The 144179-nt window shown below is 42.1% G+C and overlaps 2 protein-coding genes across 3 annotated transcripts; both read right to left on the reverse strand.

Annotated features, from left to right (window-relative positions):
- Positions 1 to 394: 394 nt before the first annotated feature.
- CABLES1 (Cdk5 and Abl enzyme substrate 1) lies at positions 395 to 67820 on the reverse strand. 2 transcript variants are annotated; one of them, XM_075270615.1, is made up of 10 exons: positions 67219 to 67820; positions 19405 to 19476; positions 17838 to 17930; positions 16871 to 16948; positions 10593 to 10698; positions 8518 to 8674; positions 7495 to 7598; positions 4889 to 4995; positions 3313 to 3520; positions 395 to 2227 (listed from the first exon to the last, which is right to left on the reverse strand). In XM_075270615.1, exons 1-10 carry the CDS (start codon positions 67761 to 67763, stop codon positions 2087 to 2089), a joined length of 1611 nt encoding a protein of 536 aa, XP_075126716.1. In that variant the 5' UTR covers positions 67764 to 67820; the 3' UTR covers positions 395 to 2086. The 2 variants fall into 2 exon arrangements, with proteins under 2 accessions (XP_075126716.1, XP_075126715.1); XM_075270614.1 differs by lacking the exon at positions 67219 to 67820 and adding an exon at positions 44982 to 45942.
- Positions 67821 to 88374: 20554 nt separating this feature from the next.
- RBBP8 (RB binding protein 8, endonuclease) lies at positions 88375 to 118737 on the reverse strand. The gene is made up of 18 exons (XM_075270623.1): positions 118590 to 118737; positions 116636 to 116678; positions 113518 to 113613; positions 110688 to 110800; positions 109879 to 109954; positions 107951 to 108135; positions 104954 to 105055; positions 104080 to 104180; positions 103379 to 103473; positions 101223 to 102015; positions 99811 to 99925; positions 94322 to 94413; positions 94129 to 94234; positions 93879 to 94040; positions 93060 to 93132; positions 89877 to 89973; positions 89180 to 89321; positions 88375 to 88941 (listed from the first exon to the last, which is right to left on the reverse strand). The coding sequence occupies exons 1-18, from the start codon at positions 118705 to 118707 to the stop codon at positions 88844 to 88846; spliced, it is 2607 nt and encodes an 868-aa protein (XP_075126724.1). The 5' UTR covers positions 118708 to 118737; the 3' UTR covers positions 88375 to 88843.
- Positions 118738 to 144179: the final 25442 nt, after the last annotated feature.

Raw genomic sequence — 144179 nt, forward strand, 5'->3', positions numbered from 1 at the left:
TCTTCTTTCTTCTACAAAGCCAGAATAGAAACGACATAACAATGACAATTAATACTACTTTTGCGTGTCTATCCCCTTTCAGGGGCGCAGTTTCTCCCACCTCTGGTGACCCCTTTCCTTTTGCTATTGTACATTGTTTTTATTGTGCAATATTGCTCAAGGAAAAGACCTACTATAATAGTCTTATGTGTACTCCTGTCAACTACATAGAAATCTTACCTGGTTTTACACAGAAGACTGTCCACTGAAAGCAAAAAAATAAATAAAAAAATGGATGAAACGGACATTAAAAATGGACGCGTGTATGAGCCATCCATATCCATTTTCTCATTACATTACATTATTATTTATTCCATTAAATTCATGAAACTTCAGTTTAATATAGTTCTCACTTTATTAAAAAAGTAAATACTTATATGTGAATGTAGCGCAAAAAGAAAGTAAGTGAACTAAACCTAAAATGATATATCAGTCAAAGGCACAATTTCAGTTCAACATACTGTATTTAGGGGTAAAACCACAACATTTTGTGATCATATTTAAGTTAAGGAACAGGCAAAGGTGCCACAACAGAGCAGAATAGTGTTCGCCATGTGACGCTCGATCATAGCCCTTAATCATGAAGTTTTCAACATATGATCTAAACATGTAAAACTTAAAAAAATAAAATCCCATGTCCCTAAGACTCTAAGCATTTGGATAAAGTAGGATATATTTGGCAGTGTGAATTTAAAGTGTAACCATACCTCTGTAGGATGATGCAGCTTTTGCAAATCACTGGAAACTTATGATGTCACCAAGTGTCGTGCGGTTCCAATGACATCATAGTCTAAATACTAAGATGGCCCACAAAGCTGACACCACCACTGAGCCCAGGTAAAGGGTACACTTTAAAGATTATGATGTGTGGTGCTACGGGAGAACACCTATGAACTGACAATGTAGTCACCGATCTGTATTATTTCAGCTATATAAAAGTCAAGTATATTTGAGGTTGCCAAATGAGACGACTTTAAAAACATACGCTACAATAGCACTTGCATTCATGTTCTGTCTGATGCTAGATATGCTTTAGGTTACATTGCGTTTTCTAGAAGCACACTTAGGCAATGTTGGAGATGAATGTATTGTGACACAGCATTATAATGGGCAGCTGCGAAACATTATCAAACACTGCTTAACAAGTAGCACAAGAAAACGTGCTTAAAATGCACTCTAACATAGAGCACAGAATCTCAACAAATTGTGCGACTCAACGTGTTTCCTCCATAGTGGAAAAGTGCAATAGTTAAAATGACGTGGCTTTATACCAAAACGTGGTCTCTGAAAAACATAAAAATGCTCAGCCTTCGATCGTACACTGATGGAATGAATTGGTTTGTAGTGTTGGTCCACAAGTGCCATGCCCGGTGCCACAAGATGGTGTGGTTCATTGCTTCCCATAGATTGTGCCTAACTAAGTCACTTTCGGGCAATCGTCTAGTATGTCAGGCATAAGGATTCAGTGTGTTAATACACACGTAATGTATTTCGTATACAAAAAACCCCCCATAAAGGTAAGAAAAGACGTTGGCACGTTTGTTTTTGACACAGTGAGAGAATGTCTGACAGTTCATTAATGGCGTTTCCTTCGCATTATGATGAATGTCAGCTCTGAAGGCGGCGAGATGAGAAAGTCCACTTGTGGATCCAAAGCAAATAAAAGGCTGTTCTGAGGAGAGGAATGGTTTTGTGTTTCAGTCTATCGGCCATATTAGGTCTCCCCCTAACAGTTATTTGGAATAATGTCTTTGTAAAAAAAAGCAATACCAGAGTTACCCCAATGAAACCATTGGTATTAACAGTGCATCCATCACCTACACACAAGGACTGCAGCCATTCTATAGATTGATTCTACATGTCTCAGTGATGGAAACCGTAGTCACTGAGTGCAGCTATTTGAGAATAGTGGCCTTGATAAAATGGCTGTCAAGACTGGGTGTAGATGACAAGGGCACTTGAGTATTTTTGCATGTCCAGTAGCAGCGGTGGCTCTGTAAGCACATCTAATGTCCCAGAGGAAGACATCTTTGAAGTTTATCCTGTGCTAGGAGCTTTGGACCAAACGTCTATAATGGGGCATAACTTCATGCTCTGGGAGGTGAAGCGCAAATTCCAAGGCAACCAGGACAGGGAACTCAAATGCCATCAACTCACGTCTGTTTAGACGAAACTTTTCTTCCAGTTTCTGAAAAGAAAACCAAAAATAAAAGACACCTGTTAAAATGTTTAACATTGCAAATGAGGTTTTAAAAAAAAAATAAAATCTAAAATTTGCAGCTACAGTTTATTGAAAGTTTATCAAAATGTTCTACAGCAAAGTGCAAGACAAACATGGTGTCAGGCTATAAAGCGGTTATCAATAGAAGTTTCCATTGCTGTAGTTGTTCTCTCCAGGGCTCCCCGCTCTGGCAGTGATGTCTAATAGGTGTATTTTTAAGGATTGGGAGTGTGCAGTGTGACCGACTTGCACATCAGCCTGATACCCCACCTAACTGCTGGCCTCACAGGTTGTGATTTAGGCTAAGGCCCCACAATGCAGAAACGCAGCTTCTTTTATTGCAGATTTTGCAGCGTTTTTTTTTTAGCCAAACCTAGGAGTGGCTACAAAAGGAATGAGAAATACATAGGAAGTTCTTATATTTCTACCATCTGATCAATTCACTCCTGGCTTTGACTCAAAAAACCACAACAAAATCTGCAACAAAAAAGCTGCATTTCTGCAACGTGGAGCCTCAGCTTTAGCGTGTTTTTTCCTGCCCCCAGCATGTGTAAAGACATTCCTTATGGTGCCCCTCACCAAGCTTTCTGCTGCTCAAAAGTCGCTTTTAAATTCTTTGGGCATGTTCACATAGTGGAATCAACAATAGAAAAATAAAAGTTAGGCTACAGGAATTCACAGGTCCCAAGCCAACCCAAGTCAGTCTCATATGCAAAAGAATGGAATACATGTGGCAACCCTAAAAAGTTCATTCTTTTGTGGAAATTCAGCATAGGGTGAAAATCACATATCACTTGCAGAGGAATTTGAAGAGCCAAAAGCCTGTTACATGTGGATGTACCCCAAGTGAGGGCTAAGGTTTCACATACTGACCATTAGGCTGTTACTGACTAAGCACTAGCAAAAAGGAGCCACAGAGCGAGAAAGTATAGCAGCTTTGAGTTTATCCCTAGTAAACGGACGTGACCAGAATATTAATTCCCACCACCAATTGTTAGCAATGTTCCTAAGTGTTACATATACCTTGGCTGACAATTCTTTTAGCCACTTACATCAATGAGGTGTTTAACTTCATGTTTTCGGAGGTCACTCCCAACTTTGGCAGCTAACAGGACACAGGCTCCAGCACAAAGTTTTCTGTTCTGTTTGTTCAGCTTTCCCTTCAATGCAAGCTTCTCGAAATATACAAAAGCCATGGCCACTGTGGGTTCTTCATAGCCACAATCATCCTGGGCTAACTTCCGGATGTCTCGCTTAAGGCTGTGTATGAAATGGAGAAGGAGATGAGACCATATTGGATCAAGTACTGGGTGTACAAAGCACCTGGAGACATGCTTTATGAGTGAAGACAAGAGATTGACAGCACAGCAATATCGGAATGGGTTCTTTACAATTACGGTAGCCACACTTTATTACAGGATTTGTATTCTCCATATTTTTTATACCTTTGCAGGCTCTCTCTCCAACACACTGTTTTCCCTGAGTGGGTGGGCGACACTAGCTGCTATGATGTCTCCTATATACTACATCAGGAGAAAACATCTCTACTTAATCCCCCTCAGCACTCACACCACACTCCTCCCAATCTCCTCTCCAAATGAGTCTATGGAAACATTTCATTCCTCATTCAGTTTGCAGACAGTCTTGGGAGACCAAGACAGATTCAGCATAAGTTTTAGACTGAAAAAGTCAGTTTAGGAGGGAGGAAGAGAGCCGGGTAAGTGGAGTAAGCATTTTTACTATACGATATATTACAGTTTCTTACAATTTGCACTACTCATTTACCGTGTTTCCCCGAAAATAAGTCAGTGTCTTATATAAAATTTTGGTCCTAAGGATATGCTATGTTTTATTTTCAGGGGATGTCTTATTTTATTTTCGTGTGCTGCTGCCACCACTGCACTACGTTGAGATGTGCTTACTGCGCATAGACTGTGTGAAGAAAAACATTGCAGCCGGCTGGACGCTGTGTGTGATGTTCCATGTGCACAAGAAAGCCAGCTTCTGCCTCTGCTGAGATACCGTACGTTGTATCCACTGCTCCTGCTGCTGTGGGATGTGTGGCATCCCACAGCAGCAGGAACAGCGGATACAACGTATAGCAGCGGTGTCAGCAGCCGCCTGTGCACATGGAACATCGCGCACAGTTTTGAGCCGGCTGCAATGTTTTTCTTCATACAATCTTTGCGCAGAAAGATTATTATTGGGGGATGTCTTACTTTTGGGGGTGCCTTATATTAGGCAATTCAACAAAACCTCTGCTATGTCTTACTTTCGGGGGATGGCTTTCGGGGAAGCAGGGTATGAAAAGTTTGACAAAAAATTTCTGACCATTGAAGCAATATATGACCATGTGTAGGTTGACATGCATGTAAAGAAGATAGGTTTTGTGTAAAGATAGACAGGCCAATAGGCAAATGTTCGGTTAGCATTTATGACATGATTTCTATGTCCGGTGTAGAGGTTACTGTTGCCTGTAAGGCCTCTGCACTGATAAATCCTATCTGATACCGATGACAATCCTCCATTATACATAAACTAAATTGTCTTTTATATGATCAAAGGCCAGATGAGATGCAGATGAAGTTTTATATCCACATGGTTGGTTTCTAACTTGTTCATACACACCTTCTTATTTTACTGAGAGTCAGCTTAATATGAGGAAACTTCTCCTTGAAGGTTTCATTCATATCTTTCTTGAGGTCAGATGGTTTCACGTATTCTATAACAGTGGTCTGCACATGAAAGCAAAGGTTAATATGTAATGCAATAAAGTAATGTTTTTGTAACATGGATAGGCAACCTATGAGATTAGGCCTCTGGCAGATTTGGGGGCCTTTGTCAGGGCCCCGGAGTTGCCAGGGAAACCAGTTAGCATCCATGATTGTTTTTCCAGGGAATCAGTGATTTCCCCCCCCTCAAATTAATCCTACGCCATAGTAGCTACTGCGTGCAGCATTTAAGGGATCGCACCAAATTCAGCTCCCGGCCATTGCATTGGGCTATTGGTTGTATACTACAGAAGGCCCCTGGTCCTGTGTCACCCAATGGATGTACCTCTTTGTTAGTGAGGTGCCTGCACTGACTGGCTGACTAGTAGCGCCTCTCCACATTATAGTGCGGTACTACATGTTCTGTATGTCTCTTTTACCAGTGTCAGGATGAGCTGCTTCTTTGGGCCCCAGGTAAGGGAGGCTCCATGTTATTTTTGAGGTATACTGTATATATGTTTCAGGACACTCATAAGGTTTCTGTCACCATCATAAAAAGTGATTTACAGCTTCCAGCCACTTATTTGCAGTGACACAATGAGGTCTCTAGGACCAAGTACTAGTTTTCCATAGAGTTATGGTCTCAGGTTATAATGCTTACAACTACAATGGCCAAATCAGAATTATTTAATATAGTAACTTATGGGACTACTGTATTATGTGAAACACGCTGGTAAATGTATTCAGTACGCTGTAATTTTAAGTGCACTGGCTGTAGGACCGGGCTGGTTGGGCCATATGGGATATGCATTAATGCGTCTTCTCACAGTGTCCTCATGTAGGACTTGTCTGACTATTAGCTTGGTCAAAGAAACTGTGTGTGTGACCATCCTCAGCAGTCCTAGTGGTGAGAGAAGATAAGATGATTGGTGACAAAGAGTGACTGTGTCCAGTTACATGTGAACAATGCCTGTGAACACTCGCCTAAAGAATGTAGAAAGATCATCCAAGCGGAGCCAAAAGATGCCGCACGGTAAGAGGCAATGCCAGACTACAGAACTGAATGCACTGAGTGTAAGAGTATGTTCACATGGACGGATTTGTATTCAATCGGAGGCAGAGACTGAAGTAGGATATTGAAGAAGAAGAAAAATAAAAAAAAAAGTGTTCTGGTTGATTGTGCCATGGAGCCTGAAGCGCAAGACCTTCCTATAGCTAGCTGAACCCAGTCTGTGAGTAAAAGCAGCTCCCAGAAAGTGCAAAAGAATTTGAGACAGAAGACCACCTTAAATTCCTCTTCACTTTCTGCTGCATGGATGGCCACTAACTGTATAAATGCCAATGCCCACGTCCAGAACTGAACTAGATTGTGACACCACCGAAATACACCAAGTTACTGTGCTGTGACAGTGGACCTACAACATGTTGGGCATCCGCTGCTTACATAGGTGATTGTTGCTAAATTTTCCAGATAACTGTTATCTGTCTATGGACACTGCTTTTTTTTTCTTTTAAGCTCTGCCCTCATTACCTCTGTAGCCATTAGGCCAGCTGACTACAGCAGAGCTGTCTGTAACCATTACACCAGGTGACTCTTTGTGGGGGAAGTCTTGTTCAAGTTTATCTGTTCTGTCTGCCATTGAGTTTGGGCCCTTTTCCCCAGATATGCCATGTATGATGTGGAGGTCTAGGTAGTTTTGACTGCTTGCCATTAGCCACTTAAAAGGTATCAACTGCTCAAGATTCTCAGATTTTTGCTACTTATTTTGCATTAACACCAAATTCCATGTCACTGAATGCTATCTTGTAAGCTCTATGATTTGTCTTCATACCAAGACATAGCAGAAGATGGCATCAGAAGCACAAAGGGGTTGGACGTGCTCATGCACTTTTGATTTCCAAAACAGAGAGCTCAGCAATGAGACAGTAATGCTGATCTGTTCTAGGGCATAGGGCAAACCCATACCGATTACTCACTGCTTTGTCTCAATGACATGTTAGAGGATGGGTGAAGAAGAACCCTTGCTTTAATCTTTGCACTATGACCTTACACCATCATTTTAGCCAAGTGACTGATTCATCCATGATTAGGATCATGTGTAAGTAATCTTGGTCTCTGATGTAGACGACTTATGGTGATTTCACATGTTGCTGTCAAATTGAGGCAAAATTACAGAGTTTATGGTAATTTAACACCCACATGTGAACTCACCCTAACGGAAAAAAAAAAAATTAAAAAATTATATAATTACACATATATATTTATATATATACACACACACAATACACACATTATATATATATATATATATATATATATATATATATATATATATATATAGTGGTCAGAAGGCTATCGATAGGCTTGTAATAAATCTTCCACAGACTGGGGCTAAAAATACTAAAACTGTGTGCTTTGTTTTTTTTTATACAAGTGATAATTGTAATAACTGAGTGGAATAGCCCCAGGGAGCACCATGTAGTTGCCGAAATATTGTATGTAAATTATCATGGTAGACTTACCATATAGGAGGGGAATATTAAAACCCGTTTGTGCTTGCCACATGGCCACTGAGGATCATCCAAGAGATTTGGATCGTACTCTATAAAGTCTCCTATGTCACTACCTGTATATAAAAAAAGCAAAAGTAAAATATGTAAAGGGAGGACAATAAGACGCTAAGTAACGTGAAAGGCAAATAGGAAACAATTGGAAATTTTCAGTAAGACTATGTACATCTGCAAAACATGCAATATGCAGGAGCTGCCAGGTGATAAGTCAAAGGGGCCGTCCAGGGTCACAAAATTTGGTGCAGGCAGCAGAATATAAAACTGCATTTACACTTGCTGCATCCTCCCCTACGTTCCTGCTGCCAATCTGTAAATATACAAAGTGGCTGCAGCTTGGACATCATGTTAGCGTGACCACTACAATCACTAGCTGATGGGGTCTCAATGAAGAGACATCACTACTGAAGCTGCTCTGTACACAAACAACTGACCTAATGCAGGAACGAAGGGGAAAATGCAGATAAGTAACAGTGCTTTGTTATATTCTAGACCTCCCCTGATGACAGCATTTAATGGTATGACTCCAGACAACCCCTTTAAAATTAAATGGGTCCTCAGATAAAGCTATATGTAAGAACAATGTCCAAACAGAACCAAATTGCAGTGAATATTAGTTAAGTGTTCTAAAAGAGAGCACTTAGTTTGGACTATATACGGGCCATTGAACATGTATGCCCTAAGTGATACAGCACTCCTCAGCTCAATTTCTGCTGTGGGGGACTTCAGCAAGCAAGCGTTCCTGTGATCTAGACTTCACTGACATCTATACCATGTCCTCCACCAACTCCTGTCCTTTACACAGAGATGTCAATCAAGCCTGCATGGGAAGGGGCGATGCTAAGGTGACACAGCACTTGCCAGCTGAATTAACACCCAGCGGTTACTTGGATATTAAGTAGCATGCAGGGGTTATCAGAAGGGTTTATTCCATTTCTAAGCTAAGAGTTAAGCATGTCTCGAATGTGATCAGATCACCTGTATCAATGCTCCCCTGGATACTGTTGGCTCTTCCCAGGGTCAGGTTGCGATGACTTGCATTCCGAAACTGAGAAAAGGAGCAAGTGGAGTCTATTGTGTTTCTTCGGGCTCCAAAGGCATTGGTTGGATACAAAAACTGTGTATATGATACAGTCTGGAGAGAGGAAACAAATGGCATTTGCCAACATTAAACATTTAAGGACACTGTAGATACTTCCTTTCCTTGGCACCGTTATACAGTATAAAAGAGCACAAGCTAATGGCACGTTACATATTCTAGGTTTTCAGTTAAAAGGAAAAAGGATCAGAGTTTTTCTTTTTAAGATATTCTATACAAAGAGGCCCAAATATATATCTGGGGAGCACCGACTGAATGATGGAAAGAGTTAGAGATCGTGGAAATAGTGAAAGGTCCCCTTTAAGGTTCCAGGTTCTCTTCAGACACCCTTCAAGGATGTATATGCTGAGAGATCCTTCTTATTTATACTCTGACAGAGGCTTATGTCACATTCAAACATATAGGTGGCATCCCTCAACCACTTTGGAGAGGGGGAATGCCTATGACTGTCAAAATGTCACTCTTTCATCCTCCATTGGGTTAATAAAACAGCATGTACACAGAAAAAAAAATGCTAAAAGGAGATCACAAATGTGATCTGAACAAAGTCTTACTTTTTTATTTTTAAAGGAGACATATAGAGATGTGTCTTGATCTATTGTGGGAAAACAACGGATTGAAGTGTTTGTGATTTTCCAAATGGTAAGGCTAGATTCACATCTGCACTTAGTTGTGCATTTCCATCCCCTCATTCCACTTGAAAAATGCAGAGAAAAAAAGTCCTGGGGTCCACGGGTAACCGCTTTTTAAGTGGATTGGGCTTCTGTGTTTTGGGTCTCCAAGCTGATCCGAAGAATGGAAACCTGAGCACAGGTGTGAACCTAGGGTAAGTTTACCCCTATTAATGTAATTTTTTGGATTTTTTTTTTAATACTTTTTGAAACAGTCAAGACAAAAACTCATGTCTAGATACATGACTGAAACCAATAGGTAGACTAAACTGGTAGTATGGGCCATATCTGTGTTTAATGGAAATACACATAAGGTAATCTGGAAGCCAAGTGGACTAGAGATGGCCGACTAACCAAATGAAATCAATGAATTTGCCATCTCACTAAAGCACAATTTTGGTTTTCCTCAGAATTGTTTTCCTCAGAATTGTGAAATCGATGTTGGCTACACCCTAGACCACATGAAGCTTTCTCCTCCCACTATAGCTACAAGCATTAGTTTAAGAAATAAGGTTGAAAAAAAGATTATTTTTTTTGGGCAAAATCTTCCAATGTAACTCAAATATCACAACCTGCAATATAAAACTACCTTCATAGAGAAATCTGCAGACATAAATGCTTTGAGACATGTTCACAATGGCTTACACTGTGTTATAATTTCTAGTGATTTGGTTGAACATTAGGAATTTAGTGCGACATATATAAAAAAAAAATTAAATCTGGATTTTTGTCTTGGTAGACGAGGAATGAATGTAACACATTACTGAGATTAGTACATTATAGAGGTAAATAGGATTCAAAGCTTAGGATCTCAAACTACTGGAAATGGAGAGAAAGTGGAATTTTCCATCATTTCAGCACTTATTGCCATACTTACATGTAACAGCGTGTATTATCTCCTGAGATATTAACCATATCTAAAGCCCACTGTCTGGAAATGGATATTACCAATATATGTGTAACATGGATGTCCGCAGAGACATTGTGACAAGCGAAGTTCTGAGGTCATTGTAAATGGGCTACTTGTATAATCTTCTATGACCAGAGACCCCACAGTCCGCTGTCCCATCCCTTTAGTTATGATTGAACAGTACGGTACTGTGCACTGGTGTCCTGTATGAAGGGTTCATATACTAAGGGGATATTATAAATGACTTTGTATTGTATGCAGCTAAAGTATATACAATATATTATCGGAAATAAAGCAATTATACTTAAACCAACTTCAGGACCGATGTACAAATGGTATATTTTAGTCTTACAAGCAATGCTTACATTCTCACCTTCCCATCAGCTCCAAGCTCAACTCCTTCAAGGCCAAGAATCATTTCTCTTGTATTCATCCCACCAGAGGAATGGCGCTGCCTTGTACCTTCCAGTTTTAGGTCCCTATGCAGGATATGAACATTGTAAGAGCAGGTAACTTGCCAGTAAACTGAGCCCATTGGGTGGTATTTGCTGCCTAGCGAGAAGCTTACAAACACTAATGCAAAAAGACTGAGCAAAACAGTAATGTGTGAATAAGGACTAATAAAGGAAGGGAAGCTGAAGTCTGTGGTATATAAGGTTTATATGATCTGGAGGTTTATATGGTTTATAAGGTTTATATGATCTGGAGAAGGATTTCCAACAAGAAAAAAATTGTGATAGCAATCCTATGAGAAGTAGTGAAGGTCCTTCTTACCCTACTCAGTGATTGATAGCTTTATTTGTATCATTGCGTGTACACAGAAGACAGGGCAGAGTAAGCAGGACTCTCACTGTCTCTCCTAGGAGTCCAGGCATGAATTACACTGCTTTATATTCACAAATCCTGCTCTATAGCATATAAAAGGTTTACATCATGGCGTTCAGCTTCTCTCCCTTTAGTCATATTCTGCTCTCAGATGGCAGCAGAAATCACAGGGCAGATTCACTTTCACCCTCAATATAAATGTAGCAGTAGGAAATCAAAGCTGAGAAAGTGCTATATAACCAAGTTATTATTCATACTTTATACTTAGTACATATTTATAATACGACTAAAAAAAATCCTCTTATGGGTCCACTCACACAGCCGAATCCGTCAGATTCAGCAATGGTGAGGCTAGAGCAAAAATTCCAACTGTGCCAGAATCAGTGGAGCAGCGCCTATTCACATACCCTATGAAATGGAATTGGTGGTGAAAGATCCTTTTTAAAGTATGTATGCTGGGAGCTTTCTATGCACATGTCCAATGTAAGAACTGTGAACGGGCAATTCATTGGAAAGTAGTTTATTTTTAACCTATACTTCATTGAGGCAGTCCGTGTCAGTGAAGTATGAATGAGATCATGTGATGAGAAGCGCGTTGCGAGCACACAAATGTATGTTGATTCACAAGAATTAATCTTGCTGCGAGGGAGTAGCTGTGTTTCCAGCACTGCCTTTGAAGGAAGAAAGAAATGTTTGAAGAACTGTGACCTTGAATAAATTGCATTAGATCCCATTACTTTCCTGTTCAGGAATGTGCATCTGCCGAATTCTATAAGATTGCACTGTCAGTAATAAACAAGAAAAATATTATTTTTCCCATTTTCAGACTGCCCCAGAAAGTGTAAGACACGCAGCAGGATGGTCAGGCGCTCACTGGTAACGCTACAACATCGAGCCATTATTTCTGAATTATTTAGGTGGTAGATTAAATATTTAGTAGACTGAACAAAACAGATAATTCAATCATCGCTTTCTAGGAGGAAGAGAGACTGCAGTCACAGAAGGGAGATGAAAGGTAAAAGCCTTAGAAGACCCCTTTCTGGCCAAGAAAAGCCACTCCAGAAAGTAGAGACTATGAAAGGACCCAAGCAGCGTTGGGTAGTGGCGAGGAGAGTAGGACCATGTCTGGGGACAATTAGAAGAACAGCCAAAATTGGGTGGTTATTACCTGCTGTTCACCTCCAGACATCACTTGTAGATGCAAGTCATTGAATGTATATGTATGGTTCTAATGATCCAAACTAGAATAACACAGTAAGCTCAGGTACACCCATGTCTGGGATTCACAGCTGCAATACAGTCCATATAATAGACTTATTATGGCCGTGTATATCCAACCTTAGGATATTTGAGGAGAATCACTCCAAGAACTGATTTTCACTTCATAGGGCAGCACGGTGGCTGAGTGGTTAGCACTGCAGCCTTGCAGCACTGGAGTCCCGGGTTCGAATCCTGCCAAGGACAACATCTGCAAGGAGTTTGTATGTTCTCCCCGTGTTTGCGTGGGTTTCCTCCGGGTACTCCGGTTTCCTTCCACACACCAAAGACATACTGATAGGGACTGTAGATTGTGAGCCCTATATGGGACAGTGACTGTCAATGTCTGTAAAGCGCTGCGGAATATGATGGCGCTATATAAGTAAGCATAATAAATAAATACTGTGTTATGCCCTGAAATATGCTTAAATAATTGCTGTGTGAACATATCCTAACAATTAGCATACATACCCATTAACAATTAGTGATAATTGTATCATCAAGTGGCACATTAACCTGAACTGGAATTCAATCTCATGATAAATAAAATAAACATTTATTTATTTATTGATGAGATAAAAATTTTTTAAAAATATTCCACTTACTCAGCAGCAAATATTACATCTGAAGACCAGTGGCATGTGAGCGCCACCATGTTCTCTTGGATCGCTGTCCTATCAGAGTTAGATTCAGGGAGTGGCGATCCATTTCAATGATAGCCAGGAGCCTATTGAAAGCTCATAGGCCTGTTATTACTACACTTCTACTACAGGCTGTACAACTTGCAATAGAAGTGAATGGATTTCTCAATATACAGCAAGATCTTAGTACTACAGCATATTGCACTAGTAATCACAGCCCCTCCTAGGGTTCAAGTCTCCAAGAGAGGGTCTAAAAAGAAAAGTAAAAAAAAATAAAAAATATGAAGGGGAAAAAAAAAATGTGTGTGTGTGTATATATATATATATATATATATATATATATATATATATATATATATATATATATATATATATATATATACACATATATATATGTTAGTCACCCCCTTTCCCTCAATCAAGGTTTTTCAAACTTTCGTGACTTGGGTCTCCATTGGTCATCCTATTGTGTTGCTGGGGCCTCACCAGCAAAAACAGGTGAACATAGAGCACTGTACACATAATTCCTTCACCTTACGCAACCAATTACAACAATACAGTACACATAAAACCTATAGCAACACCAAACACCATACTGCAGTACAATATACCTCATCAGAAGCGCCAAAAACCACCGTGTAGCAGTATATCTCAAGGCAGCAGTGCCAAGGTCTGTTAGTCTTTCTCGACAAAATGACTGCTCTGATAACGTCATGCAGGCATGATAAGTGCAGTTTCCACGTTACAGTCACCGCTTTATGCCAAAGCTAACACTGACATTGACCCTATGCCTCACAGCCTAGATCACAAATAAAAATGAAGAAAAACCTTAAAAAAAATAATTAGGTGGCAAACTACAGTGAACCACTGTTTTTTTCACCTCCCCGAAAATTGAATAAAAAGCAATGAAAACATCACATAAATTGCTCAAAATCATAAATAAAAAGCAATGAGCAATTATTCTTGGAGTCTTAATATCGGCAAAATATCTGAAGGGAACTGGTAAAATGAACAGACTCTTTAGATTGCCGGTACAATCCCATCATGAATTCATGATCACAAGTGCACAAACTGAATGGTCCCAAAGCACCAATTATTCAGCTCCCCAAAAAGAAGAGAGATCCCATGATTTCCTGAAGAGGTCACTACCCTCTCCATATGGCTACATGCACATGTCTGTGCACATATAGCACGTCTGTGATTGTAAAGGTGTGTGACATGTGTAACACCCGTGTCTCCTTGGTTCTATTCTCTGATCTCAGCGAGACTGGGCCATGAAACAGACAGGAATAGGGATTGTCCAGAGTTTTTCCCCAGACTCCATATACAGGTCTGTGAAATAACATGGCTGGGTGTTTGGAGGTCATAGAAGTGAATGGATCAGTGTGCTAGCCATGAAAACCACAGCTAGCACACTGACGATACGTACAGCCGTGTGCATGAAGCCTAAGTATTATATTTTTGAAGACCTATGTGGTCCGTCAGTTTTTTTTTACAACAAGTAATATCTGTCCCTCCACTGATTCTAACACAGTTGGGATTTCTTCTCTAGACCATAACTTTATAATTGGTAGGGATCTGTCCACTGGAAAAACGTGGTGGCCACAGTGCTGATTTAGCACCATCCTTCAGTTCCCTGCACAATGATCCTTTACAGATATGCCATCACCTTATACAAAGGAAATAACCTTTTATTCAGGGTTAGAAGGCTACTTGTAACTTCCCTATAAGAAAACACCTAAATGATGTGATGGTGGATCATCTTAATCCCAATAATAAACCCTGGCTACACATTTACTTCACATTCTAGAAAACAGTGAGTTTTTCTTGCAGAACATCTTGTTGTCGTGGTAACCTCATATTGTGAATGTTTTTCTGCACTCTGACAACCTGTGAGTCACAGCCACTTTGTTTATCAAGAAACTTGACAGGCAATCGTTTTGGGCTTTTTTTGTCGACAACCTACATAAATATCCCTAAAAATTAACCATTGAATCATTGCAGTTAAATTTTTTTATCTGCAATCTATAGAAACCAATAAAGATCTTCCCCTGTAAATATTATAAGAATTTGTTATGATGTCAATTATATAGTGAAATATTAGTGTATATTAGTGAAAACTAACTACATCAAGATAGGTATGGGGGGGAAAATATATTTCAATCTGCCCCTAAGATACAGTATAGAAAAAGATCTAAAAACAGAAAATCAGAAGAAACTTAAATATTCACAAATTTTTCAAAAAACTTTGTCTCATTTAACAGAGCATGAGAGTATGGGAAAGTAGTGAACTTTAATTAAAAACGTTGCTGTTAGGGGGCGTTCACACTACCGTCAGTGTCCGACAGGTAGTGTCCGCTCCTAATGTCCGTTCAAAATCTCGCACGGACATTAGGAGCGGACACTAGCTGTGTCCGTGACACTTTTCATTCATGTAAATGGCGATCGGGTGCGTTCTTTTGCACTCCGTGCCTGTCCTTCACTGTCCGCTTGTAAAGATGTCCGACTTTTCAAGCGGACAGAAAAAGACCTACATGTTGGGGTTTGCTGTCCGCTTGAAAAGTCAGACATCTTTACAAGCGGACAGTGAAGGACAGGGACGGAGTGCAAAAGAACGCACCCGATCGCCATTTACATGAATGAAAAGTGTCACGGACACAGCTAGTGTCCGCTCCTAATATCCGTGCGAGATTGTGAACGGACACTAGGAGCGGATACTACCTGTCGGACGCTGACGGTAGTGTGAACGCCCGCTTATCTGCCTGAAAACATCTCTACATTTCTTGGCACTAGGTGTCTCCTATTTAGCTAATTTGCAGTTCACTCCCTGTTTCTAGGAAAGTCCCGTCCATATATGCAAGACAGCTTCATAGTGAGTAGAAAGAGGAACTGTTCTGTTCTAGAGAGGGGAAGAGGCTTATTCTCCTCAAGGATGGCACATATATGTTTGCAAACCACTTTCTCTGTGCTCTGGACTGAACATTCTTCACATCTCCCAACTTACCATGTACTTATGTGTTTTTATCTACTTATGGTTGCTTGTGTTTTTGCATATGGGATATTAGCACTCACAGCGAGTAGTTTTCCTGACAGTGCTCATAGATTGCTATTTTCCTGTGTCAGGGAACTTTTTAGCTATATCATGCCTGCATGTATTTGCCTTAGATTTGCAGTTCGGTGTTCCCGGATCTCTTGTACTATGTTCACTTGGGCTTTACTCAGCTATTTGTTTGCTATTGCACAGTTAATCCTGGCAGTGTGATGTTCATGGTAGGAAGTCACCATGGCTTCCTAAACCTTGACGACCCCTTATACATCATCTTCTGGCCATTTCCTGCTACCACTGTTGTCCATACCTTCTAAAATTACAAAGTTTATGTGCCAATTGTAAGAATTTCTCCCAGGTTTGAAAAGAAGCCTGCTACTGAACAGATGTTGGCTTGTCATACTGTGATAAATGGACATTAAATGTGTCCTTGGCTTCCTCGGACTGCGTTTCCGCTTTAGAAACAGCTAAAGTTTTTCTATGATGCAATCCAAAATACAGTGTATACATTAAGAGTCTCAAGAAATAAATATATAGATAACTAACAAAATAATATTTTGCAATCGGTCAGGTTATGCTAAAAAAACCTTGACCCACCCCATAAAATAGCTTAAAGGGAGTCTACACTAGCATATAATTGCTTCTGGACCACTTATATGCTGTTGTAGGGTCTGTTCGGCCACCCAGGACAGGAGCAGTGTGCCATAGCACACGTTTTCTCCTTTGCACAAAAGCAGCATATAAGCGGTTAATCAGTGATCTTCATGGCGGTAGGCTTATCTTAAAGATATTGCAAGGTGAATAGAATAAATTTTTTACTTCCATTAAAAGTAATCTTTTGCCTTATACTCTAACGAAGGAATACATCATAATTGTACCTACCCAGCATGTGCACAGTCTCGATACGGCAGTACAGAAAATATGCTACAAAACGATCTTCTCCCACTTATAAGGACGATTCTATAAAATCAAAGAACATTTATGTCACGCAACAAGCAGAACAATGACTTGGTGACAATAAATCTCTACTATCCTTCACTATGTGCTGGAATAGCTGGAATCTACCCTGGTCAGGGAGAAGGGATAGGTTTGTGGTTCAGGGTGCTGACCATATAACAGTGAGAAATGACTGGAATCCCACTGTCAGCAGCATGTGACCTTGGACAACTTGTTTATTTCTCTGTATCCCACACACCAAAAATTACATTATAGACCTAAACTTGGCAAAGAAACTAGAATTCCATGTACAGAAAGCCGTAAAATTATATGCATTATAAATACACACTAGAACACTTGAATTTCCTCCCCTTGTTTACTAACAGTGTGGACATACCAAACATCGTATGTAACCTCGAATGTAAGACAGTAGTGGACATAACACTGTGGAAAGTAAAAGCCAGTCTGACCGGCTCAGTGACCAGAAGGTATGTACTTTATAAGAGAGTCTGTCAACACTACATTAGTTATTATAAACCTAATCCCAGCACCTTGTAGAGGAGATTCTACGATTTCCAGATATGCCTCTGTTTGGAGCTTCATTTTCACGTAAAGCAATGTTTTATTCATTTGCAAATGATTGGAGACACCTAGGCAAAGGACTTTACCCCCTCTTTTTTATAATACAAACAATAACATTTATTATATGAAACTGGACAACCCCTGGTTTGTAAGAAACTACTTTATCTCATTATTCACTAAATATGCAAGAACGGCTGGGAACCTTGACTCACATTTGGTGCATTTGTAAGAAGAGACTAGGAAACAATGAAGCACTATAGTAAAGTACAACACATAAGTTACCTTGGTTCTCGAGATTACAAACAGAGGAAATGTGTGTTTGTGGAGTTACCTGCCACTCCTTGTGTCGTGCTGTCTCATACTCTTAATAAAATGAACCTTCTTAAAGTTCTTTGGTCTGGGTGAACCGGACAGAGTCCGACATCTGAAAAATAAGTCAATTAAAGCCTGAAGTGAGATCTTTCATGGCATCTCCACACAGACAGGAAGGAAAAAAAATCTAATGGCTGCAGTCTAGTCACATTTCACAGACAGTACAAGGGTATTGCACAAAGGCATATGGACCAGGAAAGAACAATTAGAATTCTTTAACATTGTAATATTTGCACCAACAGCCAAGGATTTAACTTTAACTCATTGTAATGGCTAAACTTGAGAGCAAACAGACTTTGTGTTATTAAAAGCAGGAGTTACAGTTCAGTTGGCTATACACATTACGCTAAGTTCACACCTGCGTTCAGGATCTCCGTTCTGTGGTTTCCGTCTTCTGCATGCCAGAAGACGGAAACCACAGACCGGGTCCGGCTGTGAGCGTTTTATGCTCTCCGCCGCGAAACCGGGTTTTTTTTATCTGCCAGTTTTAACTAGGGAATTACCTCAGATGAGCTGGGCTCATCAGCAGAGTACCTCATGCCATGGATTCTGCGGCTATTCGGCTGCTAATCCGCAGAAAAAGCTTATTTTTTACAGCATTCTGCTGGGTCTGTCTCCCATTGAATATACAGTAACTGGAGGAAAATTCAGAAATTAATTTGACCCTAATCTTGGGGCAGAATCTGCTTCAAAATCAGCGTCAAATTCCCTGCTCTCAAATTACGCTCTTCTTCCTTCACCGTCTCTACCAAGTCCAGCTCTTCGCATCATTTTGCAGGTATTGCTGTTAGCTTTGGTGTCTCATATGCTACTTAGGATCTCTACGGTCAGGTGGGCAGGCAAGGGGTGCGATTCTGTGATCTACCTCTGGTTAGAGCTCTGACTGCTGGCTCCTTCCTGACAGCGCCCTTCTTACAGTACAGAGACTAAGTAGCATATCAGGCACCAAAACTAACAGTATTTATTGCTCGGGAATGGCCGGGGTTACAGAGAAAAAAATGCCAACTGTGTCAGAATCAGTGGAGCGGCACCTACTAAAAAATGCTAAGAACTGGAGTTCATCTAGGTGGTGAAAGTTCCCCTTTAATATCTTTCATTAATGTGCGGTATTATATATCGCCAGAAAGCTGACAGTGCACCGAATTCAGGACATTGTCGGCTTTCCCGATACACGCCCAGATGCTGGAGATATGGGCACCAAAACTAATAGCACTGATTGCACGGGAAAGGTAGGGGGGCTAGAGGAAAAAAAATATTCAACTGTGCTGGAATCAGTGGAGAGGCAGCTGTTAAATTATGTAAAGAACTGGACTTGTCATAGATAGTGAAAGGTTCTCTTTAATAAGGCCTCACGGCGATCATCAGTGGGTACACAAAACCTACTAGTAATAGGCCTAATAAAATTGTGGGGAAACCCAAAGCAAGTTCATGTACATCTTAAACATAAATCCTGTAATGATGTATTACATGGACAGAAATATCAGAAACCAAATCACAAATCAGATTAGAAATGATAGTAATTTTACCTCCGCAAAGGAGCATTTTCTTCAATGTCTTCAAGAGTTTCCAGTGAAGACCTCTGAGAGATCAGACGTCGCCTGCAAAAGAGAGTTCAAGATAATGTAAAACATATAATTTATAAAAATATATAAAAAAATAAATAAAATTATATATACGTGACTGATAATCATAAATGTGGAATTCTCCTCTGCATTCCACATGACATTTAGGAAATCCTTAAAGGGGCTCTATCAGCAAAATCATGCTGCTAGAGCCCCACATATGCGTGCATAGCCTTTAAAAAGGCTATTCAGGCACTGCAAAAGTTAAATTAAACTACCCCCCCCGTTTTAAAATAATAACTTAGAAAAGAATCTTCTCTACTTACGGAACGTGCACCCTGGGCGGGCATTCAGGGTGCGCCGTCTTCTTCTTCCCCGCCTCTTCTTCCTCTGTCGTCTTCGGGTCCCGTCTTCCTCCGGCGCTTGCTCGCGGACACTGATAAAAAAAACCAGCCCGTGCGCATGCGCAGTAGCCGTAGTAGAAGCCGCGTGCTACTGCGCATGCGCCCGGGCTATTTTTTTTTATCACTGTCCGCGAGCAAGCGCCGGAGGAGGACGGGACCTGAAGACGACAGAGGAAGAAGAGGCGGGGAAGAAGATGAAGACACACCCAGATGCCCGCCCAGGGCCCGCCCAGGGTGCACGTTCCGTAAGTAGAGAAGATTCTTTTCTAAGTTATTATTTTAAAACGGGGGGTAGTTTAATTTAACTTTTACAGTGCCTGAATAGCCTTTTTAAAGGCTATGCACGCATATGTGGGGCTCTAGCAGCATGATTTTGCTGATAGAGCCCCTTTAAATCTGAAGATTGATATACAAAATTTCAGATACTTCAAGATCAAAACAATCAAAAACATTTTAAACTTGGAGTGTGTTGAGTAGAAATAGTGGAGATGACATCATAGAATAGAGGGGAACATCATAGAATAGAGGGTCTATGTAGTGAACTTCTGAACTACCAACTAACATTTTTCCAATGTGCAAGCACAACACTAGATTACTGCATTGCTGTGGAGTCAGCAGGCCACGGCACAAAATTCAACTCCTCTACATTTCCGAAGCCCAACTCAGACTCCGATTCTTTCAAAAATGGGTGACAGCCACCTGGGGGTGTGTGGTGGACGACAGGAGATGGTGGATAACAGGGGTCATGCAGGAGCACAGACAGGAGGGGCGTCCAGGAAGGAGGGGGGGTTTCCACGTGAAAGAAGGGCCTGGGGGAGAGATAAGTGTGAGGGCTGCTGAGAGAGGATGGTGGGGGCCCACGGTAGAGTGTGCGGGGGGAGCAGCGGAAGTAGGGGGTGGGCGCCGTGAATGCCACGGTAGAGGGGGCTGCGGAAAAGGAAAACGGGGCCACCGTGGGAAAGGGGGGTGCCACGGGAGTGGGGCCACTGACTGGTCCCACCGGCGCACACACAGCACATCACAACCGTCAGCAATTGCTTACATGGACGCGGCTCAATGCCAACCCGCAGGCGAAGTCGTGGGCACATGCTAGTAATTCATATATTTGGAAACCGGAGTCGCCAACTCCAATTCCGCAACCTTGGATTACTGGATGTTCCATTCCTATTACCATAAAGCATCACATCCTATTTATTACATAAAATCCATCTTTATTTCCATTTTAATTTAATTTCTTTTTTCTTCTAGTATTATATTGCTAGATCCAGAGGGCCCGCACTTATATAGTGTATACTACGATTACAAATAAGCAGTGCGATGATATATTATTATTAGTATTATCACCATCCATCACTCATTTCAACAACATATTGAATATTCAGACCTTTCTTATTAATACCATACTTAATACATTTACATCTGTTTAATGAGAAGGTGAAGACAAATTTGTTTGCTTGCTCTTATGAAGTGGAACACAAGACAGAACTGATCCAGGAAAAACTTGACATATGGCCAGTTCTTGCAGTGCATTTTCTTCTCACTCAATGTCCTGTCAACACATGCTCTCAGGACGACAATGTATGTTAGCGACAATTAACCCAATGACAATGACGCCTTGTACACGAAAGCTGCGACTATTTGCTTTATTCAGGCGATGCCTACAACCTTTTCACTGTAAAGCTCCAGCTCATCTTAACTAAAGCAAAATTGGAGGGGCGGGCGCTGTGAGAAGGTACAAAAGTCTGATGTAATATCAGCAAGAGATGTGGAAACACGGTTACATAAGGTGGCATCCATTTAAAGGGACACTAAACATAAAACCTCAATTATCTACATTTCATTTGTCATCAAATACAGTCTATTGTTCTCAGTAATCAGCCATTCCAGGCTCAGCAGAAGCAGATTGTAGTGGTCTTCAATGGGATTTGTGATCGGAAGTCCAGAAATATTGCTGCCCCCAATGATCATTACTTTATCGCACATCTGTATGCTGTGCTTTTGGGAACGTATTTTTTGGTTTTGTGCTCTTTTAAAGATACCTTTTAAAGTAGAGACCAAAAGAGAAGTGATACTGATTAGAAAATCTTTACATTTCTTCAAGAGGTTGTTGGTCAAAAACTTAACACCTGTTAAAGTGGTTGTCACAAAGTCAATTCTGTCCAAGGTAAGGGTATATGGATGTCTGTGTGGATGGGTCTCCCGCTTAAAAATTCCCTCCATAAGCCAGAATGGAGAGCTGCTCTTAAGAGTGATCCTGCTCTGACCTGTAGGTATATGAAATTGTCAGACACTATTCCTTCATGTGCTATGTACTTATTGTTGTACTCAAAACTAACTAAAATGGGCTTCTTTGTAAGTTAGTTCCCTATAAATTTTCCAGCATGCACATTATGAAAGTTGGCTGGCCATTGAAGAGGATCCTTCAGTTCTCTTGACATGTCTGTGCAAGCCAGTCTGTGTTTTCCTCATGGAATAACAGCTCCGGACCACCCTCCTACTTTTCAACAAACACTGTAAGTGTTACAGTTTATAAAGAATTGCTGGAGGCTACAAATGGCTTATACAAGATACAAACGAGCTTTATTAGCATTACCAAAGAATATAACATTTGGTGTTGCCAAAGCAAAAAGAAGGTTGGGAGTGGTGGAGGGGGATGGGTACGGGGTTCGTGCGTTGGGGGTTTGAGTGTCTTTAGGGTCTCCTCATTCTTGTTTGGGGCGTTTGGGTTTTGGTGGGTATGGGGTAGAAAGGTGATGGGGGGAGGCTTGATAGTCCATGTGTCTCATCTTTCTCTTGTTTGGTGACATCTGGACACGTATTGGACAGCGATCTCCACAGTGGCCTCTTCTCCCAGTAGGATGTAGAGTTTCCTTTTCTTGTCTGCAGATGTGAAGTCTGGGATGTGGGCAGTAGACGGCTCTCACAGCTGAGTATTTGGTACAGTGTAGCAGGAAGTGGATCTCGTCTTCTAGGGCCCCCTGGTCACAGTACTGGCACAGTCTGTTCTCCCGTGGCTTGTACGTTTGCCTGTGCCGCCCCGTTTCAATCTCCAGGTTGTGGGCGCTCAGTCTGTACCGGCTCAGGGCTTGTCTGTGTTTGGGGTGGGGTATTCTCTCCAGGTAGGTGGCCATGGTGTAGTCCCTTTGTAGGGATTGGTACACGGTGAGTTTCTTGGAGTTATTTATTTCGTTTCTCCATTCTTCAATGTACCGCTCTCTGTTTGCCTCTGTGGTCGCCTTTATTTCGGCCTTGGTTATCGTCTGTTGGTGTTTTTGGTTTGGTGGTTGGCTGTTGTTTGGTTGGGGGTGTCAGATTTGCTCAGGTGGCTTAGCCATGCTTGGTGGTGGTAGGAGTCGGGGTTGCTCCCCTGGATGTGTGCCTGGAAAGCTAGCGCCCTCTTCTGTATGGTGAGCCGTAGGGGGAATCTGCCTAGCTCTGCCCTGCAGGCCATGTTGGAGGTGCTGTGATGGACATGGAGCAGGTATTTGCAGAACTCCAGGTGGAAGGTCTCTATTGGGCTGGAATCCCACTTTGACTGGTCTGGGTAGGTGGCTGGGCCCCAAACTTCACTGCCATAGAGGAGGATCGGGGCGATGACTGCATCAAATATCTTCAGCCAGACCATCACCGGTGGTTTGAGGTGGTACAGTTGTCTTCTGATGGTGTAGAACAGGGGTCCTCAAACTTTTTAAACAGTGGGCCGGAGATGGAGCAGATCGCACAGACATCGGGAGCGGTGCCCTCCAATAGGTAAAGTGAAGTGCGCTCCATGGCCTGGCCCGAGCTCCCTAGGAGCTTCATTATAAATGCTCGCCTGCCGGCGTTATCGGCAGGGCCAGACAGAAGTGCTTGGCGGGCCGTATGTGGCCCGTGGGCCGCAGTATGTGAACCCCTGGTGTAGAAGGTTCTGCAGGCTTTTGCTTTCAGGGTTTCTATTGCTGCTTTGAAGCTTCCTGATTGGTTGAGCTCCAGCCCCAGGTAGGTGTAGCTGTTGCTTTTCTCCAGCATGCAGCATCCTTTCACCACCTCCACCAAACCCAACTCATTGTATAATTGAATAGGCGCCATTACACTAACTGATTCCAACACATTTGGTATTTCTGTCACTACCACAGTTCCCCAGCAGTCAATTCAGTTAGTTTTAGAATCATGCTGTCAGGTGGGCGGTCTGTCTGCTCTATCTTAGTTCCTCCCACCAAAAAGTAGAGTACCTAAACGTACTGAAACCAACAGACGTAATCACTTGGGAATGGTGAAGGCTACAGAAAAAAATTCCAACTGTGCCAGAATCAGTGGAGCCTATTGAAAAATGCAATGGGGTAGATTTATTAACCCCTTCTTGACATCCGGCGTACTTTGTGTAAAAGCAGCTGCTATGAAACTGAGTGGCTTCCATAGCTACTGGGTCTCTGCTGTATCATACAGGAAAGACCCGACACTAATGCTCGAGGACCTCGGTCAAAGCTGACCGAGGTGCCATTTTCCCGGCAGTTTATGGGTGCCACCATTTTGGAGAGGATTGCCGGTCCATAGAACAAGATCCAAGGATGGCGATCTGTTGCCACGACAGCTGAGAGCATATTGAAGGCTCCCATGCTTATCTTACATTAACTTCTATTACAGGCTGCTCTATGCAGTCTGTAATAGAAATGCTGGTACTTTGCAATGCATTGCCGTTGAATTAGATTTGTAATGCATTTCATTAATAATCAGATACTCTGTGTTATAAGATTAATAGGGGGTCTAAAAATTAGTTAAAAAAAAAAAGTATAAAAGTTTAAGCCCTGTTCCCTAGAACAGTTATAAAAGTTAAAAAAAAAAAAAAAAAAACTAACAGAAACAAAAGAAACAAAAAAAAACAACAACTGTGAAACACATACACATTAGGTATGCCTGTCTCCGAAAATGCCTGGTTCATATACAGAGCTATTTGTTAAATGGGATTAACCAGTTTTTGTTTTGTTTTTTAAATACGGGACAAATAACAGGGTCCATCAATACACAACATTTCCTAATATGCTGTTTAAATTCAGCACCATGTAGTTTAATTATTTTCAGGTCATTGACCTAAGCAGTGATGTTTAGTTTGCAATCTCACTACCCCTCCTTGCAAACAGCATAGCCAGCAAACAGAATATCACAGGAGTAGGTGACCTCAGCTGTGGGATTGATTTACCTGTGACTTCATTGTAGGGGACAGTGGAGAAGGAAGGGTACACAGAGAGTGAGAACAGGCATATAAATCATGGGAAATGTAGTTTGTCCACAAATTCAATGCATGTAACTAACAGTTACACAAGGAGCAGCAAGTAAAATAAAGTCAAGCAAGGGGTGCACGAGGGAACAGTGACTATTTAGCACTGCTGTGGATGTATTTGCAGATAATTTTGGAAACTGGATAAACTCTTTAAGGCTTGAGCAACCCCTTCACACATAGTAGAAAGCTTATAGACCTGTAAATCTGCTATTCTTACATTACATTGTTCACGCCATCTGGCAAATAACATCATACTGCATACTGTGAGTTCAATAGTTTTATAGACACCACAAATGACAACATTAAAGGGGTTTTCAAGGCTAAAAATATTAATGACCAATCCAAAGGAGAGGTCATCAATATCAGCTCAGTGGGGGCCTGATACTAATAACCCCATTAATGTTCTCAGCAGCAGGTACACAGAATGGAGCAGGAAGCAGACAGCACTGTGTTCTGTTACGTGGCTGAACTGAGTGTGAGCTGCAGTTTAGTGCCAATTCAAGTGGTTGGAAGCAAGTCTGCAGTACTGGGTCTGGCCACTACACGGAAAACAGCACTGTATGAATCCTGCTCCATTTTCTGAGTAACAACTGCTAAGGTCATTAGATCAGTGAGTATAACTGGTGTCATTCCCTCACTGATCTGATACTAATGACCTATCCTTAAGATAGGCCTTCAATATTTGTACCTTGGAAAAACTTTTAAAAACTGAAATGAGATAAGCAGCTCCACAACATAGACATATTTTCACACTTACAAAGGAAAATTGGAGAGAGAGAAAGTTAATTGGAAAAACTCATGGTACTGAAAGAGACACAAACAGGGTGGAAATGAGGTTTATTTTCCGGTTTTGTTATCATATTCAGAAATGTTTTCCAAAACAGAAACTCCTCTTCTCCCCAATCTCCACCAGAACGGCAGAGCTCCCCTTAACTGTAGTGCCTTATCATTCTTTACATTTTCCTGGAGATAATACACAGGAAAACAAGGCACAAATGGCTTATTTCCTACATACAATTAAGCTGTCCATGTTTGTGTGGACACACCACACTATATTTAGCTCTTGTCCTGATAAGGGTCCATGACTTGGAAAGACCGAGTTCATCGACGTCACAAAGTTCGCAAAATGCCTGTTTTGTGTCAACATAGAAGAAAACAAACTGCTTTTGGCGCATCGCCTTACTTATTTCAGTAACTTGTGGAAAGACAAGGTCAAATGAGAAAAATAGAATTAAATAGCCTAAAACTAAGAGTCCTGACTGCTCGGAAGTCTTGGCTGCAGGTGAAGTTGCCATCCCAAATAGAAGACTGTATACAAATGGGGATCCGCACTTAACAATGGATTTATTTATTTTAAATATCATTGTGGTATAAAATAAGCTTTACTTTTGTCTTGAACGCTGGAGGTTCAAATCCAACCAAGAACAACATCTGCAAGGAGTTTCTATGTTCTCCCCTCTGGGTACTCCAGTTTCCTCCCACACTCCAAAGACATACGGATAGGAAATTTAGATTGTGAGCTCTATATGGGACTGTGACTAACAAGGTCTGTAAAGCGCTGCAGAATATATTGTCAAAGGACAAGCAAGAGAAATAATAATAAATATTATAAACCTGCCACCATATCGCACAAACTTGTGCTGCTTAATTGGAGTATATGGATGTCTTTTAGAACTTAAATACATACATACAAAATCCCAAATTTCACATTTTGTGGTCAAATACTGAGGAAATATGGGATGGTTTTAATATTACAAAGTAAATTAGAAATTCCTCATGTAACATGCATTCTTTAGTGAAGAATTAGGAGTCCTCGAGAACAATGTACAGTAGCCGTAAATGTAATATTGTGAACATTACCTGTCAAGAATTGGACTGGATATCTACTGGAGCTGGATGTTGGAATGTTATGTGGGCAATGGACAATTCTACACTTGTTTTTTTTTTTGGTGGTTAGGACCTGGGTTGGTTTTTCTAGTTACTAATAACGCTCTACTAGCCAAAATGTACTCACATAATGTAGATACCAATAGGCAAAGCTAAATATGAAAATGTCGATGATGTCAGTGGAAAATGTCTGGCCACATCGCATACCTGGCATCTGGGATCTACTGCATTGCATCAATAGATTTCTTGGCATTGTACACAATGTATAGAGTCCCATTAAATCACACACTAGAATATTATCGCTATATTCTCATATTAATTGTCACATCAGGATAATTTTGCAGAGCTGGAGGAAAAGCTGGAGCACCAGAACTAAACCAAACCCGGAGGAACATACAAGCTCTTGATGCGGTTCTGGCAAGATCCAAATTCTTAAACCAGGAAACCAAAACCAGGAAAAATATTGCTAGCTGAGCACCAACACCTCTGTGACCAATACAACACCTCTGTGACCAATACAACACCTCTGTGACCAATACTTCATACAAATTATGACATTTACTTAATCATATCAAGTGCATTCACTTTTCACTCTACGACCATTTCCAGTAAATCCAGTTTGAAACAACCATGAAGGGTAAATGTCAAAAAGTAGTTGCTTGAAATTCTAAAAACAAAACAATGTTAAGAAATGTAAAAAAGATCATGTACATGGGGCTTTGTTTGTCCTGCAGCAATGATAATAAGGCTGTGTTCACATGCGTGTCACAGTGACCGCTGAAAACCGTCAGATGTAGAAGTCCTGTAAGTCTGACTTTTTATCTGGGGTTTTCAGTTTCTACAAACAAACACCTGATGGATCCCATTGTAGTAAAAGGGGTCCGTGGGCACCGTTTAGCAATCCATGTGCCCGTTGTTCTGGTCCTCTGATGTAGCAGACAAAAGGACACAGATGTGAACATAGTGTAAGCCATAGCAGCACATGACTGCTACATCCACACATTGCTCACATGCCATACTCACAGGCATCAACACCGCAGCAGTCATGTGCTGTTAGCATGGAGTATCAGTGGAGGGGCAGAAGGGGGTTTTAGCAAACAAGTTTTTTCTTTTTAGGTTACATAATATTTGGACTGCTGCATGCAGCACTTTTCTCTCCGCATGACTCGTGCGGACACCATACGGACTCCATTATAGTCTATGAGGTCCGTGTGGTTTCTTAGCTAACTGCTTTTAAAGTTGGTCTTACACGACCGTAGTTTAAGTCCGCAAATGGTCCGCAATTGAGGGTTTTCAATTGCGGACACATTATACTCAATGCGGCCTCTTACATCACCGGATATTTTATCCGTGGTGTGCCGGGCCGCAACCGAGGTCCTCACTTTATAGAACATGTCCGTAATGGCCGCAATTCACGGCACTGCACGGACTCGCCCATAGAACTCTATGGGCGAGTGCGGCAGGTCACGGACATCTGCGGAGTGTAAGTTGATGATTGGCAACTAGTGTTACTGATCAGCAACTTGCGGGACCGTAAAAGCATTACGGTCGTGTAAGACCAGCCTTAATGTGTATAGGATTCTGATTCAGATGTGAACCGTTCCTGAATATCAAATAAGTAATATTAGTTATGGCATTACTTGTGTGTGGCCGGCACTATGACAGAATGTGATCCATAACTAATTCGCCACCTAATAGTCACAGTAACAAAGTAAAAAGATATGCGTTATTAATAATAATATTAATTGTGGCATCCATCATTGACGCTTCTTGGCTTTGACATATGTAATACATTTGGAGTGAACACACCAATTACACCCCATGTGATTTTATAATAAAAAAAAAACCCTCTTCCAATAAAAACCTGTTACACAAGGATAATAAAACCGAAACATTTCTATGGAAACTCTAAGGTATTAGAGGCGATATACTGTGTTAAGTGGATACTTATATCTGTCTTCTGTCACTTAGCAACTGACTAATCAGAGGAAGTCTGCGGCAATCCAGTATATATCTGTGTGAGCTGGAACGGCTTTTATCTGAGCTCTACACCTGCCAAGAGGTGGGGTTGCCTTGAGCGAAGAGGAGGAGCGCGCCCTGCACTGCATGGGAATTAGCCGCATGCATGGACAATAAGCCTGGCCGATAAGTGGAGGCGAAACCCAAAGACAACAACCTGTTTTCCTGTATGACAATATAAACTGTCAGCAGTGTGCAGCCCTTGTGCAATCGCCATCCAGAAGCATCTGATAGATTAAGTGTTGGCTGTTAACACATCAACAGCTTTTTATGACTACAACAGCCCTTTAGTGTTTTGTGGGTTGTATTACATAACTAACCTGTAATAATGTAATGTAACTAGATCTGGGCATTTGGTGGATGACCCAGTACTGAAAACGCATCTTATAGACTCGCAGAAAGTAAGCCAACCTAAATTCATGCAAGACTTCTGAATGATCTAATGCTACATGTACAGAGACTAAAGATACAAAACATATCGTATCCTACTAATCCTATCCTACTAATATTATAAATGTGAAAGTTTGTGCGTTTGGACGTTTGTTCCTCAATCACGGCCACACGGCCGAACGGATTTGCCTGCAATTTCACACATACATACATGGGGACCCAGATTGAAACATAGGCTGCTTACTTTGCCGATGCATGCCTGGGCTGCGTGACCACTACTGACAAATTGCCGTTCGGGCTTAAATGCAGGACCCAAGATGACGTCATCCCATGCCCTTGAACCAATGTCTGCTTGGCGGGTGCTGCTGTGTGGGTGGAGCTATCGGTCCGACTGCAAGCTGAAGACAATTGCGGCGCACACACGCTTGTGAGAGGAGCACATGCTGCCTTAGAGAGGACAGGACCGGACATGCAGCCTTAGTGTACGGCTGGACATTTTCGGTAAGATCATTGGCGAGCGAGGGAAAAACTGCCGCCCGGCACAGTATGCCCCACATATGCTGGGACCTCCATACACTGGTGTAGGCTGCGATGTAGCAGTGCCGACACACGAGGTAGTAGAGCGGAGGGGCCATGGTGACGCAGGTGGAAAAGGGAGGCTCGGAAACGGGGGGGGGGGGGGGGTGGAGAACCAGGTGTAGGTGGACAGGGACACGGGGGCAAAGGGGCATGAGGGGGGGGGAGGGTAGAGGCCAAGCAATAGGTAGGGAGGCTGTGGGGGCAACCGGGAGGGCAGCGGGTGCAGGGCCACGCGGCGGATCATACGCACCAGCAAATTGCTAAATATAAGCGGTTCAGTGCCAACAACAACCCGCAGACGAAGTCATGGGCAGAGGCTAGTATACAGAATATCCTCAATACACTAACAATGTCCCCTTCATTATACAAGCAACCAGTCAGCCAAAAAGAAGGAAATACAGTAATGCCTGAAAAAATATGACATTTTATAAATGCTTAAGAAATATCAGACACCTATACAATAAAAGCAGAGAGGACAGATGTAAAGTACCTAAAACACAAGAAGCAATTCTTTCCTTGCTGAAAATGTGAGCTAGATCACTAGAAAGGTGACATATATGGGAGTATACATACCTAAAGATAACCAAGGTAACAGATAAAAATCCTATACAAAACAGTAGGTATAAAATAGCACACCCTAGAAACGGGTGACAGGTAATGACTACAAGATCCGGTATTAACAATATGGACACATACATATAAGTCATACATCGATAAGGATTGTTCTTCACTCTGGCTCATATGAAGGGAGTTCCTAAAGCAGGGGACTGCCTCGGACATACATATGTGGCCCGACATGGCATAAGGAAAGGGTGTGAGAGAAGCCAGTTTAATTTTTTAGAAAATGTTGCCTTTTTGAGAAGAGCCCTCTAAGACACGATATGACCCAGACACAGTAGGAGATGAATTGTAAAAGGTTAGTTTCTAGTCCAACTGTGTAAAAAAAGATAAAGCTCTTCCATAGAAGAGTGAGTGACACAGATCCTGCTGTTATAACCTACATAACCACTGTAGTAACCTACTGTGGGGGTAGGTAGCTCGGTAGCAGCAATGGTGCAGACCCAACCAGTCAGAGACAGGGACACAATACGTGGTGCAAACAGGTTTACTTACAAAAAAGTGGCCGAAATAAATACACCTGAATGGAAACCTAATCCGTATAAAACAGCGGTTACCTTAGGAAACCCATGGAACACATAGACTATAATGGAGTCCATGTGATTTCTGCACGAAAAAAAAAAAAGAGGTGAGAAAAGTTCTGCTTGCACGGTTTTTTTCTCCGTATTTTTCATAAGGAGAGGGGAACAGAATCCCCGAACATAGATCTGAAATGGCCCTTAGTGAAGTGCATGCAATGACTGGCTGACAAGTAGCGCCTCCCTACACTATACTGGACACAATACTAGGTTTCATGTTATTTTTCTGGTGTATTCTAAACACTTTTGTCATCATCTCAGAAAAAGATTGACAGATTCCAGCAGTTCTTTCTCACTTACTTGTAAGGATTTGCTATATCTATATTACTTATCCGATGACTTTTCTTTAACGCTTCAAATTTTTGGTTTTCGTTGAAACATTGGGGTCTTTGGAATGAATTGCCAGTTTTCCATAAAGTTACAATGGTCGCCCCAGAATCAATATTTTACATTGAGGGATTTACATTAATGTTGTCTTCCGCGAACATCTTAGAAAAAAAAATCTAATGTCATTGCTCCACCAAGGCTAATGGTAGGGAAACTGACTGAGCCAAGAATCCAGCACAACATATGACAGGTCTCCTGAGAGGCTATGACCTTTATGAAATTAATAAATTATATGTATTAAATACCTAGTAAAATATTCACAGAGAGCACGCTGAACCGCAGGCTGGGAAGGAAAGGGGGGGGGGGATGGGATGGTTTGTGAACGACTTCTATGTTTAAGAAAAACTGGGTTCAAAAAATGGTTGCCTTTTGCTTTTTTTGTTACATACTAAATTTACACCTATTATTTGGATTAAAATATTAAATATACAACAAGTCAGTAGTTTTGGTTTCTCTGCTTTCCCAAGCAGCATATGCTAGCGATGCTCAGACAAGAGATTTGAGGTCAAACCAGCATCCATGTCTGCCTATACAAGCACAAAGAACTATTATTTTTCACAACTAATGCTCAGACTGCCAAAGACTTTTCTCTCCTTACAAAGACATAAATCAGTGAAAAGAAAAACACATTTAGGTCTAAAAATAGATCATTACAGAAAAACGAAAAAAGACACTCAGGGAAACGAAACGTAAAATAAAAACTTATTCGGAGAGGAATCAGATAGTCATGTAGATATACATGCACTGTACATCTCTATAGTGTAATTGTATTCACATACAGAACAAGAATTTACAATTTGACACTTTTTCATAAACATAAAGTGCAAAATTTCTAATGTAAATTGCACTAAAAAAAAATACCGCGCAGGAGCCCCTCCTATAGAGCAGATCTCCATTTAGCAACCAGAGGGGCATCTTAAGCGGGGTACCCCTGTCTGTATGCAACATTAGGACATATAGGAGGTGGTGCAGTTACAAGCTAGATCCCTGTTCCCATGAAAATGTCCTATCTACACCACTGACACTAGGTTCACACTAGCGTTCGGGTCTCCGTTCTCAGCTTTCCGTCTTCTGCATGCAGAAGACGGAAAGCTGTCAAACCGGGTCCGGCTGTGAGTGTTTTTTGCTCCGTTTTTTTTAAAACCGGACACAGAGTACTGCATGTCCGACTCTGTGTCCGATTTAAGAAAAATGGTTTCGTGGCGGAGAGCATAAAACGCTCACCGCCATTCACGGCCGGACAGCTTTCAAACCCATTCAAATGAATGGGCATGAAAGAGTCCTGCAAGTTTCCGTCTCCTGCCTCTGTTTTGTGCAGGAAACGGAAACCTGCAGAACGGAGACCGGGCGCAGATGTGAACGAGCCCTGATAGATGTTACAAAAAATTGTGTAGGGGGAGACTGCAGTCAATTTTTTCCGCTGTGTGAAAACAAAATATGTTAATGTGATCGAGAAGATTTGATTACAATTAACTCTTGATCAATTTTATTCATAAGAAAATAATCTAATTTGCAATCAAAGTGTCAGTGAATAACTAGTATAGTATTAGTATAGTATAGTATAGTATATAACTATGTAAGTTATGTATGGATTAAGGTTACAAAAGGGATAGGCAAGCAACACTTGTTATACAAGTCCAGATATTTGTAGCCGTTCTGTAACCACAGTCCTTTCTGATACAATATGTGTCATGATGTATAAACATTATATGTATTTATCAACTATATACTCACACGTATAGATGTGTGCAAAGGATTTAGGTGACACAAAATGCTGCAAAGTGAGAATGTCTTCAGAAATAGAAGTGATAATGGTTTATTTTTGTCAATTAACAAAATGATATGAATGGAGAAATCTATATTTATCCTGAAAGTGATCATATGGGCCGACAGAGCCCTGATCTCAACATCATCCAGTCTGTCTGGGATTAGATAAAGAGACAGAAGGATTTGAGCAAGTCTAAATCCATGAAGATCTGTAGTTAGTTCTCTAAAAAGTTTGGAACAACCTTCCTGCCCAAGTTCCTTCGAAAGCTGTGTGCAAGTACACCTAGAAGAATAGATGCTAATTTAAAGGCAAAGACATTTAGATTTAATTTGTTATTTCATTAATTTTGTTAAGTTAGCCAAAATAAATGATTCAATTCTTCGACAACCCTAATGGGATCACAATCTATATTTTTCCCTATCAGTAAGTATGTCTTTGGCGTATGGGAGGAAATCCAGGCAGACACGGGGAGAACATACAAACTACTTGCAGATTCGAACTCCAGCGAGCTAACCACTGAACCACCATGCTGCCCCCCTGGACAACCTTTTTGATCACTCACGGAGGAGGTCGGTCACATACATGTCACCAGTTCCTCTCCTGTGGTCACTGATTGGCCTCAATGGTCAAATCGTAGGATTTCCGACGGCCAATTCCCAGTGCACCCTGGCAGGACAGGAGCAGCAGAAATCAGAGACACACATGACTTTTTTTCTTTTTAATAATATTTCACCTTCACCGGCCTCCCCTATGAGTTGTTAAATTCCTGGACAACCCCTATAACACTTCTATTTTAGAAGGCATTCTTGCAGCATTTTTTCCATACCTGCCTAACTCTTTGCATGGTGCTGCACACATTATACTCACACACGACAATCTGTGTAAACTCCACTCCTGGGTTTGGTTTACAAATACTTTCCAAAATACTGCCATATGAAGGTGGTTATAACAAAGGACTGGTGTGTTGGTGTTAAAGAGGACATTTCATACCCTCTGGCACCGGCAGTATTCTATACTGAATTCAGTACACAGTCAGCCATTAGTGGTACCGATATCCCTTCACCATCAGAAGGGTGTGCCTTCCTACTCAGTGTCATCGCTGGGTGGTAAGGAACACCCCCTCTGACAGTACACGGCTATTGAAGAGTACTTTCAGGGGTGTATCTCATTGCCCAGCGGGTGCATACCATGAAGCTGACCGTGTGCGGAGTTCAGCGGTATATAATACAGCTGGTGCCAGAGGACATTATAGATCCTCTTTCAATATTGGCAACAGGAAATAATTTTGTAGGGCTAGAAAGTATCATTAAACACATCAGGACATATTTCTTCTGGATGTTTTGCCACAGATTACTTAAATTTCTCCACCTTTTCCAAAAAGACCCACTCTCCTGGCCCGAAGGCAAATGAAACTACTTGACACGTCTAAATGTTGACTATTCTTTTGTTTCTCATTTTTAAAAGCGTATCATCTGTAAGACTCAACTATGTTCATCAGAATTATGGGAACGGACTGAAAATTAAGGTCTAGGACAAATGTTCTATTCCTTGGCCAGAATTCTGATCTTCGTCCTTCTATTCTCCTTTCTAAAACTACACAAAGCCATTTATTTATCCAATAGCCAGCGCTTGCCCATGTTTCATGAAGTACAGCCAAGTCTAAATGGCACGAAATATTAGAGAACAAAGCATGTCAGTGACTTTATAAGATCTCCAGTGACAATGTTGCTGTAGAAAGATGGAACTGGTGCAAGAGCCATTGTGCATCAAAGGGTCACTGTGTACTCTTTAGAGGTAAAAGGCTTGATGTTAATTTGATCCAAAATTCTTTCATAGATGGTCAAGTATTCAGTAAAGACTTTGGGAACCGATAAACAGGGTTATTATAAGTAAATAATATCATAAAACATAACGGTTCTATTTCAGACATTAGTTTGATAAAGGTCCTAATCTTTGACGTCTATTGAAAAACTTTAGTAATAAAATATACAAGAGAATATGACACCAATCGACTGCCGCATCCAAGTGCTGTGATCTAACGCAACTTCACATGTTCAGGTTAGGCAGGAATGAAACCTCTCTATTTGCTAGGGACGGTCATTCTGAAGATTTGGGCTGGTCAAGTTATTTGAGAAGGTACTCAGCAGTAGGTCCCTGAGAATAGACCCAATATCTCACTCACTTTGTCCAATTTGCAATGTCACAACTATAGAATTATAGATTTAATTATAGAATTAAGGGCCCCAAAAACACTAATTTAGCATCTGTAAGGTAAATGAGGGTTTATGGATATGTTTGAGGTATGTTCTGTGAGTCTTGAAATGGAAAATGGATACGGAAAACAGTCTGAATTCAGCGTGAGTAGTTTGTTACATTGTATTAGGATTGTGTCTCCTTGAAGATGGTTTATATAGGTTTTACCCAGCTCATCTGGTTGCTTTATAGTGAATCTGTCACAGCAATTTAGTACAGTAAACCACCCACAGGTTCTTATACAGCAGGTGTTTAGTGTCCCAAATTACCCAGTTATAAAGCAATCTGTGGCTGCATTAAAAATATTTAAAAAAAAAACAAAAAAACTGTATGTCATCTATCAGAGGTACTGCCTACGCCTGCACAGTTCTTCAATGAAGCCAGACAAGTACACCTTAGTTTCAATGCGCATGCGCTGAAGCTCCAGCACATGCGCAGTGATGCCGAGTTCTTCTTCACTGAAGAACACGCAGTCACCGGGTACACCAGGGAGGGGGTCGATGGGACTCACCTCTAGACAAGTATAAAACCTTTTAAATGTTTTAATGCGGCTGAAGGTTGCTTTAAAAACAGGGCAATTTGGGACACTAAACCCCAGGCTTATAAGGGAGTGGTTTTGTGTCCTAAATCACCTTGACAGGCTCCCTTTAAGCATGAAATATAAACACACAATGCACTTATGCAAACATGAATGTACATTCAGCAATGTCCACGACTACTTGGAATTTTATGTTTAGATCCTAGGTCATAAGGATTGAGCAAGAAGAGAAGACTGTAGAATAGGAAAGGAAAAAAAAAAAGAAGAAAAATGTCAATCTAAATAAGGCTTGCATAGTCTTTTTGATTTCAAGCAGCCATGAAGTTGGAGTCATCAGTAAGGTCATAGATCGAGTGCATTATTCTGTCAAATACTGGATGCCTTGATAATAGCTGGATTTTTGGCTGGATTTGTTACTTGCAGCAGTGCCGCTGACCACCAGCTTACAAACTACGTGCGGGAGCCAGGGGCGTAACTACCATAGAAGCAGCGGAGGCGGCTGCCACAGGGCCCGGGCCATTAGGGGGCCCGGTGACAGCCGATACCGCTGCATTATTTTTTTTTTTTAATAGGACGTTACGGGCCCTATTTACTTGCCAATCCTGGCTGGACCACTATGGGGTATAATACTGTGTGCAGGGACCACTATGGGGCATAATACTGTGTGCAGGAGCCACTATGGGGCATAATACTGTGTGCAGGGGCCACTAATGGACATAATACTGTGTGCAGGGCTTACTAAGGGACATAATAGGGTGCGGAGCAGGGGGCCGGTCGAGGTCTTTGGCGTCGGTGTCAGTTGGGGGGGCCATGTCAAAAGTTCGCCACAGGGCCCCGCCATTCCTAGTTATGCCACTGGCGGGAGCCATGCTGCAACAAGAACCGTATGGGGTCATTGGGGACTAGCCCCAAGGGGCTACTTTTACACTATAGGGTGCACTCTGATCGTGGGCATTAGCTCCAGATCCAGATTGCTATGGTGACCACTCTGCAGCAGAGCAGCTACCATGATTTTTACAGACCCAGAATCTGCCGAAATGGGTTCGCTGGGACACCCTGTCCTCGCATCCCATTTCCCCACTCCTGTTGCTGCAGGAAGCCAGTGGTAGCAGGAGTGCCCCCCTCCATGTCCCCACGCCAAAACACTCTTCCATTCGGACTATAAGATGCACCCCCATTTTCCTCCCAAATTTAGGAGAAAAACTACGGTATTTTTCGGACTATAAGACGCATATCTAAAAGTCAGTGCTGTACAATGGGGCTGCTAATACACAGAAATAAGATGTAGTTCATTCTCTTTTATTTTCAAAAGCCCTGTAAACCTAAATAAGACGTACAGGGGTTTAACTACTGTGTGCAAAATGCATAATGGGTAAGGTAGCAAATTATGTCTAAGGTCATTAATTGTATAAAAAGATTCTAAGAAATCATCAGAACTAAACTAACTGGTTTCACTGCTCTGCATAGCGAGGTTACATTACAAAGCCATCGTAAAAATAGGAGTGCCAGCAAAGTACACCTGAAATCACCTGATGTTTGTCTACACTGCGAGTCTGATGTAATGTTAACAAGTCAGCAATATTAATAGCAGCAGCAGCAGTTCAGTATTGTATATACCTGATACCGTTCTCCTTTCTTCATATGTTTTATACAGAACATTTGAGAAAAAAAACAAAAAACCCCCAACATCTGGTCATACAGGGTCTTAAAATTAGGAATATACAACCTCAGATGAAAAACACCACACGACAGATTCAACAGGTTTGGCTTTAATCCCAGATCAAGTCATCTAGGTTTCTTGAAAAGCCAGCATTCATCTACAAGGACCTACCTTCCTAAAGGTAGCAGGTTTTCCTGTTTCCACCAAAGAGAACTTTTTTTGAATATTCTTTTCCAAAAGGTGGCCTACAAAAGCATCTTTTTAAGGCTCCACTACGATACCACAAACATTAGTGTGGGACCCCCAAAAAGAGGGTGTCGCTCAGACCTGCAAAATGTCCAATGGCTGAGGCTTCCTGAGAATTATTGCTACAACATTTTGCCAGTGGGAACACTGTAGTCAGCGGTTTAACCCTATCCTGACATATGCCATTCTAGTAATAAAAGTATAAGAATTTTAATATACATCGCAATTCTTCAGCATTGCTTGTATTAGCGATCAGACCCCATGGGACTCAAGACCACTAGGGGGTCTAAAGATAAAAGTTTATAAATAAAGCTAAAACAGATACAAAATAGGTATCCTTGTGTCTGAAAACGCCAACTCAACTAACTTAAAATATTTTTCCCATGCGGTGAATATACCATAGGCTCTGTGAATGGAAAAATGTATGGCTATTGAAAGGTGGGAATTTAAAAAAAAACAACTAAATGAACCGTAGTAGATGGTCTGTTTTATAAATCTCATAGAAGTAAATGGGAATTATAGAAGGCATGAACTAAACAGTTTTAAGAAAGCCTGACCAACAAAGAGTCTGGATTTCACTGTCCACAGTGGCTGCGGTGAGGTACAGCCAGGAGAATGAACCTCGGGGGTGCGGGTCCCAGATGTAGGACCCAAATCTATATATTTATGGCATATCCTATGGCTATGCTATAAATGTCTTTCATGGGAACATCCCCTACATTACAGAAAAGCTGCTTTTTTGCTTTGGCTTTTTGAGCCAAAAGTGAAGAGTGGCTTGAAAATGAATGGGAACTATAAAGAAAACATTTATATTCTTCCCACTCCAGGCTTTGGCTCAAAATCACTGCAAAATCTGCAACAAAAGAAGCAGATTTTTTGCAATGTGTGCTTGTGTTTTCATTCACTTATTTTCATTCATTTATTTTTTTAACATTTAGGCTAAGGCCCCATGGGCCGGAAACGCAGCGCTAAAGCACTGCAGGAACAACCGCAGCATGAAAGCATCGCGGTTCTTCCCACAATGCTTTAAACAGAAAGTTCACAGAGTTTTCCTCCGCAGACTTCCTGTTACAATTAGATCTACGGGAAAGCCACCGGCTAGATATAATTGACATGCTGCGATTTTCAAAACCGCAATGGTTTTGGAAATCGAAGCGTGTCCGTGCTGCGATTTTTTCCGCAAAGTGGGGATGGGATTCACATGAATCCCATCCACTTTGCAAGTACTGTAAAACGCCGCAATTTTTCCCACGGCATTCCACTGCAGGCAAATTGCAGCGTTTTCCGGCCTTAAAGGGAGTCTAGCAGTTCCCACATTACATTGTAAGGATGAGAATAACAAATATTCTGCCTGATGCGGCTTCCCGTACACCTAGGGTCCTTCTGCATTCACCCCCCCCCCCCCCATGTAAAAATATGACGGCGGCTTTCTTCAGTCCTGTTTTTTCACTTTTCTGATGGAGAAAGATTTCCTGCATGCTTACTGTGTCAGACAATTGATGCATTGTTGGAATTGATGCCACATTGTATAAACTATATAGTCATGTTCTGTCCCTACTATCACTGTTTATTTTGATAACCGATAAAAGAAAAACTAAATGGATTCATCTTTGTCTTACTGGAGACATTGTGACCGTTCACACTTTCCGGAATCCTTTAATTCTTCTTTCCACGCCTGTAGGCTTCTAGTAAATGTTTAGACACATTGTCAGCCCCCTCCACCCCCTAAAAACCAAAATACTGAGCGAGAAGTGGGAGCAGCAGAGTGACTCTGAGCACACAGTGCAGAAGTTACACAAAATCTGCAAATTCATTTCTTGTAAGGGCTCGTTCACATCTGCGTCGCCCTCTCCGTACTGCAGGTTTCCGTTTCCTGCCTAAAATAGAGGCAGGAGACGGAAACCTGAAGGAGTCTCTCTCACCCATTCATTTGAATGGGTGAGAGAGATGTCCGGCCGTGAGCAGCGGTGAGCGTTTTGCGCTCTCTGCCGCGAAACTGGGTTTTATAATCCGGACACAGAGTCAGACATGCAGTACTCTGTGTCCGGATAAAAAAATCCGGTTTCGCGGCGGAGAGCCTAAAACGCTCACCGCCGCACCCGGTCTATGGTTTCCGTCTTCTGGCATGCAGAAGACGGAAACCATAGAACGGAAAGAAGAACGCAGGTGTGAACCTAGCGTAACAGGATTCTGTCACCACCTCTCATATATCTGTTTAAGGAGGACCGCTCACCAAGTAACCTGTTTCTTCAAAAATCAGCTTGATTTTGCAGCGTTTTTGGAGTAGGCCTGAAATATAAGTCCTACTCCAAAAATGAGCCCTAGTTACAGTCAGCGCCTCCAGTGTTAGGTTATGTGACAGCAGAAAGATGGAAAATAGATATACCATAGCAACCAACCGTACTGCACACGTGCCCTACTACCTCTCACCACGGCACAGCAAAATCCCCTCACCCATTCACGAGTCCCGCCCCCAGATTCCACCTTCTCAGTGCCACCTCCTGGGTCCCACCTCCAGGCCGCTACTTTGCCGTCAGCTTGGCTACCTATGTGACCATACGTTAGGTGCCACCCCTGTACAGGTTCCGAGTACAAAGCAAGCCTAAAATCAAACACCACTATATGGAATGTGCAGATGTAGCTAGACCTATACTTTATTCATACAGAACACTATATGGAAAGATGCATTCAAAAATTACAGCAACGGGAGGATCATTTCAGTTTAGTTTACATATACTAAACAGACTAACTTTTGATACAGATTTTTCACATGGCCACGTTGAAATGTGGCAAGCCCCAGTAGAAGCTGTGCCAAATGCTGGAGCGCTAGGGTACTACTAGTAGGCTGGCACAGATATAGAACAATTCCGTGTAGTAGGTAGATGATATTCAGGGTTGTAGAGGAGCTAGGCCAAATCACCAACTTAGGCTCTTATTATTCCACATCCTGACTCATTGGTCAGTCAGAAGCAGTAAAGCCCCAATTCAGGAAAATGCCAGTAGTTGAATTCCTATTAAAGTAAATATGAAGCAAACTATTCATTTACATAATTAAACGAGATTAATAAATGCATAATATATTTGAATATAATTAAGTATTTTATTTTGAAGCTGAAGACAGAGCCACCCAAGGGCGTAACTAACAAAGGCTAAGCCACCCAAGGGCATAACTAACAAAGGCTAAGCCACCCAGGGGGCGTAACTAGCAAAGACTGGGCCCCCCAGCCAACTTTTGACTTGGGCTCCCCCACGGCATAGTGCCCCCTTTCCTGGTCCCCCACACAGTATATAACTCCCCATTTACAAACAATAATGTCCCATACCAAGCCCTGCACTCAGTATTATATCCCATAATGGCCCTTGCGCACAGTATTATATCCCATAGTGGCTCCTGCACACAGACCCCAGAGTATAACGATCGGAAGTCCGGGGAAGGAAGGGGGGGGGACAAACATAAAAACCAGAGTTACTGACTAGAGATGAGCGAGTAGTACTCGATCGAGTAGGTATTCGATCGAATACTACGGTATTCGAAATACTCGTACTCGATCGAGTACCACTCGCTGTTCGAATGTAAAAGTTGGATGCAGAACCAGCATTGATTGGCCGAATGCTATACAGTCGGCCAATCAACGCTGGTTCTTCTCCTACCTTTAGAAGTCTTCTCCGTGCAGCTTCCCCGCGTCGTCTTCCGGCTCTGAATTCACTCTGCCAGGCATCGGGCCTGGGCAGAGCCGACTGCGCATGTCAGCTTGTAGTGCGGGCATGCGCAGTCGGCTCTGCCCAGGCCCGATGCCTGGCAGAGTGAATTCAGAGCCGGAAGATGCCGCAGGGACGCTGCACGGAGAAGACTTCTCGGAGGATCCAGCCCGACCCTCACTCGTGGACTTGGTAAGTATAACTTGATGGAACATTGCCTACCCTTGAAACGAGCATTTTCTCCCCATAGACTATAATAGGGTTCGATATTCGATTCGAGTAGTCGAATATTGAGGGGCTACTCGAAACGATTATCGAACCTCGAACATTTTACGGTTCGCTCATCTCTATTACTGACCTCTCCTGGCCCTGGACACTACCTGCTCCTTTTGGCCATCTTCTATGTCGGCACAGACGTCACATTTGCCAGGCTAGTGTCATGACACATAATGACACCAGCCAGACCCATGTGACATCTATGTGTCACTGAAGAGGCCCAAAGATTACAGAGAGTCACACCAGAGTGCCAGAAAGCAACACTGGTTTTTATGTTCTCTCACCTACCCTTTTAACTCTGGGAATGAAAAGGCCCCAGAGTATAATAATAGCAGTATTTGTTGGGTTTTGTTTTTTTTATGTAGATTGTGAGCCCCACATAGAACTCACAATGTACATTTTTTCCCTATCAGTATGTCTTTGAAATATGGGACGGAAATCCATGCAAACACGGGGAGAACATACAAACGCCTTGCAGATGGTTTTTGCCCTTGGCGGGATTTGAACACCAGGACTCCAGCGCTGCAAGGCTACAGTGCTAACCACTGAGCCACCGTGTGGCCCCCTGTATTTGTTGGGGTTTGTACAAATACTCTTGCCGCAGGCCCACAGCCTCACTAACCAATCCCTGATTCAGCTCACAGCCGTTTCTTGTTCTGCCCTCCAGGGGGACCTAGTGAAATGGGACCAAGAAGGGGAAGCAGAGGCACCCGTGAGCAGGAGTGGGGATCGATAAATTAACTGGGGACAGTTACCTGCTGGGGTTACTCCAGCAGGTTAACACCTATTAAAATAAATAAAAAGCAGTAGGGGCCCACCGGTCCCCCTGAGGTTCTGGGCCCTGACGAAGCCACTAGGGCTGCTACCACAGGACTTACACCACTGGAGCCACCTGACTCCACCCAAAAGTGGTGGCAGCTCAGACTCAACAGCCCTGAAATATTATTCTCCGTTCTCATGATCATTTGGTTTTTACTTGTGTATGGGTGCTGTGGCATCACAGTATTGGTACTAGGGAGCCTCTACGGTACCCACTACCATCTTAAACAATTCAAGGGGAAGGAAATTATTTGGAGCACTCGAAGGACCACAATATTGCCATTACCACCAATGTTGGTTTTGGTAAAGTGCCCATGTAATAAAGGATGTGATTAACATCTGAAAAATCTGATGTGTCCCATGCTTTAAGATTTCTACAACTGAAGCTCCTAAACAACTAACCAATATTGTTATGTTATTACGCCAAATTATATTTTAAAAAGTGAAATTAAATTTAATATACGGACTACCACTGTTTTTTTTTTTTTTTTTTTACTTCAAAGCTTTAGACTAGGGTAACACCTACTTATAGACAACCTTTCACCACCTCCACACACTCCGGTTTTTGGATTCTGTTAATAGTCGCCGCTCCACTGATTCCCGTGCAGATAAAACATTTCATGGTCAACCAATGCAGTTAGTTTTGGTGCCTGAGATGCAACTTCAGCTCTTTAGTGTCAGGTGGGCAGTGACAAGCAGCAGCAGGCAAGGGGAGGGACTCAGAGCTCCAATCAGAAGTGGACAAAGTCAGTGCTCAGAATCACATCCCCCTATCTGCTCCTGTCTGACACTGCCCACTGACAGTACAATACACCCAAGTACATCTAAATAGAATACCAGGCACCAAAACTAATAACACTTACTTCTCAAGGGTGGTGGGGGCTAGAGAAAAAATTCCAACTGTGCCAGAATCAAAGGAGCAGCACTTCGTATATGATACACGTGACAGAGTTGGTGAAAGGCCCCCTTTAAAAGATAGAAAACAAAAAAAATTGTGGTTATTAAAACTTCTCCACTATTACTGTAGTTAAGAGAAAATTTCTTATCTACTACAACTAAATATTTTACATCTTCTCTGCAGTAAGTGATCATGTACCACTCTGCTATGTCATGATTTCCTGATCAATGGGGTCTGACTGCCCGCCCCCTAGGATTCATGACTGACAAGGGTGTGTTGGAGACCTCTGCACAGGGTTGGTCAGGAGCACCACTGTGCACTAAAAAAAAAAATGGCGTAGAGAACGCACTCTTTGTTCTTCAGATCAGCTGGGGTATGGGAGGTCAGACCTCCAGAATCATCAAGTTATGGCATATCCAAGTAATATGCAGTAACATTAATAATGGGAATATCCCTTTAAGACTACGGAATGTATAGACACAGCGGGGACATCTTTTGTCTGAGCTGATATTTATGACATCATTAACAATTCCTTCCATGTATGAAAGTTGTTTCAATTAGCAGAAGGGGGAAGTGGCCGTAGTATGTATAAGATTGGTGCTGCTAGGTCAGAAATGGCCATGGTCGGCATAAACATGTCATCCTGGCTCTACACCAATGCGACTTCATATGTATGCTTATATAGTAACATCTGCAGACGTGCATCTTAAAGGCACAGTCATTCCTATTTACGGTAGTAACCAGATAGTTCAGCATTTTTGGCCTGTCAATGGTCTTTTATATAGGTCTAGTCTGCATACAATGCACCAACCTGTGACTTGCCTGCCAAGTTTATTTACCAATGTCCATTGTAGTCTATGAAGTGATGGCGGTATATTGTAGATCCATACTATGGCCCCATTCCATACGTCTGAGGCTGTCCTTCAGCACCATCAAGCTTTGATCTGTATTCTTTGTTGGTCTTCACTATCTCGGTTTGTAACAGAATACACGTCTCATCATCCATATACAGTACAAGCGTCAACATAAAGGATACAGCACACGTTTAACACCACAGTGTTGTAAGCCACTCCGAACCTAGCATCTAAAATTGCCAAAGGAAGCTCATGCAAGACTGACACCGACCAGACAAGGATACGTAGTATTTTAATATCTTTTCATGTAAACATGAGAGGTTAGATTTAAAAAAAACCAAAATGTTCGACAAGCAAATATACACAAGAAAAATCCTAAATATTTTGCAATATTGGTAAACTGTAGCTTACCGTGACCTCTGGATTTCAAAGGCACTGCTTCCACTTTGGATCTGGTCACTGCAGCTAAAGGAAGCAGAAGAATTCCTGCAAAAAGCAGCTGGTAAGATAGCAGAGGTGAGAGAGTTCAGGCGGCCTCTGCTACCTGGACAAGAGAGCGGTACAGGGATCCCTGCAGACGCTGGTACTCGAGCATTGCTGGTAAATGCATCTTCCTCCTCTTCTTCAACATACTCGCTGAAATTGTGTTTTTTCCCCTGTATCTCATGCTCTATCATCTCCTGCCTTCCGCCCACTGAACAAAGTGCGGGTCCTGAATGAGAGGTCAATGCTGTCTTACTATGTTGTGTAAGGAGATGCTGAGTTGCAGGTAATGAATTAAGAGATGTATTATGCATTGCTTCCTTTTCTGCAAGCTGAGAAGTCTGTCGAGTCTTGCTTACTCCACATGTAGTGCCCTCCCTTGCAGCCCCATTAGCCTGCAGGGGTCGCCCATCCAGTGAGATGTTGGTGAGGAAGGAAAGGGCAGCCTGTCTCCTGCGAGGATCCATGCGCTGCTGCCTTCTAACATGATCCAGACTATATGAGCCTGGAGACTGCATGGATCCCACTATCATCCCATTGAGGCTGCTTTTACTGCTGGTGGCAGTGGCCATGGTAGGTTTCTTTAAAGAAATATCAGCAAATGCTGCAGGATTGCTTCATAGCAGCAGAGCCCACAGCAGAGAAGAGCACACACAGCAGCAGTAGCAGCAAGGCACTGCTTGTTATTGCTGAGTGCTGGGCGGGATCACAGATGACATGCTTCCTCTCTTCCCCTCCCCTGTTTATGTCTACTGCACGTGTGCAATAATGGGATGGATCTCCCCAACTTACTGCCAAATGTGCTCTCTCTACAGATCAACTGCTCCCCCTAGTGCCCATGCCAGATACTACATTGCAAAACATCTGCATTTGCAAAACAATTTTCCCTCCCTTCCTCGAGTTATGTGTGTAACAGGACTACCCAAACAGCCCATAAAGCATGCCTATTACTTAAAGTCTCCAATACAAATTATTTTTATGGTTCACTTGGCTCCAACATATTCTGCAGTGCTGTACACAGAATGTCCATAGTAACACGTATCTCTGAGTCTATGGGAGCTTGTAAATACAATTGTTCCTAGACACAAAGATAATTCACATTAGTAGTAAGGAGTGCGGGAAACCTTACTGGAAGAAACAGGAGTACCAAGAAGAACGTTATAGGGATTTGTTTACCCCTATTCCATCACTGTCCAATATTGTTTGGTAGAACACAATGGCAGTAGTTCTAAGAAAATGCCTCATCTGTCCAGCTCCACTTGCCTTTATTCACATGCTGCATGACCGGTATCATACACTCATAATCCCCTATGTATACTAGACAAAACAACCTACTACTATACTATAACACTACATATACACAATGATCCTCCAGCTGCTGGAATTATTTAATTATGAAGTAGTAGTAGTAGCAGTAGTAGTATAAGTAGCGTAGTAGTAGAAGTAGTAGTAGAAGTAGCGTAGTAGTAGTAGAAGAAGTAGCGTAGTAGTAGTAGTAGAAGTAGCGTAGTAGTAGAAGTAGCGTAGTAGTAGTAGTAGTAGTAGAAGTAGCGTAGTAGTAGTAGAAGTAGCGTAGTATTAGAAGTAGAGTATTAGTAGTAGTAGTAGTAGAAGTAGTAGAAGTAGTAATAGAAGTAGCAGATTTATTTCTTTACAGAGCACCATTAATTCCAGGGTGCTATACATTATTATATTAATTCCAGGGTGCTGTGCATTTCAGAGTTTACATACAGTACATAAAACAAGTACAATACTAATAGTGACCAACTGGAACAGAGGGAATCAGGGTCATGCCCGCAACGGCTTACAATCTATGAGGGAGGGAGGACACAGAATATAGATAGAGGGTAGAGACTGTACAGATAGTGATGTGGTGACAGTAATGTTATTGGAGGTTGTAGGCCTTCCTGAATAGGTGAGTCTTCAGGGTCATTCTGAAGCTTACAATTGTGGAGGACAGTCTTATGTGTTGCGATAGTGAGTTCCAGAGTATGGAGGATGCACAGGAGAAGTCTTGGGCACGGTTGTGTTAAGAGTGGATAAGAGCAGAGCGGAGTAGCAGGTCCCAAGAGAAGTTACATGTGGGCAAGTAGCAACAGATTAGGTCAGTGAGGTATGAAGGGGACAGTGAGAGGCCATGGAGAAGGGTGTTACAGTAGCCTAATCAGGAGATTATGAGGGGTAGAATAGTATTTTTGTAGTTTCAGGGATGAAGGTGGAACAAATCTGAGGGATGTTGTTGAGTTGGAGGCGATGGAAGGTATAACTTGAGTAACTTGAAGGAAAGGCCAGAGACAAAGGTTATTCCAAGGCAACGGACCTGTGAGACTGGAGCAAATGTGGTCCCATTAACTTTGATAGAGAGGTCAGTTAGGGGGGCCATGCGAGGTGGGGTGAAGATGATAAACTTAGTTTTCTCCATGTTAAGTTTGGGAAAGTGGGAGGAGAGGAAGGAGGCCATGGCTTACTAGAGATTTTGAGATTCTGGATAACAGAGCAGAAATGTCCGGTCCAGAGAGATATATTTGAGTGTCGTCAGCATAGCAATGGTATTGAAAACTGTGACATTCTAGAAGTTGGCCAAGGGTGTAGATGGAAATGTCTCAGGACAGAACCTTGGAAGACACCTACAGAGAGATGGGCACTTTGAGGAAGTGGAGTAAGTGGGTGACACCAAGTATGCAGTTGGTGAGGTATGAGGGGATTCAGGAGAAGGCCAAGTCTGTGATGCCAAGGGATGAGAGTTTATAACAAGAGGGAGTTGTCGATTGTACTGAGGGTGGAGAAAGGTCAAGGAGGAGGAGAACAGAGTAGCGACACTTGGCTTTGGCAGTTAGTAGATAGTTTGTGACTTTGGTTAGGGTGATCTCTGAGGAGTAATATAGTCAGAAGCCTGACTGTAGTCTCTCAAAGAGTAATCGGACGAAAAATAGGAAGATAGCTCAGAGTAGACGTGTTGTTCATGCAGTTTTGAGGCATATGGGAGCAGTGACATCCCAAGTCCCATCCTGAGGCTGCTGACTGGCCTCAGCGGTCACATGACTGCTGAAGCCAATCAGCGACTTCAATGGAAAGGATCTGTCCTGTTACAACCAGCGAGGAGTTTCACTTCAAGAAGACACCGGAGAAGCAGGGCCAGACCTCACAGGAGAGTATGAGATAGATAGATACAGATTTTTTTCAAAAATTTTCATCTCTGGCCTCCTATCATAATAATAAAGTATCCTGGACAACCCCTTTAAGTGCATTTTAACCTCTTGACATACCTAATTTTAGCTTTTAGAACAAAAATATATTTTACCCTCTTGGTTATAGCAGTCATACCTTTTTTAATCGATTCATCAGAAGTAGCTGTGATACTTTCAACTCTGTGAAAGGTATTTTTTTTTATTAATGATTATTATTGGTAGCAATTATGTCTAACTATTTTTTTTAGTAATGAATTGTTAGTTTTTAGAATTTCTTTCTAAATGTTATTCGACTTTTCACTGTAAAATCATTCAGATGCCGTCGTCAACATTGACCACAGCATCTGAGGGTTAGGGATCTTTCAAACCTTTTGGAGTATTCCCATTAACATGTATACTGCTCAGAGAGAGGAAGCAGTTAAAGGACAGGCAAAGATATAGGTAATATTGCAGGTATGAAGGGCATAGCGTGTAGGTGAGGAGCTACAGAAGACGTGTAGGAGAGTTAACCTTTATGGTATGTTCACATGGAGTTTTTGTAGGCCGATTTTGAAGCAGAATTTGTCTGTAAGAAACACTTTGTGAATCTAGTCTAATCTCTCCTGCAAAGATCAGTAAAAAATACACAAACTTCATGGATATGCGGAGAAGAAGCGTTTATTCTCTTACACATGGTAAGGAATTGAAGAGGCACGGACCCAAATGGAAGAACAGTTTATTACTCAGACGGCAAAGTAAGGAGGGGAGCAGGAGCAGCAAGTGGACTTAGGGGTAACATCAGGCAAAACATTCCTCAGGGATACTTTGCCCAAGCTTTAGTCTACCACCCGTCACTTGGAGCTGCTGAGAGACGTTGCATGGGGACATGGCTGTTATTAGCAGTTCTCCATGGCTGGACCAGCTAGAGACGTCCAAAACTGTACCGGCTCTTGCAAGGGAATGAACTGTGTTTTTTGTAATCAGTAGGGGGCTAAGAAATAAAGGTTTTGTTGTTCTGTTTGTTTTGCATAGCATATTATTATTACTATTAATTTGACTTGTACGTTATTGGCATAGGAAAAAACTTGCTAACCAATTTACACCTTTTTAACGGTTGTCATATAGTCACAACTTGTGGCTGACACCATTGTTGCTCAAACATCTGCAACTTTTTTGTGATTTCATAACATGTTTTTCTACTTTTTTTTTTAGTGGGAGTGGCCTCATACAGTCCAATACACTTACTATACTTTAGTCTAGCAATTACCATAGATTATAACACAGCCTATGTCAGATCACAGATTAAACAGATTGAATTGCTGGCATATGGATATGCAAAAGTTCTTAATAAAAGGCAGAAGCATTTTATATTCACTTCACTACTGTGGGCTAATGTCAGGAATGCCAGTCTTAGTAAATGTCTTCATTACCTTACACAGAGCTTTCATAAGAAACTACTTTTCAGGAGATTTCTGATCTGCTGCAGTCAACTAGAAGTACTATATGTACCATACATGCATTGAATGAAGGAACTGAGTCTCAAAGGGAGAGACAAAGCTTTAATAAAAGGGTTTCCATGTCAGGCAGCTGCATGAAAGCCTAAACTCAACATGCACAATGCCAAGAATTGACTGGAGCAGTAAAAGCATTATCTAGTGCAGGGGTGGGCAGTTAATTTTCCCATGGGGCCGCATGAGAAATTGAAACATTTCTAGAGGGCCATGCGTGCCGCGGCATATTTAGCTCCACTCATTTCTACGTTGACTCCGTCCAATCTCAATAATTTTTCCATGTGCCGCCACAAAATATAATCCTCCTACCGTCACCCTAACATTATACACCCCCACATTATAACATTTCCCTCCAAATGTCCCACAGTATTAAGTCCCTCTCCTGGTGCCCCAGTATAAACCAGTAGAAACTAGAGGGGACATTAAACTGGGGACAAATAGAGGCAGACATGTCCCTCTCCAGCTACCCCCATGGTTTAATGTGCTCCTCCAGCTGCCCAAGTTTAATGTTACCCTCCATCTGCCCACTAGTTTAATGTCCCCCCTCCTTCTGCCTTCAGTTTAACTGCCCCCAGTTTCCTCCTCATCTTCCTTCAATCTCCATTTCCGGCAGCTTGTGTAACAGCAACCACACTATCCTGTGTGGCTCCGTCCAATAACGAGTCTTAGCCTATCCTAGTGAGCTAAAGGACCTGTGATGACGTCATTTAGCGGACTTCCCATTCAGCATCTTTTTAGCTATGTGGGCCGTGCAGAAGCAGTCAGAGGGCCGGATGTGGCCCGAGGGCCACACATTGCCCAAGTCCGATCTAGAGTGATGATTCCACGTCTAGGATTTTTACTTGGATTCGGCATAGTGAATACTTTAAAATTAGGTGCTGGAGTGATAATGGTGTTAATTTGCAGGGTTGGGCAATAGACCCTATTTCTAGTGAAGTACAAAGCGGTAGCCCAGTTTCAGCAAATAAAGGTTATTGCTTGTATGATGAAAAGTTACACAGTTTTCCAATATACTATCTGAATGAACTTATCAAGGTTTTGAAGATCTCTGCTTGCTGTCATCCATTCTGCTCAACTCCAGTACATAAAAATCAGAACATGGTCAAGTAATGACACAGAGGTGCATGGCTTGTTACCAGGCAGATGTCTGATTACGGTGTGTGACTATAATGACCTGTAAGCCTGTGTGTGCGTCACATGACCATGGACTGAATGTCACATCATGGACAAACAATAACATTTATTTTCTGAATCCGGACAACCCCGATTTGCAGAAATGTGTGAGCAACACAGTCTGTTAAAATTACTCCCTTACTGGTCCCGATCATGTGCAGTACATTGTGCACATTACTTTAGTTGTTAGCCACACCCACCACGAATATGATGTCATTACTGATGAAAGAAGCGTTTGTCTAAACTTTATTGACTGCCAGAGCAGCCAGGAGGAGGTGGGGATTGGTCCTGATCATCAGAAAAGTCAGCACCTACTTTACAAATCTAGATGATCACAGCGGTTATTAAAAGCAGCAGCAACTGCAGCATGTCAGGTAGTGAAACATTTTTAATTTATTCTAACTTCTCCCCTTTCTCCATTGAACAGGCATTCTTCAGTGAGAGGATACAGACAGCCTGGTAGACACATAGGGAGAGTGGAGTAGATGAGCAACATAAGAAAAAGATGTGAATGCTTTATCATAAGCATAATGCAGGAAATATGTATGCCGTTTTTAAAACCATGCCTTTTTTGAGCAAAAACTCCTTGTGTGAACATAACCTTAACTAGGAAGCGTTGCATCATAGGTCCAAATGCAGGGGAATGCTGATGCCCTATTCAGAACCCATTGTATGTGGGTGAAAAGTGTCTGCCCCTAGAGGTCTGAACAAAGGGGGGGGGGAGAGGGGTATTTGTGAAGGTGACAGGCAGAGTTCTGGAATCTCGCTATATTTCCCACAGGTTTTTAACTAATATGCAAAACAAGCATGATATTTCCTCACCGGACTCAGGGTTACAGGACAGACCCAGCTGCCTCCTCTCACTCTCTGGATCTGCACTGGAATGCAGGAGCTGCAGCCTCTTCTAGCACATCAACAAACCAAGGACTCACATTGGGAGCTGAGTCTTACTCAAGACCCGCACTGGACCATACGGTCCAGTGCGGGTCTTGAGTAAGACTCAGCTCCCAATGTGAGTCCTTGGTTTGTTGATGTGCTAGAAGAGGCTGCAGCTCCTGCATTCCAGTGCAGATCCAGAGAGTGAGAGGAGGCAGCTGGGTCTGTCCTGTAACCCTGAGTCCGGTGAGGAAATATCATGCTTGTTTTGTTTGTGTGGCTGGTAGTAAGCCACACGTATAGTTAGGTTATCATTTCTGTTTAGTTAGTTGCTCAGATGAGCAGGTTTTTATTTTGTTTTGCCTGAAGTTAAGGCTCTATTTTAGGGAGCGTTCACACTACTGTCGGTGTCCGACATGTAGTGTCCGCTCCTAGTGTCCGCTCAAAATCTGTCACGGACACTAGGAGCGGACACTAGATGTGTCCGTGACACCTGTCATTCACTTGAATGGGCATCGGGTGCGTTCTTTTGCACTCCGTGCCCGTCCTTCCCTGTCCGCAAGAGAAGATGTCCGACTTCTCAAGCGGACAGAGGAACCCTGCATGCAGGGTTTTTCTGTCCGCTTGAGAAGTCGGACATCTTCTCTTGCGGACAGGGAAGGACAGGCACGGAGTGCAAAAGAACGCACCCGATGCCCATTCAAGTGAATGACAGGTGTCACGGACACATCTAGTGTCCGCTCCTAGTGTCCGTGACAGATTTTGAGCGGACACTACATGTCGGACACCGACGGTAGTGTGAACGCCCCCTTATTTTGCTCACTCTGTGCCGTATGTTAATTTTCCTGTTTTTGGTTTTCTAAATAAACCAGTTTGCTGTATATTTGGTGACCCCTTTGACTTTGTGGTTCTGCACCTTTGCTGCTACTGAGCTACCTCCCCCACTAATATAATAAGAGAGAGAGAGAGACAGACACACACAGAAACAAATGCATATTCTTATATACACATACATTCACATATAAGATATAAGTATATTAATCGTGAATAAAAACTGATAAGAGGTGGTGTTGGCAGTTCCTGGGAGAGACTGCCTAGAAAAGCACCGACACTCCCACAAGCAGGAAGCAGATACCAGGAAGTATTCCATTGCTCTGAAAAAATGATGAATGGTAAAAAGGATGTGAATACGTTCACACGCTGAAAATGAAAAGGAATTTCCGCTCCTGATTAGGCCCAAATGAAGCCATGGAATATACAGCAGTATTGAGCAAGATACTTATATTTTCAGTTATTGCTAAATATAATGGAGAAAAGAAATCCTTTAGCTTCCTGCTCCACCGTTCTGGAACCTGCTAGTTATGTCTATGGTTTAATACAGTTCTGCCACATAAAGCTGTAGACAAAAAGAGCAGAGGAAGAGAGAGCTGCAGGGGAACAAGAATGGGAAAATGTTATTGGGGAGCACTATAAGGTGCCTGGGAGCCATAGGGGAAGCATATACTATGTGTTGCGTCACCAGTGAAGCATGATACTATGTAGGGTCAGTAAGTAAACATGGTGATGGTAAAAGATGAAATTGAGCTTGGTGGGAAGCATAGGATAGTAAAACAGATGTGCCACCTTTACCACAATAGTAAATCTGCTCCATTGTTTGACAAGTTTGCTGTAAAGAAACTTGAATGGTCTACACAGAACCTTCACCACAAAATAAACCTTCATGATGAACAGGAATAAAGATTACAAGTCAGGTCCTCTCATTCAACATCAGTGACTCAATGTACAAATGTTCTTATGGCTGAAAATAAATACATTTTTCAAAGAATGCTCAAAATTTTCCCCGGGTCAGTTACGACTGTTAAAGCTCAACAGAGGCAAATTGATTTTGCAATAGGATGTTGAACAAACTCATGTGAGTTGGATGGCCGCGTGTCTACCCAGTTTTGGCTATATAGAATAGATTATCTAGTTGGATGGCAAACCTTTTAAGCTTTCTCCTTAACCTTCCTACCTACTGTTTGCAACGTACTGGATTAGTTTAAATGGCGAAGTCCATTACAATTTTCAACATCTGGTGTTCTCTCATCAGTTTAAATGCAAGGAGAGCTGCTAATAAGTAGCAGATGGGTCTCCTGGGAGCGTCTTCTGTCCAGGGTAGGGGTCCCCAGTGGTCCCTGCCTCCACACCTTGTGTAAAGGAATTAACCAATTCTCCATATAGCCATGAGATGGTGCATTTTTCACTGTGTTGTCTGATCTTTGCTGCACAGAACTAAGGGTTAATTCTTCTACTTTACTCTATGCCCTTCTTGACCTGCAATAAATATTTCTGTCTGTCTTCAACCTCTTCCCCCCTCTCTTAGCAGTATAAATGTTGATAGAATTGTGATGTCAGGGGGAAGGGGTGGCCATTTTTTGCAATACACCTTATTACACTATTTAAATTCCTTTTTATTATACAACATACCGTAACATTCTCCTTGGCAATTCTATAACTGAGCTGTTGGAGAAGGTCCATACACAGGGGGGGTTTGGGGGAGATTTTAAATGGCTGTATCTTTGGTTTTATACTACCTAGTTAAATGGTTCTGGTATCATAATACAGCAGAGATTCTCGGAATCGCAACTAAATATACTGGATAGTAGTTTGTTCATGCTGCATAGAAAAATCACATTCCCGACTGTGTTTTTAACTAGGGATATCTCAGATTATGTTATAAGTAGTTCTTAAATCCTAGCATCATATGAAAGCCGAGAATGTCAGCTGTAGGTGGTGTAAAACCAGAACATACAGCCATTTGAAGTGACCTCTCCCCTTTGGTAAATGCTTGGTCTCTATGTACTACATTGAGCATCTGTGTACAGTCTCTCTGGCATTGCTTAGTTACATCATTGCTTATAGTAACTTTACAATCTGTTTTCTATTAAAAGGAAGTTTAATAGATTAATAAAGTATATAACAAAAATGTTCACCCCATCCCGGACCCGACACAATAAGGAAAAAGAAAAAAAAAAAAAAAATCAATGAAATGGGAGTTACACTTTAACCCCTCAGATGCTGCAGTTAATGTTGACATCAGAGTTGTGAAACGTTAATATTTAGAAAAATTAAATAGTACTGAGGAAAAAAAGTCAATAAGTCCCCTTACAAAATATTTTATTCAAATTTTTATTTTTACATATAATTACATAACACTTTTCCCGCACAGTGCAAGGTCTCATACAGCTATACTGATGAACCAATAAAAAGTTATGTTAACACAGACGGGAAAACATTTTTATTGGTTCTAAAAGCTAAAATTAGGTCCGTCATTAAGGTGTTAAAATGCACTTAAGGCAGCTGAGTTATGTACATTTACTTAATGCATGAATTAAACATCCTATTAATATTATAAATGTGAAAGTTTGTGAGTTTGGATGTTTGTGGGTTTGTGTGTTTGGATGTTCGGATGTTTGTTCCTCAATCACGCAAAACCCGCTCCACCGATTTGGCTGAAATTTTCCACAAACATAGTTATTACACAGGATTGCGCAATAGGATACTTTTCGTCACAATAGCACACATACGTTTTTCCCAGGACCCCACAAAACCCAAACTCACATCACTATCTCTGCAATCTCACACACTTTGGACCATAGCAAGCCACAAAATTCATATCACCCTCTACAGCCTAGCCCCTAACCCCACACAATCACATTTACATATACTTTACCACTTTCACCCTCACGATACTCCAGGAGGCTACCTCTTTAAGGCAGCCATGTTTGCTGACCCCCACCGCTCTGACGATCCACGACACTGCCCATCCAGCCACTCCACTGTGTTGCCAGTAGCATGCGCATCTTAACCACCTACAGAATGTGTTTCCAGCACGCCACTATTTTGTGCCTCCACCGTAGCCCGCAGCACCCGAACTACTCTCTCCAGACCGCCACACTCCCCGACGGCACTCTCATCTCACTGCTGTTTCGTCTTCACGATCCATCCACCTTCCCTAGGTCTCTACGCCAACGACACTGGTAAGTTCCGATAGCATGTTTGCGACTACTTCTGGCCTGTATACTCCGATGTACCCTTTCAACACACCACGAACACGTAACAGTCGATAATAATGTCACCAATCTGACTTACTGCCCACCTTAGAATTACCCGGCGTCCCTTCACATAAACTAGAGCTGAAGATTGGCGTTCCTGTACTACTCATGCGTAATCTCGATGCACCCCGATTGTGTAATGGCACGAGGCTACATGTCACACAACTAGGAACAAATATCACTGAAGCCACTATTCTTACAGGAGCAGCTAAAGATGACAGTGTGTTAACCCCACACATTCCAATTATACCAAATCATTTCCCATTTCAATTCAAATGACTACAATTTCCCCTTAAGTTGCTTTTACAATAACCATTAATAAATCCCAAGGACAAACGCTGAAAGTAGCAGGAATACATTTGGCCACACCAGGCTCCTCACATGGACAACTTTATGTTGCTTGCTCAAGAGTATCCTGTGCCCAAAACTTACATGTACTGGCGGAAAATAACAAATCATACAATGTCGTATATCGAAGTATATTAACCTGAAATACCTCTGTCCCAAAGACACTATGTACAGTTTCTCACAACACCGTATAACAGCTGAAATACAAATTACATTCAACACAAAAGTCTCATGTATTCTCTGGATTATAGCAAAAACAAGATACAAAGTTACATTTCATATCCCATACCTTATACACAGTACGAAAACCTTACCCGCGCCTGTATGTACCCACTTCTACAATCACCGCAGACGAAGTCGCGGGTACCAGCTAGTCTTCAATAAAAAAAGTGACATTTTCAGAAGGGCTTTTACTATTTTAATGTGACTATTAGTGGGTTAAAAATTACGTAAGGTTTCCATACAGGAGTGCCTTTTTTTGTAAGTTTATTGGTACTTGATGCCTAGGATAGCATTTGGATGTCCAACTCCATGCCTAGAGATAGCACTGTGGCCTGCTCGTGAAAGTCCTTCCTTTCCAGCTTATTTTCTATTGGGTCATGGAGGTCTAACAAACTTTCCCCTGTTCATGGTCTATGGGGTAGTTGAATTCTACTATCCTTCTAATCAACTATCCTGGCTCTTTCTATGTTCAGTATGACCTTGTATCCGGCTTAAAAAAAACGGTTTCCCCGCAGACAGGCCAAAGGCAGACACCGGTGGTCTCCTTTACAAACCCATTGAAGTGAATAGGTTTTAAATCTGACCACTGGGTTTCTGTCCCCTGTCCAGTTTCGCCAGGGTGGAAGTCGGAAACCTGACGAAATGGCAAACACTGGACAGGGGCGCAAGTGTGAACAAAGCAGGTTAGCACCATTGAAGTTTAGTATATCCAGGACCAACGCATAACAGATTAAAATGTGTCACCTATTCAGATGATAGGTAAGAATTGTCTAACTGGTATCAGTATGACTGCAGGGACCCCAAACCATCATGAGAAAGAGCACTTGTGTCCAAGTCTGAATGGGACAGTGGTTAAGCTTGCATGTTGCCTCTACATTGAAACTCTGGAATGGAGCACTTAAGGGCTAGTTTACACAGGGGCAATGAGGCAGATTTAGACAGCAAATTTTGCCTCGAAATCTGCCTCCATACAATGGTGGTCTATGGAGACTGCTAGTTTTTTTTTTTCTGCTAGCCGTTTTCTTGCTGCTAGCAGAAAAAAAGAAGCAACATGACCTTTCTTCAAGAGGATTCCGCCTGAGGAAAGCAATAGAAGTGAATGGGAGGCGAAAAAACGCCTAGCGTTTTTTTTTTTTTTTGCAAAAACCGCAACCGAAAACGCCTAGCTTTTTTTTTTTCTTTTACGGTCCATTTACTTTAGAGGAGGGGAAAACCACCTGGCGTTTTCTGAAGCAGTATTAACCAAAAACTTCTCCAGAAAACGCTCCAAAAACGCCTCAAGGTCAAAAAACCGCTTCCTAATTAGGAAGTGGTTTTTTTCGGGACCAAATTAAGCCAGGTGGTTTTTACGTGTGAACTAGCCCTTAAATCTGTCATCTTCACCAGTCCTTCAGAATGGAGAACCTGCCCACATTCTCAAACAGGTAACACAGTCCTGCGAGGTCTTACTGTTTGTAAGAGGAGCTGTCGTTTTTATTGATACCATTTGGGGGTACATATGCCTATTTGATCACTTTTTAATCCATTTTTTTTTAGTTGATAAACAGAAATTCTATTTTTTCAATGGCATTTCACTATGCAGGCTAAAATACATGATACCTTAATAGTTCTAGTCATTGCAAACATAGCAATAACAATTATGTGCTTTTCTTTTATCATTTATAAAATTATATATATATATATATATATATATATATATATATATATATATATATATATATATATATTTATTTCATATATATATATATATATATAATAAAATATCTCACTAAACTTTATTTATTTTTTACCCTTGTTTGCCCTTGCTACAAACCGTACAATTTCTTGATGGCTACTATAATACCCTGAAATATTTCTGTGTATATCAGACAGCCTATTAGGCATACCAAGATGGCAAACATAGGTGTCACTGTGACAGTAAGAGAGGGAAGCCTTGGTAAACCACTTACTGCAGATGGTGTGGATTTGCACCATTGGCAGCATATAAGGGGTTCCAATGAGCAGCAGAAGCCTGTCTATGTATTACAGTTGTAGATTGTACGGAAGCTGCTCATTAGATCTCTGCACTAGTGCCATGGAAATACAACAAATGGCACCAAAAGGTTAGAATTTGTTCATAAGACACATATTAGACTTTGTTCACAGTAAGGTGCCAATGCTTGTTTAGTAAAATCTCTTGTGATCCCAATATAAAATCGTAAATACCACACAGCAAAGCTCTAAAGTAAGTGAATGAATTGAGTGTTTGTGGGTATAAAGCTTGGCGTCCTTCCGTGCTCAAGGATTACACTTACTGTAGATGTTCTCATTACATAACATTATAGATCCCCAATAACGTCATTAGTCTCAGAGTAAACACCTGACCCACATATGATATGTCAGCCCATACTACCGGGGCTAGTACAACCAAAGTCATGCGACATTTGGACTGCTAAATTTACACACAAGATGTTATTATGCAAGTGGCAGAGTTTTTTTTTTTTTTAATAATGTTAGATTTTACACATTGAATGGAATACCCAAATTCAAAGTGTACAAAAACTTTAGATTTTCTGGCAGTATGTGTGCCATTAATATGTTTAATACTACCGGAATTTAAAAAGTTGTCCAAAAGTTTAAGCTTTAAAAGGGATCTATCACGACCATTAGTCACTTTGTGTGGCATACGCTAGCTGTATCGGAGGGGGAAGTGCCATAAACACATGCAATTAATTCAACTATATTGGTGATACAGTTGAAGAGTATGGCAGAGCAGGAAGTGTTCAGCGTCCCTCTATGCAATGCCATAACCCACAAACCACTTCAGAGGGATGTCTGCTCCCCTACGCAAACAGGCACAATGCTGTGGGGGGGGGGGGGGATCATTTTTATAAGGGGCATAGAAAATCTAAGGGGTCATTATAACATTTCATTTATGTAAGGGGAATTATTAATAAAAGGTGGTTGTTAGGGATATTATGAATATAAGGGGTCAGAGGGTTTTTATGAATAACAGTGGTCATTAGTATAAGGGGGCAGTATTTATTTCAGGGGCATTTGAGCAGTATTAAATTAAGGAAAACTTGGACCTTATTACAGGGGTTTTCCAACTTTTTTTTTCTTCTTTTAATAGATGACTAGCCTCTGCCTGCGACTTTGTCTGCATGTTGCTAGCGTCGATGATCCGCCTATATTCAGCAAATTGCTGCCGTCGATGGTTTGCCTGCTCCAGCGTTTCGGCAGCCCTCAAGTTGTCCTGCTGCTGAACTTGTTCCTCACGCTGTGCCTGTGATTGTTCCAACATCTCAGCAGCTGGCTGGGATGCCATTTAATAAAGCGTGTTGTTGGCGTTGATGATCGGCCTGCTCCGGCATTTCAGCAGCTGTCAAGCTGGCCTGCTGCTGAACTTGTTCGTTGCTCTGTGCCTGTGATTGTTCCAGCATCTCAGCAGCGCACTGGGATGCCATATAATGAGCCGTATACTCAGCTGAATATACAGTAAAACAGGGACGAAGCAGAAGAGTGGAAGAGTGTGCTGCGCTGCTGTGAGGACGATGAGGCAAGTTCGCGAGTAGATAGATACTACTGTTTATTGACTTGTCTATCTACTAAACAAGTCAATGTACAGTAGCCATGATGAAGGAACCAGCAAGGTTCTGAAACGCGTAGCTTAAACAATCTCTGTACGCTGGGTGTACTTACCTGTCATGCTTATATTTTTTTAATGCGGAAATAAAAGTTAATTTTTACCTTCTGGAGACGCTGGATATTCTTTACTTTTTGCTGAATGTACAGTAGTATCTATCTACTCGTGAACTTCGCTCAACTTACCTGCACAGAAGTGCTGCCACTGCCCTCTTCTGGTCCGGTCCTCTCTCCTTCACATGCCTTCGGAGCGCCCTGCAACCACCCTCTCCTAAGCCACAACAAGCCCCGCCTACTCCCATAATCTAACACTAACCTAGGGAGGTGGCGGCGCTCTGAAGGCTTGTGAAGTAGAGACCAAGAAAAACTGGCAGCAGATCTGTGCAGGTAGGCGAATTTTTTTTTAATCACTACACAGCGTGGAGTCTAAAAATTGAAACTATTTTTGGACTACATGCTGTGTAGTGAATAGGATCATTTTTAAAATCCGATCTTCGATTATTAAAAAAAATCCCATTGACTTGCATTGACTTGGGATCAGAATTGGGATCAGGTTCGAATGGAAAATGATCGGAAATCGGATTTTAAAAACGGTCCTGAAATTTCAAGATCAGCTCAACCATAGTGAACATAAATTCATAACAGTCGTGAAGCCATGTCATTTACCAGGATAAAAAGTATCATATGTGTTAATCCAGGTTACAAACAATCTATGTGCCAAATTTCATCCAAATCCGTTCAGCCATTTTTGCGTGATCGAGTAACAAACACACAAATATCCAAACTTTCACATTTATAATATTAGTAGGATAGTAGGAAGTAGGATCAGTCTTCAAGCTAGATCATATGAGATCAGTAGGGTTAAGACACATTGACCTCTAACAATCAGCTGTTTGAAGGGGGCCATGGCGCACATGCAGGCACTATGACCCCTTCTCTGTGTATATTGCACAATGTCTGTTTTATAGTGACCATGGGATGTAATTACAGCCTTGTCCTATAGAAGTGTATAAACGAGGCTGTAATTACATTATATTGTCACTATGAAATGAACAAAGCAATGCAAACAGAGAAGGGGTCACTGCTTTTGCACAAGTGCTGTGGTCTCCTTCAAACAGCTCGTCAGTGGGAGTTCCAGGTGTAAGAAGTCGACTGATTTTTTTTTTTTCTACTGGAAAAGGAGCAGATGTCTGTGCTTCAAACTTTACAGAGACAAGTCATAGCTGGAAGAAGTGGTTATGGCGGTCCAAAGGGAAGAGATGGGAAATGTGAACAGTGATGTCACCTGTAAGTCACAAAAAGTTTCCTGTGCTGCATTCACCTAAACTGTCTGTACTTACCACTATTCCCACAATGTTTAGCCTTAGCCTAATACAGCCATATACAGTGAACACGCTGCAAAATTTGCTGTAGGTTCTGTTTCTCTGCAAGTTGCTGCACCAAACAACCACACAAAACCAGATGCTTGCTGCAGCTCACCTACAGGCTTCCCTACGGGCTCCCCACACCTCTCAACCTTTGCACTATGTACTTTGCAATTTGGAAGAAAAACCTGCAGCAATAAATCGACATGCTGCAGGTTTGAAACCTCTCCTATGGGTTTTAGTCACAGCATGTGGAAGAGATGAGCTTAAATCTTATTTACCGTGCTGCCAGCTGCGATCATGCCGAGTGTGGCCCTGGCCTTAATAGAGATATCCACCTTTGTAATACTGATACCTAGAATAGGCCATGGATATTAGATCTGTGTGCGGAGGGGCGGGGGGTTGACAGCTGGGACCCTCACAGATCAGCTATTCCAGAACAGCAAGACTCCCAATAATGTTTGGATGTCAGGAACCACACTGCTCACTCTCCATGTAGCAGCAGGTTTATGTATTGCATTACCTTCCCTTTAAAGGGGTTCTATCAGAAAAATCATGCTGATAGAGCCCCACATATGCGTGAATAGCCTTTAAAAAGGCTATTCAGGCACCGTAAATGTTATATTAAACTACCCCCCCCACCCGTTTTAAAATAAAACCCTAAAACAGAATGTGATCTACTTACGCATCGTGCATGATGGGCGGGCATTCAGGGTGTGTCTTCTTCTTCATCCACGCCTCTTCTTCCTCCGATGTCCTCCGGTCCCGTCCTCATCCAGCGCTCGCGAACTGACACTGATAAAAAAAAGGCCTGGGCGCCTGCGCAGTAGCCGTAGTAGAAGCCGCATGCTACTGCGCATGCGCCCAGGCCATTTTTTTATATCAGTGTCCGTTCACGAGCGCCGGAGGAGGACATCGGAGGAAGAAGAAGCGTGGATGAAGAAGACGGCGGATCCTGAATGCCCGCCCAGCGTGCACGATGTGTAAGTAGATCATATTCTTTTTTAGGGTTTTATTTTAAAATGGGGGTGGGGGGTGGTAGTTTAATATAACTTTTACGGTGCCTGAATAGCCTTTTTAAAGGCTACTCATGCATATGTGGGGCTCTATCAGCATGATTTTGCTGATAGAGCCCCTTTAAACACTCATGGGAGGAGGGGGTTGCTTCTATACATCCAGGTTAGAGGCAACTGAATGGCAGCTGGCCATTATTGTCAGTCCCAAAATGTGCTGAATGTAAAACACAAATCTGCCAAAATGATTCTTCCAATACATACTGAAACAGATAACTGTATATGAGGTTTTCTGGACCAGACCACTGAGAAATACAAATAATGACTGAATTCCAGAAGTGAATGAGATTACGATAACCTCAGCCTTAGAACAATGCAGCATGGCTGCTAAAATCTGCCTCTGTAAAACAGCCGAGGCAACAAAACCAGAAAGGGTTAAAGGAAGCAAATGATTTATGGCCTACAGAGTATGTACATCGAGAAATTAAGATGGCGCTGCGGTTTCTTGGAGTGCACAGCACTTTTAATAAGCTGCTTCATCTGCAGAGCAGGTCACAGTTCATTGCAGAGCTGCACTCGCATGTTCTACTGCACACAGGAATCACTTGGCACTTTCCCAATGAGACTGAGAAGTGACAACTATATCATGTACAGTAACACCAAGGCTGGATTCACACCGCGATAATACATCCGTAATATACAACCATGAATCCTAATGACTGAAATAGTAGTCTCAGAAGAATCTTGGCTTAATAGACTCAAGGTTAGGATCGCATTGTGTAATATTGTGTGAATTATACAGATGTATTATTGCCATGTGAATCCAGTCTTCTAGGAACATCACACTGAATGAAAGCAATAGTCAATAAATGTAAGAGAAAACACAGGCTGCAGGGTCTGGCATATGGCAGCGCCCTCACAGCCTCAGTAACATATTACCCTCTTATATGCCTCTGATCGCTAGCGTGGCACATGTGTCTTGTGCTACGAGGATGGTGTGATTTTCATTGAAATATACACATACATATATATCTCTATACAACTGTATGTGTATATATAATATTATGTGATTATACTGAGAACGTCTGTAAAGGACAATTACAGAATAATCATACATAATACAATATTTCCCGGTACGCCCGTCAGTGTCCATAAAACACTCAGACCACTCCCAGAAGAATGTCTGTCTGATGGAGGCAGGAGAGAGGCGATATATACATATATACGTTTCTCTACTTGTCCTTGCTGCTACCTGTAATTACTGATATAATCATCTGGAAGTGTGAGCCATGTGCTGGCTTGTCATCTCCTCCTGGCTGCTCTGGCAGTCAAAGTATAGACAAATACTGCTTTCACTAGTGATGACATCATGTTCATGGTGTATGAGGATAACAACTAAAGTTATGTGTACAATGAACAGCAACAGTAAGGAAGCAATTGTGACAGAGATAGTGTAAGAAATTTTTATGTGCTCTCAATTAGGGTCAGTTCACACGTGAACTGCCCGCACGGGTTTTGACACCGAGCCGCGTCTCTCTCATCAAAACCCGCCTGCTGTGACCATTGCGTTCGCGGCTTTCCCCTCCGCTGTCGGCTCAAATGAATGAGCCGACATAGGAGGGAGCTGCCGGGGGCGGAAGCCGCGCGGCTTCCGCCTGAAGAAAGGGCATGTCCTTTCTTTTCTCCGCTAGCGGCAGCCCGCTGCTAGCGGAAAAAAAAAGCCCGGTGGTCTACATAGACCACCATAGTAAAGGGGCGGATTTTGAAGCGAAATCCGCTGTCAAAATCCGCCCCTTTGCCTACGTGTGAACTAGCCCTTAGAAGAATTTATTTCAGCACATTTTTTTTTTTTTATCTGTGCAAAAAAAATAAATAAATAATCTATCTCAGAAAACCCCTTTAGGCCGGGTTTCCACAGGACAGAAACGCTGCAATTTGCTGGCGGCAGAAACACCACGGGAAAAATCGCGGCGTTTTACAGTACAGGCAAAGTGGATGGGATTCTAGCAACTCCCATGCCTACTTTGCAGGAAAAACCGCTGTGTGAGCACGCCACAATTTCCAAAACCCAAAACCGGCACTGTTTTAGAAATCGCAGCATGTCAATTATACCTATGGAAACACCGGCAGTTTGCCCATAGGTATAATTGTAACAGAATGTCAGCAGAAGAAAACTCTGAACTTTCTGTCTAAAGAATTGCGGGAAGAGACGTGATGCGTTGCCACAGCGGTTTTTCCCTCAGCACTTTTTTTGCTGCGGGACGTCCCGTGGGGCCTTAGCCTTAAAGTTCAGGCCCCACGAAGCAAAACCGCAGCCCCTCTTCACACGTCTTCATCAGACGCAGGCGGTCAAACTTGTAGGCCTCGGGCAGAGCCGACTGCGCATGCCCGCGGCCACAAGAAAAATGGCACAGTAATTACACAGTAAGTAAGCGGCCATTTTCTTGTGGCCTGTGGGCACGCGCAGTCGGCTCTGCCCGAGGCTTACAAGTTTCACCGCCTGCGCCGGAAGACGACGTGTGAAGAGGACGTTCCTGAAGAAGATGGAGGCATCGCTGGAGAGTGCTGCGAGAAAACTCATTTCCATACTGACGAAAACCGGGAAAAACGGCGGTGTGGAGAAGACATCTAAAGGTAGGGGAAGAATAGCCTTTCTTAAGGTTATTCCTAAGTGTCAATCAGAAAAAAAAAAAAAGTGTTTTAATGGTAGAATCCCTTTAATGAAAAAGTTGCAGCCCAAACCACCAAATAAGCTTTAAGAGACAAATATAAGCTTCCTGTCCAATCTTCTGGCAGATTACAATCAAATATTTCCTCTGGGGGGTTTTTTCTGACGGGTCACTGCCGCAAAGTGTACCAAGCAAATTTACCCTAAGACTGAATGCATACGACGGGCGCTATAGGCAGGGGTGCCACTGTACTGTCTGCACATACCATAATGGTGTTGTCTGGTTTAGAAATCACAGTTTTGCATAGCTCATAAGGAAACTGTGAGTAAACAGAATAGGTGTGTAGGAGACCCTCACCTCTCAGTGTGGATAGTGGTAAGAAGAGCCGTCTCACTCTGGAGGATCTGTCGTGTCCTACAACACCCAAGACATCCTATTGATTTGAATGAGTACTGTATAATGTTTCATTTCTAGTACAGTGATACTGCAAGGAAACCAAACACTTATTGTCAGGATTCTCCACAGATTGAAAGAGTTATCCAAGAAACCATGCAACACTTGAACCCCTCACCAATCTGCTTAAGTGGCTGCTAAAAGCTGTATACAGTGTATATGGCTGGAAGCAGTTCTGCTACTATCCTAGTGAATAAGCACAGCTATAGTTCCTCTGCACCACCACTACAACGCCATACACTGTAACAATGATGTAAGGAACTGTAGCTGTGCTCTCATTCACTAGACCAGGAACAGAGATGCTTCCATCTGTATACAATGTATATAGCTTTCAACAGACAGATCAACTGAACAGTGCAGGGTCCAGGTTTCGATTCTCACCCATCAGATACTGATGACCTATCCTGTAGAGAAGTCATCAGTATACAAAGAGCACAGAGCCTTAGCAAACCCCTTTAATGTCCTCAAAGATGTGTGGCATTACATACTGCTAGAAAGCAGACAGTGTGCTGAATTCAGGGCATGGTCAGGTTTCCCGGGATGCGCCCCAGTGCTGGAGATATTGGTACTATTATCTTCTGCACCGATATCTCTCCATTATTAGAAAGACGGACGTCATAGCTTAGTGTCACCCCTGGACTGTGAGGAAAAGCCCCCGATGAAACTGCTCCAGCTTTCTGACAGTGGAAAGATATCAGTGCTGAAAACAATGGCACCAATCTCTCCAGCACCAGGGCGCGTGACGTCAGCTTTCTAGCGGTATGCAATACCACACATCTTTGAGGACATGAAAGGTCTTCTTTAAGGCTGATCTACCAGGGTCCCACTGGGCTAAGCTTACCATCAATGGGTCCTTCTAATAAGAAGGGATTGTTCAAAGCACTAAACCCTTTTCAATGCCATGTGACACTAAAATGACTTAACATACATTTTAGACCAGCGGAGATATACCACCAAGTCACATGGAAACTAGGACTAATAAAACAGCTGCTGCAGAACCTCAAGATTTCCATCGCTGGTGTCTATGTCATGTATGGACACCAAGTCTACTAGAGAAGCTCCCAATTGTGCTTCATGTGAGGGACCGTCCTGATCATATGGACATAAGCTTATTATAGTGGTGAGACAACCACTATGACATGGTCCCCAATAATGTCTGCGACCTCTGGGTTTATGGTAGTCTATGGCTGTGCAGAACAATACACCTGCACCACTAAGGCTCTATTCACATGACAAATGGCCATCATACGGCTGCACTTAAACACACACAACTCTAAGGAACTATTCACACTGTTTGTCTTCAAAAATCAAAATAAACAAACAAGTCAAGTTAACTGGCTGTCAATAAATAGGACATTGCCATATTGCCATGTTCCCCAGATCACTCTATAGACTTGATTGTATGAGGATGTGTGAAAACGGATATCAAAAGGAAGCCATGGTTGTGTGAATACAGCCTTATGGACTAAATATCCTATAAAATATATACAGTATATACATGCACACACATACATACACACACACTGTATATTAGTACAACAATGACTGCATTCAATAACTTGTAGAGATAAATTAGTGATGTCATACACATGCATAGTGGCTCATGACGTCTTGCCTTGTGACGTCATACTGGAGAGTAAAGCCCCCTCACCTTGACCTCGGGATATCGGAGAGCAGCCCCTGCATTGGGTCAGGGCAGGACGTCCTGGTGAAGGCTGCGGGCAGGATGCCATAGGTGAAGGAGTTGAGGCGCCCCCTGCTGACAGAGGTCAGGGGTACACTATTAAAGGCGTCCTCAGCCTCGGCCAGCTCCAGCCGTGAGCCCAGCACTTCATCCTCCTCCTCCCGCAGAGCACCCGCCGAGCACACGGGGACAAGTTGCGGAGAGGCCCGGCTGCCTCGGCTCTGCGGGACGTGCACGGGGCTGCCAGGTAGCGGGGCGCCGGGCTGCTGGCACTGCAGATGCTGCTGTACGCTGCTCTCCGCTGCACCTGCCTCACTCTGTGGCTGCGCTGCGCTGTACTCCTGCAGAGGGCGCCCGTCCAGAGAAATGTTGGTGAGAAAGGAAAGGGCAGCCTGTCTCCTGCGGGGGTCCATGAGCTGCTGCTGTCTCCTGACGTGCTCTAGGCTGTGGGCACCTGGAGACTGCATGGCACCTCCTATTATGAGCCCATTACTGCAGTTAGCAACCGCCATGGCGCATGTGTGAGCGGAGCGGTCAGCGCTGAGTGTACCATGCGAGCAGTGCAACGGGACGAGCGGGCGGGCAGCGCTAGTTACTGCTGGAGCTGGGCGGGATCTCTGTCACAGGATCCTTCCTCCCGTCTAGTCTATGGGAGCCTGCTGCAAGGGGCTGCTACTTCCTTCAAGTGCTGCTCGTCTCCTTACTCAGAGCCTTCCACTCCAGGTCTCTGTGTGGGCACTGGGCAGTCACATCTATGGGTTCTGAGGTAAAGCTGCAGCCTTGGCACTGTGCAGTATATGGCACTGTGGGGGCACCTGGCAGTGTTGTCGCTTATTATATCACTAAGTGGTTCATCATATTCTCCAGAACATCACCCAAAATATTCCTATAGATATGTAAACTGCGCCATTGCAGAAGTTCGAGTGGAGTGGAGGTCAACAATACGCCAATGATGTCTATGGGATCTGTCTATGGGATTGCCAATATATCCTACAACACCTGAGCCCCATAGACACTGAAGTATGTTCATCCGAAAGTCATCCAAATACCCAAAAATGTTCTTGGAATCCAACAAAACAAAATACACAGTCCAGTCATATTAATGTGACCAGCGCCTACCTTTGATGTCAGCGTTAAATAACCAATCGCAGAAGGCACGTGCCATCAGCCATCTGGGTGCACTCATCATTGTGGAAGGCACGATGGATCAACACAAGTATGCATCTATCCTTGCGGACCATGTTCACCCCTACATGCGAATTGTTTTTCCTCAGGATGATGGCATCTACCAGCAGGACAATGCAATGTGTCATAAAGCTCGCAGTGTATGTGCGTGGTTCGAGGAGCACCAGGATGAGTTTACCATATTCCCTTGGCCAGCAAACTTGAACCCAATCGAGAATCTGTGGGACCACCTCGATCGGGTTTTTCGCGCCATGGATGCTCAATCGCGTATCCTAGTGCAGCTGGCCACGGCACTGGAGTTGGCATTGCTCAACATCCCAGTGAACATCATCACAACATCCCCTCTCTTCCTGCACATTTCGCAGCGGTCTTCTCTGCCAAAGGGGGTTATTTTGGATTTTGACAGGTGGCTACATTAAAGGGGTTGTCCCATCACAAGGATCCTATCTATAATGCTTGTTAATGTGAATGTAAGACTTTTCCTAAATACATTGCTTCAGCAAAACTGTTTGTTGTCTATGAGCGTGCACGCAGGGCCAGCGGCATCTCGCCACTGGCTTTGCATATGTAACCCCGCCCACTAATGACGCAACAAAGCAGGAAGACAGAAGATTTTACAGCAACGAAGACTGGTGAGTATGCGACGTGGGAATACACGTTTAATGTGACTGGACTGTGTATATATACATAAATAGTAAAACCTAACAAAAGCTATATACTCTGTAATCCTAATGACACAGACAATAAAGATAATTTGTTTTTAATTTATACTGCATGTTGTATACATCGTGATAGCAAGAGGAGCTGAGCAGAGTCTTTCATCAATCTAAAGTCGATCATTCACATCCACCTACTCCTTCCCTTTGCATCCTTCAATATACGACACTTCACTGATTCCAGCACAGTTGGAATTTTTTCTGTAGCCCCCGCTGTTCCCGAGCAATCATTTCTGTTAGTCTCACCTCAATTATGCTTTTGTTTTGTCAAGTGGGCGGTCCTTGCCTGTGTGCAAAAGCTCAGGACCACCCACCTGACAGCAGACTGCTTATTTAGCATATTGGGTGGTAAAACTAGCAACAGTAACAGCAACAGTTCAGGGATAGTGAGATGTAGAAAAAATTCCCTCTGTGCCAGAATTACTGTCGGCTTTCTCAGTATGCGCCCCAGTGCTGGAGATATCTCCCCACTGTCAGCAAAGTGAGCCTTACAGTTCAGTGTCATCGCCAACGTTTCCCCAGGTATAATTGACATGCAGATTTTTTTCCACAGTGTGCAGATGTGTGGATGGGATTTTGCAGGCAGGTATTGTAAAATGCAGAGTTTTAGAAAATGGGGCCCAAGCCTTAAAGGGGTTTCCCCAGTTACAGATTATTATAGATATCAGGTTGGTGAGATCTGAGACCTGATATTCCCGCCATTCAGCATTTAATACTGTATCATATAAAGGTTGGCATACCAAATGAGAAAGTGGGTCCTCTGGGTAGCATATTATATTGTGTGGAGCATTATACTGAGTGGGTTGGCTGTGGAGCATTATTCTGGGGGCATGTGTGCTGTGGGGAGCCTATTATACTGTGTGGGGTTGCTGTGGAGCATTATACTGGAGGGTGCTGTGGGGAGCCTATTATACTGTGTGGGGCATATTGTAGTGTGTGGGGTTGCTGGGGAGCATATAATATTGCACATATATGCAGTGTTCTGTTTGTGTTTTACACATGGTAAACCATACATGAGCTGACTTTGCTCTCCACTTCAGTAGTTTACAACCAGCAAATCTCGATCTGCTGAGACACAAGTCTGCAGCTTATGGCATGATAAGACATGTAGTATCACAACAGCTGCAAAGTCAAAGGTTGCAGATCTCTGTGCAATGGTGCGCAAAAGTATTAGATTTTTATGTTTGTCACACCTAATTGTTTCAGGTCTTCAAAGTTTAAAATAAGACAAAGACCATCACAGCAAATACAAATTCTTTAGGGTAAAAAGTTATAAAAGTAATTGTCCCCTAACCCTAACATTAACGTTATCTATAGGGGTTATGAAGGGTGAAAGAAAGCTTACCAGGGCATTCACGCTTTTTGCAAATATATATATATATATATATATATACTGTATATATACACACACACACACATATATACATATATATATATATATATATATACCCACATTCCCTGAAGCCTAGTGTGCCGCAAGTAGGGTTGAGCGATCGGGATTGGAAAAGATCGGATTCTGATCGGCGATTGAGTAAATTTCACGATCGTGAATTCCGACCCGATCTTTTCCAGCGAGATCGAGGTGGGAGATTATTTCAAGATCAGCACAACCCTCAAGTGACTTTTCCCATAGAGAAACACTGACTAGGGTTGAGGATCGGGATCAGAAAAGATCGGATCCCGATCGGCGATCGAGCAAATTTCACGATCGAGATCGGCTGGAAAATGATCGGAAATCGGATTTTGAAATCGATCCTGAAATCTCAACATCGGCTCAACCCTAGCCGTAAGTCTCTACCCACTGTCTTCTCTGCTGCCAGTCTGGGTTTGTGTGACATCACCAACTCCTCTCCACTCTGGCTGCATGCCCATAGAGTAGAGCAGAGCCAGTCATGTCACAGCATGGAGAAGTAGAGGAACAAGACTTCCAGCCTCCCCTGCTCTGCAAAGTAATCATTGTGATTCTGTCAAAGACATAGCTTGGTTTTCAGCCTGCAGTGGGGAAATATATCCGAGTGGGCCCCCCGATATTACTGCCTTACTGTGAACATAGTGGTAGATATCGGCTGTACACAGGGCTCTGCAGACCATTTGCATGAATACTGCACAGGAAAAATGTAGTTGCTTACGGTGACATCTCTGACTAATCTATCACATTAGCAATCTCTTCCCTTTGGAGCACCATGACCACTTCTTCCAGCTGTGACTTGTTTCTATAAAGTTTGCAAGACAGACATCTTTGGCTCTTTACTTTTCCAGGCACCCAAATCACATTATCCTCATCTACACAAAGTTCCCATCCTGCTACAGCCCAAAATTATTAAACATATAATATATATAATATAAAAAAAAAACCTAGAAATTAATAACTCTGAGCATCTTTAGATTAATAATAATTCCTGTGTGCTCCCTCAAATGATAACTTCCTCTGTGCCCTTTAAATTAATAGGTCAACTAAATTAATAATCCAGTGATGACTCTGAGCCGTGAGGCTAGCCTCTCTGACAGTGCAGGGATATCGGTAACCAAAACTAACAGCACCGATATTTCTGCAACCAGGCTACATACTGGCACAGATGATAGTCTTCCTCTTTATGTGGGCAGTAGCTATTACCTAGAGGCACTATTACCTATGGAGGAGGGGACTGTTACCAGCGGGCACTATTACAGTAACAGTGGCCCCACAGGTATTAGCCCCCATAGGTTATAGTGCAATCCTCACGTAAGTATAATTACTTGTTGCGAGCACTATTACAGTAATATTCCCCCACACAAGTAATACTATTAGTAACCCTTCCCCATATACCTTTGGTACCATTTTCCCCTGCACTACTGCAGAGTTATCCTGGACTTTCTGATGACACTGATGCCCAGAAGCCGCTCTTGTACACAGCCTGTGTGCACTTCCTATTCTCCTCCCAGATCTCCGAGAATAGAGGTACACCCAGGCTGTATACAAGAGCGGCTTCCAGATGCTGCATTATCATTAGAAGGTCCAGTGGCCTGTAGCCTGCAAACTAAGAGTGATAGAGGTGGATGCCAGTAGCTTCCTTCTCTACCACTCTTAGTTTTCAGGATACAGGCCACTGTACCATCTAATTATAACTGTATTGGTGTCAATACAATTGAAATTTCTACTTTGGAATGGCACAGGGGTGGGCCCAAAGCCACTGCCCCCTCTGCCCCTACCCCCTCTTTCGCTAGTTAAGACTCTGGGTTCGGGAGAACCTGGATGTATATTAGTAAAAAAGCTTACCTAATTCATGGAGTGCAGGGAGTGTTTAATTTTTCCTCACCTGATCCCTTGAATGCATAAAGTATAAAAATAAAGTGATTTTGTTGAGATGTAAAACCTAAAAATTTTTTTCTTGGTACCACTGTAATTGTACTGCCCTACAGAAGAAAACTAAATGGTTTGTGCCATTATTTTCACTTTTACTCTATGTCTGGCAGTCCCATATACTTAGAGGACCTTTCACTTCCTGGGGCACATGTGGTGTAATATACCGCTAGAAAGCTGACAGTGCGCTGAATTCAGCGCACTATCGGCTTACACGTTGTGTGCCCCTTGTGAAGAGTTATTGGTGCCAGTACCGTAGCTCTTCACTGTCAGAAGGGCGTTTCTGACAGTCAGTCAGGAATGCCCTTCCTCACAGTAGTGTCTATTGCGCTGTACTGTAACAGGGGGCGTTTCTTACCGCCCAGTGATGATGAGCACTATCGGGGGGGAGGGAGGCTCTCACAGTACAGCACTATAGACGCTACTGTGAGGAAGGGTATTCCTAACTGACTGTCAGAAACGCCCTTCTGACAGTGAAGAGCTACGGTACCAGCATTGACATACCTCCCAACTTTTGAACAACTGAAAGAGGGACAAAATTTAGCCCCGCCCACTTTTGTGCTGACTCCGCCCACTCGTTAATTTTTCATGTGCCCGCACACAGTATAATCCTCCTACAGTCACCCGTGAATTATATGTCCCCCCTCTATCTCTCCCCCAGTTTCATATACACCCTTCATCTGCCCCCAGTTTCATGTCCCCCTTCCATCTCTGCTCCCAGATTCATGTCCCCTCCATTTCTGCCCCCAGATTCATGTCCCCTCCATCTATGCCCCCAGTGTCATGCCGTCCCCTCCTTCATCTGCCCCCAGTGTCATGCCGTCCCCTCCTTCATCTGCCCCCAGTGTCATGCTGTCCCCTCCTTCATCTGCCCCCAGTGTCATGCCGTCCTCTCCTTCATCTGCCCCCAGTGTCATGCCGTCCTCTCCATCTCTGCCCCCAGTGTCATGCCGTCCTCTCCATCTCTGCCCCCAGTGTCATGCCGTCCTCTCCATCTCTGCCCCAGTGTCATGCCGTCCTCTCCATCTCTGCCCCGTGTCATGCCGTCCTCTCCTTCATCTGCCCCCAGTTTCACCTTCCACCTCCACATTAAACTTACCTTCTCCTCCGCTCCCTCGCCGCTCTCTGCGCGCCTCTCTCGCTGACACATATGCGGCTGAAGCGAGGAGCTGAACTGTGTCAGCTCCTCGCTTCGCCGCTGCCGCCGGTCTCGCTGACACACATGCTTCAGCCGTCCTCTGGACGCAGATCTGAGTTGAAATCGGGACATACCTCCCTCCAACCGGGACCGCGGGACATGTCACCCAAATCGTGACTGTCCCGCGGAAATCGGGACGGTTGGGAGGTATGGCATTGATAGCTCTTCACCTGGGGCACAAAACTGCATGTGCCCCAGGAGGTGAAAGGTCCTCTTTAAATGAAGTGCAAACAATGAACATGTGGGTCAGTCGCTCTATTGAAGCAGAGCACTGCAGTATCCGTGTTCTGGAGATCAGAAGGGGTGTCCTAGATGTCAGATTCCCACCAATTTGACGCACTTCCTGTGGCTAGGGGATAGGTGCTATGGTGGCACAACCCCTCCATGTCATTAATTCTACATGGTGAACACAATAAAAATTAAATCCAAAAACAATTGTGAAGTGTTATTTTTCTATGTATTCCCCCCAAAGTTCCCCTTAAATGCATTGTATGTACCTCAAAATGGTGCTACATAAAAATACAACTCATCCCACAAAAAATAGCCTTCATATAGCATACGTCCCAGTATGGCAGGAAGTATGGCAGCTTGCATTGAATGGACGGCTCTATTCTGCTAGTGCTGTGTACTGTACTGCTGCTGCCCTAAGCATGGAAAGCTAAAGAGATCTTTTCGCGACATGCTGGGAAAGCAGTAGAGGGGGGAGGGCAGTAGTGTGTGTATAGTTTTATTAATACATTTTATTATAAATAATACATTTCACTGAAAAATAAAACTGAATTAAAGTTCTATTGGTATCCCTATAGCAACCCTTATGATACAGTGAACACATTAGGGGCATATACAGAGATCTGGTCTTTGCTGCAGGGAACCACTAAGGTCGCTACATCAAGGACTAGTGCCGGGGTTGGTGTGCTGACCCACACACAGGTAATCAGAAAAAAACAGGTCCGGTAGTCCAGGAACAAAGTGAAGGAACAAGCTGGGCACAAGTGTGAATATAATGCCATAAATTTATCAAAGGAATTTTATTGTAGATTTGTACTTATATGTGATAAATGTGATTTTTCTATTAGTTCTGTGAATTGCCTATGGGAATTTCTATTGTGTGACTTTTGACACCTGGGTCTGACTTGTATAGGCTTCAGAGGATGTGCAGATGGACATGACTCTATCCCTTCAGAATACACCCTATCCTATACAGGGAGGTGATGTAAGTGACCGGATACAAAGAATATTCATGGTAACTGCCCCCTTATTAACTTGCTGTCCAGTCACAGACTAGAGATTAGAATAATGACCCAAATGGATGAGTCTGAACCCTGAGCCAAGGACTAAATTTATAGAATCGGTCTGACCATAGTAACACTATTACACATGTGGGGATCTGTCAGGTCTGAGCATGTTCTATTTCTTACTACCTTTAAGAAATCAGAAGGGCTAAAAATTAAGGTAAGAGAGATACGATAAAATAACCCTTTAATAGACCCACAGTGGGAAATTTTAATATGTTACAGCAGCATAGTAATACAGATACAGGATAGTAAAACAGTAAAATATTACAGAGTCCATAGCAGCTGAGGAAGAGAAGAAAGAAAGAAAGAAAGAAAGAAAGAAAGAAAGAAAGAAAGAAAGAAAGAAAGAAAGAAAGAAAGAAAGAAAGAAAGAAAGAAGGAAAGAAGGAAGACTTCAGGATCATTTAGTTCTCTGTGCAGAGAGATCTTCGCTTGGTCTGATGTAGATAATGTAGCCTGATCGCAGATGGGAGGAAGGACTTCCGATAGCGCTCCTTAGACCATTCTCCAATTTGTAACTGTTCTACTTATTGTATTTTTTATGAGCACTGAATCTTTTAGTGTTAAAGTGTTTACTTTTATGTTAGACCCTGTATGCAGATCTACAGATTTATTGTTTTTAAAGGAAGTCTGTGACCAGAACCCAGCATATAAGCCAGACCTGTAGATTGTTAGAGCCACCTGAATCAAACAGTGTTTTCCCCTTGTGAATTGATGCCTCCAATGCTGACATATTGTCAGTTTTGTTGATATACAAATGAGCCCTTTGGAGCAACAAGGGCATTGTTGCTTACCTCTTTGGAACAATACCCATGCCCTCATTGCTTCTAAGAGCTAATGTCTTGTCAAGATTGAGTAAGTGGAATAAATGAACATCTTGCAGTCAAACCATGTCACGTGATAGGACAGTATATACATGACTCTAGGTATCAGTAGAACACAGAACAGGCACACTTTACAGGAACCAAATAGCACTATTAACCTAAATGCTTTACAGACATTGTCCCATATAGGGTTCACAATCTACATTCCCTGTAAGTATGTGTTGGAGGTATGTGGTCAGCAGTGAGAGGGGCATGGAGCCTCTAAGTTACCCTGCAGCCATAGCTGTCAGGAGGAGCAGAATGCCAGCAATCCTGAAAAGCATTACACTAGAGGTTCAGTTATAATTCTAATAGTATATAAGCCTATATGAAATCACCGAACACACACACAAGATAATTACAAAGAATATACGAATACATACATATAAATATTATATATATATATATATATATATATATATTATATATATATATATATATATATATATATATATATATATATATATATATATATATATATATATATATACACACACACTAGCAGGCGAACCCGCACGGGTATGTTTCATTTTTTGTTTTGCACTGGTGTATTTTGTATGTTGTTTGTGTGTGTGTCCATAAGCATCATGTGATCATATATATCTCAGTTTGGATATCAGTGAAAAACCTGTGATCGGTTGTTATGGATCTTGTGTAACAGTGTCATCCACAGCACCCTGCTTATTTAAAGCTAACATACAACAGTGAGGAAAGATGGCTGGGTTACTATAGAAATCTGAAGTAAAACTCTAATGTGTGGTTCTCTGTGCAGAGCAGCATATCTAGTCCTCCGGCGTGTGGTACTGTGTGAAGAGGCACGTATCTAATCCTCTGGTGTGTGGAACTGTGTGCAGACTCGCGTATCTAATCCTCCGACGTGTAGCACTGTGTGCAGACGTGGGTATCTAATTCTCCGGCGCGTGGTTCTGTTTGCTGACGCACGTATCTAATCCTCCAATATGTGCTACTGTTTGCAGATGCACATATGTAATCCTCCGGCGTGTGGTATTGTGTGCAGACGCGTGTATCTAATCCTCCGGTATGTGCTACTGTTTGCAGACGGACGTATCTAATCCTCCGGTGTGTGAAACTGTGTGCTGACGCACGTATCTAATCCTCCGGTGTGTGGAACTGTGTGCAGACGTGCGTATCTAATCCTTCAGCGTGTGGTACTGTCTGCTGACGCGCGTATCTAATCCTCTGGCGTGTGATATTATGTGCTGACCTGTGTATCTAATCCTCTGATGCATGTATCTCAGTTTGGATATCAGTGTTGGATTGCGCATATGGAGTGACCGTGTGTATTGTAGTTGGAATATGAGTGAAAGGCTTGCAGGTTTGTATTGGCTAATGGGGGGGGGGGGGTAATTGTTTTGGGAATGCTGTATCTCAGCAACGGTACGTCCGAGCGAGTTGAGGCCTTCTCTTAAACCTTCCCGGACACCTGAAGTATCTGTGTGCCAAATTTGGTGAAGATCGGTCCAGTCATTTGGTTGCACATAAAGAACAGACAGACAGACATTTTTGTAATATAGAGAGATAGAGAGACAAGTGTAGGTGATAAGGCAGAGGTGGGCAATTAATTTTCCCATGGGGCCGCATAAGAAATTGAAACTATGCTAGAGGGCTGCGCCACAGCAAATTTAGCTCCACCCACTTCTACATTGACTCCGCCCATTCCCAGTCATCTTTCCATGTGCCTTCACAAAGTATAATCCTCCTACAGTCACCCATACATTATATGCCCCCACATTATAATGTTCCCTTCCAACTGCCCCACAGTATTAAGTCCCTCTCCTGGTGCCCCAGTATAAACTGGTGGAAACTAGAGGGGACACGAAACTGGAGCAGCTGGAGGGGGACATTAAACAGTGGGGGTAGTTGAAGGGGGACAATAAATTGACAGCTGGAGCGGGACATGAAACTGGGGGCAACTAGAGGGGGACATTAAAATCGGGAAGCTGGAAGCAGACATTAAACCGTAGGGGTAGCTGGAGGGTGACATTAAACTGGGGGCAACTAGAGGCAGACAGGTCCCCCTACAGCTTCCTCCATGGTTTAATGCCCCCTCCAGTTGTCCCCAGTTTAATGTCCCCCCAGTTTAAGTGCCCTTTTCATCTACATCCAATTTCATGTCCCCCCTCCATTTCTCCCTCAGTTTCATATCCCCCTTCATTTGCCCCATTTCATGTCCCCCCTCCATCTGCCATCTCTGCCCTAGTATAACATTCCCCTTCCATCTCTGCCCCTAGGTTACTGAGACACACACACAGAGACACATAGACATACACACACACACACACACAGACAGACAGACAGACAGACACATATAGACATACACACACACACATATAGACAGACACATATAGACACACACACACACACATAAACACACATACATAGAGACAGACACATATAGACACACACACACATATAGACACACACACACATATAAACACACACATACAGACAGACACATATAGACACACACACACACACATATATACACACACATACAGACAGACACATATAGACACACACACTCTCCAGCCTGCATCTCACCTTACATCTCACAGTACCCACTCCACATGTCTCCATCTTCTGCCGGCACTAAGACACGCCCCCTAGACACACCTCCCTAGACTCGCCTCCCTATTCAAGCTGTGCAGGCTGGTCTGAATCAGTTAGAGGGCCGGATATGGCCCGGGCTTTGCCCAGGTCTGTGATAAGGGAACCCACCCCTATAATGCTATGACACTAGAAAGGTGAATACTTAGATTATACATATGCCAGAGCAAATAAACACGGGTATTATACAATATATAAATGTAGTGTGAAAGAGATTAATGACTGCTAAAGCCAAAAAAATGCATAGAGTCCCAGTTCAAATCATATAATGTATAACACAAAGAACAGATTAACACCGGACACAGATTAACACCGGATATATACTCTGCTAAGAATGTATACACTACCTAAGATAGCAACCAAATGCCATAACATGGCCTAATATGCATTACATAAAGTCCTGCCACCGACAGTTACCAAATAACAAACCAAAGGGAGATGAGTACCACGACCACCACCTTGAGCCCCTACGTACGTTTCGCCCGTGCTTCTTCAGGGGGCTGCAAGGTGGAGGCAGAAATGGCTACTATTATATAGTGTGCACATATCCAAGGTGTGTTTCATCCAGTGGCACCACTAGACCGTGAGCACGCATGCCCGCGAGTAAATCTTGAGTGCGTGCTGACATTATCCTCCAGTTAGAGCAAACTCAAGAAGGTGCGCATGCGCTGTTACTACTCATAGACACCGCAAATCCTAATCTCACAAGATATCGATCACATATGCTCATCACTAGGGTTGAGCCGATCTTGACTTTTCAGGATCGATTTTGAAATCTGATTTCCGATCATTTTTCATTTGAACCCGATCTCGATCCCAATTCCGATCCCAATGCAAGTCAATGGGATTTTTTTATTAATCGGAGATTGGATTTTAAAAGCAATCCTATTCACTATACAGCATGGAATCTAAGAATTGTTAGAATCCACCCTGTGTAGTGAATCACTAAGTAGCCAGAGGATTTTTTTTTAAATTTTTTACTTAGTCCCCCCTGGTGTCCACTTACCTCCAGAGATGGCTGCTCCTCTGTTCTTCGCCTCGCTGCCGCTCCAGCTGCCGTCTTCTTCTCTCTTCGCTGCCCCCTCCCTGCCAGGTTAGGAGAGTGTGGGCGGGTACTGGGAGGGGAGACGTCACGGAGCTGCAGCTGGAGTGGCAGCGAGGCGAAGAGCAGCGGAGCAGCCATCTCTGGAGGTAAGTAGCTACTAGATATGTTACTTTAGTCTCCCATTAGAATGAATGGAGGCAGCCGGCGCGCAGGGGTTAAGGCTGTTTTCCGGCTGCTTCCATTAATTCCTATGGAACCGCAGCGGAGCCTTCACACTGAGTATACACTATATACTCAGTGTGAAGGCATTGTGGGAAATACTACCTATCTCGATCCCACCTAAAAAGATCGAGTTCAGAATTCCGATCGCGAAATTTTCTCGATCGCCGATCGGAATCTGATTTTTTCTGAACACAATCGCTCAACCCTACTCATCACTGCTACCCACCGCATATATCCAAGTGCATGCACATTGCTATATATTACTAAGCGTGGAGGTGAAATAATTGTATAGCAGCGCCATCTATTGTCCTTACAAGAATAAAGCACATATTCATAACTAATACACAGAAAGGTCATTGCAGTGTCAAATATAGAAAGTACTGTATAACTAGATTAGAGTTACTATCAATTATACACACACGTGGACAAAATTGTTGGTACCCCTTGTGTAATGAAAGAAAAACCCCACACCCCACAGAAATAACTTGAATCTGACAAAAGTAATAAGAAATAAAAATTGTATAAAAATTAACAAATGAGTCAGACATTGCTTTTCATTTCAACAGAATTTTTTAATAATAAAACTCATGAAACAGGCCTGGACAGAAATGATGGTTCCCGTAACGTAATATTTTGTTGCACAACCTTTTGAGGCAATCGCTGCAATCAAATGATTCCTGTAAGGGCTCGTTCACACGGGGGGCGGTGGGGCGGATTTTGGCACCGAGAGTGACACGGCTCCCCGCATTACTCTCGGGTCAAAACCCGTCTGCCACAACTGTCGCGGTCATGGCTTCCCCCTCCGGAGTCGGCTCAAATGAATGGGCCGACTCTGGAGGTTGCTGCCGCCAGGCTTGGCGAATCGCGGAATCCGCCTGAAGAAAGGGCAGCTCACAACATGCCGCTAGTGGAAAAAAGAACGCTAGTGGTCTCCATAGACCACCATTGTATTTTAAGGCAAAATCCGCTGTCAAAATCTGCCTCCTTGCCCCTGTGTGAACTAGCCGTAACTGTCAATGAGACTTCTGCACCTCTCAGCAGGAATTTTGGGCCCCTCCTCATGAGTAAACTGCTCCAGTTGTCTTAGGTTTGAAGGGCGCCTTTTCCAGACGGCATGTTTCAGCTCCTTCCAAAGATGCTCAATAGGATTTAAGTCTAGTGGGAAAAAAAGCTAGCAGAACCCATTGAAATCAATGGGAGGCTTTTTTTCCACGTGGAAAATTCCACACCAAATTCCTCACCATTTTCCTCTGTGTGAATGCACTTTTAGCCATTCTTGGGTGTTTTTAGCTGTGTGTTTTGGGTCATTATCCTGTTGCAAGACCCATGACCTGCGATTGAGACCAAGCTTTCTGACACTGGGCAGCACATTTCTCTCTAGAATCCCTTGATAGTCTTGAGATTTCATTGTACCCTACACAAATTCAAGACACCCAGTGCCAGATGCAGCAAAGCAGCCCCAGAATAGGGACATCACAGTAGGGACAGTGTTCTTTTCATGATATGCTTCATTTTTTCATCTGTGAACATAGAGCTGATGTGCCTTGTCAAAAAGTTTGGTTATTGTCTTATCTGTCCATAGGACATTCTCCCAGAAGCTTTGTGGCTTGTCAACATGTAGTTTGGTTATTATTACTTTTCCTATCTTAACTCTTTACTGGGCATGTCCAAATATATGTATCATGATGCGACTAGCTTTTCAAAACAATATTTCGTCATAAGATGTTTGTACTTTATGTCTGTTTGTGGCCACCTAGTGGTTGTGTTTTGTGAAAGCAGCTTATCATGGGTTTTTCAAGCATCTTGAAATATCGTATTGACCTGATTTGTGGAGAAAGAAGTTGTTAAGGGAGTCTCTCAGTAGGAAAATCAATATCAAACTAATGACAGTATCTTGTGGCACTGCTTCTACACTTTCAAAAGATGATTTTCTTATTCTGTATTGCAGCTCCAGTTTCATTAAAATCAGCATTTTATTCTTATGCAAATTATCTGACAAAATGTGACAAAGCAGCAAAAGGGTGGAGCTGGGAAATAGTTACAGGCAGATATCTGCAACATGGAGTGAAGCCACAGCAGGAGAAAAAATGCCCCCTTAGCCCTTCGCTACGCTCCTGCCCTGCATGAAGCCAGCAGCGGCAGGAGCGATGCTGCTATTCCGGAGAGGAGGGGGGTGGCGGAGGAGCGGAATAGCAGCATCGCTCCTGCCGCTGCTGGCTTCATGCAGGGCAGGAGTGTAGCAATGTTGCAGGCACCTGTACCGGCATCTACACTCCCCGGCATCCGCCTCTCTATCACAGCGGATGCCGGGTCTGTATTGCATTGTGAAGGCTGTACGTCCGATGCCTAGCTGCATCGGGAGCGCACACGCAGGGCCAGCGGCATAGAAGCGACGACTTCTCGCCGCTGGCTTTGCATATGTAACCCCACCCACCAATGACGCAACAAAGCCGGAAGAAAGAAAAATTTACAGCAGCGAAGACTGGTGAGTATGCGACGTGGGAATACCCCTTTAAGGTAACCACTTTTTTTTATGTGGATTAGGTTTCTATTTGTGGGGCTCCAAGCAGACCCCTGAATGGAAAGCCATGCGCAGATGTTAAACGGGCCTAACACATACCTCCCAACCGTCCCGATTTCCGCGGGACATTCACGATTTCGGTGACGTGTATCGCGGTCCCGGTTGGAGGGAGATATGTCCCGATTTAAACTCAGATCTGCGTCCGGAGGAGGAGTTGAATACAGATGCGGCTAAAACAAGGAGCTGTCACAGCTTAGCTCCTTGCTTTGCCACTGCTAGTCGCTGTGTATACGCGATGTGATGACGTCACATCACGCCTACGACTGTTAGCGAGACTGCGGAGAGCTGCGGGGGAGCGAGGTAAGTTTAATGTTTACACTGAGGTGGAACGTGAATCTGGGGGCAGAGATGGAGGGGACATGAATCTGGGGGCAGAGATGGAGGGGACATGAATCTGGGGGCAGAGATGGAGGGGACATGAATCTGGGGGCAGAGATGGAGGGGACATGAATCTGGGGGCAGAGATGGAGGGGACATGAATCTGGGGGCAGAGATGGAGGGGACATGAATCTGGGGGCAGAGATGGAGGGGACATGAATCTGGGGGCAGAGATGGAGGGGACATGAATCTGGGGGCAGAGATGGAGGGGACATGAATCTGGGGGCAGAGATGGAGGGGACATGAATCTGGGGGCAGAGATGGAGGGGACATGAATCTGGGGGCAGAGATGGAGGGGACATGAATCTGGGGGCAGAGATGGAGGGGACATGAATCTGGGGGCAGAGATGGAGAGGACATGAATCTGGGGGCAGAGATGGAGAGGACATGAATCTGGGGGCAGAGATGGAGAGGACATGAATCTGGGGGCAGAGTTAGAGGGGACATGAATCTGGGGGCAGAGATGGAGGGGACAGGAATCTGGGGGCAGAGATGGAGGGGACAGGAATCTGGGGGCAGAGATGGAGGGGACATGAATCTGGGGGCAGAGATGGAGGGGACATGAATCTGGGGCAGAGATGGAGGGGACATGAAACTGGGGCAGAGATGGAGGGGACATGAATCTGGGGGCAGAGATGTGGAGACATGAATTTGGAGGCAGAGATGTGGAGACATGAATCTGGGGCAGAGATGGAGGGGACATGAATCTGGGGGCAGAGATGGAGGGGACATGAAACTGGGGCAGAGATGGAGGGGACATGAATCTGGGGGCAGAGATGTGGAGACATGAATTTGGAGGCAGAGATGTGGAGACATGAATCTGGGGCAGAGATGGAGGGGACATGAATCTGGGGGCAGAGATGGAGGGGACATGAATCTGGGGGTAGAGATGGAGGGGACATGAATCTGGGGGCAGAGATGAAGGGGACATGAATCTGGAGCAGAGATGGAGGGACATGAATCTGGGGGTAGAGATGGAGGGGACATGAATCTGGGGGAAGAGATGGAGGGGACATTAATCTGGGGGAAGAGATGGAGGGGACATGAATCTGGGGGCAGAGATGGGGGACATGAATCTGGGGCAGAGATAGGGGACATGAATCTGGGGCAGAGATGGAGGGACATGAATCTGGGGGCAGAGATGGAGGGGACATGAATCTGGGGGCAGAGATGGAGGGGACATGAATCTGGGGGTAGAGATGGGGGACATGAATCTGGGGGCAGAGATGGGGGGACATGAATCTGGGGGCAGAGATGAAGGGGACATGAATCTGGGGCAGAGATGGAGGGACATGAATCTGGGGGCAGAGATGGAGGGACATGAATCTGGGGGCAGGGATGGAAGGGACATGAATCTGGGGGCAGAGATGGAGGGGACATGAATCTGGGGGCAGAGATGGAGGGGACATGAATCTGGGGGCAGAGACGGAGGGGACATGAATCTGGGGACAGAGATTGGGGACATGAAACTGGGGGCAGAGATGGAGGGGACATTAATCTGGGGGAAGAGATGGAGGGGACATGAATCTGGGGGCAGAGATGGGGACATGAATCTGGGGCAGAGATAGGGGACATGAATCTGGGGCAGAGATGGAGGGACATGAATCTGGGGGCAGAGATGGAGGGGACATGAATCTGGGGGCAGAGATGGAGGGGACATGAATCTGGGGGAAGAGATGGGGGACATGAATCTGGGGGCAGAGATGGGGGGACATGAATCTGGGGGCAGAGATGGGGGGACATGAATCTGGGGGCAGATGAGGGAGACATGAATCTGGGGGCAGAGATGGAGGGGGGACATGAAACTGGGGTCAGAGATGGAGGGGGGACATGAAACTGGGGGCAGAGATGGAGGGGGGACATGAAACTGGGGGCAGAGATGGAGGGGGGACATGAAGTGTGTATATGAAACTGGGGGCAGAGATGGAGGGGGGACATATAATTTACAGGTGACTGTAGGAGTATTATACTGTGTGGGAACACGTGAAAAATGAATGAGAATGGGCAGAGTCGACATAAAAGTGGGCGAAGCCCAAAATGCAGATCAAACATCCCCAGTAAATGTATATTACACAGCTTAACATGCTTCTACATAGAACAAACTTGCAGTAAACAATGTTTTCTGTGTGTTTACATAGAGATTGACACTGACCAAGCCTTTTTATCAGCAAACTGCAATTTGCTGACCTGATTGTCCTCAGAGAGCAGTGACTTTTTCCTCAGACCTGTGCTATCAGATATACACTCACCAGCCACTTTATTAGGTACACCTGTCCAACTGCTTGTTAACACTTAATTTCTAATCAGCCAATCACATGGCGGCAACTCAGTGCATTTAGGCATGTAGACATGGTCAAGACAATCTCCTGCAGTTCAAACCGAGCATCAGTATGGGGAAGAAAGGTGATTTGAGTGCCTTTGAACGTGGCATGGTTGTTGGTGCCAGAAGGGCTGGTCTGAGTATTTCAGAAACTGCTGATCTACTGGGATTTTCACGCACAACCATCTCTAGGGTTTACAGAGAATGGTCCGAAAAAGAAAAAACATCCAGTGAGCGGCAGTTCTGTGGGCGGAAATGCGTTGTTGATGCCAGAGGTCAGAGGAGAATGGCCAGACTGGTTCGAGCTGATAGAAAGGCAACAGTGACTCAAATAGCCACCCGTTACAACCAAGGTAGCCAGAAGAGCATCTCTGAACGCACAGTACTTCGAACTTTGAGGCAGATGGGCTACAGCAGCAGAAGACGACACCGGGTGCCACTCCTTTCAGCTAAGAACAGGAAACTGAGGCTACAATTTGCACAAGCTCATCGAAATTGGACAATTGAAGATTGGAAAAACGTTGCCTGGTCTGATGAGTCTCGATTTCTGCTGCGACATTCGGATGGTAGGGTCAGAATTTGGCATCAACAACATGAAAGCATGGATCCATCCTGCCTTGTATCAACGGTTCAGGCTGGTGGTGGTGGTGTCATGGTGTGGGGAATATTTTCTTGGCACTCTTTGGGCCCCTTGGTACCAATTGAGCATCGTTGCAACGCCAAAGCCTACCTGAGTATTGTTGCTGACCATGTCCATCCCTTTATGACCACAATGTACCCAACATCTGATGGCTACTTTCAGCAGGATAATGCAATGCCATGTCATAAAGCTGGAATCATCTCAGACTGGTTTCTTGAACATGACAATGAGTTCACTGTACTCCAATGGCCTCCACAGTCACCAGATCTCAATCCAATAGAGCATCTTTGGGATGTGGTGGAACGGGAGATTCGCATCATGGATGTGCAGCCGACAAATCTGCGGCAACTGTGTGATGCCATCATGTCAATATGGACCAAAATCTCTGAGGAATGCTTCCAGCACCTTGTTGAATCTATGCCACGAAGAATTGAGGCAGTTCTGAAGGCAAAAGGGGGTCCAACCCGTTACTAGCATGGTGTACCTAATAAAGTGGCCGGTGAGTGTAGGATGACTGTCTACACAACCATGTGTAAATGAGAGGAATAATTTTACATATCAGGCAAACAAAACTTCTAAAGCAATGTATTTTGTAAAAGTCTTAATTTTACATACGCTAGCAGTATAGATAGTATCATTGACATAGAATACCCCTTTAATGTTTTAGAAGAGAATATCCCTTTAAGTTTTGGTTTTTTTTGTGGCCCTTAAACCAGAAAAGGTTGTATAATCCCTGTTGTGGATAATGCTAGGGGTCACATACTTACATATTTGTGGCATCAGGGAGATCTGAGCCTCGGAATCTTCATAAAGTATGCTTGAATGACATCACAGTAGAGAGGACAATCAATATATATGAAGCATCTTCAGTACTTTCACAAAACCATTATTATAATCCGAAGCTCTCATCCATCGTAGGATGAGAGCAACGGACTTTAATAGCGATAAAGTGACAGATTATAGACAGGACATAACCTTGATTGGCTTACATATGTCAATACTAAGAGTTGACTGTGCACAAAACACAACCATCAAGAAGACTGGGCTCAAGACTTTAGAGATAGGGTTTTGTCAAAGAACAGACATGGTGGAGGAATCAAGACCGTATGCAATACCAAAGGTCCCAAAGTACACAATGATCTCCACCTATTTGCTCCTTCTTCTAACTCTCTAACAAGGAATCCCTAGTGGCTTCTGCTCAGTCCTAAGAAATGGAGGGGAGGTGGTCCAGCCTTTGGATCCAGTATGGGCTTGCAGTAGACCCTTCAGAGCCCATGTAAGAACAAAGCAGTACCCATACAGGATTCCAAATAATAGCTTGTTACAGAAGGATGTTTTTTGGTTCTTTTTACCATAAAAAAAGGCCTACAAAACATACTAAATCTGAGGGAAACCTTATGGTTATATGGTTACATCAAATACACATTTGTTGCAGAAATTTTAGCAACTATACCGTTCATTGAAATGGACTGGCATCTGCCATGTGTGAATTATACCCTAAGGATTTAATAAGATCTAATTCCCCCTTGATATGCCTGTCTGCGATTTGATTTGGTCATTTGCCTATGTAATGGCTCACGACATGGTTCTTATTTGCTTTTCTCTGCGGGTTATATCTTATTCTTGTTTTGTTCTGTTTAAAAAACCTTAATAAAATTGTATTAACCTAATAAGATGTAATTCTCTAGTGGGTCAGTTTATCACATCACTCACACAACTACTCTTGGCGTTTCCTAAAAAGTAGGAGTAACCATCTTATCTAGGCATTAAAGGAGTTTTTCAGGCAAACATTTTTTTTTTAAAGTCTGTTAGTGCTATTAATGGGTTAATAAGTGCACCCAAATACCTTTAGTAGTGTTTTGAGTGTTTTGTTTATGTGGGTAGCTTTCTGCTCTCTTAACCTACAACTACCATGTGTAGGTTGCAGTATCCATCTCTCGCTCCCTTCCCGTCACAACCCATTTCCCTGACTAGCCTGCAGACTACTCGCCCTACTTACCAAGCTAACTTAGCCCCCCACCTTACTCCATCATACTTACCTGTCTTCCGGTCCTGGAGATGTGCCGCCCTCTTCTCTTGGCTTCCTACTGCGAAAGAGAGACAGAGTGCAGACACTTTAGCTCTATTGCGCATGCGTGGGAGGCCCGATCCTTCTCTCATTCACGTCTGCCACCGTTCGCACAATAGAGTCAGTGCTCTATTGCACAGCCACCGGTCCCCCTGAAGGAAGTTATACTTTGTGTTTATAAGAAGAGGACATGAAGACAGGTACGTATGATGGGGTGGAGGAGGAGTAGGTAGTATCGGTGACATTCCATTTCTGGAAACTGGGAAACAGAATGTCATCTCAAAAATTAGAAAATGTGCTTCTACTTTAAAAAAATAAAAAAAATTTTTAAAATGTAAGTTTAGTTAGGGTTAAAGTTTCCTTTTATCCTGGACAACCCCTTTATGCTATTAGATTCCAACCGTGTCAAAGGTTTGAAAAAAAAAAAAACCAACCCAAAAATGTATAAAATAAAATGCCAATTTTTATTAATTACAGATCATCTGTAAAGCTCTATGCATTCATTTTTCCAGTGCAAACAAAGCACCTACACATAAAAAGGTGCTAAAATACAAAGAATGTCCATATTTATAAAAGTAAAAATATAGATATTAAATATTTATTTTTTTGCATTTTTTTTTTAAATCTAGCATCAATAAACCATATATAAATTCTCAACATCAAATTGTGTGCTTAGGAGAAAATTGGATGACAACCATAGTAATGAAGCTTTATATATAAACTCTACATGGCCCACTGAGGGCAGTGTAGCGTATAGTCTCAAGCTACATAGGCATATAGGTGTAAATATTTATACACTTTCAGCCTTTACTTGCATGTCCCTAATAAGCACTAAAATGCAGGTACAAAAAATGTCTGACTGTAAATATTGTACAATGCAAACTGCTTGAGGCTAGGTTCACACTAGCACTGGATAACAGTGGTTGCACACCGCGCCTGGCAGACCCTATTGACTATAATGGTGACTTTAGGTGTCCAGCTTTTTGAAACTGAAAGCAGTGGAGAAAAGTCCTCCGCAGATTTTATTGGACTATGCAGTATAGTCTCCAGCAGACACAGATGTGAACCCAGCTTGAGTCTGTGTCTACACATTTAAAGGAGGAGCCAAGTCCTTTAAGTCTTCTGTTCCTTGCTTTTTGTAGAAAACATTGCATTGTATGGTTGTCTTCTCCGTGGTCTCTGACAAGGGGACATCTGCTCTTTTATGTAACCTTCAGGAAGAAAGCAAAGCAGAATCAGTTAGTGCTAAAACCATTGCAAAAGCCGTCATTAGATATTAAAAGCCAACTACAAAACAATTGATTTTAGTGCCGTGTACCAATTGATCGTCACTAACCATAATTCTCAGGGAAAAATATGGCAAAAACCTTTTCCCAGTTTTCAGCTTACCATAAATTTTAATAAAGTGATTTTGGGGTTAATATTCAGTGCAAAACAAAAACCAAAAACCTCTTTCTTTGCAAGTCTGTGTTGAAGGAAATCCCACTTCCCAGAAGTTTTCTGGAGTACTGGGTGGGATGTAACGGGCTCGGTGCCTGGAGCAGGCTGACAACTTCTTCGCTCTCTCTTCTTCTGGAAGGTCTGCATAGTACTGGGGAAAAGTGCACACAAAAGAATTGGCCAGGAATGTTATAAATGGAGATTTAAAAGGATTTTTATCACAGTCACAAATCAAAAGCAGTGATTGGCTGCTGAAGTCATGGGATTTTTCTATGGGTCCTGCTTCACTACTTTCAAATAAAAACTGGGGACAAGTGACAATACTGCAGGGAAAAATTTATGGTGCTTGTTCGCCCGATGAAACAATCCCAAGTTTTTGAACACACAACGCTTGCCATTTTCCTGAATGTGGATCATTGTGATCATTTACACTAGCTGTGAGCAAGCGCATGGCCCTGCAGGAGTAAGCTCCTAACTTATGAAGACTTATTTGTCACCTTATACATGAGACACATCCTACAGCGGTGTGGGGAGTATCTAGAACAACTCCCTAAACTCTGGTCTGGTGATATTTTCCTTTACAAATATAGGTTTTATGATAATCTGGGATAAATTGCTATAAAATAAGGATTCCCCTTCTCGACCTACTGAGAACGAAAGAAAGAAATATGTACAAACAAAAAGCAAAAGCAGTCTACTCATTTACCAATTCACATTCTTTACAGGTATGGCCCTGCAGTTTCCTTCTTTCTTCCTTGTTTCGCACAACCTCAATATGAGGAAAATCCACTATAGACTTTTTCCTATTTAAACAAAAAATAGAAAAAAAATAAAAGCATAAAATAAATTGCACAACACATAAGAGTCTAGATTTCTACTCAGAATCTAATTTTTGGCGGGGGCTAGACATGGCGTAGTCACATTGGCGACACACAGTATCAGTGTAGTGGATAGGATGGGAAACAAATCTTGTCTATACACGGCTGAAAAAAAAAAAAAGAACTTGCAGCACAAGGTTTTAAACCCACAAACAGGTCAATTTTTTGCCTAGGGTTTGTGTGATTTTTAATCTTTGTAATGCAAAGGCTGAAAACCGACCCAACCTCCGTGGTAAAAATTGAAGGCAACACCCAGGAGATATTGACTACGTTTCAAATTGCTTGAGCAATTTTTGCAGTCAAAATGCTCTGATCTGCAATTTGCTAATCTGTGTTCATGGCTCCCATCTACACAAAGTAGGAAATAATTTTAGTTGTCATAGGCAAACGTAATGATGGCGATCAGAAGATTCTATGATCTCTGTCATTTTCCAGCCCCATAACACTTAACAGGATGATCAAAACAGGGCGGTCCTGCGTTTGAGGAAATTCTAGTTCTGGCACCAATTGGGATTTCCTCCAAAACTAGATAACAGCCTTATCCTAAGGCATAAGTTCCTATATATAGACTAATGGAAAGGTATAGTAAACAAAACAAAAATATAAAATATATTGTGTTCAGTATTTATATATTACAAACATAGTGTGTGCACATTCTAGCATCTTGTGTCAGCCCCTCAGATTGTAAGCTCTTGCGAGCAGGGCCCTCAGTCCCATTGAGTGGATTGACTTTTACTCTGTGATGTCTCTTTTTTTGTCTGTACTTCAACCCTACAATTTGCAAAGTGCTGCGGAATATGTTGGCATGTATTATTTTTCCACAGTAAATTGACACATTTATGTAACTTAACATGTAATAAAAATGGAGAGCACAAAAAACATGATTGGTAAAAATTACAAATATTTGTCTGGTCCCAAGATGTAAGATTAGCCTGTATGACCCCAATGAGAAGCTGAGTGAGACACTCATACAGGTCTGTTACCCCATGTAATACATATCCTATTAATATTATAAATGTGAAAGTTTGTGAGTTTGGATGTTTGTGGGTTTGTGTGTTTGGATGTTTGTTCCTTAATCACGCAAAACCCGCTCCACCGATTTGGCTGAAAGTTTCCACAAACATAGTTACTACACAGGATTGCGCAATAGGCTACTTTTCGTCACAATAGCGCACATACGTTTTTCCCAGGAACGAACCCCACAAAACCCAAACTCACATCACCATCTCTGCAATCGCACACACTTTGGACCATAGCAAGCCACAAAATTCATATTACCCTCTGCAGCCAAGCCCCTAACTCCACACAATCACATTTACATATACTTTACCACTTTCACCCTGACCTTAACGATACTCCAGGAGGCTACCTCTTTAACCCTCCGGAGCAGCCATGTTTGCCAACCCCCACCGCTCTGATGATCCGCGACACCGCCCACCCAGCCACTCCACTCTGTTGCCAGGAGCATGTGCATCTTAGCCACCTACAGAACGTGTTTCCAGCATGCCACCATTTTGCGCCTCCACCGTAGGCCGCAGCACCTGAACTACTCTCTCTACCCCGCCACACTCCCCGACAGCACTCTCACCTCACTGCTGTTTCGTCTTCACGATCCATCCACCTTCCCTAGGTCTCCACGCCAATGACACTGGTAAATTCCGATAGCATGTTTGCATTGGGACTACTTCTGGCCTGTATACTCCGATGTACCCTTTCAACACACCACGGACACGTAATGGTCGATAATAATGTCACCAATCTGACTTACTGCCCACCTTAGAATTACCCATCGTCCCTTCACATAAACTAGAACTGAAGATTGGCGTCCCTGTTCTACTCATGCGTAATCTCGATGCACCCCGATTGTGTAATGGCACGAGGCTATGTGTCACACAACTAGGAACAAATATCACTGAAGCCACTATTCTTACAGGAGCAGCTAAAGATGACAGTGTGTTAACCCCACACATTCCAATTATACCAAATCATTTCCCATTTCAATTCAAACGACTACAATTTTCCCTTAAATTGCTTTTACAATAACCATTCATAAATCCCAAGGACAAACGCTGAAAGTAGCAGGAATACATTTGGCCACACCAGGCTTCTCACATGGACAACTTTATGCGGCTTGCTCAAGAGTATCCTGTGCCCAAAACTTACATGTACTGGCGGAAAATAACAAATCATACAATGTCGTATATTGAAGTATATTAACTTGAAATACCTCTGTCCCAAAGACACTATGTACAGTTTCTCACAACACCGTATAGCAGCTGAAATACAAATTACATTCAACACAAAAGTCTCACGTATTCTCAGAATTACAGCAAAAACAAGATACAAAGTTACATTTCATATCCCATACCTTATACACAGTACGAAAACCTTACTCGCGCCTGTATATACCCACTACTACAATCACCGAAGACGAAGTCGCGGGTACCAGCTAGTAGGAAATATAGGGGAAACATGACCCTATTAAGCAATTGTATAGACCAGTTCTGTGGTTTCCACAGACTTCTGTAGGTCCACAATGTACCTCTGTATACTGTATGATTCCAGCAGAAAAGTAATCACGGCATGTGCCATCACATACTGTAATACAAACCATCATATGACAACACAGAGCAGCTGTGTGAGCCTCTGTATAGCTATAGGCCTAGAGTTCAGATATAAAAACTGGCATCCCAGGTTGAAGCAGTGTGGTGATTATGGTTGTTTTCATGTTAAGGCATATCTCTAACTACTTTGTACATTTATTTATTTATTACATAGTTGACTTTTCCTTTTAAACAAAAAAAAGGGAATTTATTTAATTTCCAACACCAGTCTTACTTCATTAGTAAGAGATTCCAGCGATATATTGGCCATGCTACAAAGATGTACCACATCAATGCCTGGCTGGTGTAGTAAATATCTCTAGTAGTCAGCCTCGGCCTGGACGTACATAGTCAATGGGAGATTGGGAAGACGTTAATGTACATTGGGTTATGTTGAAATTTACTTACATTGTCACATCCTGTACATAGGGCTCAACGTAGGCCTTTTGCTTCTGGTAGGCTTCTCCTTTTCCTTGGCTCCCTAAACAAAACAGCAATGTAAACCAACTATTCACAGAAAGGAATACATGAAAAACAGAACCCTGGGGTAATCCATTGAAGAGCTTGGTAGATCATACATTTCCCTGTTCTGTAAACTTAAGTAGCAATTGCATTTTTTAAAAAAAAATTTAAAGAAATTTTCGAAGTTCATAAGACTGATGACCTATCCAAATCTATTGAAGATTGATAGCGGTCCAAAATCTGGGACCCTTGTGGAGACCTTAGCTGTGCAACCACCTTTAATTGAATGTGACTGAGCAATAGAGAGGCCACGTGACGGATGAAAGCGAGGTCACATGGCCTGTGAATCGGTACCACTGTTTAAAACAGATGATCTATAGGAGGCCCCACTCATGGTTCTCAATCCTATAAAGCAGGATTTGCGCAGTTATAGATTTATGGGAAAAGATTCAGTGTAACCTGTCATTTATCCACTGAAATCTTTGCTCTATGTTAAGTCAAGGAAATGCTCATACCCCAGCCTTCCCTCTATGATTCTACATACAGAGATAGCAGTCAATCAATGATAGGAGTGACCCCTTGACCTCACGACATACTAGAGCTGAGATTTCAATGGATAAATGGAGTAATGCATTGTCTGGTAGGGGGCTTGGCTCATAAGGACTTATGGGTCTATACCCAGATTTTCTCTTTGGAATTTTATTTACTTTTCTCTCCCACCCCCATTTTTGAATTGAAAAATACATTGTCTGGAGGACCTCTGACCTCTTGCATTCATGGATACTTTGAGTGGTGTGGATCCATCGGGTTCTTCCTCACAGTCCATCCTCTGGGACGGGCTGTGTTCTTGGGCATATGACACATACTCCTCACATTCCGTCTTGTCAAACAATTCTGCAAAACTGTCATGCCCTTTATTTTCCTGATCTGCAAGGCAAGACAGTACCAATCTAAATCACTACTATTGTACAGGTGTCTCTGAAAGAACAAACATCTGCAGACATGACTGACTTACGTGGACTGTCATTTGTGTTTTTGGGATCTTTCATTTTTAACAGCATACTTTCACTGACATAGGTGTAATCCAAATCTTCATATTCTGTATTAATGTGGCATCCGTCCTAGTGAAAGACAGCGCATTATGCCTATTATTCATACCACATGAATACAATTCATTACTAAATCTACAAATGTACTTTTTCACTTGCCTTGCCATCTACAACAGTGTTGTCCATTTTATACTGAGAAAGGTCTGCTCCCGGGTCAATGCTCCACTGCACATTCTCAACAGAAGCCAAGTCTAAATAGGAAAATATCACAGGAATTAATGTCTCATCTCTGCTTGGATTATAATGACCATTAAGAAGGTTTCTTGCAAACAACAGAATAATACACAAAAAACTTATTAGAGAAAGTTTACATATTGTAATATTATAACTGCACTTAAATATTCAACATATTAAGCTGGCCATGCACACAAGATTGATAGCATTGATAGCCAAATCCACTATTATGGACAGTCATGAATTGTAGAGAGCTGGATTGGGCATTTTGATTCAGCTCGCCCAGTCCTTTTGATCCTGGGGAGATAAGCTGCCAGCAGAGGTGTAAGTGCGGCATCCTCTTGTCTCCCCGCTCGCCAGTCCCAAAAAATTAAAATAAAAGAAATAAATCTATCTATCTATCTATCTATCTATCTATCTATCTATCTATCTATCTATCTATCTATCTATCTATATATATCATTTAACAGGTATTGCTCCACTCACTCCAGCACAGTAGGACTTATTTCTTTTCCCTAGCCCTCACCATTCCTAAGATAGTAAGGGTCCATTCACATGGAGGAAAATGGTGAGGAATTTGGTGTGGAATTTCAGCGCTGAAAAAAGCCTCCCATTGACTTCAATGGGTTCCTTTTTCTGCTTCCACACCAAATTCCTCACCATTTTCCTCCGTGTGAATGGACCCCAAGAACTGGAGATGGTGGAGGAGGTCCTCTTTAGTAAAACAATAATTGTTGTACCTCTATCTACATTCTACCATTACTTTATTGTTCTTCCCAAAAACATTCAGAAACTTCTGCACACCATACTAAATAATTTTTATTTAAGAAATCCATATTTTACAGAGGAGATAGTTTAGCGATGTTTCGGCCTGATTGGCCTTCATCAGACTTTGTGCGGGGTGTCTCACATCAAACTCCTCTTCCCCATGTCACCTGAGTCTCAGGACTGCGAATCAGGCTAAAACGTCACTGTGCCATCTCCTCTGTAATATATGGAATTCTTAAAATAAGTAATCACTCCATTATCCAGTATGGTGTGCAGAAGTTTATTCTTTGAAGATATCTGGGTTGGGACTCTAGTTAAGCACCGAAATACTCTTCATTCCGCGTGCCACATAAATCAGCTTCCCTAAAATGTGTAACTATTTTACATGTATAAGTGATATCTGGGTCTAACCTCTCTTCGTTAAAAAAGTTTCAATACAAATATATCGTATATACTCGAGTATAAGCCGACTTTTTCAGCACATTTTTCATGCTGAAAAAGCTCTCCTCGGCTTATACACGAGCCAGGGCTCACGGAGCACAGAAAACTGGAAGGACCTGGAAGGGGGAGGTCCTTTAGTGTTACTGCTGTGTGATTGGCTTCTCATGAGGTCACGTGACTGTGATCTCAAAGGTCCTGACTGTATCAAAGGTCCTGTAGCCACTGGTATGTAACATCTGCAGATAAGGTTGAGTCTAAATCCTAGTAGCTCCGCCCACACCAGAGTCCGATCACATGGTCATGACGTCATCAGAGGTCCTTTAGCACACTAGGATTTAGCATCTACCCTGCAGAGGAGTGGCCAGGATTCATCGTGTCTTATGGAAGATGTCTGTTGTATGGAGGAGAGAAAGCTACAGTAAAGTGACACACACAGGGACCTTCCTTTAGTTACTCTGCCTATTAATGTCAGGTATTTGGGGTTATTAATTTAGTTTCAGTAACTCCATGTGCCTCACATTAATAACAGTTAACCCCATCACGTCCCTCATATTAACCCGTGTGCCCCATATAAGGGTTACTAATATGTGAGACACATGAGGGTACTAATGAAACACCTTAATTATGAAGACACCTAATTATTACCTCCATGTCCCACATATCTGTAACTCTTATGTGAGGCACACAGGGGGTTAATGTGAGGGACATGATGGGGTTAACTGCTATTACTATGATCCCCATGGAGTTACTAAGCTGCAATGCACATGAACAGACTTTTTATCTGCAATGGTGGATTTCCCCCCCTCGGCTTATACTCGAGTCAATAAGTTTTCCCAGTTTTTTTGTGGTAAAATTAGGGGTCTCGGCTTATATTCGGATCGGCTTATACTCGGGTATATACGGTAATGTATGTGACAAATAGAACTTTTTAATTGTTGCAGGTTTCTATATGCTTTGGCATTCTACATTTTGAAGACTGGAGAGAGATTGGTGCACTGTTTAGGTTTCAAGCTTTGCCTTGGATTTTGGTAATAAGACCTTTGTGTTTTATATTTGGTGTGACTACATGCACAGCTGAAGAGGAGCATAAAACAGGAGCACAGAGACAGGAATTAGCCTTTGTTTCAACCATATTAAATACACACTCAGCAGAACATGATACTTGTCAGACGCAGATCCGACATGGAACATTAGCAAAGCTGTATTTCCCATACACCGCTTCCTATATTTTGTTACAGTGGTTGCTATTAGTTTTCTTAGTTATCTTGTTCAGAAGCAAGATACACATCGAAACTTGGCTGACTTACTGCAGATACTAACTATAGCTTTCTGGAAAAAAAAACACATATGTTTAACATTAATTAAATCACTACTATAATATATAAGCAGGGAACTTTTTACACATATACCTGAATTGGTAATAAAGTATACATCAAGCAACTAAGCAGAGAATTGGGGGAGAAATGTGTGATGTGCTGTATTTAGCTCACAGAACATTGTGTAGACTACATGCAATTGTAGAAAGCTCTCGGCATGGTTTGTTGGGTTTTGAGCCTTAGGATACAAACAATAATGTTGTCATTCATTTACAGCAGACGGAGATCTTAAACTGGTAAGACGCTGAAACCTTCCAGTCTACAGTGAATCAGTTGCACGTTCATAACATAGACGGGGAACATAGAACTGGAGTCTACAGGAATTTCATACCAAGACGAGAATGCTAAAATGTACAAGTCACGTCAATAACATTGACATAGTTACTTGCTGTTTATTGTATCCCTTATTTACTATTAATAGGCAGCATTAGTGGAACCACAGAACAAGTAACTTACATGCATCATCAGGGGGAAGCATATTAAACAAGCAGCACAGTTAGGCTTGGTTCTAGAGATAAGAGAGTACTATTCGAAACTCCCGTTTCAAATAGCACGCACCCATAGGAATGAATGGACGCAGCCGGCACGCAGGGGGTTAAGCGGCCGGCCGCCAGCAAAGTCTGCGTGTCGGCCGCTTCCATTCATTCCTATGGGTGAGTGCTATTCGAAACGGCCGTTTCGAATAGTACTCACTCATCTCTACTTGGTTCACACTACCATTGATAATGTCCATTACTATCATCCATCAAAGGATGACAGCAACAGACATTAAATGACTCTCCATCAGTAGTCAACTCAATGTAGAGAACATGACAGATGTTTTCTTCAGTTTTTTTTTCTTACTTTTCTATCATGTTGTTTACATCTGTGCCAATGGGAATGAACACAGAGAGCTCTCTCCATCTGTCTCTGTTACTCTGCTAGTTCATGTATGTTACGGTCATCCAATGACAGATCACAGTAACTGACATCAACAATGGTATTGTGAACCTTACTTTGGACAGGTAAAGCTCACTTGAATGGAATATCTTTTTCACCCCCCATGGAAATAAATGCCTCAACTGCAGATATATTCTTTAATTTCACAATAGTCACATGAGCAACCTGGAGCACAAAGGACAACTCCATCACTCCAAAGCGCTATGCCTCACACTACTCTAATAGTCCTCAAAACTGAACAGTCATTCAAATGATAGCCATCACCATAGACATTATCAGGTTTGGGTTGTTGATGCGTATTTTTTTTTAAATTCCTTTTTACCCATTCTGTAAGCGGGTGTTGGTTTTTTTTAAATTTGTTAGACCATTTTACTTCCTTTTACTGTAAAACAGTACAGTACAATACAATACTCAGTGTATCGCCAGTATTTACAGTTGTAGCAGCCAAACTTGGTAATGGGGGGGAGGGATGGGGGCAGGGGGAGTTCACTTGAAATAGCTGTAGCTCCGGTTTTAAAACTACTTACAACAGTGGTGAGATTCTAAGATCACAGCTCCAGTTATAAGAAAAAATAAATAAATAAAAATCCAGCCATTACTAGTTAAAGCGCATCACAGTTTTTCCCCACACCGATCTGCAAAGAAAGTCTGCAGAGTTTTCCTCTGTGGATTTCAGGATTCAATTATACCTATAGGGAAAACACCAGCATTTCTGTAGGTATAATTAACATGCTGTGATTTCCAAAAACGTAACGGTTTTGGAAACCACAGTATTGCTGCAGGCATTTCTGCAGTTTGTGAATGGGATTCGCTGGAATCCCATTCACTTTACTGGAACTGTGAAATGCCACATTGGGACTCCAGCGTAAAAGATTTATCCCTCTCGTCCCATGAAAGACTTCCCTCTCTGAAATAAACACTTGGTCTCTGAGCCCTACTTACCTGTCTGCATCCGAGCTGAGGAGACTTTCAGCAGTGGTCTGGCTTTATAGAAACAGCATAGCTCTGATGTATACCATTTCCATAACTCTCATTCATTTCTATGAGGCTAAAGAAGTAGAGTAGCTCAGAGCTTCGAGGTTTCCCTAAAGCCCGGGCATAGCTAAAAATCTCCTCAAAAACAGTTGTGCAGAGCAGCACCAGAAAAAATACCGATCTGGTCAGTGGGTGCAAATTCTAAGTGATCGGGCGTATGATCACATGTGGATAATGCAACAAATCAACAGCACTCCAAAAATAAATAAAAAATATTTTTTGAGTGCTGTTCATTTCTTGCATTAAAAATCTCCTCAGCTACATCATGGCTGGGTTAAGTAAATCGGGAACAGAGTTTTGGTGAAGGGGAGGGAAGCTCATTTTAGAGATAGATGCAGAATCCACACCTATTAGACATTTAGGGCATATCCAATGTCTTTTGTGGGAAAACTTAAAAAGACACACTTGGAAACATCAGCTTTGTATGCTGCAGTGTGTGATGTGGACTAGGTGGATAAACCGTAAATAAAGAAACTCAGCAGGCAACAGGGTGCAAATGTATAGTTCTGAATTCAGCTTAGCCTAACTGACCTCGGCCTATGCACATATTAGATCATTGGTGGGATGATAAGAAGTAACAATGTACACCAGTTTTGGTGTAGCTACAGCAGTATACTAGATAACAGCATACATTTGGTTCCTTAACAAGCTAGACAGCATATAACAAACCCGCAGGTGCTGGGAATACAATTTTGCTGCCATTGCAAAAGCACATTCACTTTAGTATAGCGTCAGTCAATTTCCGACCTATTGAAAATCTAGATTTCTTGGCACATTCCTGCAATAATGACAGCATGACTACTCAGGGTTTTCTTTACACATCACCCATGGGGAGTACATTTATGCACGATATACCTTCCTCTTTGTCTCTGGGTTGTACAGCGTGAGGATTTGGTTGCAGCACTGATGCTTGCTTGCAGACTCTCTGCACCGATCTACTAGGCCTTTTTGGTACATGGGCTCCAGGTTCCTGAATAGTAAAACAAGGTTAAAGTTGCAGAATACTTAAGAGATGTACAAATAAAAACCATACAATTGGCTAGAAATAAGTGAATAAACATAACCATTACATTAGAAGTAACATTATTTGAAGTCTATGAGTTTTTATCTTTTGGGCAATAAACAGCCTCACTTCATTTTTGGCTTACATGGGGAAGAGTGGGGGAAGGGTTGGGGTACTCAGTGTTACATTCAGATAAAACTAACAAAGTAAAATACCATTTAAGTAATTTTCAGTAACTTTCTTTGTAATATGTTTAAGTGTGAAGGATCGCCATTTGTTTAAGTGAGTCTAAAGACCAGGGCTGTAGTGAGCCTCTGACAAATCAGATTCAGCAAAGTATATCCTGTGACACGGATGACTAATGGGTTGCCCATAAGATGGGCTCCATGGGTCAAACCCCTCAAGCAAAGTCCTCAGTCTCAATTTTGTTAAAGTAAGTTTTCAGGAAACTCTGGATATGTCATGTCAGAGGTGCTCAATAGAGCATTGTGCCCCTTCAGTCTTGACTGGCTCCACAGCAGAACACGGGCTCATAGAACTATCTATGGGACCATCACCAAAGCTAGTGAGAGGTCACTATGACATTAAAAGTTTAGGGACATTAAGATAATGAGAAAGTGCAGTCCAGGAAATACAGACACGTGTAATGCATTCTCTGGAAGGGAACTGCCCGTGTGAAGCTGGCCTTAAAGTGGTTGTATCAAGTTATGAGGTTATTCTCCTATCAATAAGATAGGGAAGGGAGTAGCAACCCCTGGAACATCTGTCCTCCACTACGCTGAGCATGGGGAGGTAATGAAATAGGTGTCCAGTCCCATAATCCTTCACCCAGCTCCAAGTTGTTATCGGGATCGATGCTTGCAGGTGATGGAGTCTGTGACAGAATGGGGACAGTACGATCACCGCGCGGAAGTGAGAGATACAGAAGGATCACTTGGGGCAACACTGGAGTATCATACTATGTATAGAATAAAACCATGGGGCATCGTACTGTGTATAGGGGCAACAATGAGGCATATAGGGGATAACTTCATGATTAGTGAGGGTTCGGTGATACCAAGAATGAGGCAATGGTTCTGCAGTCATGATGGAGTGTTGGGCCTAGCATGCACTGCTGCTCCATTCTCATCTCCATGGGAGTGTTTGAGATAGTCAAGTGCCGTACAACGCTATCTCTCATGCTCCCTTAGAGAATAAGGGATAACTTCATAATTTTTAACAACTCCTTTGAGGTTATGAAACACAGAAAAAAAAAAAAAAATACCTCTGTGTCATCAAATAGCTGACTATCCTCCTGAGCTCCTTCCAAATCAGTTTGTGGCCGGATTTCTGTGCAGTCTCCCTTTCTTGCCTTCTTATGAGTCGCTGTTTGATGTGAGGGGACCTCCCTGGGCTGTAAATAACTCCCCTGAAAATGATGTCCCATAGAAGAATTGCTTCTGGGAACTAATTTGAAGGTGTCTTGTATAGTAGATTGCTTCATCTTGCTTCTAGAGGTCTCTTGCCCTTTCTGTTGAGGGCTCAGTCCAGAGAACCTATCTGAGAGATCCAGGGGCTTATCAAGGGAAAGATCTCCGGCACCATTGGCAATTTTTAAGGGAAAATCATTCTCTTTATTAACAGTTGCCATTTCACAGTTTGTTTCTACTTCACTTTCTACCTTTTTCCGCTTGCCACATCTGCTTGCAGTTTGCTTATATCCTTCATGGTCCATATTGTCTTTGCTCATAAAACCAGCATTGGTGCCACTGATCAGAGAGTCACTTGTGCTCCTGTGTAAAGGCTGCTGCTTGTTGCCTGAGCATTGGCTGATCACAGAGTTTTTCTCTGTCCTGTGGCACAACGCCATCACCAGGGAAGTATCTTCTGACAATACATGGACAGAAGGCTTGTTAGAATACGAGGACTTCAGGCTGAATCCAGTAGGCAGGAGAGAAGTGCTAGTATCTAATTTGGCAGTGGTGTCAATTTTGGAAGCGGCCATTCCAAACACTGGTGATATTCGCTGTGAATCCCACTCCAGGTCATGTGGATTACTCTGTACGTTCTCGGAGAGTCTGTGCCAAGCAAAAAAATAAGTCTAAGCAACATTATACTATAAGTATTTATACAAAGAAATATATAACCACAATCTACACACAATACAGAAACCAGCGCCATTATGGAAAACTAACAGTCTAATTTTGCTTCATTGCTGTCACCTAACCTATAAGACCAGCTATTTATTTCCTTTATTCACATTTGTGTTGCTTTTTTTAAAAATTGACATGGTTAATGAGATCAATTTATGCCAACCAAATAGTATTTTTTGATGTGACATATAATTTATTTACCGTCTACACACAATATATAGCTTTCCATCATTAAATCTTTGAAGCATAAATATAGGATGAAGCAATTTCCTGCATTTTTATACTGTTCATGTTTCGCACTAATTTCCTAAATTAACAATAAATTACTATGGTTGTGTGAATGTCTAATATGTTTAGTTTTTAAATGTATGAACAATAATCTGTATTCTATACCAAATCACTTTTATTAAAAGAAAGCTTGAAAAATATCTGCAAATATTACTTTATAAAACTCCCATTAATTTGTATTTTACAACTTTATTTGCTTCTATCTATATACTCCATTATCTTTGGAGCCGCTATGACAAGGACTGCTACACTGGTAATTTCTGGAAATGGAAGAAGCATTTGAGGCAGTTATCCAGGACAAATCAAACAGGACACTTACTTTTCTGACTGCAGAAAGTGGCCAGTTCTTAAGCATGGGTTTAGACTACTGTCATAGTCCATTGACTGAAACGGCAATAGAATGACTGATGCAGATGGAGCTCCCTGTCTGAGGTCACTCTAGTGTAAAACATGGCAGAACCCTTCATTCTAACATGTATGCATCATTTTTAAACAGAAGAAAAAGTCCTGCATACACAGCTTTTAATTCTGTTCAAGAAGAAGACACACATGACAGAATAAAGCTTCCACCATGCTTCTTACATTAGAGGGAATGTAGATGGAAGGGACTCAGTCTTTATCATTTCATTGCAGTTTAAGTCAGCCGCTCTAATCCTGTGACAGATCAGAGCAATAGACTAATGACTGTAATACAAATCTACCCTAAACTAAAATAAATCTAAATTTGGCAAAGCAAAAAAAAGCATTCTCTGAATGAGATTTTTTGAAAATCCTGCACAGCAGTCCTAGCCACATAGGTTAACAAATGAACGGCATGCAGAGAAAAACTATCGTAACCACATAATTTTCCAAAGACAACAATGGAGAATATAAGACACCATGTACTAAGTTAACTTCAATGAACAGTGAAGAAATCCTGGTTGTGAAGGTCACAAGGAGGACAGCTGAAGAAAGTAGTAGATTACTGGGTTAGTAAAGTATATCAGCACAAAGGACTTACTCTAATTCACTGAGTCTTGGAGAATGCTCCTCATACTTAAGCACTTGAACAGCTCCTGCATTGGTCCTCAGGTTGTTTAGTACACTCTGGGATTGCTTCAATAAAGGCACAAGCAAAAACAGTATTAATGATTTGTTATGCCAGGTTATACCAGTATGTCGCTGGGACTCCTAACAGCAGACTTAACTATACTGCTAGGAGTCCCGCTACTGATGTACGGTACAGCACAGTAAACCGGGTCAACACACAACTTCACAGCTGAAACCTTGTAGTCTGCATGCGTCCTCAGTGTCCCTTTCAAAACAAACGCTACAGAGTCAAATTCAATGAATGTCCAGTGAAAGGTTAGTTGTCTAACAGCGGACACACACGACATGAATGAAGGCTGAACACATCAATTTTAGCAAAACTGGCTGATCATTTAATGTGTACAGGGGGGTGGGGGGGTTTGGTGTAAAAAAAAAAAAAAAGATTCAGGCATGATAGACCTCAACATGTCCGATTCATTGTTCTCAAGGGTGATAAGTTTCCAGCAAAGGTTACTGGTCTATTGAGGACACATGCATGAACTTTCAAACAAAAAACACCCAAGTGTATGGTGCAGTCAAAAGGGAAAAGGTCTATCAAAGATGTTCACCTTAACTTGCTTCAAGGCAAAGCAAGACAAGATAGCATTTTGACATGCTGATCAAGGGACTTACAGATTCTTCTACATGAGCGTCAAGGCCAATCGTTTCAGCTACCACAGCAGCTAAATTAAAGACTGGTTTCTCAGAAGTAAAATCGCCAACCTCCTGCTTTGCTGTTGAAACACAAACGAAAGATAAATGGTAAGTTAACAAATGCATAACACATCATATACATTATTTATCACATGTATGTTTCAGTTGTAACGTATCCATAACGTCTGTACATTACAGGCCACAATTTCAGCACTTTAGCATTATGTATCAAGACATCATATTCTGAATAACGGCATATAGATGATGTAGCTCCCTCACAACTGCAAAGATAGTAAAAAGGTAAGGTATGCGCAGTTATGACCACAATCACACAGTCAGGGAGTATTCCAGAATCTGTACAAAAGCTGCTTTGATGGATCAAAGACTAGCTCCCATGCCCTGCACAAAGTACATATAGGGGAACCTGATTTATAACAGTCTCTCTTGCACTCAGGGACCCCAAGGATCATGTAGGATATAGGGAAAGAGCCAGAGCATCAGTAATGACCTGCACCGATATAAGTAAAGTGCTTTGGTTGTGATAGACCGCTCCTATTCATTGTCTTATCTCCTGCATGTCTCTCTCCCAAGACATGTGACCAGCAGTCCATCTCCAAAGGTAGGATTTTCAGGAAACCACAGAATTTCTGATATATTACTAAGTTTCTTATAATCTATATTATATTGTCTGTACTAATCACGTATGCAAAGTTTATTGAAGCAACAGTGTATAGGACAGCAAAGAGATCAGATGTAAAGAGAAGATTTTCACCTCTTTTGTGTCCTTGCTCCACTTAGGGTTTTTGGCTGTTGTGTTATCATATAGCAATTAACTTCGCTGTTGAATACTTACCAGAAACAGGGGATAACTGTAATGCACAAGTATCAGCAACCAAGATGGCTTCTTCTTTCCTTGTATTTACTTGGGTAGATGTAAATATTCTTGCTCCAGAGCCTGCAAGACAGATCAACCGCATTACAGGATTTTATCAAACAAGTCATGGTTGCAATGTGACTGCATTCACTTACTCATCAGCAGTCATGACTAAAGTTGCAGTGTAGCCCTAGACTAAAAGAAGCCACAATGACAGATTTCAGAAAGGGGCTGTCTTATGAGGACAAGTCATGTCCATATCCCATCTAAGAAAGTTATTGTCTGTAGAAGTTGTTTGGCAAAGAACAAACAGCTTGTCACCAGCATCAGCCCATTTAAAAGGGCTTCGCCAGCCATTAAAAAACATTTGGGCAAGGGCTCAGAAAATGTGGAATTTAAAAAACCAAAAAAACATATAATCCAATTGCTCACTGAGTCACCACAATAGCTAAGAGTGGTTATTGTCTATGTAAGCGTAACCAGAAAGTAAAGAATGGAGGGGAACCCAGGGAGAACTGAAGGAGGAGCAGAGGGCATAATGGTCCAAGTGAAGAAATACGCCATAAGACATACGGTATAATGTATTGCATTTGGTTTACAGCAGTCACTGTAGCAACCTCCTGTCATTCGCTATTCAACTAATATTCTGTGTTTACTCTTACCTCGTCTCCATAAATTCCACCTAGTTTTATTACAGGCAAATGCTTTAAGTATTTTTAGATGTTATTTGCATTGAACAGAGCGATCGTATTTACACTTATCTAAATGTTTCCACTTGAAAATTTGCATTGTGACTTGCTGCTATTCTTCTACACAAGTTCAAAGAACTCTTTAAAGAGGACCTTTCACCGATTTGGGCACAAGCAGTTCTATATACTGCTGGAAAGCGGACAGTGCACTGAATTCAGCGCACCATCGGGTTACCTGATCTGTGTCCCGGGTAAAGAGCCATCGGTCCCTGTACTGTAGCTCTTTACAGTCAGAAGGGCGCTCCTGACAGTCATTCAGGAACGTCCTTCTCCACAGCAGCGCCTATAGCGCTGTATAGTGTGAGCAGGGAGGAAAGCCCCCTCCCTCTGCTCACAGTGCTCATCCATAGACGAGTATTATCAGGAGGGGAGGAGGCTTTCCTCCCCACTCACACAGCACAGTGCGATAGATGCTGCTGTGAAGAAGGATGTACCTGACTGACTGTCAGGAACGCCCTTCTGACTGTAAAGTGCTATGGTACCGGGACACAGATCGGGAAAGCCGACAGTGCGCTGAATTCAGCGCACTGTCGGCTTTCCAGCAGTATATAGAACTGCCTGTGCCCAAATCGGTGAAAGGTCCTCTTCAACCAGACTAGAAATCTGTCTAAGATTCTTCCAATTTACCTTTCTATAACATTACAGTACCGATGTGATTTTCACCATCCTTAAAAGCCCGTCCAAGGCAAACGCCTTGTCACTGCCCTGTAGACTACAGTATTTTGTAAAAGAGCACATCCAGCAAATACAAGTAAAAACACACAAAAAAAGCAAACCACAAAAGACCACACGTTCTAGTCTGCCCTTGTATTACTTCATTTTTATCTCTGGACAGATAGATTGATCTAGGCTTGCTTATCTTCACTTACTATAGATTTCTCAAACACATCTTCTGGACAGTTTCACCATGCCTCAACTACTCTTTCAGTGAGGGTAAAGTATTGCATTATGTTAACTACCAGTTACAATAAAACAAACATGATGGATCAAAACTTTGACAGATTATGTTTCTATGTGATGACAACACCAGGAACTTAGCTTGGACAACAAATTGCAGTAGACAGGAACCAAGAAAGTAGAAGTTACTGTAAGTCAATACTATTTACTATACTATATTAACACTAACACTAAAAGTAGCAATACAGATTAGATTAGTGATTCCAAAACTGTGGGTAGCAACCCCTGGGGGATTGTGAAGACTACTAGGGGGTTGCGATGCAGCAGAGGTAATTAGGCTATAAAGCGCTGAAGTCCTGATATGGCGGCTGATACAAGTTCAACAGTCATATCAGTAGCAGAGCCACTGCACAGCTTTCAGTGGTGGGCCGAGGAAAGGCCGAGGAAAAATAAACTCTCTCCTATTGAGCTTCCGGTGAAGACCTGATTTTACTAAACTAAGCTAAGCCTTTTCGAATCAGCCTTAGGACACCATGGTACATTTGTGAGGCCTAGGGACTGACCTGTATCATGAATTCTATGGAGCTTTCTTACTGTAATCCAGTCCATTTTCAGGGCAATTTTTAGTTAGTTTAGTAGTAACTCTCATGTTGGGCTATGCTCACATCACACTTCTGTGCGTAGAGGGGGGGGGGCAGATTGCACATGTGGAAGGAAGGGGGGGGGGGTTACGGTCACCGGAGTCACGGGAAAGAGGGGGGGCCGAGGCGCAGCAGCAAGGCTGCTGCCTCCCGACCCACCATCCTGTAGGAGGCGCCCGCTGCAGCCGCAAGGAAAGGGACGTGGGGGGCTGCGAAGGAAGTCGCGGGTAGGAGGCGACAACAAACTGAGGGCAGAGATGGGGGAACAAGAAATATAAGCAGTTCACCGCCATCGCCAACCAGTAGACGAAGTCGCAGGTAACTGCTGATATATATATGAATCAGTATGCCCCCATGGATCAAAACCTTGCTAAAAGTTTTAGTATCCATTTGTTTTGGTGGAGTAAATACCGATTTATTTTTTTTTGCATAAGAGTCAGACTTAAAAAAAAAAAGTAGTTACCCGTGGTAATCAGAGAACCCCATCGACTATAATGGGGTTTGCATGGTTTCCACCAGAAAAGGGTGAAAAATGTGGAGAGAAAAACGCGACTTGCAGACAAGGGAACAGAACGGAATCCCCACACGGAGAGCCAACGCTGGTGTGAACCCAGCCTCAACTGGAACTAAAAAGTTCAAAAATGTCCTGATGTATACACCAGATATACTTAAGAAGGCATCTCACTTACTGTTGGTACATTCCGAGGCACTGGATTCATTCTGCGGGCGTTCTGTATACCGCACATGTTTGCTTGATTTTTTTCTGCGCATCCTGCTGACTACATTTATAGGAATAGAACTGACTGGTGAATCAGGAATAATGCCATCATCACCATCACCTCCTACAACGTCTTCATGTATCTTTTTCATTGACCTAAATATTAAATTATATTTCAGTCACAGCATAAGAAATAGAAGTGAAACTTTGATAATGAAGTATATATTTTCAGAACATTTTAGAATATTATGTATGTAGAATTATTATCTTTAATTGTCAATGTAAACTTTAAGGCTAAGGCCCCACATTGCAACAATGCAGCTTTTTTTGTTGCATATTTTGCTGTCTTTTTGAGCCAAAGCTCAGACCACACCTGGAATACTGTGTACAGTTCTGGGCGCCTCAATTCAAGAAAGACATCGATATATTGGAGCAAGTCCAGAGAAGAGCAACCAAAATGGTGGAAGGTCTGCAAACCATGTCCTATGAGGAGCGGCTAAAAGAACTGGGATTGTTTAGTTTGCAGAAGAGAAGGCTGAGGGGAGATTTAATAGCAGTCTACAAATATCTGAAAAGTAGTCACAGTGCAGAGGGATCTACCCTATTCTCATTAGCACAAGGAAGTACAAGAAGCAATGGGATGAAACTAAAGGTAAAGAGATACTGATTAGACATTAGGAAAAACTTTCTGACAGTGAGGGTAGTGAGAGAGGCTGCCACGGGAGGTGGTGGGCGCTCCATCAATGGAAATCTTCAAGCGGAATCTGGATAAACATATAGCTGGGATGATTTAGGAAAACCTGCACTCGCAGGGGGTTGGACCCGATGGCCCTTGAGGTCCCTTCCAACTCTACCATAAGAATAAGAATAAGTGGATTGAGCAGAAGGGAGAAGTATAAGAACTTGCTATATATTTCCCATTCCTTCTGTTGGCTCAAAAAAATGCAACAAAATCTGAAAAAAAAATAAAAGCTGTGTTTCCTCAACGTAGGAATACGGCTCCACAAAACGTCTCTTTTTTTTTTTATAGGAGTGGGAACAAACCGCTATCAGAAAAAGGAAGTGAACAGCTCCCATTTAAGTCAATGGGAGGCGTTTTTTGGAGCCGCACTCTAAGGCAGATTCCGCATCAAAATCCGGACCCAAAAACTCTGTGTGAACTCAGCATAAAGGGGATTTGTCAGTTTCAAAATGCCTCCCAAAAGAATGATAATTCCATGTATGGGGTCTTTGATATGAGCAGAAATATACTTGTGTAGCTACAAACTGATGAAATAATGAGGGGAGATCATATATTTATGGATATGTAAAGCAACCACATGTGCATCAGGGGATGAGAATGATTTGCCTACAGACACCTGACACAGGCAGAGGTTGAGAATACTGATCATGGCTAAAGGGATTGGGTTGGTAAGTATTCTAGAAGCAAATCTGGTAAATTAGAGCCATCCTAAATGCACTTGCAGGATTATTTTCATATTCATAGAATGATGATCACCTCAACAGTGTTTCTTAGACCTGACAGAGTATCTTAAAGCACTAACAAGAAAGTTCAGAATATCCCATAAAATTAAATTTTATTTTAATGCAAAATTGCCCAACCCTGCATGAGAATGGAGTGCTGGGTGCCACATTCATAAAATGAAAGCCAGGTAACTGCTTTAAAAAAACAGATGGGGGAATAATATTTAGAGTTAACAGTATTTTAAAGGGGTTTTCCTAGAATAAACACTTATAGGGTAAGTGATTAAGGATCTCACTTTATGATCATGACACCATTCTCCCATAACTGAATGGAGTGGCATGCACGCAGCTGCTCCATTCTAGGTCTACGAGAATGAAGGAGATAGTCAAATTACAATGTATGTCTTAAGGATAACACTTGAATGTAATACTTACTCAGCTGCCTTCTGCAAGTGTTCAACTTGTTTTGAAAGCCTCTTGTTCTCATCCTGCAATGTGTTCTTGTCATCCACTGCAGTGAAACATTAATAAACATGTTGCAGCACATTCTGGTAATTCAAAGAGGTTTTCTAAAACGCAATATGGATGATCTATCCTTAGAACAGGCTCTCAATAGCAGATTGGTGGGAATCTGATAAGTGGTAACTCCACCATTGAACTGTATGAAGGACGTGGTTCAAAGAGCTACAGTCTAGCTAGGAAAACATAAAGGGTGTGTGTGAGAATTTGGGGGGGGGGGGGGGGGGTAGTGGGGCAGCTCCGGGTGCAGACCAAGGAATCATGGCAGTTGTAGGAACAGGAAAATGCTGATGTAAACAAATACAAAGGATGCCAGGAGCTCCCAGAGAACACAGAAATCACTCAAAACACTGCTAAAGGCATTTTGGTGCACTTATTAACCTAATAATAGCAATAACTGACCTTTTTTTTACCTGAAAAAACCCTTAAGGCTAAGGCCCCACATTGTGGAAACACAGCTTTTTTTTGTTGTTGGAGATTTTGTTGCACTTTTTTTGAGCCAAAGCCAGGAATGGATTGAACAGAAGGTAGTATAAGTATAAGGACTTCCTATATATTGCTCATTCCTTTAGAAGCCATTCTTGGCAGTGGCTTAAAAAAACACAACAAAATCTGCAACAAAAAAAAGCTGCGCTTCCGCAATGTGGGGCCTTAGCCTTAAAGGGTACAAGGTACATACCACATTATATAAGGCAATCTATAAAAAGGAAAAAAAGATTTCTCACTAAGCTCTGTGATAAGTTTCAGGTTCTGTTGTCTGATGTTCTCGAATTCCTGCTGCTTCTTCCTCATGTGCTCCTCTGTTACTGCACAGCGGTCACAAAGTCCAGCCCGTAACCTAGATGAAAGAAAAACGATCATCAGCACCAAAGCCAGTCATATAGGATAAGTAAATGACCTTTACTTGTGCTTCAATGACAACCACAGATTGTTCATACATCAAAACTGTTCACTATTCAAGACTTTTAGGGTGCGCATATTGATATAGATGGGGATTTAGACCCCTACAATGTGTCAATAGCTGGAGAGTCACAGACTTCATTTTGGAATTATTTTACTAAAAAGTTTTACCGAAAAGGAAAGTTTCAAATAGAGTTGGGTGGTTTTCCAAGGAGTGCCGGTCACACAAACGTACTGGCGCTTTATTCACAAGAAGGCTTCAGGGCAGCAGTTCTAAACCTTACTAATACCACGACCCTTTAATACAGCTCTTCATGTTGTGGTGACCCCCCATCCCCGAACCATAATTAATTTTTTACCTACAATACCGCTGCTTTTAACAGAGTATCACAATAGTGGCTCTCTTCCCATGTGTGACTGGTCTCCATAAGTACATTGTGTCACCAACCCTGTCACATGCACCTGTATTTGTACAGGGTGTATGTGATGAGGTTGGAGCAATGAAGTCCTCACGCTGGGTACTCATACGTGGGCGTATTTGCATGTTCCCGGACCTGCCTGAAGACTGATAGAGGAGCAGTATCTCGGTTCCTAAGACCATTGTAAATATGTGTTTTCCATTTGTCTTAGGCGACCTATGTGAAAAGCTCATTTGACCCCAAAAGGGGTTGCGACCCATAGGTTAAGAACCGCTGCTTTAAGGGGACTTTTAGTACCCTGTTCTACTGGTCTTTGTGGAATTGATGCTCTGTCCTCAATGATCAGATAAATCAGCTTATATTTTTCTATCTACTGCATTTTTTGACACAGGGATGCCTAATTTTTTCTTTTACTTTCAGAAACCAATTTTTAAAACGTATTTCCATACAGCTCTGCCACAATCAATAGATTGCTTCTACCATGGAGTACAATACTACTGTATTGCAGCTTATAGTAATAGTTATATACTATAGCAGGAAAGGGCTCCTGGTTGCAACACGGCTCCCACAATCTTGAAGTGCAGGTTTTGTTTTCAGATTTTTGGGTAGTGGTGGGGGTTAAGTGCCTGCGATCAGAGAGGTCTCTGATCGCAGGCACGGCTGCACACACTCTTCTGTGTGAAACCTGGAAGATATCAAGTAAATCGAATGAGACGGTTCTGTTAAACAGAATTGTCAAACATTCTGTACAAATAAATCAAATAAGTTGATTAAATGCCCGGCTCTAACTTCTAATATTTTTTTGGAAATGAACAGTTCAGGTGAATGAAAGAAACGTTGTAATATATCTTATCAGAGGAAAATGCTCCTATTTGCTGTAATCAGCTCCTCTCCTGTCTGGCAATCTGCTGAATTCAGTGAGAAATCATTCTTCACTGAACACAGGCAGCAGTTCATACAACTCTATAGGGAGGGGGGGGGTGGAGTAAGTGAGGAGCCGAAAGATGCAGGGCAGATTACACAAAGAGCTCCCTCTCACCAGAGCTTTATTTACATCTATTACTGTTATAAAAGAAAGACATCTTGCTCTGTCCTCCAAGCATCTTGTTCCTCTCTGCTAGCTTCTGCCTCACTGGCTCCTCCTTTTGCTCACCGTCTCCTTACCATAGACCTCAATGTAATCTGATGTGTGAGTGCGCTAAACAGACTACAGAGCAAAGACAGATCTGTCTGAGATGAGCAGTTTGCCAGGAAGGCGAGTAGCTGCGAACAGCGGAGTAACATCTTATCAGAGAAAAAGTCCCATTTTTTTCACAGCAAAACATACCTATCTGACAGATTCATACACAAAATCTGACCAAAGGCTATAAAGAAGTCACCGAGCAGGTTTGCTAGAAAACCTGTCTATTCCAACTTTTTAGAGATGTGCTTAAAGGAATTCTACCATTAAACTACCTTTTTTTTTTCTAATGAATACGTCAGAATAGCCTTAAGAAAGGCTATTCGTCTCCTACCTTTAGACGTGGTCTCCACCGTTCCGTTCCGTAGAAATACCAGTTTTTAACCGGTATGCAAATGAGCTCTCTGCAGCAATGAGGGCGGGCCCCAGCGCTGAAACACCAATGAGCGCATTCCCATTGCTGCCCAGAGCTCTTTCCTGCGCCGCCTCCTTCTTCTGCACAACTCCGCGCCTCTTCTGGCTTCTCTTGCTCTTGTAGTTCTATACAGGAGCATAGAGAGGCCACCCCAAAATGGCCGCCGGCCAGTTCCTGTATTGAACTGCAAGAGTGGCTACCCCAAAATGGCCGCCGGCCAGCTCCTGTATTGAACTGCAAGAGCGGCTACCCAAAAATGGCCGCCGGGTTGCCTCTCTATGCTCCTGTAAAGAACTACAAGAGCAAGAGAAGCCAGAAGAGACGGAGTTGTGCAGAAGAAGGAGGCGGCGCAGGAAAGAGCTCTCGGGCAGCAATGGGGATGCGCTCATCGGCCTTTCAGCGCTGGGCCCACCCTCATTGCTGCGGAGAGCTCATTTGCATACCGGTTAAAACCGGTATTTCTACAGAACGGCGCGGCGGAGACCACGTCTAAAGGTAGGAGACGAATAGCCTTTCTTAAGGCTATTCCGACGTGATAATTAGAAAAAAAAAGTAGTTTAATGGTAGAATCCCTTTAAGTGTACAGTCTGCAATTCTCTAGCAAAACATTAACAAGAAAAAAAGAAAAAAAAAGTGCTTACCGGTCCTCAAGGACTTTTATAGTGTCATGAAGTGCCTTCTGCTGCTCCCTTAGCTGCTGGTTTTTAGTGTAAAATTCTTCAAGTCTCTGGGCATCCCTATTTACACAAAATAAAAAGTAATTGAATTGTTAGTTGAGAGTTGAATAATATCGGTCGACGCTCTTCTGGGTCTTTTTTTCTGAATGTCTGGAAGCCACGTGAGCATTAGGGTGAGCTCACACTACAGTTACTCAATGTCACAGAATAGAGCAATGGACATTAAAAGGGGTTATCCAGTTTTTAAAGAATATGGGCCAAATAACAGGATGCAAAACACTTTCTAATATATATCCTGTTTAAATTTGGCACCGATTTATCAGATTTATTTTCATGGCATTGACTTCAGACTGAACTTTCATTTGCAAGCTTTTTATGCTTACAAGAGGGATAGTCATACCACACAGAATACGTAATGATTCGTGTTTAACATGTATCATTTTTAAGCACTTTTTTTTCTAAAGAATATTAGAAGGTTTATAAGTTTAGCAGCAATTTTTCATATTTTCAAGAAAATTTCTAAAACCTGCTACTTAAATGGACTAGTTCAGTTCTGTAGTGGTTTGGGGGACCTAAACGTTAGAAAGCCTTCCATGCACCACCCTATTTTTTAGAAAATTGCACCATTTAAAGTATTCAAAACACTATTTAGAAACTTTGCATTAATTCTTATGAAAATTCTGAAGAGTTAAAGTGAATACCTAAACTGCTTATCTAAACTAAGATTAAGTAAACTAAGACTGCCTGCCTACACTAAACTATTTATGGGCAGTAATTAGGAGTGTTTTATGTCTTTATGACACACAGGCTACAGCAGTAATTCTCTCCCTCTGCCTACATGGGAGGAATATGCTAATCTGTCTCCCAAGATGTAAATAGGGAGACAGTGCCTCTGTTATGCTGCCCTCTATAGGAAGCACCCTGAACACCATGCCCGACTTTCCCAGAAGCCTTTACTGCATAATGTGGGCTTTATACCAAGTCAATTTCTCAGCTACGGACGGCCGTTTCGGTATAAAGCCCACATTATGCAGTAAAGGCTTCTAGGAAAGTCAGGCATCATGTTCAGGGTGCTTCCTATAGAGGGTGGCATAACAGAGGCACTGTCTACCTATTTACATCTTGACAGACAGATTTGCATATTCCTCCCATGTTCCCTTGCAGTGGAGCATCTATGGCTGTATAAATCTCCACACACCTAATAAGTGGTTTCTCCTTAATGAGGAACATTATCCCCCATAATCTGGTCTCTCTGCCTAGAGTATGATCCGACAGGGAGCAGAAACAGTTACAAGTAGCATTAGGTGCAGATGTCTTCTCTCAGTACTGAGGTTGCTAGCAGCAGCCAGTGTGGAGAGATGCATGGAAAACAGGGCAGCAATGGGCAGTTTTATTACAGCCCTTAAAAGGGTTGTCTCAGAATATACAGTTTTAAGCAAGGATGCAGTGGAAGGTAGGTAGGTTTAAACACATACACAAAAAAACAAAACAAAACACACTGTCACTTGTCTGGTCCATCAGCGGCCTGAAGCTTCTTCTGGTGGAACGCCTCACCTCACATGACCGCTGAGGTCAAGCAGGAAAGACGCCAAGACATTATTCACATACGTCTTGTGTCCTTTCCATTGGTTGGTGATAAACCTCAGCGGTCATGTGAGATGAGGACTTCCATCAGAAAACGACTCTTGGAGCAGCAGGACCTGACTGCAGTAAGAGACACTAGAGTACTGAAGACAAGAAAGTAGGGTCCCCCACCCCTTTGCTCAAAACTGTATATTCAGGACAACCCCCTTATCTTAACTGGCTGAAAGTACAAGTATCAGGTCTGCAGCCCGTTGATTCACGAGAGCTGGTTGGGAAAAAGTTAAAAGAACGATGCAAACGGAGTCTCCTCTGTCGAGTGTCCATCTGCATTCACCCCTATGTAAAGAAAAACAATGTGTAAGGCTTCTTTCACCAAGTTTTTAACTTTTCTGATGGAAGAAAAAGTCCTGCATGTAAGATATTTCCTTCCATTACAAAGGTAAAGAAACATGACAGGAGACACCATCCGTCATCTTATTTACCTTATGGTCAATGGGAACAGACACAGACATTCCTATGTCATATGAGAGCAAGAGATTAATAACTGTAGTGTGAACATACCCTAATTCAAGAAAGAGTTTATATAAGCAATTTATTGATCTAAATCCAAACTTAGAGGTCAAAAAGAAACTAATGCCAACTTCTGTCAGGAAATGAGTTTCTTGAATTCACAAATTAAGTTACAAAAAAGTTAGATAAAACTTCAAGAAATGTCCTCCAAGTACAGCTGAATTATAATAATAATAATAATAATAATAATAATAGTAGTAGTAATAATAATAATAATAAATAATACACAAAAAGCTATTACAGCATTTAATATATCAGAACACATATATAATAATTCCCTAGATATGGTCATGCTTCATGTACAGTGAGTGACAATTTGGCACAGATGTGCACCGGCAATCATGGTTTGTGACCCAGTCTCAGAGATCATTAGATTCAATGGGAAAGCTTGGAAAAACATAAGGCATTCATTGTCGTGCTGGTTATCAGCTCTGAAATATTAAACCTCAGGTATTCAGCAAGGGTCAGTGAGAACAAGAATGCCTATATACAGCTATTGTATCTACAATGGGGCGCTTGTCAAGAGTCTCAGGCAAACAATAATTAAGGCATCTGGTGTGGTATGCATTAGGTCACAAATGAAGAGATCTCATAATATTCAGCTCTTACAGACAGTAGGACTGACTTCATCATGTGAAGTGTAAAAGTTTATGATTACCAAATTCATATAAATGCAAATTACAGGAATTACTCAAATGTGACCATAGTCTAGAGTTTACCACAGATGTATCCTCACAGCTGACCAGAAACCTTTGGGATGTCATGAGCTCATCTGCAGAGAACGAGCGACTACATAGAGATTTACATAATGGATGACTGCTGGTACTTGTAGTTCAGCAGGAGGCTGTGTGGTCTTGTTCGTTGCTGAGCTATTGATCTGCATCTGTCATTTTACAAGGCTATAGGATTCTACATTGTTAGAACTTACAAACATCTTTGAGTCTTCAACTTGTTAACTTTCATTTGAAGCTCTAGAGCAAAAGAAAAATATTGACATTAAAAGGCAAGATAAGAAAATTTTGAAACAGAAGGCAACTGAAGACAGAGCATGACTGTCACAAGGATGTGTGCAAGAGAACATGTGCCAATATATGCAAGAGAGTTAGATAGGACACATGCAAATCAGAATCTAAAACTGGCTGTGATGTGGTCATGTGATTCATGGGACAACCTCCAACAGCAACAAAAAATAAATAAATAAATAAATACATGTGTGTGTAATAAATATATGTTATTGCAAATAGGCTGATGATGGCCAATCATTACCAACACTCCGAAACTTGCCAATATATTTTTGGCAGACAAAATCTGACTGGCTCTGTCATTCTATAATATAGCTTAAGGCTTGGTTGACATCACACCAATTGTGAAGCCCCAATGCATGTGACTGTATACCATACCAGATGCATAATCCATAGGCCCTGATATAAATAGATTCTTGTCTGGCATAGGCCCCAAGGACACTCTTGGCATCTGTCAGGTCTAAACCAGTCCTTTGTTTGCACCAGGATAATATGTGGCATGTGTCTCAGTTTAGGGCTGGCCGATTAATTTAAAATAACTAAAACCAAATGTCAACCTAGATAACTGACGTGATTTTGTTCAAGTAGGATATTCTGGGTTTGGTTATTACAATATTTGCAGTTTAGTTTGGGCCAGGGGGGATGTGAGGAAACACAAAAACCAGTGGTACTTACCTCTCTGCCACGCCTCCATGCTGGCTCTTCTGGCTGATGTCATGTGGCATCTCAACGCTTGCGGCTATGCATCATAACATCATGTGACTCTGAGGCCCATTCAGCAATCTCTGATGTCAGCCAGATAGCATGGAGGTGTGCCATATATGTGAGTACCACTGTTTTTTGGGTTTTTTTTATGTTTCCTCAACTCCTTGATGCCCGCGATTTCCTAATTCAGTCCCGATTCCTCCTCCTCCATCATATTTATTATACTCTAGTCCGGCTGCATAGAATGAGGGTCTCCAGCTCTACTAATGGTTTTAGATGCTCCTCTGAAATGGGTTCCTACTTCCACTGTATATGGTCCTGCTCTAAAGTCTTCCTATAACTGGCTCCAACTTAACAAATATGTTCCCCCTTATACCATTAACTACCTTAACAGCAAGTGTCCCCATAAATTTGAAAAGATATGGGCATGCTGGCTAGAAATAACAGACTGCTACCTCATGGTTCTTGGGGGTCTTGGGTGGGGGACAGAACATGTGTGAATTGTGGATGATTGGTAGTGTGTGACTCAGTGATACAAATGGCTTCCATCTGCAGTCCTGCTCTATCTTGTGTATTGCCGCTTTTGTGGGAACATTTCTGGAAACTACTGAGTCTTTATTCATTTATATAGTGTTAGTTGGTTGTCTGCTGTTACTTTTTAATTGATACTAAAGTATGGCATGACCCCAACAGATTTAAAGTCATTGGTGCAGGTTTATGGGCATAAATGACGCCTGAAACCTATGCCAAATATGTGCTGGTGTCGATTTGATTTCACTGTATACACAACTAGGTGGAGCTTGTGTCTCCATATAAATGAGGTGGAACCCTCCACTGGTGCAGGAGATATAAGGCTGGTATTGAAAACGCCAGTCTTCATAAATCTTGCCATGTGTAGTTACAGTACATTTTAATAATTAATTCCTACATATTTTAGCACAGGCACTTCATGTATTAACTGGTTAGAAAATGACTAACTGGTTAGAGCTAGTTATATCCATTTTTATGAGCACCTTCCAAATACAATGTGAGATAGATATTTTTTTTTTTCTTTAAATAAACACCATACCAATACATTAAATTTCAATATAGGGTTTAGGTTCCAACTTACGAGATTACGTTCCAGTGTAATGTAATGAAATTAAATATTGTTACCTTGCAGCTCTTTATCATGACAGTCCTTTAACTTTGTCCACAGTTCCTTAAACAAGTCAGTGGCGCTAAGAATTTCAGTAGAGCTTGGACTGCCACAGCTGCTTCCTGAAATATTCATCTTCGGACAGTCAGCACTGATCACTCGCTCTCACACCGCTGCAATCACATAGCTCTGTTTTCTGCTGCAAATAATGCAGGAAACCTGTACATTGATATAAAGTTATACATTAGGCAGCTAACCTTACAGCCTGGGATACATAACTACAGCTAACCACAAAGATAAGGCCACATGGCACCTTTGTTTGTTAAACAGGAAGATCACAATGTCACAAGGCAATATTGCATCTAATCATTGTCAATAGGGTTGCACTGTGATAAGTGATATAATGTAATAATTCCAAAAAGCCCGAGCCTGCTGGATTTTTGGACACAGACCTCAATGTAATACATGTGTGAACGCACCTCTCGTGACCAGTCAAATCGTACTTCTAAAATATTGTTTGTTTGGTTTTTTTTTAGACTTGATGGTGAGCAACCAAATTTGCAGTGTAGCCCCGAGGGGCATTCCAGGGAACATTTATGGCACATAAAACATCTGATAGGTGAGACTTTTATTAGAGACTCTGAGCAAAGGAGAGGGCTGCATATTATGCCATCTATGGAAGGATATGGAGAGTGACAGTAATAGGCAAACAAATTACTGCTGTAACATGCAGTGATGGAAACAATGGCTTTCCTCACCTTTTGTATGACATTTCTGTTGTAAATTTCTTTTTTTTTTTGATCTGTAATTTTTTATAAATTTTTCAACAAAATATACAACAATAAAAAAGATACATAAGTGATACCATAGATTGTAAGCCCTCTACCCCACTGTGCCAGTCGGTCACTGTTAGTATTATATCTACCTGTATATTCTGTGTATTGTATGTCACCTCCAAATGTAAAGCACCATGGAATTAATGGTGCTATATAAATAAATAATAATAATAATAATAATAATACCAGCAATACAAGAAAAAAAACAAAACCCTAAAACAGTCGCGGCCTTTCATGACCGCACACACCAACTAACATATCAAACGGAACAAACAAAGGACATCAGACAAAACCAGGGGAAGAAACAGAAAAGGGGGCAAGACAAGGGAAACACAGGTGAGCAAGAGAGAGAGAAAGTCAAAAACCATGTGTGATACAGTAAGCATCCCAGGACGACCAGATGGAAAAGTCCTCCACCGTATGATTCAGTGTGGCTGTCATATACTCGAGGCTGCGCACATCCTTTAGGCGTGTAATCAATTCAGAGCTGGAAGGGGGAAGTACGTCCTTCCAATGACGGGCAATAAGGTTTTTCGCTGCAGTACACAAATATAGGAACAAACGAGAGGTCTTTTTGCCCAGTTGCCTGGGAGGAAGATTAAGCAAATAGACCATTGGGTCTAATGGGACACCCCGGACAAAAACACCTTCTATAATAAGTTGTATCTCCTCCCAAAAAGGGCAGAGAAGGGGACAATCCCAAAATATGTGGTATACCGAGCCCAATGAAGATTGATTTGTTGTAAATTTCTATACACTCATGAAACTCAGCGGAAATATTTTATTCTTAAAGGGGATGGCTGGGATTTACACAAATTTGAGCAAGTACATGGAAAGATGAAATACTTCCTTATACACAACTGTTCAATCCAGCACTGCTTCAGTGGTCCCTGCCAGTCTCTGCTTCCCTCCAGCAGCAGTCATGTGAATGATGTCCAGCATGTGATCACCACAGGAAGTAACCAGAGAAGGCTAGGAGGTTTTTGATATTTTTTTTTTAAATCGTAACCAAACTATTTAAATCTTGCCAAATATGTGAAATATAGGTTCGCTCTAACATTTACTGTTTGCAACCCTTTAATTATTCATGATATGGGTTTCTCCATTTTTATACTTGCTACTTTTAACCCCTAACGTCAGCTATTTCCCTGCTCGCTCACTGGTTTCGGCCCTAAATAGTAAACCTGTCACGTGACTGACAGACAATGATGAAAGAGCGGCCGTATAGAGTTAAATCAGCTGGCAATCTTTTGCCTGTATTTGAACCCTACAATTTGTACAGTGCTGTGGAATATGTTGGCGCTATAGAAATAAAATTTATTATGGCAACATTAAGTCAAGGGCTACACTGAGTTTTTACAAAAATACTGATTGATTTTAACTATTTAGTGACAGCTGCAGCACACAAGATTGCATTCAACTGGACTACACCTAAATAGTTAAAGGGGTTGTCCAGGGAGTATTGCACAGTATTGTAAGCAGCCATTTTCTTGTGGCTGAGGCCTAGAAGTTTGAAGCCACCGCCGAAAGAAGACGCATGAAGCGCCTATTCCAGAAGAAGATGGAGGCGGCGCTGGAGAGTTCTCTCGCAGCATTGGGGCCCACCCCCAGTGCTGCAAGAGAACTCATTCGCATACCGACAAAAATCTGATTATATACTGAAAGGCCGCCCAGAGAAGACATCTAAAGGTAGGAGAAGAATAGCCTTTCTTAGGGCTAGTTCACAAGGAGGTAATGAAGCAGATTTTGCCTCAAAATCTGCCTCCATACAATGGTGGTCTACGGAGACTGCTAGCTTTTTTTTTTGTCTGCTAGCAGAAAAAAAGAAGCGACATGACCTTTCATTAGGTGGATTCCACCTGAGGAAAGCAATAGAAGTGAATGGGAGGCGAAAAATGCCTAGCGGTTTTTGCAAAAAAAAAAAGCCTAGCTATTTTTTTTTCTGCAAACCTCGACCGAAAATGGAGCGTTTTTCTTTTTACAGTCCATTCACGCCTCAAAGTCAAAAAACCACTTTCTAATTAGGAAGCGTTTTTTTTCCAGGCCCAAAATAAGCCAGGATTTTACGTGTGAACTAGCCCTTTATATAAATAAAAATTTATTATTATTATTAAAGCTATTCCTACGTGTTGGGACAAAAAAAAATTTGACTTTTAATGATAGGACCCCTTTAATGCTGTTGCAGTTTTCAGCGGTGTGTTAAAAGTTCCTGCAACAGATTTCGTAGGAGCAATATGTGTGTGTATGTATATGTGTGTGTGTATATATACTGTATATATGTACACACTTGAGCATAACACAACAACGTGCACATGAAAGAGCAGAAGCTAAGGACCAGCAGTCACGTGCCTTCCCATTCTCTTCTGTAGGGTCACTAGGTATTGGGGCAGGGCACTTACAAGTCTGCCTATACACAGGATACATTGTCCCCTGTGAGACATGGCCACCATGTGTTCTCTGCTTCCTTATGGTCACACACACTGCACACAATACGCTAGAAGAGCCGTCCAGAAGCCGCAGAGCACAGTCCCGGCTGCATCCCGTACCTCATACACACACCGCGGCTTCTCATCTCCAGCTGACTGTGCCTGGCGGGAAATCCAAAACGCAGGAACGTAAAGCAGCAGCTGCCGCTCACAGCTCATTGTACTACGGGACACTCACTAGCTGCAGACTGACGTGCGCTGCACCGCCCCCAGCCATGCTGCGCATGCGTGACGTGCTTGCGTTGCTCTGTTTGTCTATCCCGCTGGTCACAGCTTCTAGTCAGCGCTATAGCGGAGGAATGAGCGGTGTCCTGTGTCAGTATCATGTATCATATACCGTGGCCACTGTCTGCGAGCTCTGGTCGTGAGAATAAACCTACGTGCGGATCTAAACTTTCAGAAAACTTTAGATTTTCTGTCAGTATTTGTGTCATTAATTCTGCTTCTCACTGTGTATGGAGTGGGGGATTGTGTAATATAACAGAAAATAATGGGGAGGGTCACCTCAAAGGGCTAGATCCAAAAAAACCTAGAAACTGTATATAAATCTCCCTATCCAGACTGTTTTCTACAAGTGATATCTGTATATCCAGAAGGCAGACAATATCATATGACAGATGGGACTCTCTGCTTTCATATGGCACCAGAATCAAGTCTCTCCAGTTTCTTCATTTTACGCAGGCCCTACACCATACACAATGAGAAGGAGACGACAGCTCTCAACAGAAAAGATAGGGAACGAGTGAAAAAGGTGACAAAATACATAAAACAGTATATTACAAAATGTATTACTGACAAAAAAGCTGGCAGAAAATCAAGAGTTCTCTGGAAGTTTAATTACCCTTTAAATCGGAATACGGTTTGTCCTCCATAGGTGCCCATTTAAAAAAAAAAAAAAAGCATATGCTGAGTAGTATATACGGGTGCAATATACTGCATGCAACGGTGTAGAATAGCACAGCTTCCTGTGCTATTCTGTATGGTGAAAAATGCAAATACTCAATGTTGTCCACCCAACCAGAGACATCTATAGCTTCTGTCGGGTGAGGGGAAGCCTACAAGTCCACTTAGCACGTGTTGCAAAAGCATAGGCTAGGTTCATATTATGTACTCACCAGGGCTGTGGACCAAACCTGCAATTACTCTGTTTTTCTACAGCTCAATTCCTTTATTAATAGGTTGACAGCTATAGTCAGAAGCCGTAAAAATCTTTTAATATGTTAAAAGGAACCTGGCAGAGCAATTTTGGACACTAAACCACCCACAGGTACATGCAGAATGAGGCCGGGGTCTACACCTTCACTATAGAACAGAACAGGCAGTGACAGCACCAGAGATAGGTCCAATGAGACTCATCGGTCTTATCTCTAGGTGAGGCTAAGTTCACATCTGCACTGGAGTTTTAGTTGGAGACTCTGCCACAGAAACAAAAAAAATAAATAAATTGTCCGAGAGAAAACTCTTGCACTTTTTCTCTCCATCAATTTCAATTTTGAAACCATGGACCCCATTATATAGTCAATGGGGTCCACTGATGTCAGTGTATAACTGATAAAACAGCGGTCCCCTTGCTGACCTGAACTCCAGAAAGACTGGCTCAGATGTGAATCTAGAGGTTGTCAAGGTTAAAATTGTATTTTTTTAATTAGGCTGGCAGAGGTGAACAAAAATAAAGGCAAAACATACTCACCTGTCCCCAATGCTCTGGTGTTCTCCCAGAACGGTCCGGTCCTGCTGCTCAGCTGTCTTCTTTTGCGGAAGTCCTCGCCAGCTGTGACGTCTTGGGTCCCTTCCAAATTGGCCTCAGCGGCCTAAGGAAGGGATTCAGGAATGTCAGAGGTAGTGATGCCCCATGTCCTTCACTGAGGCTGCTGTCACATGTGGGAAAACAGAGGAGTGAACTGTACCCGGAAACACTGGAGCACAGGACAGGTGAGTATATTTTTTTGTTGGTTTTTTTCACCTCCACCAGCCTAATTGAAAAAAATGTAAATTTTAGCCTGAACATCCCCTTTAAGTATAAAACCTTTATATTTTTAATTCCATTGTGGATTGTGTTATAAGGACTTGTAGGCAGTGGTGTAACTAAATTCTTGTGGGCCCAGTTGCAATCTTTTGTCCGGGGCCCCCTACCTTATACCTACAGAGAATTCTTGATAGTGATGGTTACGGGTCCTAAGGAGTTAAATCACCCTTAGTGTGGTTAGGGGTAATCTGTGGGTCTCCTTGGCTTATCGGCCTGATGGAATCTGCAATCTCAATACTGATGCCAGTGCTTATGGGCCCCCTAAGGCTCCTGAGCCCCGGTGTGTGACTGCTCACTCTGCACCCCTGCTTGTGGGTAGTTTTGTGTCCCAAATCTTCCTGACAGGTTACCTTTAAGTACCTGTCAGGAAGATCTCCCACAAGTCCTTACAACACAATCCACAACTGCATTAAAAATAAAAAGGCTTTATACTTAAAGGGGATGTCCACTGTACAATTTTATATGTAACAACTATACATCTAATTACTTATACAATATCACTAATTGGAAATAATTAATCATTTCATTATTTCAATCATTAATCACCAATCTATATCTATTGTGTATGGCCAGCTTTAGGATTGCTGCTCGGCATGGCAGGGGCTTTGGCGCTATCCTCAGGATAATCTGATAGAATGACAGGATTGCATTGTCATACATTTTTAGAATATTTAAAACTTATTCAAATAAAGAAAATATTAAGTTACGACTTTTGAGTCTACAAATGTAAAGGGGATTTACTTAGAGACATTGTCAAAAGTGACAACTCTTATAAAGCTATTGAGATGTCCCAAGACCACGAATACTTCTTCTTTCTTGTCTGTACAAAGGCCTATATAAATATCTGAAGGTATATATAGTTCTAAGTAGTGTTATGTGTCACCTGCAGAAAGCAGAGATCATTCATGTCAGCCATTCTCTGTTTTGCCTATGAAAATGACTGGACAAACTGGAAGGACGTCTTGAGTACAGAACACTCCTAGACAGTAAAAGTGTGGGAAAAAACGAAGCAGACATTCATACAAGCTGCACCACTTTTACATACAATAAAGAATTTTATACACAGTATTGTAGTTATTGTGACAATACATTTTTTTAGACTAAAAAAAAAAATTCCTTTAACCCTTTAAGGATGCAGGGTAATTTATAGTGACTTTTTTTTTGTATTTTCCATCTCTGGTTTATAAAAACTCATACTGCTCATGGTAAAAAGGAAGCTAGCGGTCTGCATAGACCTCTATTGTGAGGGGGCGGATTCTGACATGGATTCAGCGCCAAAATCCGCCCCCTCTTGCCCAGTGTGAATGAGCCCTAAAGGTAAAACAAGGTACTGAAACCGGCTGGTTCCTGTATAACAAGCAACACAACAGGAATAATTCTGTGCGAAGGATAAAGAGATGGAAACCAACAATATAATATTCAAGCCTGTGTTGCGAAAACATGAAACAGTTTTCCATTCTGGAAATGCTTTAGGGCTAGTTCACACGGGGACATGGACGCTGATTTTGACAGCTGATTTCGCGGCCAAATCAGCCTCCATAAAATGTAGCCCTATGTGAATTGCTAGCTTTTTTTCTGCTAGCTTTTTTTATTGCTAGCTTTTTTTTGCTAGCAGAAAAAGAAGCAACATGACCTTTCTTCAGGCGTTTAACGCCTTAAAAAATGAATAGGAGTCTATGGGGCACTGAAAAAAACGCTAGCGGTTTTTGGTCGCTTATTTTTGCAGCTGTTTTGGCAAAAACAGCGACATGTACTTTTTTGAATGCAAAAAAAAAAAGCTTCAAAAAAACAGTGACTGAAAAAACGTCAAAAACAGTGTCCAATGCAAAAAACAGTGTCCAAAAAAAGCGACGCTGAAAAATCAGTGACAAAATCAGCTAGGGGCGTTCTGAAACCTTTTTTGTATTATTTTATATTGCTGCTAGTGGGTCAATAAACATAACAAACAAGCACTCACCTCTCCTCATGCCTCCATCTCCAGTCTGTTAGTTTCTATACGGGTCCTTGCTTTTTGTATCAGGGTACTGCTGTAGCCAAACACAGGGCTCAGCGGCCACTTCATCACAAAGGGCAAGTCCCAACAGTCATAATATTTAATGAATATAGCAGCAGTTTAAAACATTTTTTTTTTTTAAAGTCTCGGAACACCCTTTTAAAAACTTATATGGGAGAGCAAGTCTCTTAAATGTTGTGTAAAATCATCATGTTTTTAATGAGGCTGTCTCCCTTTCCATGACTTCATTTTCAGCATGTAATACGACATTACGCCTGCAGAGGCAGCGGTTTCTAAGGCCAGGCCCTTTATGATCAGTTGATTGCTGGACTAAGGTTGCTGTGGCTTCTAAAATCAGGCAGGATTTTTTGTAGCTCAATGTTTCTATGCAGCTTCTGCTGACAGCAATAATTGACACCCTGCGTATTTGCAACCTGGATCACAAGTCACTTTGCACTGTAGGTTTGAGTCACATGATATAAGATATCGTTTATATTTCATCTACAATACAGCTACTTTAGTTTGCAGCAGGTTATCCGCCAGCAAGGTCATGACAACCCTTTGTGAACAAGCCTGAGCCTTTGAAGCAGGAGAGGTATAATAATACAACAGACAGCCATTTTACGTGCAGATAAGGAAACTTACCACATGAAAAATGCAGTTCAGTCTACAAGAAGCATGTTATAAAGCTGAACAGATTGATATATTTTGTGAGAGAGATAACGCAGTAAGGATAAGGCCTGACATAGTGAGCTGCAGCCAAAAATCAGCTCCCTGCAGTGCTTTTTTATAGGAAGTCCACAATGTTTTCCTCTGTATACTGTCTGTCCCTATTACACTTATATAGCATTTCCGCTGCGCTGAATCCCTTTCACTTTCCAGGTACTGTAAAACACAGCGTTTTTTGCCGTGGCATTTCTGCCGTGGCCAATGTACTGTGTTTTCACTAAAAGCGCTGCAGGAATAATAAATGGGTCTTTTTAGCTGGGGCCTTAGCCTGACACAGAAGAGATGACCACTCAGTCACTGGCTACTGTTGGTCCTATTGTCATCTCCTATGTATGTAAATGAATACAAACTGAGGACTAGGAGGGATCTAGAAAGTGTCAGAAGAGGAGCAACTCAGGAACAGGTCAGGTGAGTATGATTTTTTATTTTTAAGAAATTTCTCTACCATTCTGAGCCTTTCCTAAATAAGTTGTATTGCTTGGACAACCCTTTTAATCATAGTGTCGGATTATGAGACAAATGTTTGTGAGCACTGTGCATGAGTTATTTCTGAAAGAGCCAGAATTTCACTGACAAGACAGAAGCAAAGCGAAACACGTTCTGTATCATTAGTTTCATCTTGTCAGTTCCAAACATTCTGTAATGTATCTGCATGTTATATTGATGACATTACATATTCCGCATACAGGCATAGGAGATATGTGCTCTAATGTGGTTATTGAATATCACATTCACAAGTTTTAATGGCCTCTTAGATGTGCTCCGTGTATTTGTACCTTATAGTAATACCCTTTAATCTAATATAGGTGAGCAACTGCACCCAAATGTGAATAGATGCAGATATACTGTATGTCTAGATGCAACATCTAGCCCCAGTCTGCTCGGCATAGACAATTTTAGAAGCTTCTCTGTTTTTCTTACCTGTTGTATTAATACTTATTAGGATAAAAGGCTTTGTAAAATGTCCTTTAGATATGCCAGGTTACATGTGATAATAAGGGACAGCTTCAAGGTGCACAAATGATTTTCAGGTAATTTAGGTTAATATTTAACCTATGCAATTGGCACTTCTGCTATGTACGGTCACAGATGGTTACGACACAATATACAGGTACAACAGATATGGTAAATGGCTGTAAATGCAGTGTTATTTGACCTTTTAGCTGCAGAAAGCTTACAGCAGTAGGTGGTGGTGCAAATCTGACGCATGACACAGGAAATCATTGGCGAGCTACAAGTATAATATGTAATAAGGGTATTCTTGTAATTTCCATAGGATAGGGAATAGCTGTCAGTGGGGTCCAACTGCTGGGACATTCAATGATCATAAAAACTGGAGTCTCATGTGCCCCATATTTATAGGGTGGCAGGTTGTGTAGAAACTGTGCTGGTCCATTCTTCTCTGTGGAACTGAAGAGATCCTATATGCTTTATTTGGCAGTCCCATAGAAACGAATGGCACGGCAATGCATATACAAGCCATGTCCCATCATTCATCTGGGCTATATACAGTACCATGATCAGTGAGGGTCCCATGAATCAGACACCAACAATATGACAGCAATAACTTTTCTCAATTAATTGTTTTGTACAATAAGGATGCCCATATTCCGGCTGTGTGTTATGCATTAAAGGGGTTTTCCTGAACTTTTTAATTGAGGCCCTAATCTTAGAATAGGTTGTCAACTGAAGATCCTTGGGGGTTTGAGACCCCCATGGATCAGCTTTTTGAAAATGCAGCCGCCCTCCGTAAATGCTGCTTCTTCTTCACAAGCCATATGTCGTCACATTGATTAGTCTCATGGTTGATTGCAACTCAGTCCCATTCAAATAAATGGTTGAGCTGTGATACCAAGAACAGCCGCTGTACTAAGGTATGGTGCGGTGCTTTGTAAGTACTTAAGAGACTGCAACACACACCTGAACATTGCAATGTCTTCAAACAGCTGATCGTCCGAGAGCCTAGGTGTTGGGCCCTTGCCAATCTTTACTTTAATGATCTATCCTAAGCACAGGTCATCAACTATAAAGCCTCTCCTTTCACATTTAACACAGTAACAGTGTGGTACTTTGTGGGCATATGTCATGCTCGGCGACCATCTAACTTAACTGAACTTGAATTGTTTGTCCAAAATACCTTTATCCAGGATCCAGGAACTGATTAAAAGCTACAGGAAGCGACTAGAGGCTGTTATCTTTGCAAAAGGAGGATCTACTAAATATTAATGTCACTTTTCTGTTGAGGTGCCCATATTTTTGCACCGGTCAAATTTTGGTTTAATGTATATTGCACGTTTTCTGTTAGTACAATAAACCTCATTTCAATCCTGAAATATTACTGTGTCCATCAGTTATTAGATATATCAAACTGAAATGGCTGTTGCAAACACCAAAATATTTAGAACTAAAAATGATTAAGATTAATAGGGGTGCCCAAACTTTTTCATAGGACTGTATTAACCCATTTCACCAGTTAACACATTATTATTAACCACATTTGCCATTTTTCTAACCTTAGATGCCAGTCTAAGATGACCAGTGTCACATATTTCAAATGACATATGGCCTAAGTAATCTGCAGATTGTACAAACACAAGAGGTATTTGATAGACACAAGTTAGTTGAATTAATTCTCAATTACAGTTCTTCTGGCAAAATTCTTACACAGCAGACAGTTTATAAAGCACTGAGGTATACATATATTTACAATTCATACCAAACATATAAATGTATATAAACATAAATACTCTCTGAATGCGACTTTTCCATGTATTATTTGTAGATAGAATCAGCATTGTATTGCTTGCACTTCTCAGAAAGCCTTCCTTCACAAATACTAGTTTTGCAGCATTTTTAAATGCTTGTAAAAAAAATACCACGCATTTCAGGCGTTTTCATGGCTATTTGTAGCATTTTTTAATGGCAATACGTTTTGTAAACATTTACCATATGCATTTTTACTGCCATGGAGAAGCTTATGGGGGGAAAAGAGCATGATGCTTTTAAATTGACTTACTTTTATGTAGTTCATTTTTTTTTCTATCATTATAGATTTTAAAGTAACTTTTTGCTGCAAATGTTGTTAGTTTTTCATTTCATTACATATTTTAGGATATTTTTAATGATAAAAGTATAAAGCAATATCAGGATATTGGGCTGATTTTATAATATATATATATATATATATATATATATATATATATATATATATATATATACACACACATACAACATATCTATCTATATATATAATAAAATATAATAACTAAAACTAAGATGTCGTCTATGTTTTATAAAATTGCATACTATGTATTATATATACAGCAATTGTATAAAACATGTAAAAGGTAATGTTTATAGATTTATTTACTTCTTTATACTTCAGTACTATACTTTGCTTCTATAAGACATTTCTGTTTGGTCTTGCTTTCATTGGCACATGTCAGTTTATGAAAGGATTGAAAGCTGGTCATTGTGAAATCTATATGTTTATACTTAGAAACATGATAGGCAAATTCCATTTTTCCTGTTCTAAAGAATGTTCCAGGACACACAAGCATGATAAAACCTGCCTTCATTCCTCTCTATATAGTTCATGTAAGGCACAATACAGGAGTCCCGGGGTTAATAAGTTACCCAGATGTGGACCTGTCTTATTTACTGTGCTTTCTATTAACTAGTTATATTGCATTGCTCTTCATTCCCTAAAATGAACAAAATTAGATTTTCTGTTTTAGTGTGACGGGACCATTACACGTGCTTGTATCCATGTATTGTATAGTTTGTCAAATTTACACTTTGTTATGAAAATCCATTTACAAAATAATATTTGAGTAATATAATGATAACAACATTAAGCCTCAGTTGCTATGTCTGTGCAGGACAAGATTTAGTTGTCTACAAGGTCTTAGATCTGCCCTCTAGATCAATTTACATTATTCAATACTGGAAAATGCAAAAGTTAAAGTAAAAAAAGAAACATCCAACCATCATTAATAGACATACCTGTTCATATAAGTAAGTTCAATGAATGATCAGCATCAGTGGTGACTTCTCTGTTAGCTAAGACACTCTGTGTGGGATGGAGCCTGGACCATCCCGGGGCTACTGCAGCTGGTGTGAATGTGTGTGAAGATATACCTTGGATATATACAATGTGCAAAGGATATCCTAATATGCCTTTCATTCAACTCGCTGGGCAGGTTTCTACATTCTGTGTAACATGGAATGATACCAGAATTTGCTGGCATGAGAAGCTGGTCAAACCGGTTCCTCAGTCGTCAAGAAACAAGTCCAACCAGTCTGCATCAAAGGCTAGGGCAACATGCTGTGGCTCAGCACCACTAAGCTCCATCCACTTCTGTGAATGATTCATTCCCTTGTCAACTCCCAACAAATGGAGAGAGAATGTTGTAGCCTCTAGCTAAATAATTTAGCAGACTCCTGTGGGAGTGGCAAGCATCTGTGTCAGGTACAGAAAGATCCTACAGAGTCATTTGTTAAAGTCCAATGTCTTTTTTATTTTACATTTGTGTGATATAGCGCAACTTCAAATATGGAAAATGTGATAAAACTTCAAGACAAATTACAATAAGTAATTTGTTTAAGATCTCATTACATAGTTAGGCTAAGGCCCACATTGCGAAAACGCAGCTTTTTTTGTTGCAGATTTTTCTGCGTTTTTTTAAGCCAAAGCCAAGTATGGATACAAAAGGAGTAGGAAATATATAGGAAACGCTCAAACTTCTACCTTCTGTTCAATCCGCTCCTGGCTTTGGCTCAAAAAACCGTAACAAAATCTGCAACAATTATCATTCAAATCCGTTCAGTTGTCTTTACATGATTAAGGAGCAAACATCCAAACACACAAACTTTCACATTTATAATATTAGTAGGATTGTGCAGCTGACCTGTTCATTGCATGTTAGTGGTTCAGAGGAATTGCAGCATTGGCCTTTTACTTGATTAGGAGAACATTTTTTTTATTTAACCTTTAGGTTAAGGTCTGGGGTGTCTTATTATACAGGATTTGAATATGCCACAACCCTTAAATAATCTATTCCCACTTTAACCTTAAACTACCATTTGTGGATCAACCCTAAACACCACGGAAAGACACACAGCATTTTACAGTTATTGCAAAGGAGATGGTATTCTAGCGAATCCTATCCACACGTTGTGGGAAAATATGCACAGCGGACATGCTGCAATTTCCAAACCATTACGGTTTTGGAAATCACAACATGTCAATTATACCTATGGAAACAACGGCGCTCTCCCTATAGGTGCGATAGAAGCAGAAAGTCCACAGAGGAAATCTCTACGGCTTTCTGTGAAAAGGGCTGTGGTGAAAACGTGATGCGTTTCCGACACAGTTTTTCCCACAGCGCTTTTTTGCTGCAGCCCACTATGTGGGGCCTTAGTCTAAAGGGCTATCCTAGGTTGACGTTTTTGCAACTGAATGGCTGTCTATGTAATGCAAGGACAGGCATGGTATGCTAGAGCAGGAGAAACACTGTTACATCTCATAAAGAGGATCCCTCTCCATATATCCTATAAGGGCTTTTGGACATCAAATTGGGAGTCCCTCACTTGGATCTCACCTCTGTAAACCAGAATGGAGAGCGAGCCTAGTGGACCCTGTTTGTCCATACATTACATGGTTGGTAATTAAACTGAATGGACACCAGTTATTACTACATTTCTGTTGCTGCTGCAGGGGAAATGCATAGCCAGATGCAACTTTCCCTGGTGGTAGCAGCTTATAGCTAAAGCTTAGAGTGGCCCGACCAGCCGTTGTATTCAATGGGCCTGTCTTTGTGAAATTATACTGTATCACAATAATATAAAAATCCAAAATCTAAAGTAGATTGTAATCTTTTTTTACCTGAAAATACTATTAGGAAAAGCTCAGAATGTTCTAAATTTGCAGTGCAATACTTTACAGGTCGCAACATATGGATTAATTTGGGACTGAATGAGTAAGCTGTTAAGCAAACACACCCTGTCTGTTGCAGCTTGGCTAAAATACTACAGATTCATACATGATTTTATTATTGTTGTTTCAGCACTTCTTTTCCTGCTTTAAGAGCTCAATGATGAAAGAAAAAATGGATTTGTAGATTTTTTCAAGCAATTTTTCAAGTCAAGATAATTAGCATTATGCCGAGGGGCACAATATCTGAATTGGCAGAGTCATGTAAAGTCATTTCCACTCTTTTATAACCAAGACACTTCTTAAATCATATCTTGGGTGTAAATTTTGTGGGAAAATATTTTTGTCTAACTGAAAAAATGCCAACTCAATGGATATTTATTTTTCAAACTTTTTATTTTCTGTTAGGTATTACAAAAGGATAAAAGAGCATGATTGGAGCAGTTGTCCAAAATCTATCTATCTATCTATCTATCTATCTATCTATCTATCTATCTATCTATCTCTCTTCTATCTATCTATCTATCTATCTATCTATCTCTTCTATCTATCTCTTCTATCTATCTATCTATCTATCTCTCTTCTATCTATCTATCTATCTATCTCTTCTATCTATCTATCTATCTATCTATCTATCTATCTATCTATCTATCTAATCTATCTATCTCTTCTATCTATCTATCTATCTATCTATCTATCTATCTCTTCTATCTATCTATCTATCTATCTATCTATCTATCTATCTATCTATCTCTTTTCTATCTATCTATCTATCTATCTATCTAATCTATCTATCTCTTCTATCTATCTATCTATCTATCTATCTATCTATCTATCTATCTCTTCTATCTATCTATCTATCTATCTATCTATCTATCTATCTATCTATCTATCCATCCCCAATTGTGACAAAACCACTGTCACAGAGCTGAGGTATACGTCTTCCTCCGGATGGTCTTTTGAATCAACAGGGACGCAAGAGGTCGGGAGACAACAGCAATTTATTGTAATCCACAAAGTTAGTAGCCGGCGGCGGTCACATCAACCATAACAACAATAAGTCCACAGAAGTCACAATCCAATGATAACTTTGGTTCCTTGGTCCTGTAACTAAATCCTGGCTCTCTACAGAGCTGTGCACAGGCCGGCTAACACATACTAACTGCTAGCTACATCTATATACTAAACTGTTACTTCCTATATCTGTAGGTGGGAAGGGCTGAGTCACAGATCCTTCCCCCCTCACCTATGCCAAGGAGAGCAGACTCCCTGTCTCTTTTGAACAATGCACAGTCCAACATCTTCTTGGAGACACTGAGCAGATTATCTCCACCCATTGTCCTCACTGGTCCTCACTAGTTAGAGGGATTTGCATACAATGTGCTAACACACTAGACCCTAATCAGCCAACTACACACTGATGTTTACAACAGGTTAGAGAATACATTCCACATGAAATATATATTACACATTGCCTATTGCCGGACTCTAACCATCCCGTGACAACCACAAACAGCACGTACCATAAAAAAGAAGAAAAGAGGAAAAATGTACAAACGGTAATATGAGGAGAAAAATGAATAGAAGTACAACATACATATGTAGAAGTCTGCAAAGATCTTTTATTGTTGTGGTTCCCTCATATACCATACCTAGTACCTTTACGGGATCCGCAGTACTAACAGGTGTTGGGGGCTATAGAAATTTATATTTCTGGTATCACTGCAATGATGATTATCCCTAAAATATTGTTAGACTAACCACACATTTATACGATTGAGTTTCACCAATGAAATTCAGTCTGTTTGTTGGCCAGATGCTAGGGACTCCTAGCAATATAGTTATTTATGATGCTTGGAGCCCCAGTGACATACTGTCCCATACTGTAACCCGACACAGAACAGAACAATATTACGGGTTATGGGTTCTACAGTAGTTTGTTTCATTGCAGCTATTTGCTAAAATCAAAAAAGATAGTTGTATTTCTCATTACACTCAGAAAAATGTACATCTTGACAGAAACCCCCCCCCCCCCGAAATGTATATATTTTTGCAAATTTATTAAAAAAGAAAAACTGAAATATCACATGGTCATAAGTATTCAGACCCTTTGCTGACACTCATATTTAACTCACATGCTGTCCATTCCCTTCTGATGCTCCTTGAGTTGGTTCTTCTCCTCCATTGAAGTCCTGCTGTGTTTAATTAAACTGATTGGACTTGATTAGGAAAGGCACACACCTGTCTAGATAAGACCTCACAGCTCACAATGCATGTCAGAGCAAATGAGAATCATGAGGTCAAACTGCCCAAGGAGCTCAGACACAGAATTGTGGCAAGACTCAGATCTGGCCAAGGTTACAAAGGTTACTCTTCCTAGAACTGGCCATCCAGCCAAACTGAGCAATCATGGGAGAAGAGCCTTGGTGAGAGAAGTAAAGAAGAACCCAAAGATCACTGTCAGACCCCACAGATTACATAGAGTTGACCTGTACTGCTGATAGGTCATCAGTATGGGAAAATCTATTTGGGGCCGGGCAAATAGAGAGATGGACTCTCTCTATTCAAGTCTATGGCTGCTTTAGAAACACAAGGGACCTCCACCTATCAGCCATTTATGGTATTTACTATGGCTTTGTCATAAATCTCTACAGTGGTAAAACCCCTTATGTGGCAGCAGTGATAAGTTAGGCTTCCCTTGTTAATCTGGAAATGATGCCTCCTGGAAATGATACCAGCAAATGAATACAGCTTGATATAACTTGTTCTCAACAGGAAATATAAATCTTGGGATAGTCAAAACTTTTCTTGTTAATCACCAGTCACAAGCTGGCATTATCGGGGCTTATCACGGCCCACAATAGATAACATTTAAGTTTAAGATTAAGGCCACATGTAATAAGACGCAGCTTAAAGCACTGGGGAAAAATAGAGCTAATTTCAATGTGCTCATTCAGACTTCAGTGTTTTTTTTGCAAACCTTAGATACACATCCACCATCCGCCATCAGGAATTTTGGGGCGCCATACAGCCTAAGTGTCTGCCCCCCCCTCACCATTTTAAAACTACTTTATTTTGCAATATACCAATTATGTATTAAATTTACCTTTATTTATAGAGAGCCAACACCATTTAAAAGAGCCCTCTTAATAAATCCTCAGGGCTTTTTCACATTGCGTTTTTGGCCTCCCTTGCCGGGATACATTGGTAACCAGTCAGAATCAGCTGTCAACTTATCCGTGCAGAAGAACTGGCCATAAAAAAAAGGGGGGCAGTTCTCCGTGCAGGGATAAGTGGGTAGCTGATTGTGACTGGTTACCAACGTATCCTGGCAAGGGAGGCCAAAAACACAATGTGAACACTCCTTTAAAGTGAAAATCCCACCCCGAAACAGGCTGCTATGCTAGTAGCATAGCAGCCTACATCATTATTAATACAAAGCACACTTACCTTTGGAGGTATTGTGTGCTTTGTAGTTCTCCAGCTAAAAACTTATATATTATATATTATTGCCCCAGTTCCCTCTCCGCAGTGCCGCACACCTATGCCCCAACAATCCCCCCCGTCCACCTTCTAACATCTTTCCATTACCCCCTGTACCCATACCTCCCAACTTTTGAAGGACTGAAAGAGGGACAAAATGTGTGACGCGCTACGTGTGCCGCGGAAAATTTAGCCCAGCCCACTTTTATGTTGACTCCGCCCATTCTCATAAATTTTTCATGTGCCCGCACACAGTATAATCCTCCTACAGTCACCCGTAAATTATATGTCCCCCCTCTATTTCTCCCCCAGCTTCATATACACCCTTCATCTGCCCCCACTTTCATGTCCCCCCCCTCCATCTCTGGCCCCACTTTCATGTCCCCTCCATCTCTGTCCCCAGATTCATGTCCCCCATTTACCCCCAGATTCATGTCCCCCCATCTCTGCCCCCAGATTCATGTCCCCACATCTCTGCCTCCAGATTCATGTCCCCTCCATCTCTGCCCCCAGATTCATGTCCCCACATCTCCGCCCCCAGATTCATGTCCCTCCATCTCTGCCCCCAGATTCATGTCCCCCCCATCTCTTCCCCCAGATTCATGTCCCCACATCTCTGCCCCCAGATTCATGCCCCCCCCATCTCTGCCCCCAATTATTCAGTTTGGAGTTTCCGTTCCCTGATCCTCTTAAAAAATGCAGAGAGAAAAGCCCAACATGCAGGATTTTTCTTTGTGCATTTTCTGGGTGGAAACCATTATAGTCTATGGGGTCTGTGGGTAACCTCTTTTTAAGCAGATTAGGTTTCCATTCTTCAGGTCCCCATGCAGACCCTAAGAATGGAAACCAAGGCGCAGGTGTGAACCTTGCGTAAGAGGGTGCACTGGCAGGGGTCTCTGAGGTGATAGTTAAATTAAAGTACTTTATATGGGGAATTGGGGGGGGAGGGGTGCACCAGTAGCAGGAGGCATGTGCACTGTGATGACTGAGGAGACATAGCACTAGGAGTAGCAGCATAAAATGGTGATGATGGTGTAGCCAGTCACACAGTCCTCACTTCATACTCAACACTTAAAGGGGTTGGCCACTTTCAGACCAATATTGACAAACAAATGTACAACAAAAAGTTGTACAATGTTCCAATATACTTTCTGTATCAATTCCTCACGGTTTTCTAGATCTCTGCTTGCTGTCATTCATTCTGTTACTTCTCGAGGATAAAACTCTGGCCATGGTCATGTGATTTACGGTCCATGGTCATGTGATGTACACAGGTGCCGCTCGTTACAGTCACAGCACAGTAATCAGACATCTGCCTGGTAATCAGCTGTGCACCTGTGTACATCACATGACCCTGGACCGTAAATCACATGACCCTGGACCGTAAATCACATGACTATGGACTGTAAATCACATGACCATGGTCAGGCTCTGATCCACTAGAAGTAACAAATGAATGACAGCAAGCAGAGATCTTGAAAACTGTGAGGAATTGATTCAGAAAGTATATTGGAAAATTGTATATCTTTTTATTGTACATTTGTTTGTCAATATTGGTCTGAAGGTAGACAACCCCTTTAAGTTACAGGGAAGACAGTAGGTTCTTCACTCCGATGAACAGTCAATGAGTTCTCTCTCTCATACTCCTAACCCTGGGTCTGGGGGCTATAGGCACTTATTCATATTCCAATGCCACCATATAAAATTTACACCATTTTATAGCCGGTAGCATTTTCTCTCCTCATCATGATTCTTCTCAAGACATCTCAAGTCAGTTCTCAGGGGGCGGGGCCAGATACCTGGGGAGGAAGGACCATGGAAAAACAAGAGCAGCAGCAGAGACTGGAGAGGTAGAGCCCCAGGAAGGCATAGCAGCCGTGCGGATAGTTGTAATTGCCTACTGGCATCTTGTAATTAAAACTGTCTGCATAGCCAAAGAAGCAAAAAGTATGTAACAGTCAGCACCCGGCAACTGAGTGGTCCCATCAGGAGCATGGGGTCCTGGCACATTCCCTGGCATGTCGGGTGCTGATCCCGGCCCTGGGCCTCTCAGCAGCGGTATTAAATGTAATTACGGCTTGGAACTTCCATTTAAGACTGCAATTGCCTCCTTATAAAGGACCTCATACGCCACTATCTAAGCCCAGCCCAATCTTCATAAAAACCTTACAATTTTTGATCCACAAACGGCTTGTGTGTCAGAAACTGTGAATTTTTACTTTACTGGGGTGGAACTGATAAAGTCCTCCCAATGTTTTTGACAATGGTAATTATATAATATATATTAAACATTCAATAAAAACATATGCACACGCTTTTGTAAAAGGATCAGGAATTCCTAAAAGTTTCCAAGCGCTTCATTCATTTATATTCCCAAGGCCATTTTCCAATGACTAAGACACAGATTGGAAGCCTTTGTTTCATACACAGTTTTCCAAGTCCATGGGTACCAAAGTCTCAATTTCTTAACACCCCAATAGACTTCGCTACCTCCAAGACACAACTGGAGCTGTCGATGGTGATGTTGAACTGACTTAAACTGTGATTATGAAAGCTGTGAAGCGAGCACACAGATATCCTCGGTGTTTTTGTATGTTATATGACAATTTGCCTTTTGTATTTTTTTCCATTATTCATTGTGTAACAAGTGTGAACATGTGTCTTCAGGTGTGATAGCAGCTGCATTTCATCCCTATTCTGAAACATGCAATGTTTTTGTGTATAGAAGATACAGAAGGTTCTTTCTACCTGAATTTTAGCTAATTTTTCAGGGAAAACTCAAATAACTTAAAGCCAAGATGGTGTTGTGTGAGAATAAGGGAACACACAACTTAGCAACTTATTAGATGTAGCAGAGTTTAACATGACAGAGGTCCTGTATACAGAAGAATGGAGCTCCCACTGGTGGAAGCGGAGACTCACAGAGAGGTAAGTACTCTTTATTATTGGCCTGATTGCAACAGCTTTAAACAATAATAATGCTTAGGAACACCCTTTTAATATTTAAAGGGGTATTCACATGACGCTTGTTCACTAATGTGCAGGCTGTTGTGCTCTCTTCACTTCCTGCTTTACTCAGCACATAGGTGGGCGGGGTTTCACTTGCACGGGATTGGTTGTAAATGAATTACCACATTGTGAAGCTGATGTAGCAGAGCTGGATTTGAGTCAGTTTGCATTACATACAGAGGTAACGGACTCCCTATCACAGCCCTTATCAGCCAAATTCAATTAAACCGACTGATAAGAGCTCAGAAATCCTGGAGCTCTCTGAGAAGCTCCGCTACTTATCAGACACAAACAGCTCAGAGCTGCTCCCAGCCCCTCCCTCCCCCCTGAGAGCAGGCAGCTACATCACTTGACAAATGAGCAGATAATCCCAAGGCCATAGAAACAGAGTGTAAACAATGAAGTGAATAAATTAAGATAGTGGCCAAACAAAGCAGTTTTGATAAAGCAATGCATTTAGGAAAAGTCTTAAATCCACATAAACTAGCAGTATAGATAAGATCCTTGTGATGGGACAACCCCTTTAATATCCTTATGCTTACTTTTTTTGGTTTACGTTTTCGTTGTAGGTTATGCAGATTGACCCACATTCAGATTTGGTGATAAGGGTATTTTTTTATAAACCTGCCTCTTTGAGTCACCATACATCAGGGTTACCAAATACTCACCAACCATCATGAAAATGTGCCAGCTGGATTTTACTAAGGGCAGGGTCATAAGGTTTGTACATGTTATAATAAAAAGCCTCAAGCAAAGACCCAACACATACATGACAAATAGTCCCTTTGTGTGGTTGCTCTGCTGAATTGTTTAATCTCTAAATGGAAGGTTAATGAGAAGTTAAATTAATATGGGAAAGAACCTAAATAATAAAAGGTGCGGCCCAAAGACCGTAGTAGATGTTAGCATAAGGTTAATGAGAGCACGCGTGGCAGCAGAATGCCATCTTCTACCTGATTTATTGTATGATATGTAATTGTTCACAGAATAAATATAGTCCTTACATGAAATAAACACACAGAATATTGAATTTCTATCTAGTTGGCATTGTGTTTGCTGTAGCATTATGTTTATTGTTCATACACAGCATGTACTTTAATACATTCAGTATGAGGACATCTATTGAGGTTTATACCAGTTATGTAAATTCATTTTATTCTGGTTGCTGCTGAATATTTAACATTTGTTAACTAAACTACATGACATGTTAGGCTCTATGCACAGATATGTGTATGGGGCCACAGGGATGAGTGGTTATTTGAGCCTCTGCGTCAGAGGGAACGTGGGATATTCCTGAACCAAGCATTAGGAGAAGGTGAGAATTACTGTTTCTCTTTATTTTACACCACCTTGGCTCTCAGTATGCTTTTAAAGGGATTCTATTATTAGAATACTTTTTTTTTAACTAAGTACACATCGGAATAGCCTCAAGAAAGCTATTCTTCTCTTACCTTTATTATTCTGATCTGCGCCACCATTCCTTAGAAATATCTTTTTTCTTTCTTATGTAAATTAGTTTTCTTACAGCACTGGGTGTCCCCAGTGCTGTTTGTAAACTCTCCAGCAAAGCCTCTATCTTCTTCTCTGCCTCTGCCTCTTCTCTTGCGTTCCCATTGGGTCTTAGTCCAAAAGCGCCAACTTGCATGTCCATTAGTCATTTTTCTGTGGCCTCTGCTGCTCGGACACAGGAAAATGGCCAACTGCGCCGACTGCACATATCCGTCTGCCATTTTCCTGTGGCCTCTACCGTTCAGCCACAGGAAAATGGCTGACGGACATGCACAGTTGGCGCTTTTGGACCAAGACGCAATGGGAGTGTGAGGTCGAGGCAGAGAAGAAGACAGAGGCATCGCTGGAGAGTTTTCAAGCAGCACTGGGGAGGCCCCCAGTGCTGCAAGACATTTCTGTACAGTGTATATTGTCCATGTCAGGATTCTGTCACTCAGCTCTTATTCAAGGAGAAGCCATCAATATCTAGTCTTAGACCACCCCTTTAATATCCTTAATAACAATTTAGTGTTGTTGAGATGTATATCTGCATAACAGCATGGATGATTGGTGGTCTCCATTTTAAGAGTACAATATAAGTATTATTTATCTCAGCTTTTGGAGGTTATTATGTTCCTTATTTGTGATGTTTCTTTATATTTTTTCCATTTGTTCCTTTTTATAACCATCCATCTCAAGGACTGTTTTTAATATATAGAATTTACTAAGGATATTGCTAAATCATTTTCACAGACATACTAACACTTAATTCTTTATTAAAAATGAAATACTGTATTATTGCTTATTATTACAGTTATGGTACTTGAACTACTTCTTGACAACTTCAATGCATGTACAGTGAGTTTCAGGTTTTCAAATATGGAACCAGCTCAGGAGCCTACCCCACACCATAGCCAGTGCATCCTGTCTGGTTATCTTAGATTCGCGCGTGTTTTGCTTCCAATTCCACTCCACAAATATTTTTTTTTATTGTTTCACAATATATTATATGGTTCCCATACATCATATGTCAGTAGAAAATATGACATGCAGGAAACAAGGCAATGTGGAAAAATAAATAAGAAAGGAAAAAATTGCAATCACAGGAAGCGGTGAGTGATTTGTTACCGATGTACATCCTCTATTAGATGGAGAGTAGCTCTGTCCTCTTGTGAGCAAGGTTTACTGAAGAAGGAACCAGTAACAACATTGTGCTCCGACAGTCCTTCAATAGCCACCAGTCAATCCTACTGCATTAGTCAATATTCATTCTTCATATAGGAACACATTGACAATATTGGTCTGTTGGATTTGCATAAAATAAAATTTTCCGTATTGGTTGGCAATGTGTTTCTAATCTCTTTTTCCTGACAGAATACTGGGATTCTCTAAGCCTCAGGTATGTGATAATTCACATCCTTGTCTTAAAGCAAACAGGTCCAGTACCATAGATTGGGGAAAAAGCAAAAATAAGCTAGTCAATGTAGTGTCTCCTCCCTACTTAACAAGCTTTGTGCTTTTAATGTAATATACTAAACACTTCAGAAAAAAAGCATTGCCACAAGGCTGATGACAGCAGTTGCCAGCGCACCCTGTACTGAATGCAAGTGAAGACTTGATATTAATTTCTTCCTGGTTTGTTTTAGTAGCATCAGTGACATGCCTCTACGAGCAAGAACTAAGAATGCATTCCTCAGAGCTGCGCTCCTGCTGGATAGACGTGGAAGTCAGGACAATGCCTAACACCTCTTCTGCTACTAAAACATATCTTTGACGACAGGTTTACACTAGCGCCGGGATCTCTTTCATTTGAACTGGACCACTACAACAGTGGTTACACTCAGAGCCTGGTGGACCCCATTGAATATAATCAAGTCCGTTGAGTGTCTCCTCTTTAGAAAGTCTCTGTGCAGGACTTTTTTCTCCCACAATTTTTAGAGGTCTGACGCAGATGTGAATCCATGCTTAGGCTAGGTTCATATCAGTATTTGGGTTTCCATTTTGGGGGTCCCCTGAACAGAAACCTAATCCACATAAAAAAGCGATTACCTTAGAAAACCCGTGGATCCCATTGACTATAATGGGGTACGCTCGGTTTCCACCCGAAAGGGGCGAAAAATGCGGAGAAAAGAGCTCTGCTTGCAGCGCATTTCTCTGCACATATTTTATGCGGAGAGGGGAACAGAATCCCCGAATGGAGAGCCAACACTGGTGTGAACCCAGAATACCTGATTTCTAGAGGGCAAATACAATATTGTAAGAATGTAGCAACAGATGCAACTCCAAAACTTTACCAAAATGTTTATTTTTGTCATGAGGTTGCTCTTCTCTTTGTATGTATTCCACTGGTAGGAGGAACCAGTATTTAGAGTTGTACACAGAAATCAGTAGATCCAACAAACAAAACTAATAATGGGCTTTACTCCCACTAAGAGCGGGGACAGATATATTGCAGTTCTACCAAAGTAAATGTCCACCCCAAAGATTTACATAAAGCATTAAGTTCTGACTGTCTGCAGCCAGAACTAGGGAGAGCTCAGTGCATTTGGATTTTTATAGGGGGAATTTATTAACCTATCTATGTCAGTTTTCCATTGTAGATAGGAGATAATGTAGCACATCTTTGGCACATGGCCATTTTGTGTGCCAAATATGCACCACATCCCTTTTTCTGCACCTTGCACGCCACATATTGTAAAAGCTAGCAGAGCGGGGTAGGCCTGGGGACACCTAAGTCTGGAAAATTTATTATAAAACTGTCATCAGCTACATAGAAAATCAACACCACTGAATGGCGGATATTACCATTTTGGTGCATGGGAGTCCTCCTGATTTATTATATGGATGGAGTTTATTATTAATAATTAATCAATTAAATAATTATCAATAAAAAAATCATGCTGATAGAGCCCCACATATGCGTGAATAGCCTTTAAAAAGGATATTGAGGCACAATAAAGTTACATTAAACTACCCTCCCGTTTTAAAATAAAACTCTAAAACAGAATATGTTCAACTTACCGAGTGTGCAGGGTCCGACGTCATCTTCAGCCACGACTCCTCCTCCCACGATGTCCTCGGGTCCCGTAGAACTCGCGAACTGACATTGATAAAAAATGGCGTGGGAGCATGTGCAGTAGCAGTAGTAGTAGCACCATGCTACTGCGCATGCTTCCACGCCATTTTTATCAATGTCAGTTCGCTAGTTAGACAGGACCCGAGGACATCGCTGGAAGAGGAAGCGTGGCTGAAGATGACGTCGGACCCTGAATGCCCGTAAGTAAGTTGATCATATTCTGTTTTAGGGTTTTATTTTAAAACGGGAGGGGGGGGGGGGGTAGTTTAATATAACTTTTACGGTGCCTGAATAGCCTTTTTAACCCCTTCCCGACATGCGCCGTAATAGTACGGCGCGTGTCGGGTCTGTAACTATGGCGACCGTCATAGCCGCCGGGTGTCTACTGCTTTAAGCAGTAGACAACCGGCTCTAATGCCTCCGATCGGTCCCCAGACCGATCGGAGGCATTAACCCCTCCGGCGCTGCTGTCAAAGGCGCCGGAGGCGCCATTTTCCCGGCGGCGCATGGGCGCCGCCATTTTGGCAGGGATTGCCGGCTCCTGGA

The sequence above is a fragment of the Leptodactylus fuscus genome, chromosome 4, assembly GCF_031893055.1.
Source record: "Leptodactylus fuscus isolate aLepFus1 chromosome 4, aLepFus1.hap2, whole genome shotgun sequence".
NCBI classification, from domain to species: Eukaryota; Metazoa; Chordata; class Amphibia; order Anura; family Leptodactylidae; genus Leptodactylus; species Leptodactylus fuscus.

Coding starts and splice junctions, on each gene's coding strand:
- CABLES1 (XM_075270614.1), bottom strand. CDS start 45,625: ATGGCCACTGCCACCAGCAGTAAAAGCAGCCTCAATGGGATGATAGTG. Junction 7,599..8,517: donor CCAGGGGAGCATTGATACAG/GTGATCTGATCA, acceptor TTTTATATACAG/GTAGTGACATAGGAGACTTT. Junction 3,521..4,888: donor ACTCTCAGTAAAATAAGAAG/GTGTGTATGAAC, acceptor TTTCATACACAG/CCTTAAGCGAGACATCCGGA.
- RBBP8 (XM_075270623.1), bottom strand. CDS start 118,707: ATGAATATTTCAGGAAGCAGCTGTGGCAGTCCAAGCTCTACTGAAATT. Junction 104,181..104,953: donor ACAGTTATCCCCTGTTTCTG/GTAAGTATTCAA, acceptor GTGTTTCAACAG/CAAAGCAGGAGGTTGGCGAT. Junction 94,235..94,321: donor ACACTGTTGTAGATGGCAAG/GCAAGTGAAAAA, acceptor GTCTTTCACTAG/GACGGATGCCACATTAATAC.